The sequence below is a fragment of the Callospermophilus lateralis genome, chromosome 12 (genome assembly GCF_048772815.1).
Source record: "Callospermophilus lateralis isolate mCalLat2 chromosome 12, mCalLat2.hap1, whole genome shotgun sequence".
Lineage (NCBI taxonomy): Eukaryota > Metazoa > Chordata > Mammalia > Rodentia > Sciuridae > Callospermophilus > Callospermophilus lateralis.
This window is the reverse complement of record NC_135316.1, coordinates 63,291,117-63,435,295: the sequence shown is the minus strand read 5'-3', so window position 1 is coordinate 63,435,295 and position 144,179 is coordinate 63,291,117.

The following is a 144,179-nucleotide window of genomic DNA, read 5'->3' as shown; positions in this document are numbered from 1 at the left end:
TACAAATTTAAGCAGATCAATTTCAAGTGACAAAATGAAGATGCAATCAAAAGTCTACCAACCAAGAAAAGCCCAGGACTGGATAGATACACAACTGAGTTCCATAAGACTTCAAAGAAAAACTAATATCAATACTCTTTAATTTATTTCTGGAAATAGAAAAAGAGGGAGCACTTTCAATCTCATTCTATGAGGCCAATATCACTCTGATTCCAAAATCAGGCAAAGACACATCTAAAAAAGAAAATTCCAGATCAATATCTCTAATAAACATTAAATGCAAAATTTCTTAACAAAATTCTGAAAAATCAAATACAAAAGCATAACAAAACATACAGAAATGACTTAATGTAATTCATCACATCAATAGACTTAAAGATAAAAATCATATGATCATCTCAATTGACACAGAAAAAGCATTTGACAAAATACAGCATCTCTTCATGTTCAAACCCTAGGAAAATTAGGGATAACAGGAACATATCTGAACATCATAAAGGCTATCTATACTAAGCCCCAGGCCAACATCATTCTAAATGGAGAAAAATTGAAAACATTCCCTCTAAAAACTGGAACAAGACAGGGATGCTTTCTTTCTCCATTTCTGTTTAACATAGTTCTTGAAACACTGACCAGAGGTATTAGATGAAAGAAATTAAATTTGACATAGGAAAAGAAAAACTCCAATTGGCATTATTTGCTAATGACATGATTCTATATCTAGAAGACCTTAAAAGTTACATCAGAAAAATTCTAGAACTAGTAAATGAATTCAGCAAAGTAGCAGGATATAAAATCAACACCCATAAATCAAAGGCATTTCTGTATAACAGTGACAAATCCTCGGAAAGGGAAATGAGAAAAACTACCCCATTTACAATAGCCTCAGCAACAACAACAATAGCAACAACAACAATTTGGAAATTAACTTAATGAGAGAGGTGAAAGATCGATATAATGAAAACTGCAGAACCCTAAAGAAAGAAATCAAAGGAGACCTTAGAAGATGGAAAGATCTACCTTGCTCTTGGATAAGCAGAATTTATATTATCAAAATGACCATACACCAAAAGCAATATACAGATTTAATGCAATTTCAATCAAAACACCAATGATATTTTTCATGGAAATAGAAAAAGCAGTCATGAAATTCATCTGGAAAAATAAGAGAACCAGAATAGCCAAAGCAATCCTTAGCAAGAAGAGTGAAGCTGGTGGCAACTCTATTCCAGATCTTAAACTATACTATCAAGCAATAGTATTGTTTGGTATTGACACCAAAATAGACCAGTAGACCAATGGTACAGAATAGAGGATAAAGAGACTAACCAACAAGAACACAATTATATTAGACAAAGTTGCCAAAAAACATTCAATGCTGATGGGAAAACTAAAAATCCATATGCAACAAAATTAAATTAAATCCCTATCTCTTACCATGCACAAACTCAACTCAAAATCTATCAAGGACCTAGGCATAAAACCAGAGACCCTGTGTCTAATAGAAGCAAAAGTAGGCCCTAATCTCCATCACATGGTATTAGGCCCCAACTTCCTTCATAAGACTCCTTTGGTGTATGAATTTAAATCAAGAATCAAAAAATGGAATGAAATCAAACTAAAAAGTTTCTTCTCAGCAAAAGAAACAATCTGTGAGGTGAATAGAGAGCCTACATCTTGGGAGCAAATCTTTACCCCTCACATATGAGATAGAGTACTGATCTCTAGAATATATAACAAACTCAAAAAGCTAAGCACCAAAAAGCAAATAACCCAATCAGTAAGTGGTCCAAGGACCTGAACAGACACTTCTCAGAATAGGAATTACAATCAATCAATAAATATATAAAAAAAATGTTCATGATCACTAGCACCTAGAGAAATGCAAATCAAAACTATTCCAAGATTTCATTTGACTCCAATCAGAATGTCAGCTTTATGAATACAAACAGCAATAAGTGTTGGTGAGGATGTGGGGGGAAAAGGTACACTCATACACTGCTGATGGGACTGAAATTGGTGCAGCCAATATGGAAAGCAGTTTGGAGATTTCTTGGAAAATTGGAAATGGAACCACCATTTAACCCAGCTATCCCTCTCCTCAGTCTATACCCAAAAGACTTAAAAATAGCATACTCTAGGGACACAGCCACATCAATGTTTATAGCAGCACAATTCACAATAGCTAAACCGTGGAACCAATCTAGATGCCCTTCAGTAGATGAATGAATTAAAAATGTGGCATATATATGCAATGGAATATTACTCAGCAATGAAAGATAATAAAATCATGCCATTTGCAGGTAAATGGATGTAGTTAGAGAAGATAAAGCTAAGTGAAGTTAGCCAACCCCCCCAAAAATGAAATGTTGAATGTTTTCTCTGATATAAGGAGGCTGATTCATAGTGGGTTAGAGAGAGGGAGCATGGGAGGAAAGATGAACTCTGGAAAGGGAAGAAGGGTGGGGGAGGAAGGGAGGGGTCATGGGGTTAGAAAGGATGATGGAATGTGATGAACATTGTCATCTAAGTATATGTATGAAGACATATATATACAATCAGAAATATGAAAAATTGTGCACTATATGTGTAATAAGAATTGTAGTGAATTCCACTGTAATATAAATTTAAAAAATTAAAAATATTTTGTTGTCAGTATATCTTTATTTTATTCATATGTGGTGCTGAGAATCGAACCCAGTGCTTCACACATGCCAAGCAAGCTCTCTACCACTGAGCTACAACCCCAGTCCTCTGTTCAATTTTTGTTATTGTAAATTTAATATTCTTATTTTAAAATTGATTTTAATTTCCATAGATACTGTGTTATTATATGACCCATTCTACTTCTTCCTTTACAATCTTTTTCTATATGCTAAACTTATTTATTGATGTATATGACATATGATTAACTTCATGTGTGTAAAGGTTTCAATTGAATAAGTTTTAGCATATGTATACTCTTGGGAAAACATCTTTACAGCCAATGAGCATAACCATCACTGTCGGGTGTTTTCTCATGTACATAAGTTGACTTTTTTACAATGTGAAAGATAAGAACCTAATTTAATTTCAACCCCTTGCTGCCTACTACATCCCTACATGTATAGACATTAGTTTGTTTTCTAAAATAATGGGTTAGTTTGCATTTTTAGGAATTTATTTAATGAAATCTTACAGTGTAAACTTTTTCAGGGCTGCTTTCATTCAATATAATTATTTTATTGGTGCTTTCTTTTTATTACTAGTAATATACTATTGTATGGCTCTGTCATGATTTGTTTATCCATTTATCTATTAGTAGATTTAAAAAAATTAGTTCATATTGGAATTAGTTCCAGATTTGGTTAATACAAATAAAGTGTATATGTGTACATATTCATTTATTTGTTTTTTGAATAAATACCTTGGAGCAAATTGGCGATATGTATTTAATTTTTGAAAAAAACTGTTAAACTATTTCCTGAAGAATCATATAAGAATCATGTAAGAATCATATAAGCCGTGCATGTGAACTCTGAGATACTGCAGCCCCATTCAGGAAGTCGTTGCATATACATATGTATTTGTTTTGTTTTGTTTTGTTTTACTTAAGTCTTAAAGTGAGTGTTTTCCCCTAATAGTTTCAAACCTTCTTACATTGAGGTATTTGATTCATCTCAACTTTACTTTTGTGCAATGTGGAAATATTGCACAAAATATATTTTCACTAGAAGGGATTTTTTCAGGATCTATTTTCAATCTTCAGCAAGTGGATATTAATTTTTCTCAGCCCCCTTTGTTAAAAAGGCTTTCTTTTCTCAAATGTGTGTTTTTGATACCTTTGTTAAGAATCAGGTGGCTGTAGAAGACTGGCTTTATTCCAGAGTCCTTTGTTCTATTCCTTTGGTTAACATTTTTATTTGTATGACAACATCATTCTGTTTTTGTTACAATTATTTTGAAGTATATTTTAAAATTAGGTATTACTATGCCTCAGCATTGTTATTTTTGCTTAGAATTCATTCCTTTGAATGTTCAAGGTTATTTATTCTTCCATATGAATTTTATTATTTTCTTTTTTTAGTTTTGCAAAAATTGTTGTATTTTGATTGGGATTGCAGTGAATCTATAGATTTCTTTTGGTAGTATGGATGTTTTTACAATATTAGTTCTCTGAATCATTGAAAATGGAATGTATTTCTATCTTTTAATGTCTTCTTTGATTTCTTCAGTGTTTATATAATTTCCATTGTAGAGATATTTTTTCAATCTTAGATTAGATTCTCTCTTATATGTCTAGATTTTTTGAGGCCATTGTGAATGAGATTGTTTTCCTGAGTCAATTTTCGTGAAGTTTATTATCAGTATGTAAGAAAGCTACAGATTTTTGATGTTTATTCTTATCTTGCTACTTGAATAGATTTGTTTATAAGTGCTAAGAAGAGACTTTTGGTAGACTTTTTAGGATTTTAAAAATTATTTTTATTTATTTTTTTACTTTCTTTTTTTTTTTTTTTTTGGTACTAGGGTTTGAACCCAGGATCACTATGACACACTCCCAGCCATTTTTTATATTTTATTTAGATTCAAGGTCTCACTGAGTTGCTTAGAGGCTTGCTAAATTGCTGTGCTGGCTTTGAACTCATGATCCTCCTACTTCAGACCCCTGAGTTGCTGTAGTTACAGGTGCAATCCACCATGACTGACTTTTTAGGATTTTCTGTGTATAGAATCTATCTGCAAACAAGGATAATTTGACTTCCTCCTTTCCTATTTATATCACTTTCATTTATATTTCTTGTTTTTGATTGCTCTGGCTGAGTTTTCCCCCACACATCCAATAAAGATTTTGAGAATGGCCACCCCTGTCCTTATTTTAAAGGAAATGCTTCCAGTTGTCTCCCCATTCATTGCAATATGAATGTTTGTTTGTTGTATATATCCTGTATTATATAATTGTTCATTTTTAATTGGGATATTTGCCTTACAGTTGGGTATATATTATATACTATTTATATACACTCTCTAGTATACATACTACCTGTACTTATACTAAATAGAAGTGGAGTTTTTGTAAATATATGTTCTGAGAATTATTCATTTTACACTTTATGGATTATGTTTTCATTATCTTAACAGTAAATTTTGAGGAACAAACATTAAACTTTGTTTAAATCAAATTTACCAATGCTTAGTCTGTGGCCTCTGTTTACTATTTAAGAAACTTTCCTTATTTCCAACATCACTATGATATTATCCTTTATTTACTTGTAGAAATTTTAAAGTTTTGCATCTAGCTTATATTTTTGCAATTCATGTCAACTTAATTTTGGATGAGGAAAAGGTGAGTTTCATTATATTGCTTATTGTTATCCAATTTTTTCAGCACAATTTACTTTAAAGCTTATCTTTTCTACATTGAATTGCCTTTGTAACCTTGTGGAACATCAACTGCATATAAATATTTGTGAGTTTACATTTGAACTTCATTTTATTTAATTGTTAAATTGTAGGCCTGTCTTTACCCTTAATCCCTTTGTCTTAATAGTCATGACTTTATGATAAATCTGAAAATATGATAAACTCTCCAAATATTTTGTTTTCAAAGTGGTTTACCCACTATAATTATCTGTAATTCCATAGAATTTTAAAAAGAGCTTCTAAATTTCTGAAAACAAACAAAAACCCCTTTCTTCTCTGCCCTTCATGTCTCTCCTCTTCTGCAAGAAAAGCCCATACTTACTGGTAGCACATAAGCCCATTTTCTGCCTATTTACATGTGGATTATTTTATTTCTTTTTTGAATTCAATTCATCCATATTTCTTTGAATCCAGCACTCTGTTAATTCCATAGAAAGTTATGATTTTCATTGTTTTATTTTTGTATTGCTTCTTACCTCACAAAAGCAGGAATTTTGCATAATTGAGAGGATATCAGGGTCTTTAATATTATAAGTATAGTTAAATTTTGTTTTAATGCTTATTGGCTTAGACAAATTATCTATTATTTCTTGTCCAGTTTAATGAGTAATATACTTTAGAAACTTATCCATTTATTACCAAATCTTAAAATTGATTAATATGTATAGAAAGTGTTCACTGTGTGCAGTTCTAATGTGCACACATTTTGGTTACCAGAACTTAAATAAATGACACAAGTCAATCTCCAAATCTCATGGCTCACATTTCAGTTTCCAAGGAATATTTACTATGATTAATTACATTTAATATGAAATCTGACGCCAGCAGCTCAATCCACTAATAACTTTACAAATTACAGATTATGTAATTTGACCAATTGCCACTTATCTCTAAAATCTTCCAGTGCTTGGTGGCTGTACATGTGCTATTTATTTTACAGACAACAAAGCATATAGTTGTGTTGCCTCCTTGTCCCACAGTGACAAATCCAAAGGACATTTTGCAAATAAATAATAATCCAAGGCAGAATTGACTAATGGTGATAAATATGTAGACAGAAAATGATATTGATGACAGTAAAATTTGAATCAAATATAAATACAGGTATGAAACAAATAACTGATCATGAGAATGTGGAGAATACCACCATTCTAGAGATTCAGATATATAGACAGAGGAATTAAGTGAGGGTGAATGTATCAGCATAAATGAGGGAAGTGTCTGTGATAAAAAGGTTGAAGATGTCTTGGAAGTGACACCATAGGAAATTTCACATTAAAGGAATTTTTGGAGGTAGATACTTGCCAAATTTGAAAAATACAGAGAACAAAATGTTGGAACCTCATTCAAACATTGAAAAAAAACAGTGTAACAATTTATCAACATATCAAAATTTTCCTCTATATCATAAGTTGTACACTGAGAATTAGAAAACGAATGATGTTCACTTTTCTCTTTATAATGTCTTTAAAAATAACGTGTTGATACTCCATGCTTCTAATTTTTTAATTACAACATGAAATTGAAATTACAGTATGAAATATGAATCACATTATTCTTAAATTTTCCTGTATACTGATAAATAACCATTAGACTATTTTTAATATTCTGAAAATGCTTTTAAAGGTCACAGAACAAATGTGATTTTCCCTATTGATTGCTGAGATTGCCTTATATGATTTCAACTTGCATAGTTTTAGCTTACACAGTCATTTTTATGGACCTGAACTGCTGTGCAAAGTGAGGAACACCTATATTTGTTCATCACAAAATATATGATTTAAAATCTCTGTTGTCTGTAGATATATGTAATTTTCATGTATGCCAATTTGCACTTTTATCCCCTTATAATATTCTCAGATGTCTAGGTTATATTTTTTTGAAAAGATGCAGTGACTGAGCTTGTTTGTATTCTCTATTTTTTGTTCCCAATTTTCATTATAAATTTTATTATTTTATCACTTCTTTTTTCTTTTTCCACCTGCGAATTAATTTTCTTTACTCTTCTGACATTAAAAAAATTGTACATCTTATTTGCTTTCAGTTTTTCATATTTCCTATTGAAACACCTACCATACTGCCTTTCAATTAACAGATATAGTACATTTGTTAAATGTTCGTGTCTCCTTTTTCCTTTTAACTGAAATGAGCTGAAATTCTCAAAGTTGGGAATTTTGTAGAGTCACAGTGAGTTTTACAAAAAGCAAGAAGATATGTTTTATTCATGCCTGTGACACTAACTGTATAATATCAAGGCAATGACACTACTCTCTGGATTTCAGGGGTTTTTTTGTGTGAATTTAAATGACCTGATAGTATAATCTCTTTCCTCTTAAATGACACTATTATAAGTTTGGGTCAAGAAATGACATGATTATAAGTTTTGGGTCAAGAACTATGCTACATCTTTTAACAGCATGAAGTATTCATAGTTACATAGCAAAATTCTTCACACTGAAACATAAGTAGTCTCCTAGACTTTTTAATCTTTTATTCTTCATTCAAATATGTATATCAGTTATCTTTAGTTTTCACTTTTGCCTAAATATTTTAGAGAATTGCATTAAACTAATAGCTTAGCAATCAGTATTTAGTAAAAGAGATACAATTTTTGTCTTTTCTTGTGAAAGAAATTCCACACAAGTGCCTGAAAAGTTCTGGAAAAGAGCTTGAAAGGAGGTCAGGGTTCACAATTGCCAATCGACTTCTGGGAAAAAAAGTTAGCGCTCAGCTGCAGCAATTGCAATAGCACCTCTGCCACCAGGTGCTCAAGCACCTGTCCTTGGAGCCTACAGGGATGAATCTGAATGATTTTAAAGTCACTTTTTGTGGGCTTTTCCTAGCAGCAAGTTAGCTTCTGCTACACTTTTGCCTTCTATAACTGAAGTAAAAGAATGCATTAACATTTAGAACGCAAGTTGCACTAGATGTGGTGAAATGTAGGTTTATTTTTTTTAATCTTCCTAACTTCTCTAAATTGCAAAAAGTAGAATGGTAAAACCTAATATGTCTACTACCTAGTTATATTGAACAGGGCTGTCAAACAAATAGATGTCTTGGGTTTAGGTTTTATTCCATTACATTACTAATTTGTTTGAGAAATCTTAGGTGTGTGGGTTTCTATTTAAAAAAAAAAAGCAAAATAGATCTCAAGGAGACTGCAAATGTTTTGCAAAAGACTATCTCAATGAAAAGATTAACATATCAAACTAAAAAAAAAGTGAAAGAATTATACAGATCAGTGTGCTTTTGAGATGATTGGCAGGCAGTGGTTTTAAGCTCAACCCTAATATTATATAGTTATCCACAAAACTCTAGAGGCTGGATGCAGCTCAGAATTTAGTGCTTAGAGCTTGTATCAATAGAAATGTCACTGCAAGGATTTTTGCTGGATCTTACCTTTACTCATCTAATATGATTAGAATTGGAAAGAGAAGATTTGTAATTTTCTCAAGTAGCTTGGTTATTTATAGCAGTATACTTCAAAAACACACACAAAATAGTCTTAAATATAATCTGAATAATCAGTGGGCATTATGTTTTGGGTTTTGGAACTAGGAGCATAGCCAATTGGGGTGGAATTTTAATAACTGCTATGCTACTTTTACTGTTTACTTTAATCATTTTTTTTTCATGAAAATCACTGGATTGACAGTCTCAGAGATCAAAGTCCTCGTTTTATCAACTGAGCAGATATAGCACACAGTGAAATATTTCCCATCCGCCCAAATCACTGCTCTAGAGATTTTGCCTGTAAAGGATGAGAGGATTTTTCAAGCTCTTTGCCTTTTTCTTTCTCTTGAGAGAATTCTTCATTCAGTGGCTCTCACATAGGCAATTTTTTTTTTATTAAATTAACAAAACTACATAGATTTCATTTGCTTTAGTTTTTTTTTACTACCCTCTATATTATACTTGGGAATTCCATATTTTAGAATCTGTTATAAATTTTAGACTTAATAAAATGCTTGTAGGATTTTATTTCCATTTTGCTAATTAATAAAATGAAGAAAATTAAGTTACTTCTCTAAAATCACATGACAAATTAGCAATAGTGCTTGAGTAAATATTCATAGATTCTGATAATATAATGCAACAGTAAGCAGGAAAATTGGCAATGGATTTGTTGAATATTAGCATGCATATAAACTAACTTTAATCTGTTCATCAAAACACCATAATAAGAGCTTGACTGAAGGTAAGTTAAAAAATAAACTAGAATTCAAAAGCTATAAGAAATCATACCATATGTATTGCATATATAAAATCATTAACAAACATAAAATTTCTTATTTTGTCAATATTTTAAGAATCACAACTCTGAAATTAGAGTGAATCTTACTCTTGGTGATATGTCACAATTAATTTTTCATATTTATTTGTTCTTGGTGGTAAATAAATTAATGGTACTACTTACAAAAATGATGTTTTAGATTAAATGAAATACAATAACTAACTATCTATACTCCAGAGATGAGAGATGAGGATCAGAGAAAAGAAATAAAAAATTTCAAGTTATGTATGGAAACCAGTAAACCAAATAGACTGAAACTGAATCTAGGCTGTTAATATTCTGAGGCCCACTCATTTGGAAGCATGGTAATTCAACAGGGAGTACTATTTATGGCAGGAAGGATGGAATAGGCTATTTCAAAAGATATGCAATTACCTTTCTGCAAGTTAAAGATACAGGTGTCTGAGGCCAGACCAAAAAAAATTGATTTTTTAAATCTATAGGTAAGGTAAGAGAATACATAATCATACAATGTAGGTATATTGTTGAAAAATGTTTTCTTTCTTTAATCAGGGTATATTAGAGTCAGGAATTCACCATTTAAAACTTGGAAGTGATAATTTCTGGACAAAAGGTGAGGGTGACTTATTACTTTTATAATCTATGTAACAATTACTATTCTAAAAAAATGTGTTTTTTTCATGGCAGCAATATCTTTTGCTATCTTCTGTACTTGTCAAAGTACTTTTGTGTAATTTCAAAGATTGAATACTGAGCACGTGCTTCTTCAACATAAAAGAGAATGAATGGCAATGAGAACAAGAGATGTGAAGCATCTTAATTTCTAAACAATGAAAACTGGATTTCAAAGATTATGTCTTCCCTAAGGGTAATACTGCAAGAGGTAAAGAATTGACCGCAATAATACAGAGACAGAAGCCAGACAGCATCCGTATTTTATTTGTGATGCTCTGGCTTCTCACTTTTTTTTATCAGAAGGTCATCATCTCCACTAAGGTAGTGGTGGGGCCAGTTATTTTAAAGATATGAAACTATAATGGCCATAAATATAATCCCCTTTGTAACTGTGATCTCTATTGTTAACTAATTCCAAGGTAAGTCCAGCTCTTAATGGAGTACCTGGTACTGTTGTTCTTACTAAGATTAGTTCTCAAATGGGTTTACTAATCCAGGAAAATGATTTTGAAACCCTAGGATTCTACACAAGCTATTCTCAGGTAATAAAGAAACGGGAGGCAGGTATTTTGCAGAATATTGGAACAATCGATTCTCTTCTATAATTTTATAAGATGACAGAACTTCACACTACAAGTTTCGGGTAAATGGTGATGCTTATGGCTTATACCTGAGTATTAAAAGTGAAATGATTTCTGTTGAGATAAATTTATATCTTAAATAATCCCCTGTTTCAATTTATATCTATGGAGTCTCTTAGTATATGATTGGCATTATGCCAAGTTTTGGTAATAAAGAATATATATGCACATTCATACACACTTGTATGAATACATATACACACACACTTACAAGCATCAAATGTGAAATTAAGCTGCATTTGGCTTATGAATCATAAAGATCAGTGTGTGTGTGTGTGTGTGTGTGTGTGTGTGTGTGTATGGAGTTGAGAAGGAGCAGATTCAGATCCTGATTTTGCCACCAGTTCAATATCTGTCATAAAGCGTCACTGCTAATATGGTCTCTAGCCTTTTCACCTTTCAAATGATGTGGTTAAACTCAATGATCACCAAGGTCATGTGCAGATCCAAGATTCTATAATTTTATGAATCAATCATTCTAATTTTCTGTGCTGTTCTTCTTTGACCTTACAAGTATACTCACTTTTGACAAGAAAACCTTCAAAAGCCATGGCAAAATGGTCGATAGGGAAATTTGATTTAAAATGACAACAAAATGACACAGGCAACATTTTCTTGTCATTTTAGAAGCCTAGGAAATTCTACATTGTATTTTCAAGCTACAAAAAGAAAAAAAAATCAGAGATCAGTTAATTTCAACAGCTCTTGTAGAAGATTTTTGTTTGCTTTTTCCAGGTCTGCATTGTGGATTTTCATTTGACTTACATGTTTTGTATTCTTATTTTAAATACTTTTATTGTTCTGGAAAACTAGCTAGCTAAGTAGTTTGTTTGAAGTATTGTTCCTAGGGATTTGATATATAGTGAAGATATTTCTTCTAACACATCTGATGTTTTCAATCACTGCCAGGTGCAATGAAATGATCAATTTAAAAAAAATAGTTATCAAAAACCTTCACTATTGCTCGTTTATTTTTAATTCTGACAATCCTTTTTTTCTCTGATACTGAGGGATATATCTAACAGTAGTCTTTTTTAATCCTTTCACATTTGCTTTGTTGTACAGAATAATATATCTTTGTTTTTGAAAAGAATGTATCTTATAGTTCAACATTAATTTTTTAAAAATGAAGTCAGATTTAGGAAAGAGTATAGTTGTGTGATTTCAGATCATTAGATCACATTTAGAAACTTTAGTCTTGTTGTCTTACTGCTTCTTCAAATCCCCGCCCCCCCCCCCCCCCCCCCGCCCAACCCTGGGAATTGAACCCAGGGCCTTGTGCATGGTACACAAGTGCTCTACTGCTGAGCAACATGCCCAGTCCCTCAAATTTTCTTATAAAGTGTAACACTGAGGGCTGGGGTTGTGGCTCCGCAGTAGAGTGCTTGCCTAGCACATGTGAGGCCCTGTGTTCGATCCTCAGCACCACATAAAAATAAATAAATAAAGATATTCTGTCCAACTAAAAAATAAATATATAAAAATATCACACTGAAAATTAATCTCTAAAAGCTACTGGTCAAAACTGAAGAATTCAACTCTTATATTTGCATATTTTTTCTGTACATGTCTATATAATTAAGACTTGATTTCCAGGAAGGAACTTTCAATGAAATTTTGTTTCATTGATTCAAGACATATTTATTTATACTGTATTTCAAACTGCAAGCACGATGCTAGGGATACAGTCAATGAAGCCATCACAGGTTGTCAAGAACGAACAAAGAAGAATATCTAGATTATGTGGATCTCTGAGATGGAGACACTGAGCAGGAATCATTCCAGGGAGAAAGAAGATATACTTTAAGGCTTGAAAAATAAATTGGCGTCATTTAAATAGAGCCAAATAGAGAATCAGGCGGTGATTCCATTCCTGTCACTCTTTTTTTCTGCAGCAGCACAATCCTCCTCAGGAAACTATCAGGAGTGGTGGCACACTATGTCAGTGTCTCCTCTACCTCACTGGCAATATCTTCTAATCTTCAGGACACCTTTTTTTCATATACTTTGGGACATTTCAAGTACTCTATACCTGGTAATTGCTTTCTCTATCATTCACCTATTATCACTCTCAGGAATTTTAAAATTAGTAAGTGTTCTTGAACTAGTCTTACTAATCTTCACTCTCAAAATTAATACCCTTCTGCTCTATTCAATTTTACTCAAAGCTTTTCTGTCTCCAAAGCATAAATTGGATTTTTAAAAAAATCATTTGTTTTATTGTTATCTGACTTCACAAATAGCTGAAATCTTGTAGCCCCTTTATAGCTGCATGTGATCTCTTCCTTCAGCTTCAGGCACCCACAGGCTGCATACTACCAACCATTCTACTGACCATTGGCATTCCTGCTAGTGAAACCTTCTCATTGCAGGGTTAGGATAGCCAGGCCCAGAGATTTCTCTCTCCAGAGCTAAATATAATGTAAATACAACAGAAGATTTCACAGAGAATTTGAACATAAATATAAAACAAGTTCTTGGAAAGTGCTATGGATGTACACTGAAGAAAGAAAAGGTGACCCTCAGGTCTAAAGAAGAGCTATTGGGAACTTGTAAGTCTTACAGAGGTTGTTAATAAATGAACATGTAAGAAACAAAATAGAAGCTCTCATTTTAAGAAAAGGAGGAAGAACTTGTAATATTTATATGTCATATACCTGAAGTGTCTTTGACTAAAATTTATTTTAATTTAGTCACATACTTGATTAGAGATCTAAGAGGACTAATGTTTTAGGTTTGGATCAAACACTAGAATTTTTAAAAATATATTGATTTTCTAACTATTTATTGCAATAGTCTCATGGATGGATAATACATGGTATGATTTTTATCCATTTTTCTCACTAATTCTCCAGCAATATTTAGTATTTCTAGAAAAAATGATGACAATGAAGTATATTCCAATCTCATTTTCTTTAACCCCAATTATCAGTTTCTTTATAGAACTTCCTAATTTTCTCACTAGTTTTACTCTTAGTCCACTCATGATTGCTTTGTTCTTAATAGAAGAGAATTGCTTTCCTTTCACATACACCTCAAATAGCTCATTATTTTTATTCAGAATTCACCTATCTCCTCTCACTTTTAAAGAAAAGAGAAATTTCTTTCATTATATTTCCCTCTTTTACCAAGCTATTATTCATAAATATTCCTCCAAATTTCTGCTTAGTTTTTCTAACTTGTTCTTTTTAAAATTTATTTATTTATTCTAATTTGTTATACATGGCAGCAGAATGCATTTCAATTCATAGTACACATTTACAGCACAATTTTTCATGTCTCTGGTTGTACACAAAGTTGAGTCACATCATTCGTGTCTTCATACATGTACTTAGGATAATTCCAACATCTTTCCTACCCCCATGACCCCTCCCTTCCTCTCCCTCACCTTTGCCCTATCTAGAGTTCCTCCATTCCTCCCATGTTCCCCTCCACCTCCATGATGGATCAGCATCCACATATCAGAGAAAACCTTCGGCCTCTGGTTTGTTTGGGATTTGCTTACTTCATTTAGTATAATATTCTCCAATTCTATTCATTTACCTGCAAATGCCATGATTTTATGCTCTTTCAGTGCTGAGTAATATTCCATTATGTATATATGCCACAGTTTCTTTATCCATTCATATATTGAAGGACATCTAGGTTGTTTCCACAATTTAGCTACTGTGAATTGGGCTGCTATAAACATTGGTGTGGCTGTGTCACTGTAGTATGCTGTTTTTAAATCTTTATAAAATTCTGTAGTAAATCATTCTTCCGAACTGATGAGATCTACTAACAGAATTAAAAACCTAAGGACAACTACTTATATGAAACAATTAAAGCAGACTTCTGAGACCACTAGCATTAGTATAATACTACAACTCTAGGGAAATTTTATTTTGAGGCTTTAGAGCCAGAGCCTACCCTCTACAGTTCTGATGCCTACTCATGGTGGAAAGTTATTGGAGTTCAAGAAAAAGGTTAGCTGAGGGTTCTCTTGAATTATTCTGTTTAATTTGGAAAATATTGGTTTAGTTCTTGACAAAGTACATATGGTAGAGAAAGTTTGATAGGGAAAGGGTATTTACAACATTACACATTTTTCCATTTTGTGTATTCATAGGCTATATGGAGATGCCTACCATGTTGGAAAAGTTAATTTATAAGGCGAGATAGGATCAAAGATTATGCATGAGACCTTACAGTTGCTAATGGAGAATTAGGAGATATTCTGTCTATAATCAAAGAACATGGTTACACAATAAAAGAGCTGATCCAAGATACAAGTTAGTCTGTAAAAGAAATTACGAATTTCACACTAATTTGCAATATGTTCTCCAGGAAGGAACTTACTCTTAAGAGGGTTACTAATAGTTCTGTTTACCCATTTCCATAGGCAAACATCCTTTGTTCCTTTTGTTTGCTTACTTGTTTTATTCTTTGTCTGAATCCTTTCTTCTCAAGTTATTTAATCTTGAAGATAATTTCATCTTTAATTTTGTTCTCCAAAATGGAAACAATCTTGCTTTTTATTCTTTTCCTGTCTGTTGTCTTCTCTTTAATTTAATTTCATTAATTTATGTTTGCAAAAAAGGAAAAAAATGTATACTTTTCCTCAGAAATTGTTCTTCTCAGAGCTTTTATATGTTTCTATTTTGATTTTGATTCCTGTTGGTTTCTTTGCAGCATCCTGTTGGAGTTGATAATTGTCAAGGATGCCAACTATCAAAATGCCTTTGAATTTTCTTTCTATACTTATCCCTTGATTGTTAAACTAACGTTGCATGATCTGTTTCCACCATCTTTTAAACACCCTCCTAGGCTAGTCACTCCCTCTGTTTACCTTCTCAGCTACTAAGTCTCATTCACTTTAAATTCCTTTTTATTAGGAGTCATGCTGACTCTGCCAGGATCTCATGCTGTCTCTCTGCAACTGGCTTCTCTCAAAGCTTTAGATTATTGATCATCCTGAAGATGATAAATTAAGCTGAAACTCCTCTCCTTCATTTCTGAATTTATTCATTTTTTGTTTGAATTCTGCATTTCCTATATGCTTTACTTTATAGAAAGCAATATATATATTTGTTGATGGATTATTTATTAATAAATAGTAAACTTAAAAAGAACTTGTTGATTTTCAGTGTTCTAGTGGCCCTTAATTCATCTAATATATTACTTAATCTGAGGAAGCTGAAACCCAGAAGTATTAATATTATGAAGGAAGTTTAAGTCATAAGTAACAAGCTAGGAATAATATCTATTTTTTTTTCTTTTTTCTTTTTCTTTTTTTTAGAGAGAGAGAGAGAGAGAATTTTAATATTTATTTTCCAGTTTTCGGCAGACACAACATCTTTGTTTGTATGTGGTACTGAGGATCAAACCTGGGCCGCACGCATGCCAGGCAAGCGCGCTACCGCTTGAGCCACATCCCCAGCCCTCTATTTTCTTTCTCAATTAGGTTTTCTAATTGCCTATTTGAAAAATTTTCCACTTACTCCTATAATCTTCCCCTTTGTCCCTGTGTGTTCAGAGATTATGACATTCCTTCTTTCAGGTATATGGTGGTCACCTGTAACATAAGGGTCTTATGACACACTTTATGGGAATATCATTAGAGGTCTTTCCAGGTTTTACTGGTTGTCTAGGAAAGAAGTTGGATAATTTTTTGTATGTTTTGATGCCTACTTCAGGGAAGGAAATTGAAAGATCAGATTTTTGTCAATTTCCTGCAGTGTTTAATATCATTATACCAAAGTGACTTATTTTTGAGTGGCAAGTTATGAACCCTGTCATTTGAAAAAATCTTGATGTTAAATTTGTTGACTTGAAAAATAAGTTGTAGAAATTTCCTAGTAGTGAAAGAGTCAAGCATGTGGAAATATTCCAGTTGGCTTTGGACCCTGAGGTACTCAGCAGGGAACAATTGGATTCATTTGTCCTTTGCCTTGAAAATGTAACCTAGGTCCAGTTATCTAAGTAGGTAGTTACTTTACAGGAAAACAAACAATCAAACAAATAAACAAAAAATTGCACTCAATAATCTTTTTATGATTAACCAACTTTAGGACTGCTTTAAGAAAAATTTTCTTTGATTCTAAGCAAATTTTGTATTGGTTCTCCAAGATTACTAAATGCCTCCTTGTATATATGGTCTTTCATAAATGACTTGCCTTTCCAAGTCTCTAGTACTGCATCTCTGAATTGTTCTAACCAAATTGTTAGGGACTTAAACCATTTCACTTTGCATCAGCTACATCTAAGCCATAACAGTCTAGTTGTAAACATTTCTTTGTGAAGCTTCTATAATCTGTGCCCACTGGAAGAATTCTGTGATGGTAGGAACATGGCTATTGTCATTTTTCATGCTTTGAAATAATATTCCATACAGTAATGAACTTCCTATTAGCTTCTTTAATTGCAACACATTTTCTGAGTTCTGAATTCTAGCATTTAAAATTCTCCCCATCCCTGTAAACTTAAATGGAGTTGAGTCAAAGCAGATTGGGAATAAAATATTTTATTAAAATTATTCATTTTTCAATTTACTCTTTTCTTATGAATAAACTTGCATAAATTGAATATATATGTAACTTTTCATATTTTCTTATAAGCGAGGATTGATCAATTAAATCTCCTAAAATAACCTATTACCACACTTACAGTAATATAATGTTAATTTTACCAATGTAAAGTTTTCCCTTCATCTGGGATAAATAATTACAAGATCAGGATTAATGGACCTAAAACCACAAATTTTAATTTCAATTAAAAATTGTCTTTGGCATCATTATAAACTTAAAGATAGTTGAAAAGGAGTCAGCTTTATTTTACATTCTGCTTTGTTCTGCTTTAGAAGGAACAGACAAGAACCAAATCTTCAATACATGAGCCTTTGTGGGACATTCAAGATTCAAACTACAGTAAAAGACTTCAAGAAAAATATACAGTAGGTTATTCTAGAATGTTATAGGACTGTGTAACACCTGAGGTATATTGTAGAAAACTACACTTGAAAGTTTGTGAAGTAGATTGCTGAATAGGTTTATCTAAGATCTGTCACTGACTTTATGTACTTCATCTCATTTATACTTTGCCTCAGGCTTAGATTATTTTTCCATATATGGGTTGGCAAGTAAATTATTATGAGTAATTAATACAGAAATCAGTGTTTTCTATGATTAGAATAGTAATAAAAATAAGCAGACACAATTGAATGGGTATTTTTGGTTTTCACTCAATTTAGTTTCAGTAGGTAGTTCTATGAATTAAAGAGATTAGTTATAATTTTGCTTTGTCAGATAAGGAAGCTGAGGTGAGAAAAAACTAGCTACTTCTTGTAATTGAGGTTACTGATGGGTGGAGTTAAGACTCAAAACACATCCTCTCATCACGATCCAGATCCATAAGGTCTTCTGTTCATCAGGTACTGTCTCCGTTACACTACTAAAAATCGATTCAGATTCACTCAAAATTTAGCCAACAATTGGGAGATCATGTTCTACATATATCATAAGAATAGAGCAAATGGAAAATATAATATTATAGTTAAGAACATTTTTAGATAATTTTAAGACAAATAAAATAGCTTATCATTAAATAGACATGAAGATAAATAATAATTCAATCATTATTACTCTTTAGGAAGCAGTAAAATCAGCACAAAATACACAGGCTTTATAGCTTTATTTTCAAATAGTTTAATCTTAGAAAACCTGTCTCTTATGGTACTAATCCTACAGAATCCTAGTAAAATTCTGAGTTTTGTTAGTATCACCTGTAATTTCTTAATTTAAAAGTGAAAATTAGGCAAGTTAAAGAAAAGTAATAATATCTAAAAAGTCTTACATGTGTATTTTCTTATTGGACTAATATAAGAAATGTGAATTATTTTCACCTATAGTATACAGAAAGTTTATTTTCATGCTTACTTTAATCTGAAAATTAGAAATTATGTATTATAAATCTTTCTACACACTCTCTAATATAATTTTAAATATTACTCATGAACAAATTGTCTTCTTTTCCCAACATTTTAAAATTAACTGTTTATTATTTTAGATTATTAAAATTTTTCAAGTTGTGTCTTTACATTAAAATTATAACAGTACTATTTTAATAAACATTTGTCAAAATTAGTTTTTTGCCAGCAAATTAAATACAGTGAATTGATAATTATCTCTAATTTCATGAACATCAACATGATGGTGTTAATTCAGCATTTTAATGCTGAAATATCAGTGTCTGTGTTTCTCAAATCCAGTTTCACTTGAAATGAGTGCCCTGCTTAATATATTGAGAAGTATCTGGTGTCTTGCAACACTATCATGGCATTTCTACTATTGATCTAAAACAATAGTCATATACTTAGTGAGTTTTGCAATACAGCTTTTCTTAAGTTTATTTTGTAGCTTAAGGATGAATTCTAAGTAGGTATAAAACTATGTAAAATGAGGCAGCTTGTGATCTGGTAAAAAGCTTACTAATTAGAGAATGTGGAGTTTATAGTTCTCAACCTAGTTCTATAGTGAACTACTCATGAGGTCTCTAGGTATTTCCTTCCCCCTTATCCCCACCTTATAAATTAGAGAGGCTGTACTAAATGGCTTATAAATTCTCTCCCAACACAGATTTCTTTAATGAATACACTAACATGCATGGTAAATCTAGTAGGTTTTTGCAATAAGAAAAAAACATACTATTTTTTCCCCTAAAGGTGCATTGTGGATGCAGGGCATATATGATGGATAGTCAAATGTGGCATGCTGTTTCCATGCTGTATGCAATCATTCTAAATAAAAAAAAGTTAATTTTAGCTAAAAGACATACTGTGTTTGTTTCACATGACAGAGAACTAGTGCTACCTTCTCAGTATTCACACAAGCAAACTGATATTAAGACCTGCTGCTGTGCTGAGGTTTGACTATCTAATTCCATCTAAAAGGAAGGGATCCAAGTTGAGGGGGAGAATGATTAAATTAAAAAGGGAAAAGATAGTAGCGAGAGTGGTTGAGAATAAAATTGGCAAAATGATTTTTAGACAGTTTACCCCATGCCAATGCATCCTTTGAGTGTTAGGAAATGCTATAAAAAGTGTTGCTATAACAACACTAATTAATTATGGTGAGATTTCATGCACTGTAGCTTAGAGCCAATTCATGTTGCTCTTATCATATGTCACACAAAATGTAGCAAAACGGCTTACGTTGAAGTGTTCTGAGATATAAAGTGATGTGCAAGATATCTCTGAGTGACAATTTTAACCTCTGCCTAGGTTATGTTCATAATATTATTTTTGTTGCAAACTTATGACAGGATATTCAAAACTAATGAGACTTAGAGTATATAGGTACCATGGACACTCTTTGAAGTCAAATAAAATTGTGATAAAGGCAAACATTTGTGAAACACAGGTTACCACTTGTATTGAGTTAGAGGACTGAAAAAAAAACATAGCTATCAATGTACTTGTGGCAATTAGTGACAGGGATTCTAAAATGACTAAACTAACCATCAACAGAGAGATTAAAATCCTGTGTAAGAAATGAAGTTTATGTGATATATATTTACTCGGAATGTGTTCAAAATAATAAATAAAATTAGAGTATCAAAATGTCTTACTATTACCTGGATGTTGCAAAATGTCATTGTCAATGTACTAGTTACTAAATTCATATCTTTTCTCAGACCCAAATGCCACGTTTTACACCATAATTGCTGTGTTGAAACACAAGTGTACTCAAATACAATCAATTTGTTTTTCTTGGTAGTTAATTATTACAGTATATTCCAGACTATTGCAAGAAAGATCAAAAACAATTCTTAGCTTAAAAAATGATTAAAAATCTTTGTCTACTTCATTCCAGAGACATCCTTTTTTTCCCCCAAGATTAGGGATAGCTTCTAAAATTGGATCACAGATTACTAAGCAATTTACTAGGTGAGGAGAAATTTGAACTCTCAGCCCTGATTAAAACAACAACAATAAACTGTCTTATAATGTAGATTAAAGAGAAGCAGATATTTAGGAGACAAGATGGACCCTTTCTATTTAGCAATGTTGAACCTGATTCTTTTGTTCCTATATCAGGCTGCCAGCTGTGTAAGGGGCTGCCAGCCACTATGATTCCCCTGCAGACATAACAGCAGCTGTAACGCCACCTGTGTAAGGAGATGAGCTTGGGAGAGGAGAGAATTACATTGACCTCAGGCTAGTTTTGTCTTTCTCTAATTTCTGCACCACTGTCAGATTTGAAAAAGAAAATCACCACCTTCTGATATTGTCTCATCAGACCCCCCAATGCTCTCTGTAGGGCACTGGGTAGCAATCATAAGCATATAAATACAAAACCCATCAGTGAAAAGGACATGAGCTCTCTAGTTCTTATAGATAAATCTAAATTTGATGAAGGATGAAAATAGATTCAAGGAAGTGTTGTAGTAACAAGGAGTAAAAATTACTAAGTGTCTAATGTTGGAGTTCATCATCAGTTAACCTTAGGGAATGTGTAGTCATTAGTCACGAGTTTTCAAAGAGGTTTGCTTTAAGGCAAAAAAAAAAAAAAAAGTTGTAAGTAATTTGTTTTCTTAATATGAGATAGAAGGTTGCTGCACTACTATGAGGGATTAGAAAAGAAATTTCAAAAAAATATGGGTATGTGAAATATATATGTATATAAATAATGTTTTGTGTGTATTTACATCAATGTCATATGTAATTAATGCATATGCATATGTCATTGAAATAGATTAATATTAATCTGATCAGAATAAAAGTTAATGAGAGAGATGCTGATGTAATAGAAAAAAGTAATATCATAATATATACTTTCAAGATCAGCTATAGATAGACAAATAGAACTAAGGAAAATAAAAGCAATTGCCTTACACTATGATGATGATTATGCATCCATTGTTACTGCCAAGTTCCCACTGGTTTCTGTTGGGGCTTTAAGCAAAACAAGAAGACATATGCTTCAGTAGGGTATTTAGAGCTTCATTATTTATATTAGTTACAATGTTTATTAGTAATAACATTAGAAACATCCAAAAGAAGATACTAATTAATAGGTTTTTAAAAATAAGTACTAGATACATTTTAAGAGAGTGAATTCAAAATAATTTACAAAAAGATTCTGTCTTAGAATGACATTTTTAAATTTATCATATTAGTATGTATTAGTGACTTTTATCACTTACCCAGAAAACTGGGTCTATCAGCAAAATTTATCCATCCATCTTTGCTGTGAACTGGGAACATATTTGTTTAAATTATTGGTCTTTTAATTTGCCTCATTTCGCCTCCCGTCTGAGAAGCCTGTTTATTTTCAGGCAGCTGCATATGTTGGCATGATTGATGAGTTATGCCACAGTCAAGCAAGCAGCCCTGGGTGACCAGTTTACCCTTCCCCGCTAGGGTTCCAGCTGCCAGTTGCCCCCATTCTGTGACAGCTTCTCCTTCTCCTCACCTTGTCATCAAGCCAAGATTGTACACTGTAGGAGTACAGGTAAGCATCTGCCTCCATAAGCATTGCCAACAGCTCTCCATTATCAACTGCCAGGGGTGCTTCAAAGCAATGTGGAGTTCTTTCTCTTGACACAGAAACCAAGTGCTTTTATGCCTTAAACAAACTCTTCCTGGGGAACCTCATATGAAATATATGTTTTTTTTTTCATTGCATCATGGTTCATTATAGTTTAATTAAACAGGTCATATTGTGCACCCCCACCCCTCACATACCATTACTCCCTGCAGATATTCTAGATTAGACTATTCAAAGACTTGTCATGTAAAGATAGAGATTTTTTTCTGAATATTATATTTTTATATAGCAGAAATTTTTAAAAGCTCTGTCAAACATTTTAACTCCAGCATAGTGTAAATTAAATCTACCTATAAAGATGAACTATCTTACAACATCTTTCCTTCTGTTTATATAGCAAAAACATGGGTAGATGAAAACAGAGAAAGAGAATTTGTTGTGTATAGCAACATTAAATTAAATTCAACTCTTTTGATTTTTAACTGTATGATGCTAAAACTTTTATTGTTAAATGATCTGTGGTTGTAATTTAATATTTATTGAGAGTCTATGGTAATCTAGGAACTGTTATGAGCTATAAATAAAATGTAACTCTTGCTTTAAAAAGGAAGAATTTCTATAATAATATGTTATGAGTTATATTTATGCATGTGACTGTGTATAGAGATATGATACATAATTTTGACAATAATATATTTGTCAGAATAACAACAAATTTTCTTCAAAGCAGTTAAAATAGGCAATGTTATACGGTGTTTATTAAGATCAAAGGCTTTCTCAGAGAAAGAATTCAATTCAAATTGAAGTTGTTATATACCAGCTGTAAGATCTTGGACAAATTATTTAACTTCAAAAAACATACCTTTCCTTATCTCCATATGGTGACAATGAAACTTACCTTGTGTTTTTTTGTGAGAGCTAAATATGAAAATATATGTAAATATATGTAAAGCTCTTAGTGTGATGCTTGACACATAGTTTTTATTATTATTAAAGCAGTAAATGAAGAGCACATGGGTTTTCACTGATAGTTTCTGAGAAAGTCATGATCTATATTCTGAGAACCTGTACTAGATGAAATTCATTTAAACACCTGCATATAAAAACAGATATGGTATATAAATACAGTGTTTGAGCAGTACAGTATTTTCAGTAAAATCTTGCATAATATAGAGATATTTAACAATTAGCAAGTCAGAAAAAATAGTCTGATTTATCCCTCTGATAAGATAGAGAATTTAAGATATTATTAAGATTTATATTTATGTGTTATTAAAGTTGATATGATATTTTTAACTTCTTGGATTCAAATCATCCTGTTTAGAAAATGATCCACTTAATACCCCTACTTACAGGTTATACCTATACTTGGTAAACTTCATATTCCCGGATTTGAAAAAATAATCAAATGTTCTCTGTTTGTGGTACTGTTCAACAGCTCATTAATTCAGCCAATGAAAATACTTCTACTTGTAGAAGATAATTGTGAATAAGCTAATATATATAAATCTTAGATTCTTGATAAAAATGATAAAAATATCAATAACATAATTCATGGAAAATGCTGCATAATTGTTGGATCATTATTTATAATTTTTAGTATCATTATTATCCTCCTTTTATATTTAACTGAAATTTGGGAATTGACCTTCTGATTCACATAGAAAATTACATTTGAACTCAATTTGGATTAATAATGCTATTGGTTGCTAGATCAGCAATAGAGGCTTGAAGAGAGGAAAATTTACACATTCAATGGCTCATGTATTTCCTGCCCTAAGCCCCAGAAAAAAGGCAGAGACAATGTATTTGTACAGATGGTTCAAAATCCTCATTAGTGTCTATAGTTTTCCCTCACTTATCCACACATACAAGTGGCTTTCAGGGTTTACCCACTGGGATGAGCATGTGATCACAGCTGACTGAAAAAAAAAAAAAAGCTTTATGTGTAAGAAAACCATCCTCTTTCCTTCTCGCCTTTCTGTTTTGTTTTGTTTTTGCAATGAATACAAATTACTGTCCAAATGGTGACGATTGTTCTTTGGATTTAGAAGTGGTCCATTAACAATATGATTAAAAAATAGCATTGGAGTTATAAACAATATTGATTTTAATCACAATTCAGTTTCCCATTTGTGCTTTGATGTTGGCAGAATGCTTAAAGGAGGAAAGAGACAAAATAGAACAAGGGTATATTATAAAGAGTTAAGTAACTTTGCACCATCACCTCAAGGTGGAACGGTTTTTGGGTACACGCAGCAGGGAATTGGCCACAGTATCTAGCAGGGTAACAAATGGATGTCACACACGAGTGAGAAGGCAGAAGGACAGGATTCAGACAAGATTCACTGGAAATTTTTATCCTAGTAGCCAAGCACTGAAGCAGGGCATATGCCAGGGCTTTGGGGTTAATATAGAAGGATATGGATAATATTTTGTAAGTAAAAAATGACTGAGAAGGAGTGGAGCATTTGATGCAATAAGGCATGAAAATGACAGATGGAGTGAAAAGATGAATTGAAAATGTTCTTGTATTTTCATTTGGCAGAAGAGAAAATTATTCATTATTCATCTCATTTTCTCCTATCTTTGGTAAACCCATTAACTGGAAAACATATATGTTTCCAACAGATGGAATATATTTATTTTCCCATAGACATTTAGATAGTGATTAGCATCATATAATACAGAATATTGTATTATGATTAGTATCCTTTTCTTGTATGCTGGGCAAATTTTTAACAATTCATATGACTTCCTAACACGTTTGTGTATTGCAATTCATATTATATGATAAAAGTGTTGCAAAATAAATTAGTATATTTAAAACAGTAAAAGCAAAGTTTCATGACAGCAATGTTATGAAAGAGCCAATATCTGATATGCTAATTTCTTTCTTACCCTAAATTCTTTGAAAGAATTTAAAATCTAAATTCCTGAAAATTAAAATAGGTGTTCTACAGCCAAAAAAATAATAATATAGTAGAAGTATAGACTTGAGATAATAAGTTTATGGAGACTTGCTTTAATTTTTTGATCTTTTAACAAAGTGGTAATATTATTTGGAGCTATCATGCTATATAATTTAGTCATTAAAAATGACAATATAAAGAATTTGAATAACATTTATACATTTAGTTTTTTTATTTGCATGTTTTTATAAAATAAAGTTAAAATTGATTGTAGTTTGATATGATTTATCTTTGATGATGCTGTTTTTAATGAGGAATTAAGAAATAGAATTGCAAATAATAATATTAATGCTACTACTACTAATAATAATAGATAAAACTGTAGAAACAAAAGTGATTACACAATTTAAATAACTTTTAAAAATCTGCAAGAGTAGTTACAGTAGAGTATGGTGTTGGCTACTTTGACTTGTCAAGGCTACCTCTATTTGCTCTATATTTAAATTAATCTGCAAAAAACTTGGTCTTCATGATCATCCATAAAACACCATATGTTATTTGACACTCTGTTGACTGGATCTGATATTTAAAGGTAATAATTATTGTGAGATATATTAATAAGAAAAATGCTAACCATAACCTGGAACATAATGTCCCCCTCAAAAAAAAATTTGTGGTTTTGCATCTTCAATGAAGTTTCCATGGTTCAGTGGTGTGGGATATATCAGGATTTCTTATAAAACTCGTAGACATGTTTTTTTTTTTTTTTTCCTTATTTCCTCATAGAAAATGTAGAGACTCAACTCTTTGCAGAACTTTCAAGATTTTAAAAGAGACAACATATAACACGTTGGAATGTGCTTCCTCAAAGTATTTACCAAACCACATGGTAAGGCTACCTATTTATAAGGAGATCCATGAAAAGAAGTGGCTTTGCAGTAAATGCAAATTCGAATACAAGCTGTTCTTCTACTAAGGCCTAGTAATTCAGTGATGCTTAAAGGGTGACAAATTGAGATTTTATATATATCATCCTTACAAACACAAATAAAAAATTACAAGGACAACTTTTAATAGTTTGAAGCAAATCATTTTTTCTCTTCTGAAAATAAAAATCCTTATTCTGAGAATTCACTTCTGCCTTACAATTAGGCAGAACAAACAAGGTGATATCAAGTGACCATGAATTCTGAGATTTCCAAGTCTGTCCCACCTATTCATAAAGTTTGCATATATACAGTATTAATCTATTTTCAAATATAAATTATATATAAGCCAATGGTTTAGGTGGGGTAGGATGTTCATGTGACTCTCAAAAGCTAGAAATTCAGTCTCATTCATTGAAATGTTCGGGTTATTTATTTCAATCATTGTAGTTCTGAGAATAGTGTGTGTTATTGACTTTTTCATTAAAATATTTGAAATTATTATAATATTTCACTTACAGATGTAAGATTATATTTTTCCTTTGCATGTGAATAAGCAAAAGATGAGTTCTTTTTATTCACTTAAAGTATCTACAATAACAACTACTAAAGCAAAATTGTGTAAGAATTATGACTCTCTTCTTTTTTCAAATGCTGGGATGGTAACATTTTTTAAAAAGGTTCTCCCAGTTTTTACTCTAAATAAATTGATATATAATATATTTATGGATCAAATATTTTAACATTAAAAATTAATTATGCTAAAGGGAACATGAATGATCTCTATGTAAGCAAGAATTTTATTCTAGAATGGAAATCATAAGTGAAATATTGATAAACTTAACAATATTTTAAAGGGGTTAAAGTGTCACCATGAAAAGTCAATAAAAGAATAAACTAGGGAGTGGCTTTTAACTTATAATACAACTTCATGATTTACATTATGTCCTGCTGTGTTAAAAAATCTTACAAACCAATAATGAAAAATAAAAAAGATACAGAAAAAAATAAAATATGAAAAATTCCAGTACTAAAAGTTCACAAATTCTTGTAAATATAGGAAAAGCTTATAATTCTCAGTCATAATTAGATAAAATGAATGAAAAATCAGATGGCATTTTAAACTTAGATTAGGAAACAAAGGGCTAATTTTTAAATAGCTCATAGTTTAAGCTAGTTGATAGGCAATAGAATGTATCAGACAACTAGACAATATAAATTAGAGGAGAAATTGGTAACCATTAATAATTGCACATATACTTATAGATAACAAATATTGACTTGGGAATTTAGCCAGCAGTTTCACCTCTAAATAGAAAGAAATATGAGAAAGGATGCCCTTGAGGCAGTATTGGTAAAAGTAGAAGAGCAATGGAAGACTCTTGTATACCTGAATTTAACACAACACACAACACACTTGTAATTCACCTCATTACATTATTTCCCATACTGGCTTCATTTTATATGCTTCCCCCCATGAACATACATATAAATGACATGAAATATCTTGGACTCACTATGCTTTACTGCTATCCAATGAATCTTTCCACAAGGAAGCAAAAACTGCCTGTCTATGCTTTTCAGTATCATACATACCCACTGGTCACATAAGGCAACTGGACACTTGAAATTATCTAATGCTACTGAGGAAATATTAATTAAGATGAAAGTAAATGGTATAGGCCCATACGGTTAGTGGGTATAACTTTTAGACAGTGTAGTTTGAGGCAAATGCTCTTTTTTTAGGAAGGTACTAATTAGTGGCCAGTTTCTGTTAAAATTTTTCTTTTTATAATATTTATTTGTCCTTTTAATTATCATGGCAGTGGAATCTATTTTGATATGTTTCAGCAAATATGGAATATATCTTATTCTAATTAGGATCCATTTTTATAGATGCACACAATGCTGAGCTTCACTGTGGTGTATTCATATATGTAATAAGAAAGTTATGTCAGATTCATTCTGTTTTAAATCAGCCTTCTTTCTGACTTTTATTTTGTTCATCTTCATTATTGTGCATCTTCCTAAAAGATCTCCATCATGTTTGCCTCACTCTAAAGTTATCCTTTAAGAAGTTTGAAAAATATAAAATTTAGTCATTTAACAAGCATTCATGTCCTTATGCCATCAATATGTCCCTAAATTCTCCCAAGTCTCATACTTCAGCCAAATCGTCAAAAACCTACCCACTTTCAGATACAATGCTTCTTAAAAGATTCCATTGAAAAATAGAACACATCATTCTTTTCCATGTTTCCACAGCTTTGCACTTTCAAATTTCTCCTCTCTGGAATGCTTTCCTTAATGTTTTCATTTTATTGCTCTAACTCTTCTGTTAAGTCTGAGTTTGGCTGTAAAGTGGGGTTCCTTAAGTGTCCGCAAGCAAACTTTTCAGAATCAGACCTATATGTGATCTTTCTTTAGAGTTCACATAATATCCAGACTTAACTACCTTACTGACAACTCATAATTTAATAAATAAATACAGTAAAAAAATAAAGATCAGTAGATCAACAACTAAAATATCAAACAGATTTTCAGCATAAACAAAAGGAGAACCCTTGAAAAGTGTCAAGAATTACTGGAAATTGAGGAAAACATCAAATTTGATAGTTTGATTTTTTGTTTTGAGAACTAATTTATTTTTCACTGATTTTTAAAATATTTTCTTAGTAGAGAGAAGGAGTGGCAAGAAGGTCTTGACTGAGAGTGATTACGACTGTGTGGAACAAAACAGAGTACCAAGTCACTCCTTGCCTGTCATGGAGTCTTGCCTTTCTTCTCTTGCTGGTAAAGTGCAATCAGTGAGAATAAGGACTTGATCTTCTTCGACAGTCTAGCGTATGAGGGCAGAGATGAAATCTCTGTAAATATAGGCACACCTCAAAGGCATACCCAGGCAGCCTACCTGTCTTTCTGGAACTTCATCTTTTTAATCATTCTTTTTGGGGGTGTATCGGGGAGTGAATCCTGAGGAGCTTAACCATATTATCAGCCCTTTTTTATTTTATTTTTTATTTTGAGACAGGGTCTCACTAAGATGCTCATGGCCTTGCTACATTGCTGATTCTGGCCTCCAACTTGCAATCCTCTTGCTTCAGATTCCTGAGTCTCTGGGATTTACAGGTGTGCAGCACCGTGCCTGGCTCTTTTCACCATTCTGGATTAAATGTTTTCTACTTAACAAGTCTGCATTAAGCAAATTAGCACTTTTGAGGCCTTATATTATGCAAGATAGATACACATTCTTATCATTTTTACTTTAGTAGGAAGTTAAGCATTTTTTCTATATTTGGCTGATAATTTTTCTATCACCCCCAATCTTGTTATTTGTCCTGTCATAACAATTTTTTTGCAAGTCTCATCAAAACTCCAGCATGGTTAAGTATGCTGAACTTCCAAACCTTATGCACATAGGAGTAATATTAAAAATGATGATGATATTGGTTACTTTTATATTACTTATTTACTAAGTGTTTATCAACATTCTAAGTACTTCATACCTTATTAGGTTTGGAGATTTTCAGTACTTACATATAACAACACAAAGAATCTCAGAAGACTCATACTGAGTGAGGGCTATTAAAGTCATTTGATATCTAGCAAAATTTAGAATTGTTATCACTCAAAAAAATGTATCAGTCAAACTGAGCTTTGTGTGCACACAACTTAAAGTAATACGCAGTGAGTTCCTCTTTTATAATATCATCCAACTCAGTGTCATCAGAACTGTGGCTTGCTTGCAACAGAATATGGCAATGGTGTTGGGGTGACACTCCTATTTTTATATTGATATATGTCCATAAATTCATCCTGCTGGATTTTCTTAGTGCTCTTCTCCTGCTGTAAAGAACTAAACCCAGATATATGGAAAGGGCTTCATGACAGGGAAATGCAGGCATCCTCTTGGACATGAGGGTGCTCTCTAGCCAAGAGCCAGTGAGGAACTTGAGTCCCCAAGCCTGTGAACACTAGGAAATAAATTCTACTAATTTTGAATGACTTGCACAAAGATTCTAGAGCCCATCCTCCATGTGAGAAAGCAACTTCTGTTAAAACACTTTTTTGTAGCCTTGTGAATTCCTGAAAAATAGACACAGCTAAACTTTGCTTACAATTCTGTGTTGAAAATTTGAGATAAAAAATACATGTTGTGTGTTGTTTTAAGTTTCTAATCTTGTGGTGATTTTCTGTGAAGAATTAGAAAACTAATACAAGGTACATCTGAGGGGAGAGAAAATGAGTTGTGGTTTTAACCAAATTGTCTCTTCAGTAAAGAGTCATTGGTTTTTCCCTCTTACAAGTTCTTACATGTATATAACCATAATTTGTAAATTCATTGATAATTTTGGAATATTTACTTAGATTAATAATGAACTTTGTTCAAGAAGACTGATTTTTTTTAGTTCACTTCTATATGAAATAATTATATACTCGAAAATATCCCCCAACCAAGATTTACTTTACAGTATATTCAAAATATATAATTAAAATGTAAGTTAATTCTTAATGTTTACATGGACTGAAATCAAAAGTGGTGGTAATTTTTTTTTAATGTGAGACTATAACATCATAAGGAAGGATCAAATGATTCAGAAATTGGTTTCTATAAGATCTTACTTTAATGAAACCATGTTAACTTCATATTTCTTTTCCTTAAGAAGTTATATTTTTATTAGTAATGTTAAAATCCTGATTTTCTTACATGCAAAATATAAACTAGAAACATTCCTTTAAAAATTATATAATAAGAAACAGCTTGTCACTATTTAGAATTAAGTATTCATGCATTAATGAATTACTTCTATTTATAAGTATATTTTGTAATGTTCAGTGCTTACACATTTTATAAATGGGAGTGTATTCACATTGAGAATCTCAACCTTGATAAACTTTCCATACATGCCTATTTTGCATTTATTTTTCTTGCTATCTCACTGTCTTGAGTCATAAAAGTTGCATAATGGGAATAATTACTCTTAAGCTTATGTGTCCTTCATTTCACAGCACATTTAAAACATCCAGTCTATAAAAGGTTCAGAGTGACTTCCCTTTTCCCTGAAATAACTACCAATTCAACAAGGTGTTTATTGGTGGCAGCATGGTCCATTAACACAATCCCTCAGGACTTGCACTGCTGTGATGAGCAGATTCTGCTATGGAAGAAACATCCCTGGCAATAAAAATATACTCTCTTTTCAAAGCCATTACTTTCAGCAATTAAATCTTTAAAAAGTTGAAAACATATTCTTAAAATTGCTAAGAGAGTAGATTTTGTGATTTTGTCACACACACACAAAATGGTAAGTATGTGAGGTAACACATACGAAAATTAGTTTGACTTAGCCAACCCACATGTATATAGATTTTAAAAGAACATGATGTACACCTTTAATATATAGAGCTTTGTAGATTATACCTCAATAAAACTGGAAAGGATGATGCGTAAATAAAGATGAGACAGTTGGAATTTTTATTTCCCTACCAATAACTTCCTAAACTGATTTGCACTTTGAAGTTAGTTTGAGCTGCCCAAGTAATCTTGCTTTTTTATGAGTGACTCTAGTATAAACATTTTCAGATTTAAAATGCTTGTTTTGTAGTAAGGGTCATTTATGACTTCAATTTCCAATTCTATATAAAAGTAAGATGTGTTAGAAAAACTAATTTGTAAAAACTAAATTCTGTATTAATTGATGAAACTCTAACTAAAGTCAAGATCTAGTAAAGTCCTAATGGGAATGAAAAGAAGGAATCATAGGATAACATGAACTTCTGGTATTCTGGAGGTGAGTACTGCAACAGACGGAGATAGAGCCTTGATTCCATCCAAGATGGAATCTAACAAATATTTCCTCTCAGTACCCCATCAGCACTCACACATACACACACAAACACATATAAATTCTATCAATACTGTGATCAATATGGGATACACAGTCAATGTACATGTGAAAAAGAAACTCATTTTTTTTTTTCAGGAGGAACAATAACAAAAGCTGTGTATCTTAACATTTTCATACTGAGAAGAGGGGGGACCCTGAGTTTTGCCTGAGAACATGTAACATCTAGTAGACCAAAATTACATACACTATATTATAGCACTAATTTGTTAGCAAAGTAAACAATAAATAGACCACAAACACACAAAAAAACTCTCCAATGTGAGAATTTATTTGTAGTCAGATAGTAATATTATCAAGCTTGGCAATATACTGTGAGGTATCTAGTTTAACTATATGAGGAGAGAATTTCATGGGTTGTGACCAAAACTTCATTAGGGTCTGTTCATAATTGCACCTACCATTAATTACCATCCATTTCTATTGATGTACTTGACATAAATCAGGTAGTTTTTATATTGTCTTTTTAACTCTCAGTCATGAAGGATTGGTATTATTTCTTCATTTATCAGGAGAGAAAATTGCAACTGAATATCAAACATGTGTAAGTAGCTAAGCCAGTGTGTGATAGCTGCTGGAGAGTTCTGCAACTGCTTCTCTTAACAATCCTGTCAAGACAGAAACTAAATGAATGTAGTGTAAGTGATGAAGTGGAATCTGCTAGCTAATTTAATTAGCATTTCTGTCAAAATTTTAGTAAGACAATTGTAATAGGTGTTTGGTTGTGTTTACTCAGCACACATAAATTTTGCTAAATAGAATGCAAACTGACTTTATTCTTTTTCATTAGAAAAGGATATGTAACTACAAAAGGGGGTTATGTGGGAAAATTAGAAAAAATATGAGCAGAAAACATTTGATGGATAAAAACCTAGAAAATAAGTGAGGAGTCAAATATTATAAGTAATCATGTTAAAGACATAATAAGTAAATTCATTTTAGCATTTTAAATAGACCATGATAGAAAAGAAAATATACTTTATTTTAAAAAATATCCAGAATCCAAACTATTCAGAGTACATGATTTATCTTTTCAGAAATTCTACTATAAAAATAATGACATTTTGAAACTATTATCAGTTTTGGAAATGAATTTATTTCTGCTGAAATAACAATTCTGCCCTTTGTTGTTTTAACTGTCTGATATTGGGCTAGTTATTTAGACATTTTTATTATCAGGTAAAATGGTCATAAAACCAACCACATTAACTCCATCTCTACTTCTGTAGGTTGTGTGTGTGTGTGGGGGGGAATTAATTGAGATAAAAATGATCTATATAAATGACCTGACTCCAGATATATCTCCTCTTAATTGTTTAATCAATTTGATAATACTTATGACTCCAGAGAAATCATATGGCAGGGTCTAAATGAGTTTATAATCATAGGAGTTTTTTTAGTATTTGAAAGTGACTTAAAAATTATCCCTAAGATATGTTGTTTTCAATTTTTAGGCCCATGCAATTTTTAGACCTTTGACAATGCAAATTGCTTATCACTTTGTATTTCAATAGAGTTTGTTGGAATTATTAACATACTTCGGGGAAAAAATCTATACTTCTTAAATAGCAGATGTAAATTACTTTTCTTTAAAGAATGAAGAATAGGTTAAGAATCAAATTAATTAATTATATATATATATATATATTTTCCCAGTTTCCTGAAAATCTAACACAAGTATAATGAAAGGTACAAAGCATAATACAATGTGATATTTGAAGTAGAACTGTCACTTTTGATATCCATTTTGTAACTATATTGCAAATGTATTTCAGATTGACTTTATTTATAATTACAAATTATTACTCTAATTTATCTATAATTACTATAATTACTTTATTCATAATTAGGGCATCAAAGACCCAATTATGGTCCCAATTACAGGCTAAGATTGGATGACTCCCAGTTGTTGAATTGAAACTAAAACAAAGAAAAGGGCTAAAATGATAAATGTCAAAATGGCACCTAGGACCTGAAGGACGTTCATAAGGGTAAAATATTGAAGAGTCTGAGCAAATTTGACACTAATTTTAAAAAGATTCAAAGGCATCATATTTATCTTCATGTATTATTGCATAGGTACATTAAAGGAATTCTTTCCGCTTTTTTCTTTGTTTTATTGCATTTCTTAAAAATTACTTAAACTAGTATTTGCTCATTTTGATTTCTGATATTGACATTTTGAGACTAGTGACTGGATTTTTGAACCTTTTTTTAAATGTCATTCTCACTCTGGCCTTCTAGTTGATATCATTAAGGGGGTAGTACCCATGTAAATTTAGTTCACTCCCCAAAGCTAAAATTCCAAGTAACAGAATCCACCTATATGAATTTTAATCTTTTGCTAAATTTACTTCAATCATTAGAGATGCTTCTCATTATGTAGTGGGTCATAGAGACAGTGCATTTTTAGAATTATTAAACAAAAACCAAACTTTCTTTCTTTGCCAGATTTTAGCAGTCCTCAGCAACAAAATTAAAATGAAGAAGTCAGTATTTATTGTACTACACTTTCATTGCTACAAGCTCTTCCCAGTAGTGTTATTATTGGACACTTTGAAATGCAAATTATTGAAGACATATTATGCAGCTTAGATGATAGAGTCAGAACCTTACCTCCACTGCTTTTTAAAAACTGTGTTAAGCCAAGTGTGTTAGAGTGCACCTGTAATCCCAAACACTTGGGAAACTGAAGCCCTGCCTCAGCAACATAGTGAGACCCTGTCTCAAAATATAAACAAACAAACAAACAAACAAATAAAAAGGTAAGGATGTAGTCCAATGGAAGAACACCCCTGGGTTCAATCTTCAGTACCCCTTCCAAATAAAACACAAAAATCTAAACAACAACAACAACAAAAACTAATTTTTTTGAATGAAGAAGATAATACAATTGATCATAAATTGATTATTGATCAAATAACTTGTAAAAATGGAAAACCATAACTGAATTTTTAAAAACAATTTAAATGTAATATATTGAATCAAACTGGACTTCATTTCATCACCATAACTAGAAATAACTCGTAGCTATTTAGGAGAAATTTACTTGGATCACATCAAAGTATCTATCAAAAATGAGGATTGATGTGCGTTGCACTGATCTTTTTTCCTTGTCTCATGGTCATGCTTTGTTGATGACATGCTCCAGTCTTTGTAAGGTAAGAAGATTCATTTAATGGATCTGGTCACTATTCATATAATGGATCTAATCACTATTTATATTTAAAAAATAAATTAAACTTGCTAAATTTTGTATTTGTTATTTTTAGATATACATGAGAGTAGAATGTATTTTGACATATTATACATATATGGAGTGTAACTTATTCTTATTATGATACCCTTATTGTACATAATATGGGGTTTCACTGATTATGCATTTATATGTGAACATACAAATGTTATGTCTGATTTATTCTGTTTTCTCTATTCCCTTCTTCTCTCCTGTCCTTTCATTATCCATCTTCTGATCTACTGAAATTCTATTCTTCCCCTTCTGCACCCAACCTTTGTTGTGTGTTAGCATCCGTATATCAAAAAAAAAAAAAAAATGGACCTTTAATTTTTCACAACTGTCTTATTTTACTTAACATGATAATCTCCAGATCATCCATTTACCATAAAAAGTAATGAAGGCATTCTCCTTATGGCTAAGTAATATTTCATTGTATATATACATTACATATTATTATCTATTCATCTGTTGAAGGGCCCCTTGGTTGGTTCCATAGCTTATCTATTGTGAATTGAGCTGCTGTAAACATCAATGTGGCTGCGTCACTGTAGTATGATGGTTTTAACTCTTTTGGATGTATAGTGAAAAGTAATATAACAGGATCAAATGGTATGTCCTTTCCTAGTTTTTTGAGGAATCTCCATACTGCTTTGCAATTTTGCCAGACATATTTTTGTAATGGATATCTGACTTTTAGACTTATGAAATAAAATATTAAGAGGCATTACTTGAAGAACCAAGAAAAATGTCATCATACTTTCAAATTACAAGATATTTTATTGTATATTCACTATATATGACAACTCACTTTGAAATGCCTTCAAAATTGATGTGACCCAAAACTTCTTGAAGGTTTCTAAGAATCTAGAGCTAATGTATTTCTTTAAGATATAAGTTGATTGAAGCACAGGGACATGTCTTATTTTATAAAAACATAATGACATGCAATCTTACTTAGAACTCAAGTTAATTGCCCAAGGAGGACTAACATTTTTAAAGATGGAATAGGAAGCTGTATCATGTAAGTTTGAAAGTGAATTTTGAATACATTGTCACCTCTAACTTAAATTTTAAATATAAAAGATCCACGACCATTATTAAGTTTTTGCCTGAGGTTATAAAATGGATTGATTTACCCATGAATCATTTATGTCCTATAATTCATTATGACTAATTTATGGTTACACATATAGTTATGCAGGAAATAGAATTTTGAGTAGTAGGAGAGTATCATGTTTGAGATCCTGACCTATGGACTCAGGCTGCTTAGTCTGCGTTACTTGAAGTTTCAGAACCCTTATGAGGTTACTTAATCACTCTGTCCTACATATTCATCTTTGAATAGGAACTAAATTAGCATCAACTTCCTACTTGTTTTCTTGAATTACTGGTCTGTACATGCAAAGTACTTAAAACTACTAGTCATGTGGTACATTACATATAACACTTACTATTCTCCTTTATTATTATAATTAATATTGAATAAGTTTACCCATCAAGGGATTTGAATTTCTACTGTCCAAAACATGATGCATGGAAGAAGAGGTAGTTGCTGCCAAGAATCTGGTGGTGAAGCTCAGGAACATGACAAATGGTACCCAACGATGCACAGTCATCCTACTCAAAGATAAAAGGGAGAAAGTATTCTGTGTCAGCAATCACTGAAGAAAAAGATGAAAAAATTACATAAGCAATATTTTGCTGATCACGACTATAATAAAATTAAAAGTGAAATACAGCTTAATACAGGGTAAGAAAGGTATAAGCAGAAATCCTAAAAACGTTCAGCATAGAATGATTTCAAAAAACTCAGATTATAAGTTTTAAATTAGTAACATTTTCTTTCTTTACACTGATATTCTGTTGCTAGAGCTAAAATATTAAGAACTCTACCATAAGATGTTTTATTTCCAGAAAACATCCTATCAAAATTCCTAAGTATGTGTATTGCAACAAAAATGTAATTTATAGTAAAAAAACATGATTAAATAAAGAATTAAAATTAATAGATCATTTTTGTCAAGTATATATTTTTGTCAGGGACTGTGATAAGCATGTTACATATCTTTATCTTCAGAATTCTATATAGTAAATACATACTCAGAACTTGTCTTGAATCAAATTTACTGAAACAATTTACATCCAATAGACTCTTTATTTTAAGTGCATAGTTCAATGAATTATGAAAAGCATACATTTGTGTTATCATCACCATGATTAAGATATGGTAATTTTACATACTAGCAATAAAATATAGAATTAAAATTTAAAAATAGTAAACATAAAAGTATAAAATAATGAAATATTTAGTGATAACTATAATTAAATATGAATAAGACCTGTACAATGAAAGTTCAAAATTACCGAAAGAAACAAAAGCAAGTCTAGTAATAAATTGAAAGACAGACATCATGCCCATAGATCAGAAGAATCCACATTTTTATACTCCTTGGCTCGAATTTGAAGAAGCAAATGTTGTTTCACAAACTTTGAAAGGAAATTATTACTGTATGGGTGAATCAGTTATAGTGCCTGTTTAGGGTCTAGTTAACCAATATTTGTATATGATTTTAGTTTTAGTATAATCCCCATAGTACTGTGTCATCTAACATTTTAGCCCTATTCAGATACAGTTATTATTTTTTACCAATGCCCTAGACACTCCATGGTAAATGTCACTTTGAAGAGCTTGCTTAGCCCTTCAGGCCACTAGTGCATGTCATTTGTATTTCTGCCACAGTTCTATGAGTGATAACCATGCCTTTTAAATGAGTCCCAAAGAGAACATGCCTCACTTGGTACCTGCTGCACCACAGGTTGTTACTGATTACTGATTAAATTGGCTAAGCCAGCTTAATTTTAACTTTTCTTTATTGAAGTGGTATAGAGTTCTCATTTTTATTAAAGTTTTAATATAATATTAAAATTGATTTTGGGGTAAGGACCTAAAACAGAATCTACAAGATTCTTTTTATGCACAGCCCAAAGTGTCTAAATGTTAAATTCATCATTTTTTTTCATATTGTAGGAAATGCGTGAAAAATCCTTAGTGATAGAGAAAAAGGCCTCTGGGACCTTATGTGTCAGTTACAAAAGACAGATTGTTCTACCTATAAATTTTTCTCCCTTGGAACTGACATCCAAGGTCCCAGAGTCTTTTTTCCCTTCACTGAGGATTTTTTATGCAATTCCTACAGCATACTGTATTCCATTCTTTACAAGAAATGTTCTACCACTCATGTTAGACAGCCAGACACCTTGCCTACTGTCAAAGAATGGAATGGAGAAATTATATGTTAGAGCACAAAGTAGTAGTACATATGGATATTCAAAAAGTAAAATAAAGGCTTAATTACAAAGAGAGTCACTTACTATGATAATAAAAGTATGGAAACATGCCACCTAACCAATTTAGAAAAAGAATAAATAAATACAATTATCTTCAATGATGTTTTTGATAAAATATATTTGAACTAGTTACTTTTAAAACTTTAAAAAATAATGTTTGCTAAGTGCCCTGGCAACTTTGTGTTAATGGTAAATGATACTTTTGAATTTTAATTATAAGTAATATAATCACAGGCCTCCATACCAACATAACAAATAAACAGCATTCATTTTTATTTTTCCCATGATAATCCTTATTGAAGATTTGTCAACCAATTTTGTTAGGAAACTGCAGTGCTAAAATACTTAACTCCATATTTTTTTTTTGTTTAATAAAATATTGTTAATTAGCTGTCTATTGAGGTGGTTCTGCTCTGATTTGGAGTCTCTATAGGAAGCATTTGGCTGAATTTGGCTGAATTGCTAAGGAGCATAAACATAGCCTCAAATGACATATTATTTTTATGATATTAAAATATTTTAATTATTTCTATGCCCATTTATCTGTGATTTCATCTAATATTGAGAAAATTTAAGACTTGTTTTCTGATTCATTAATTCTAAACTCTGTTAATTCTATTATTTTAATTTTATGCTCTTACAGCAAATTTTTCTTTATCTCCTGTATTAAACAAAACTGGAAACCTGAACTTTGCTAGAGGAGATTCAAAGGATTTGTCACTCAATCCAGAGCCTATTTCAAAGTGGTAAATTTTAAAGTGGAAATTATTGACTGTTATAACTTCCAATTACACCTATTGTTTAATACAAGGTAAATTTATTGCCTAAATCTGTTCTTCAATTGCAACATTGAATAGCAACAAAAGTTTAACACAAACCATTAAGGAATAAAATTTCCAGTGTTAAAATGAATAGAAAATTACATTTTTTGATGCACACTACCACTGGTTGGATTTATTTGAGAAAAATGATTGGTTGTCATAATTTGGATATTCATTCTTTGTTTCTAAGAAAGACTAAAAAGATACTATCTATCAGGTGAAAATTAAAGTGTGTCCAAATGTGAATTGGGAAATCTGACAGAGAAATTCTGGGGAAGGGGCTGGGGTTGTGGCCTAGCAGTAGAGCTCTCGTCTAGCATTGTGAGGTGCTGGGTTTGATACTCATCACCACATGAAAATAAATAAATAAAATAAAGGTATTGTGTCCAACTACAACTAAGAGAGAGAAAAAATATATATATATATATTTATAAATTTTATATATATATATATATATATGTATATATATATACATATATATATATATTCTGGGGAAATAATATTTTCCTTTTGTATTTGGTTAGCTAATTTTGTTTATACATAAAAGACACTTGAATTAAATAATTTAATCAATTTATTTCTACATTTCTACATTTTTTGTTCATAAGTTTTTTGTTGTACAAAAGGAAAATTTATGGCCTCACCACAGCATTCTCCCTTCAGAAAATTGGGTAAAGTATTAGCTATGGGGTATCAGATTTACAGATATATATGATGAGCTTCAAAACACTGCTTTTTACATCTCATAACAGTCTTGCTTGGGGAACCATGGTTTCTCTTTTTGTTTGGCTTCTGACTTCTCTATGCCACACAATACAGGACATTGAAACTGTATATCCCTTGGACTAAATCATACCTGTTGACATTTTCTTGTAACTTCTCTAGAACGCACACTTTCTCCTTGACATATTCCTACATTCAAATGAAAATTTTTCTAAGGACATTTCTTTTCAGAGCTTTATAGTTACACATAGGAATTGGGTTCATCCTGACAAACTCTTACAAGCATAGAAATCTATTTCCATTCTCTATCCTCTCCTGTTCCTTTCCCTTTCCCTCTTTTTCTCCCTCCCATCTCCCATTCTCCTCTACTGTATTAGGCGCCTTTGTGCTTGTCTATTAATTTAAATATCATTGGTTCTTTATGTTATCCTCTTCTTCCATCCCCCTTTCCTTTATCTTACTCTAGCTTCTGCGTATGAGAGAAACATTTGACCTTTGAGTTTCTGAGTTTGGCTAATTTCACTTACCATGATATTCTCCATTTTCATCTACTTACTGTCAAATGCCATAATTTCTTTCTTGTTTATGCCTGAGTAGAACTCCATTTTATGTGTGTGTGTGTGTGTGTGTGTTTGTTTGTATACCACAATTTCTTAATCCGTTCATCTATTGATTCACTTATGATGGGCATCTGTCATAACTTAGCTATTTCGAATTGTACTGCTATAAATACTGATGTGGCTGTATTGTTGTTGTATGATGATTTTAGATCTCCGGGGAATATTCCAAGGAGTAGGATACCTGGGACATATGGTTGTTCCATCCCCAGTTTTTTGAGGAATCTCCAGATAGCTTTTCGGAGTTGTTATACTAGTCTGCAGTCCTCCAAACAATGCACAAGTGTACCTTTCCCCCCACAACCTCAACAGCATTTATTGTTGTTTATATTCTTGATCATTGCCATTCTGAGACGAAATCTCATAGACCAAAGACAACGCTAATATTGGTGAGTAGCTAAAACTATGAGTCCTTTACTGAGATACCTCTTTCAGAATTTTATACCATTAACTAATTGAATCTTAATGATTACCCTTTTAAGTTGTTACTACTACTGCTGTTTTATGGTGTGAAAGTAAGGTGCAATAAGTAACTCTCCAGCATCAGAGACTATATGATAAATCTAACATTTCAACATAAGTTCCTAATAGATATGCTCTATTCTTATTTAAAGTTCTTTTTCTACCCTCCTTACAACCAGGGTGTTGATTCTACTAATTAGATACGTTTAACATGGATTTTCATTCCAGGGTTTTCATTTGAGAAAGGAAAGCAAAATTATAATCAATATTTACTGATCAAGGATGGCTGAATTCCAGACTATGATGGCAGTGCCAGCATAAGCAAAAATGTTTGATTCATAAATATCCCCTTTAGCACTCAAAAGCATTTATGGAATATTGAAGAATAAAATTTCATCTAGTACACAAAAATCTAACTTGATTTATATAAATGTAATCATTCTCGATCTGGAAAAGTGAATGCACATTTGACACAGTACATTAGAGTCACAGTTATTTACTAAATGTCAGACATCAGTTCATAGACTCAGAGGTCCTCGAATAAATGGGAGAACAAATACCCTTGAGGGAGGCATCAAAAATCAGTCATAAGTACATCTGTGAATTATCTACTTGGTTTCTTCCATGGGGTCTCTAGGAAAGAAAAACATGTAGACCTTGTAAGGGTGTTTGTAATCTACTTCTTGTGGATCTTGAAAGGCATTACAGTGTACATGAAAGAGTAGTGTTTGATGGACAGCAGATAATAAATGCACTGACTCTTGAGAAAAGTTCTACTCATAGTAAGATGTACTGAGATGTATAAAATGCAGTTATGTCTGCCATTGCTGGGTTAGACTAGATATATTCAGCAACTACCACAGCCATAGTATTGATGTTCATTTTTCAACCCATGTTCTTAATAGTTTATCCTTTATCCTTTGACCTATATTTTAAGTTTTATACTAAAATCAATGACCATATCTCTGTGGGTTTATATAAGTCTTAACGTCAGATAGTATTAATTCTCTAATTTTATTACTCTCCATTATTGTCTAGGCTATTTAAAGCTTTTTGTTGCTTCATACAAACTTTAAAATTTGTATGTTAGTAAGTGTAAAATAGAGAAATGCAAATCAAAATTACACCAAGATTTTTTTTTCTTGCTTCAGTCAGAATGGTGATATCAAGAATTCAAGCAACAATAAGTGTTGACGAGGATGTGGGAGAAAAGGTACACTCACACTTTGCTGGTGGGACTGCAAATTGTTGCAACAACTCTGGAAAATAGGATGGAGATTCCTTAGAATACTTAGAATGGAACCATCATTTAACCCAGCTATCCCACTCCTCAATATATACCCAGAGGACTTAAAATCATTGTACTACAGTGGTATAGCCACATCAATGTTTATAGCAGCTCAATTCATAGTAGCTAAACTATGGGACAAATCCAACCTATATGCCCTTCAACAGATGAATAGATTTTTTAAAAATGTGGTAATACACAATGGAATATTACTCAGCCTTAATGAAGAATTAAATTATGGCATTTGCAGATAAAAGGATGGAGTTGGAGAATATCATGCTAAGTGAAATAAGCCAATCCTTCCAATCCAAAGGACAAATGCTTTCTCTTATATGTGGATGCTTATCTATAATGAAGGGTGGGGCAGCTAAGGAAAGATGGAGGAAATTTTAAAAGGGCAGAGGGGAGTGAAGGGGAGGGGAAAGAGAATTTTACTTCATTTTATTCTTTCAGTCTGTTTTTTTTTTTTTTTACTTTGAGAGTGTGAAGAATGGTAGAATGAGACAGACATTATTACTCTATGTTCGTATATACACAAATGATGTGACTACATAGTTTATAGCCAGAGCAATGAGAAGTTGTGCTCCATTTGTGTAAAATGAGTTGAAATGCATTCTGCTATCATGTATAACTAATTACAAAAAATTATTTTAAAAAAATGTAGCTTGCTGTGATTTTGATTGGGATAGCATTGAGTCAACAGACCAAGCTGGAAAAAAGAAAACCTTAATAATATGTATCCTTAGAATTCATAATTGCAGACTCTTATTTTACTTAGATCTTTGACTTGTCCATTTTTCTAGTTTTTCAGCCTATAAATTTTCTTACCATTTGGGTAGATTTATACCTAAATATTTTGATCTTAATTTAAATCTTTTATTTTTTTAAAAAAAACAATTTATGTTATAGTTCTTCTTTGATGTCTTTTTGGGGAAAATGATTGACTTTGGATATTTACTGTTGAATCTCTGTCTTTATTAGTTTCAGTTCATTTTACATTATTATGTTATCTCTGAACAAAGACAATTTTATTTCATTTCATTCTTTCAATCTATTTCTTTTTACTTTAGCTTTAAAAAAAATCTCATTGTACTAACTACTATTTTTCAATTTAATGCCAGAAAAAATATATTAGAATGACATTTTCACCTTGTTTCTGTCCTAGGGGAAAATATCCTGCTTATCCCCTTTATATATCATGTTAGTATAGGGTTTTGTAGATGTACTTTATCTAGTTAAGGAATTTCTCCTTTATTTCTGGTAGCATGGGAATTCATTTTGTTGGTGGTGTTGTTTGGTTATTGACTGGATTTGGTCAATTGCTTTGTTATGAGATAATGTTGATAAATGTATTACATGGATTGAATTTTGAATGCTGAAACAGACTTGCATAACTTGGAAAATTCTCACTGGTTTATAATGTGTAATAAATTTTTATAAATTGTTTGATTGGATTTGCTAACGTTTTATACCTTTATTCATGAGACATTGGGACTGTATTTTTCCTTTTTTTATAATGCTTCTACCTGTTTTTAGTGTAGAAGAAATGCTGGTCTCATAGACTTAGAATTCCTTCTGCTTTTATTTTTGGAAAGTTATTGCAGAGTGTAGATATCATTTCTTCATTAAATGTTTGGCAAAATTTACCAATGGAGTCATCAATCCAGTGTTTTATTTTTCAGTGTTATTAATTATTGATTAAAATTTTTAATGATGGAAGAAAAGCAACTCTTTTTCCTTATGTCAGTTTTAAGGAATCAGTCCACTGCTTCCTAAGTTATCAATTTATAGATGTAGAATTGTTAATATTATTCATTTCTTATTCCTTTAGTGTTTATGGTGTTGGTAGGGATGAATCTTCTTTTAATTCTTTTATTGGTAGTTGAGTTTCTCTGTCTCTCTCTACCTCTCCTTATTTATCTACTCATCTATTTAATTTTGTTAGCCTACCTTTATTTCTAGTGACCTTTACAGAGAATCAGTTATCTGTTTTGTTAATTTGTTCCATTGTTCTCCTTTCTTCAAATTCCATTGATTTTTACTTTAATATGTATTATTTATTTTATTTGAGTCCCTGTAGATTGATATTTTTCTTCTTACTCTAGTTTCCTAGTATGAGAACTTGAGTTTTTACTTCAGATCTTATTATGCAATATACCTTTATATGTAATATTATATAATATAGGAAATATATATTAATGATATATATATATATATATATATATATATATATATATATATATATTCCTTCATAACCCTGATTTTGAAATCTGGGCATTTTGATAATTTGTAGTTAATATCATTTAATTGAAATAATTTATAGTTTCTCTTGAGACTTCTTTGATCCATTAGTTAGCTGTTGGTGTTCTGCTTAATTTATATTTTATGTTTTCCAACTATTTTTCTGCTACTGATTTCTAAATTTAATTTCATTATGATCTGAGAATAAATTTTGCATTATTTCTATTCTCTTAAATGATTCAGACATAGTTTGTGCCTCAGAATTATGTCTATGTTGGTGGATGTTCTGGGAATCTTGAGAAAAATGTGTATTCTACTATTGTTGAATGGAGTAGTCTATAAATATCAGTTAGATCTTGGTGTTTGTAAGTGCTGTTCGGTTCCACCTTATCTTTATTGATTTTTTTTGCATTCTTGCTCTATCAATTATTGTCAGGAAGGTCTTGAAGTCTACAACTATAATAATCACCTTGTCTACTTCTGCCTTTCAATTTTATCTTTAGGGACACACACCTTTTGGATTGATAAGTAGTCCATGTGAATTGACTCTTGAATCATTTTGTAGTTGGTTTCTTCATCTCTGAGAATTTTATTATTCTGAAGTTTAATTTTTCTGAAATTAATATAGGTGCTCCAACATTCTTGTTGCTGAGGTTAATATGGAATATATTTTCATTCTTTAACTTTCATTATTTGACTCCCTATATTTAAATTTGGTTTCTTTTAAACAAGTTGGAGTTGAGTTTTTATGTGTTTTCAACTCATACAATCTCTGCTTTGTAATTTATGTTAAAACTATTCACATTAAATATGATTATTGATAATTGCTGGATTAATGTTCATTATTTTTGTTATAATATAGGAAATATATTAGTTGTGTTTTTTGTTAATTTTCCACTCTTTTTTGATTTTTTATAATTTTAATGGAGCATTTACATGATTACACTTTTTCTCTTTAAAATAAAAAATAGCTCTTTAGAAATATAATATTTTCCCTAGAGTTGCCAATATATGTTTTAAAGGAATCTAAGTCCATCTTGAAATAGCACAATACCATTGAACAGATAGTGCAGATACCTTAGGGCAACATTTTCCTAGTTCCTCCTTCCCTTTATTCATGCCATAATGTATGGTGATATTATTGTTATTACCAGTAATATTTTGAAGTTCAATGAAGAATAAAACGCAAAAATTTTACTTACTACTTCTCTGATATTCTTTCTCTATTTAGTGATAATTTTTTTGATTAGCATTTTTCTCTAAAAGTATATATTTTCTAAATGTAGCTATGCTGACAATGAACCTTCTCAGATATCTTTTTTGGTGGGCTGTAGGGGATCTGATCAATCTTTATTTCTCTTTTGCTTTTAAATAATATTTATATGGAAAAAACATTTTTTTTTCTTTCACTACTTCATATATTTTACTATGTACTTCTTGGTTTTATGGTTTCTAATGAGAATAAACTATAATTTGCAGTTTTTCCTCTATTAGGAAGGTAAATTATTTTTCTCTGACTTCTTCCAAGATACACATTTTTAATCAAACTCATAAAATCAAAGGTCAAATGTTTTCTTTCATGTGTGGAAGGTAGAGGGAAATAAGAAAAAAAAAATAATGGGATCTCATGAAAACGTAACGGAGAACAGGAATGTAGAGTAAGGGGAGAGTGGGGGAAGAAACTGTAGAACAAAACAGCAGATTGTGCTGTGTGTATGTATGAATATATCCCAGTGAAGTTCATGTTTATGTATTATAATGAATCAATTAAAATAAATGTATATGTATATTTAGTCAGTAGTGCATTTTGAGTATGATATGTTTAGCTCAGCATAGTATTTGAGAAATGTAACTGTGATGTTGCATGAATCACAAAGGCACTTGTTTTCATACTTGTTTTGCCTCTATAAGGAAGGTAAATTATTATACACACACACACACACACACACACACACACACACACACACACACATACATATGGGAAACCAGTAGTGTAGAGGAGGGAGAACAGGGAAAGGGTGGAGAAGAGGAATAGGAAAAGTACTGAGACTGAAGTACAGCAAATTATGTTGTACACATTTATAATAATGTCAAAATGAACCACAGTACTATGTATAATATAATAATAAATAAATGTAAAAAAAGAAAAATGGTGAAATAATGACTGGTTTCCACTTTAACCAATGCTAACAACCAATTATCAACTGAAAGTAATTTCAATGTCTATTGTGACAGGTAGCCTCTAAGAAGACTCTTAATGATTCCCACCTCTTTGTCTTCATTTCTCTGTGTAATCTCTTGCTCTGTACATCAGCCAATCCGACAATTTGCTTTTAATTAATGAAACACACCAAAGGAAATGGGATGTCTCTTCCATTAGTTGACTTACATCACTGCAGAGTCTCTCCCTAACTGATCTTGATGATGTAGACTTCCATTTTGCAGAATGCCACATGTGAGGTACTAACTGTGCTTCTTGACAGCTGCCAGCATTGAAATGAGGCTTTCAGTCTAACTACATAAATGAATGAATTGTGCCAGCAGCCAGTTGGTAGGCATATACCTCAGCAGTTAAATCTCAGCTGAGCATTTGGACCTGGTTCATAGGTTTGAATTCTGATTTGTCAGAGACCCTGAAGCAAGAGACTTAGCCTAGCTATGCCACCTTCAGAAACTGTGAAATCATACATGTGTATTGTTTTGAGTTACTTTTTGCAGCAAAGTGTTATACAGCAATGGATAAGTAATAAACCTCTCAATCAGAGATTGACAAATACCAGAATAGTGATGTAATGTAATACAAGTATAAAAACAAGCGCCTTTGTGATTCATGCAACATCACGGTTAGATTGCTCAAATACTATGCTGAGCTAAACACATCACACTCAAATTGGGACTACTGTCTAACAGGGCCACTTCTGGATACAAAAGTCTAACATAGCAATGAAGTGTAATATGAGTTCAGAATAATGAAGATACAGAGACAAGAACTGTTAGGAAAGTGATATAACTTTCAGGAAATTTTCTGTCTTCTTAGAATTGCCCATTACATAGGTGAATGAATTGTTCAAAACTCATTAAGCAGCACACTTTACATATTGGCATTTCATTGTTGGTCAAACACAAAGTGAGCATATTAAAAAAACTAAATTCTATGAAATGTTGATAGTTATTTGCTATATAGCAATGGAAATAACCAGGAAACTTTCTTCCTTCTTCAGGCATATGAAAGTAAAGATGATTATTTAAAATAACTCAAATATCATATGTAGTATAAAAGGAAAATTGGAAGGTACTAGGACTGTGTAAATCTGTCTACTTTTCTGAGCTAGAATACTCACATTTTCCTCCCATGTATTAATCTATCCTGTTCCTGTCTGATTATTAGTTACAACTATTGGCCTAACTATAAATTGTTGCATCCAATATTTTATTTATACTTGGAAGGAAAGTTAGAGATTACTTTCACTAATTTTTCTTTTTTACTCTTTAGGAAACCTTTTTGTTTCTGCATCATGCTGGGGATTCTAGGCCTGTGTTCACTCTTGGCTGACAATCAAGTAAGAGAAACTTAGTCTGTTTTTATTAGGTTCACATTCTGAAAGCAAAGGGATGGTCATTTCCTTGGCAATGGGAATTTCTCAGTCCCTAAAAAGAAGTTATGTATTCATGTGGTAAGGTGTACTATTGCTGTGGTTGCACAGTGAATTGCAGTTCTCTTTTTCACTAGTCTGTGGACACATTATTGCCATCACCAGGGGAAGAGAAAACAAAGCAAGACCAGAGAAGCAGCTCAGGGAGCTCAGTGACTGTTTGTACACTGAAGGTGTCTCTGTTTGTGGTATTAAAACTATCTGAAAAAAGGAGCATGTTGGCAATTGGCCAACTGTTATATTAAATTTAGTTTTATAAATATCTATTTAATTTTTTCCTGATGTAATACAGTTGTTCTATTAGTGACTTGAGTTCTGTTTTTTAAGCTTTCTTTCCTTTACCTTATTAATATTCAAAGTAGAATCACTTTCCACCTATTATTGTAGTTTTGCTTTTTAACATGTACTTTTCCCCTTATTATCATGATTATCTTATATTAAGACATTCCACTTCTTTCACCACTTACTGCACTTGTTTAGTTTAATTGCAAGAATTTCAGGTAGGTGCCTAGGTAAACACTCTTTATAATTTCTCTTTATTTAATCTCAATTGACTTAGAAAAAAAAAAAAAAATATATATATATATATATATATATATATATATATATATATATATATATATATATATATATTAATGGTGCTGGCGATTGATTCCACAGCCACTTGCAAGCTAGGCAAGCACTTTCCTTCTGATCTACAGATACAGACCAACATCTGGTACTTTAAAAAGGATTTTGTTTAATTCATTTGTGGTCATATATTTACATTTTTCTCACTAAGACAACTAAACTACTCCCTTTCTTTATTAAATGGAATTTCAAATGTAGGAAAGCCTCTAATCTCTCTAAAAATACTTGTATACACTTTTGCACAGTACTTTCAGGATCTGGATAATGCCATTGGTTTGCATAAAGATGTGTATCACCAACTTGATAAGCTCTCTTATTTTTAAATTACTGGTCTTTTCATTGTAATCTAATTCTTATGTTTGTATGAGAAATATGATGCTAAGATTTTTTTTTCTTTTTGTTACATCTATATGTTGAATGTGTATTGCCAACATTTTAAATAATTGTTTTCATTACCCAGGATGTCAGAATACTCCCTAATACCACCTATGTTCTTAATTCTTTGATCAATTAAAGTTTGTTTGAAGCTGATCTCTCATGCACCTGTTTGATTATATCACCACAGGGTGAAGCACACTATGACCATTAGCATGATGATGACTGACACTTTCTCATCAACAAAGCATTTTATTAACTTTGGAAGTGTGTATTATTAATATTATTTATTCATAGATGTATGAACATAAAACAGAAAGTGATATAAACTCTGTTGCAGAGAACTAAGTGACTAAACAGTAGCTTTAGAAAAATGATCATATATATGCAGTGCAGTATACCAAAAATGTAAGCATTTTTAAAATGCTTAAGATAGAAGCATTTTTAAAACATATAAAAGATAACATTATTCCCTTTTGGGTGTATAACAACATTATAAAAACTCTCTTACCATAACAGGCCATATTTTAATTAACTATATGAAAATACATGCAGACCAATTCAATAATCCTGAGAAAATCAAAGAATCTATAATTCTACAATAGTTTTGTTTGGCCTGGTTATTGTTTGACGAGAGCTGTACCTGCACCTACTGTGTTTCTTCATTATCTTGTACTGAAACATTGAATATATTCTTTTGGACTATATTTCTAAGATTATTTGTATACCTATGAGCCTTGAGAAGATAGAGAACGTATTTCCTTTCAAGAAAGAGAAGGAATTTGTTTTCTAAAGAAGAAAATAAAAGCACTGTCTATTGGTGAAAGTTTGGATAAGTGTGCCACCAGCCTCTTATACTGGATTTTCTCAAGCTTGGAGCTCTTCTGCTATGATATTCACCACTCTCTGTGCATGATCACTAAGGCTTCTTTAAATCCTCTCAAGGGGACTGGAGGAACAAGAGGAAGAAAGGTGAACCTGAAGTGTATGCTGCCTGTTGTACTGTAAGTAACCAAGTTGTTTGCCCCTCATCAGGGAGTCTTGTGGCTACTGTCAACATATATGAAACAGTATCAGGCTAAATTGTGATTTTACAAGTCAAGCAAAAGTCTCAGACTCTTCACACTTCCCGACTCCTATGCACAGACTTATTCGCAGTCTCCTCTATCACAGCAAAAATGCGTCTTCTCACAACTTTGTTTAGTAGAAATCAGATCATATTGTGAAGGGAAATAAGCTAATTTTTTCTTTAAGGAAGGAAGGAGGAGAGAAAAGAAGGAGAAGAAGAAGAAAAGAAGAAATAAAAGAAGAAAGGAAGGGAAAGAATTAAAGGTTTTGTTTTATATTTCATCATTAAGCCAATCTTAACATGTATATTCTATTCTAGGAACACTTGAAGTTAATGTAGCTCAAAACAGTGAGCAAGGTATCATCTTTATGTAGTTCAACTTCCAGTTATGTATGAACAAAAAATATATTAACAATGATATTTACCATGAAATAAATAAAAGTTATGGGAGGATTTGCAAAAGAGACTTAATATGAGAGCATGTTTTATCTAAGGAACTAAATTCTAGTGAGGACAAGATATGTATTGTTTTTGAGATCTCTGAAAATAGCTAATCATACTTCCTATGTCATAATAATTATTATCTTCTTTAATTATAATGTCAACATACTCTTGACATATTTACATATTTTGGAATACAAGATTAAGGTATATATCAGTATTATTAAAAACACTTAAACTATCAGAATTTTTTTTTTGAGAGAGAGAGAGAGAGAGAGAGAGAGAGAGAGAGAGAGAGAGAGAAAGAGAAAGAGAATTTCAATGTTTTTCAGTTTTTTTAGTTTTCGGCGGACGCAACATCTTTATTTGTATGTGGTGCTGAGGATCGAACCCTGGCTGCACGCATGCCAGGCAAGCCCGCTACCACTTGAGCCACATCCCAAACCATATCAGAATTCTTGTTAACTGATTTTCTTTCTGTTAAAATAAAGGTTGATGTGGACATCCTTTGTTTTTGACTCCGATTTCAACATTATTTATAGGTATTTGTATCCTCCCAGAGTTTTATACCCAAAGTCAAACTATTTGATAAATAAGTCCTGGAAATGTCTCTGGATCATAGTTTGTATTTGCTAGCATGTATAAAAATAAGGACAGAGAAATAAAGGAAAAAATATAAAGAGACCAAAATCTAACTCTTCTTAAAAGTTCTAATTAAAAGTATCATGGGCTGAAATGCATTACGATATGTGTGTATGTGTGAGTGTGTATATGTGCGTGTGAAAGGTCTGGAGGAAAAGATTCTGAATAGGCTTTAATTGCAAAAGGACACTGAGGTAACACAACGTCCCAGTCCATGGAGTAGAGATCAGAATACAAAGCTAATCCCTAGTAGTAAAGCACTATGACCATCTTTGAGTCCTTTGATTTAAGGAACATATAGAATCCCAAGGTTTTCTTTGGAGGTCTTTGACCTTCATTCAAACTCTGGATAATGTAGTGACTGGGACTGCACATGTGCTTTCATGAACTGTTTTTGGACACATTGAGACATATTTGGATTAGGGTGATTCCTCAGGAGACTCAATGCGTTAAGAAGTGAAGAAATCCTATACATTTTCTAATTTCTTTTTTAAGAATTCAATTATTAGATATTTATTGGAACTTTTTAATCTTTTTTTCATAATGACTTTCCTCTTATTCCATTTGCATAAGGGACTGAGAATTTGGATAATGAGGAACACAGGAAACTTTACACAAATTACACATTACCTGGTAGGTAAAGTTGCCTGAGGGACAGGAAGGTAATTACAGAGTCATGAATGTTGTCTCTGTCATTCATTCTCCTCATCAATTAGTGATTAATATGGTTTCTCACTTAAGAACAAAATACATTTGAATAATCAAGAAACCATCTGGTCAATATAAAAGAAATCTTCATTAACTTAGGGAGGAGAAGAGATGTATATTAGAAAAAGCAGCAGAATTTTTCTTTGCATTTTGATAAAATATTAAATGGCTAAGCATTTTTAATAAAATACTGGATTAAAAGAATATTTTTGGTCTCCTCAAGCTTTTTATTTGTTCTTTTTTATTAGTGCATATTAATTAAATGGAATAGTGGGTTTCATTTAGTGTATTTGTGCATACATAAATACAGAATTTGGTCAATTTCACACCCCCCATCATCCTCATAAACTTTACCTCACTCTCCGAATCTGTTCCTACTGATAACTCTTCTAATTTCATGGAGTGAAACCCTGTTTTACTTTGTTCCAGCTTCCACATGAGAGAAAACCTACCATACTTTTCTGAGTCTGACTTGTTTTGCTCAAAATTATGGTCTCATGTTTTACCCATTTTTCTTAAAATGGCAAATGCTGACAACTTGTTCTTTATGAATGAATAAAACTTCATTGGGTGGGCATATTTGTGTATGTGTGTGAATGTGTGTTTGAGAGAGTGTGTGTGTATGTGTGGTTTATGTGTAATATATATTTGATTTATGTGTATGATTATGTGTGATATATATGTGTGTGTGTGTGTGGATATATATATATTCCATACCACACTGTCTTTATCCATTTATCTCTTGATGGATACCTAGACTGAATGGCTGGTTTTACAACTTTGTTATTTTGAATGTTTGCAATAAATACGGATATGCATGTATCTGTAAAATATGCTGACTTTAATTCTTTTGGATAAAAACCAAGGAGTTATATAGTTAGATCATTTTAGCATCTTGAGGTAATACCATGCTGATTTCCATGGTTGCTGTAATAGTTCACATTCCTGCCAATGGTACTGAAAAGTTCCTTTTTTTTTCTCACCAGCATTTATATCTATTTGAAGCTTGCTATTCTAACTGGAATGAGTAGAATCTAATTGTCAATTTGATTTTGATTTTCATAATTAGCGAAGCTGTTGAACACTTTTTTCATATAATTGTTGGCCATTGTTATTTATTTTAAGAAGTGTTTATTCAGTTTATTTGCTCTTATATTTTTGTATTGTTTGTAATTTTTATTAATGTTGAGTTTTTAAAGTTCTTTATATATTCTAGATATTAATCTTCTATTGGAGGAGCAACTGGCAAAGATTTTCTCTTATTCTGCTACCTAATTTTTTACTGTCTTAGTTCCTGTTTCTGTGTAGAAGCTTTAAAATTTGATGCATTCCCACTTATTGATTCTTTTATTTCTTGAACTATCAGCATGTTTTTGAAGATGGTCTGTACCCATGAGTTAAAATGCTTCCCCTCTTCTATCAATTAGAAAGGAGAAACCAGTGAAATTTGATAGAGGGGAACATAAAGGCTCCCAGTATTATTTGAACAAGGTACAAACGGAGTAAAGATGCAAGAGTCATTTAAGAGATTAAGTGGCATAATTAATTGATTTTTCATTCAGCCACCCTTTGTATCTATTTTCTTCCAAAATCTAGATTAACCTAATCACTTCTATAGCACCCTAAAATTCAAGTATATCATTATTCACATACTATTATCAGAAATGTTTTTATTTTCTTCACTCCTAAATAAATCTCATTGCAGAAATTATTGTTGTCATTTCTTTCTTTATTACTATTTATTTTCATATATCCCTGTTGCCTAGTATAGTGCCTTGGGACAGAGAAGGGGCTCAGTTTGTTGAAAGAATTTCTATTCAACTCGGTAGAACACAGAAAATATTTTATCATTTGCTATTTACATAAGTAATCTGAAGCATATTTAATTTGTTTTCAAGAGCAAGGAAAGACTTAGGAGCAGGATGTGTGAATCAAGCATTTGCGTTCCCCTGCCTCAGAGTTTCTAAAGCTGAAGCTTCTTGAATCTCTTGCAACTTTTCATAGCGTGCTATTTGCCCTTCCCTCTATGGAAATCCAAAGTTCTGCCAAATCACTCCACAGGAAGGCGATGCAGTTTGAACACAGCCTCCAGGTTAAGGATCTTCTCATAGATGAGGTATATTTTTATGTTTTGAGGTTTTCCTCTTTTCCTGGGATATTTGGAATGTATTCCTATACATGTCTACCAAACATCACATAAATGAAAACTTTTATATGAGTTTCCCCAAAGTTTTTATTAGCACATATAATCTTTTCAAAACTGAATATTGAACATTTCATCTGAGAAAAAGGAATCTTTCACAGTCTCTTAAACATTCTAAAAATATAAACTTAAGCTGGGGTGTAATAAATATGTGTACTATATCACTTTGCATATTGCTATCTGGGATATGTGCACATTTGCCTGAGGGTGTGTATGAGATGGATAGTATAAAAACATAAACAAAGTGGGTGGGTGATAGCAAAGCATAAATGAAATATTTAATGGAATGTTTTGCACTTGGTATTCTACTTCAATCACTCTGTTTAGGTGACAATCACAGGGCTTGAATTCAAAATAGAATGATATTTAATGGCAGTGAATTCCAGAAGTAATTTTGAGGGCTGCTTTAGAACTGCTGCTGGGTCCCCTCCCTGACTAGACTGCTGATGAGAGCCTCAAGGTACCTTTTTCTCTCCTGGAGGCCATTTCTTTTTAATTCACTTTCAGTTCACAGACATTCATATGATTTTATCCACTTTTGAATATGAATAAAGCTCCTCAATCTTTAGCTAGACTCATATTACTTCTCAATAACTAGAAAAAGACTTTTATGTTCCCTCTTATCTTACAAGATCTAACTCTTAAAATCATTTTCTCACTAAATTCTTCGCTCTTCAGTTGAGGTAAACATATCTTTTTTTTTTTGAGCATCTAAAAATCGTGAAGAAATTTAAAATGTTTTACTTGTAATCTGTTGTAGATGTAACTGGTGAGTCCTAATTATGAGAGAAATAATGATTTTCTATATTAGGAAGCAATAAAGTACATAAATAAGTATAGTATCATGTTAACTGAAAATATATATTTGTTATAATTTGAAGATTATTTTCATTAATATTTATGTGAAAATTTATAATAACTCATAAAACTTTTAGAAACTGGAATCCACTGCAAAGTACTAAGTAAATGTGCCAGGGATTAAAGGACCAGAAAAATCAAAAATTTTAATTCCAATTTTTTTGTGTCCTAGAGTTTGAACTCAGGGACTTGTGCATGTTGAGCAAATGCCTTACCACTGACCTATACCCCCAGCCATTTGATAATCTCAGAGTTTGCAAGGGATGAGTTATAATCTGTTGTCAGGAATGGAATGATTGGTCCTTATTTGCTGATACTCTAATTTAGACACAGTCACTACAGAATAGTGACTGTGTCTAAATTCAAGAGGCTGTATTCTCACAAATTTGAAGTCCAATTTATTAATAGAAGGAAATATATTACACCAGTTTAAATTAAATTATGTAATGGTTCCAGTTCTTTTCTCTCCAGGTTGATAATTAAGAACTAAGAATTCTGAGATTGTTTGGGTGTCAAGCAAAGAACTGTTTGAAGAGACTGGTTACATTATCACTGTAGAATCTCAGTAAGAAGTTTTATTTCATCTTAAAATGTAAATCAAAAGAGTGCATGAGAGCCAGGTGCTGTAGTGCATGCCTGCAATCCCAGGAGTTTGGGAGGCTGAGACAGGAGGATCCTGAGTTCAGAGCCAGCCTCAGCAAAAGCAAGGCACTAAACTCAGTGAGACCCTATCTCTAAATGAACCACAAAATACGGTTGGGGGTACAACTCAGTGGTCAGGTACCCCTGAGTTCAATCCCTGGTACCACTCCCCTACCTTCACCCCCCACCCAAAGGTGCATGAGAACAAAATTAGGAAAAAAAAAAAAACATTCAATGCTAAAAGTATTAAAACAATCTTCCATTTTTTCCTCTTTATTTCTTTATGTTATCTAGCCAGGAAGGATTCCTGTAACCCTCAAAAGTAAACATAAAAGCCTTAAAGGTATCAACACAACAGAGATTTACTAAGCACTTTGTATCTTATTATTTATTTAAAAAGTAACAACTACAAAAGTTATACATATATATTTCACATAGCATCTCTATTGCATTATTCAATTCTTAAAAATAATAAAAGTCCCAGGAGGGAAAAAGGATTAATAAAACAACTTTCAAATTTTAAAGACTTTCCAACTTCACCTGAGAAATACATGTGAAAACATATACAGAGCAAATATCATAGAACTTGGTAAATTTCTTGAAAGTGCTAAGAGAATATAATTGATGAGAGAATTTAATTACTTCTGCAAACTATTTATTTGGATCCTCACACTTCCATTATGTATATTCCTAAAGGGATTTTCCCATATAATATATTCTTACTTTCTTTTAAACTTTGATTACATATTGACTCCTTCATCTCCGTACTAAGACAGTAATTCTTTCCTACAATATATGTACACTCATATATGTATACACTAACATACCTCAGACTCAAATGCTCCTTTGGCTACCAGGGAACCTCATTGATTTCATGCCTTTCTACTCTTTTTATTGCAAACTACACTTTCTCTCAATTTCTATGTTACTCATCTCCCTCATCAAGACACTGTATTTTGACTTTGTTCAGCATTTCAGGAAGCTAAAGTCTTTAATCCAATCCCTCCAAATGGGCTCTAAGAAGATAAACAATTTGTACAAGCTTAGGTAGAGGACTAGTGGGATCTCTAGAATCCAATGTGGCCTTGGAAATTAATTTCTGTATTAAACAAAAAAGTATAGAGTATAATACTAATCTGTTGGAGGGAAATAGGTAGTAAATCTTTGTGATAACACATCTCATTTTGCTCTTGCTCATTGACATAAAGATAGAGATGTGGAAAATCTCGTATAATGTAACATTGCAATGAGAATCATGTCAATCATCTTATATAAAGCTGTCAATGACTTTATAACACTTTTTTTAAAAAAAAAATTTATTACTGGAGACTTGAATCAAGTGGTGCTCTACCACCAAACTATTAATCCTAGGCCCATTTATTTCTTGAGGTAGGTTCTTGTCTAGCTTTTTTTTTTTTACGAAGCCAAGTATACACAAAATATAAATTCAATAAATACTTGTATAAAAATTGATAATTTAATGAAATTTTTTGGTGCCCATTGAAATAAATCCTTCACATGGATGGCCACATAATTAGGGCTCATAATTTAAATTGATAAAACTTATTTAACTGAGCTGGATCCAATTTCAAATTTATTTGGCTCATTTTTATTATCCTGGAAGTAATTGTTATCCTTTGCTCTAGTATTCAACATTAAATTAAGAATGCCGACCAGAATGCTCTAAAATGTATATGAAATTATGAAAATTTGATGTGATACTTCCTCAAAATAATAAATTCTGAAATGGGCTTTTTAGATTTTTAGATTTCTTAAATTCCTTAATAGATCACTTTTTTAAGCAAAGATTTACTTAAAATTAAGTATATTCATTTTTTTGTTTGCTTGGGGTGACTTTTCTTTATATTAGTTCTTTCTTTCTTAGTGTGGGAGTTGAATGAAGGCTGAGATTAGGATTGTCATAATGTACACAGACACCATCAGAACAATCATCCCACAGGTACAACTGTCAGGTTAGAAGGGTGAATAAGTGACAGTTCTTCATGTTAATCTGACTGCTTTTCTTTGAAGATATGGTAAATGATTTAAAGATTTTATTTTTGTTTAAGGAGAAAATTTCCCTGTGATTTAGTTTGTTACTAAAATGACCATCAAATACAGGAATAAAAATGAAAGGTAATGCTAAACAAATGCAGATGAATCTGGTTTAGGAGGTTAGAAAATGGGTAACAAGGATAAAGAGAGCATCATCAAAGATGGGTTTAAAAGTTAGAGCAATTAGTTTCAAGTGGCTGTGCAAATAAGGATTGTTTGCTTCTTTAATTATTGAAATATCTGATATAATATTATAACATTAGATTTATCATAAATGGAAAGTAATGATTTCACTAATATATACTATTTCTTAACATTTATATGTCTCCAATATATTTAAAATTTTATGCAGTTAAATTTAACTGTCTGGTTACACTTAATCATCTTAATCAACATTGCAAATGATATTAATATTTTAAAATATTCAGTAATTAAGAGTTCATATTTTACTCATTATAATTCAGATTTTTAAAGTTTTAGTACAATACTATAATGGACTGGATATTTCCTTGAGCAGCATGTTTTGAGCCTCATTTTTCAGGAAAATGAAACGGAATAGTATAATAAGTAATAAGAGAAAGGAGTAGATATAGAATGAAGGTCCTCTAGTTTTGTAGATTATGGATATTCAAATATTGCAAGTTAGATAGAGTCCTTGTTAGTCATTAAATTGGAGTTGTGATGCATAGTTCTTCAGTGAATTAACTATAAATACTTAAACAGGTTAGTTAACCTCCTTGAAGAAAGCATTCCTCACAGCTGACATAAGATTAGAATAAACATTAATTCTTATTCCTACTACCTGTGAATTTATTCTGGGCAGTTGTGATCTACTATCCTCATGCGTTGGGCGGTGAGATTATCCAACATTTTGGCACATTTCCCTAATGAAGTTGCGAACCATTCGAACCAAATAAGACTGAAGAACAAAATGTCATCTTTAATACTCATAAAATTTATATTAGATACCATGGTTTGTATCTGTGGGAAAATGGGCTCAAACAATACTTCAAATTAAGATAGATTTTCTTCCTAGTAACCCCATTGAATTGGGTCAGACATTCCCCACTTGCAGGGGCAGAATGGTTCTCTATAATGTTTTTGCAAACATTAACACATTACAAAATATACCTCTTGTTTTCAAAGACCAGTTTCTATGGAATAAAATGAAAAGAGTGGGGGAAATTCCTAGAAGATTGAGAGTTCACTTTCATCCTGAAGTTTTATAACTCAAGCTTATGCAATGCTACTGAAATTCCAAGCAAAGAGAATAAACATTACTGAGTTTTCAAAAAAATCTAATTTATGTGTGTGTGTGTGTGTGTGTGTGTATCTATTTACTATTTTGTAGTTTGAGTCCTTTTTTATTTTGAAATTTCTTTTTGTGTAAATTTATTTTAATATCTAATTTCTGTAAATTTACTGAAAGGAAAAATTTTCAGGTTTATGGTAATTACATATCTGGGTTTATTAGATTTTAAAATTTTACTAGATTTATTGAATTTTTATAGATTTAAAAATAAATTTTATAGACATTTCTCTATAGGTTTGTTAAATCCTTCATTTTGCTCATGCAGACACAAACTTTGAAGGAAAAATATATGTTTTATATCCTTGAACAATTCTAATTCCTCTCTTAACCACAGAAGATATTGTATATCTCACTGATAGCTTATTGTTAGTTGTAAATTTCATACTGTCCTTATCTTTTTATCACTTGGGAGTGCAATTCACACACATTATTGGAAGAGAAATAATGTTCCACACATTATGTTGTTCTGGGATAACTTTCATGATTCTTGCTAAGATGAGACAGTACACATTTGTTTTATAAAAAAAATTCTGTTTATACACACACACACACACACACACACACACACATATTTGGAACTGCTACAGAAAAAGTAATGAAAGAAATATTGAGGCCTATAAATATAAGTTTTAGAAAAATAAATGTACTTCCATTAAAACACTTTTAGTCTGAGAGAGGAAAAAACTGAAAATCACAAAATAAGTAATTTGCAAAACAAAGATGCATTATTTTCCTAAAAAGTATTTATGGTATGTGCACTGTACATTAATTCACTGTGCCAGGCAAAGTACCTACTCTAGCTGATGTGTTAAGGTGGAAAAGAAAATGAAATATTGAGAAGATATTACAGAATAAGTGACACTTAAAATGAGACTTATATAAAACTAAAGAATGTGGCCTAGACCAGTCTGACTAAAATTATATTAGTTTATACATCTACTGCACTGTATAACCAATGACACAATTTAACCAAATTGAGCATTTTTAGTGTCAAGCATTAAAAATAAATAAGGTTCATTTATTCAATACTGTGGTTAACAAGCGGATGAAAGGAATATAACATCAATCACACTCGGCCTCCAATTTTCCCATGTGGTTGAATCATTCTACTGCATTATGGTATACCTGTTGATTTGCTATTAATGAGCATTATTGGAGCATAATTTAGAAACAATGATTTTTATTTTCATTTGTTTGGTTGTTATCGAAACAAACAAATAAACAAACAAACTGGGAATCTGGGTTCATTTGAGTTTATCCTGAAAAGTTTTCTCCTATGCTTCTGTCTGGAAAAAAAAAAGTGCTTATCTTTTACATGTATGTCTTTAATGCCTTTTCATATTTGAGTTAATTTTTGTGTAAAAGTGTAAAGTAAGGGCTATTGTCCATCTTCTCGCACCTGATGCAGATATCTGATTGTTCCAGCATGATTTCTTGAGACTTTGAATTTCTTTAGTACTTTTACTGAAAATCATCTGAACACTATATACTGTAATTAAATATTTTCATATACTCTCTTCTTCTGTTCTGCTGAAATCTAAATCTGTTCTGTTGCCAATACCATCCTGTTTTAATTGATGTAGCTTTGTAGTAACTCTTGAAACCAATTGGAATAAACACTTTCAAACTTGCCCTTCTTAATTTCTGGGTCTAGTCTGGATCATTTCCATTTCCATAGAGATTTACAATTACCTTATCAATTTCTACAATGAATAAAATTTCTTCCAGAATTTTTATTGTTATTCCATTGAACATATAGATAATTTGGTAATAATTAATTGTTGTCCTAAAAACAGTGAGTTTCCCATTCTTTAAATATGGTATATTCCTCCACTTATTTAAGTTTTCAGTAAGTTTTCTCAGCAAAGTTTGCCTTTTAGTTTGGAGAACTTAACATCTTTTTTGTTTGTTTGTTTGTTTACTTAGATTGTTGCAGTTTTTTCTTGGAATTTTACATCATTACAAACCTAAGCTGTATACTATAGACTCATATTGCTTTATCTGACACATGAACCATGCAAACTCTAATTTCCCTCTGAAATGAGTGAAATTTTGCTATTTCCCAGTAAATGACTGGAGTTGTAGAACATCATGCTAAGCAAAATCAGCCAATCCCACAAAACCAAAGGCCAAATGTTTTCTCTAATATGCAGTTGCTAGTTCACAATAATGCAGGGGGCACTAGGGAAGAATAGCATTATCTTAGATTAGGAAAAGGGAAATGATAGGAGAGGAGGGGAGGGGATGTGGACATATGAAAGTAGAATGAAACAGACATTATTACTGTATATGTGACTACACGACCAATATGATTCTGCAACATGTACACTCAGAAAAATGAGAAATTATATCCCATCTATGTATGACATATCAAAGTGCAAAAATGCATTCTATTGTCATATATAACTGATTAAATTTTTTAAAAAATAAACAAAATATTTTGATATGAATACAATATAGTTTGTACCTAAACCTTTTTCAAACAAAATGGGTAAATTAAATAGGAATGTCTAAATGTATTTAAAAATCCACAAATTGGCCACAGAATAAATTATGATGGAACATTACTGAAAGGAATATGATATCAAATAGTTTGTTCTTGTAACTTTAAAGTTATTAACTAGATTTTCCTGTAGAATCAATTATTTTTCTAAACTGAAATATTCTCTGAAATAAAGATAATACAATAATAACAACTTTTTTTCATTTTAAAAGTTTTAAGCTGTTTAGTAATACTTCACTTGCTGTGTTTGGTTGCCATTTAGAGTGTTTAAGGAGTTTTAAACTGAAAATATTAGCATTTCTAAGGTTCTAAAACTTCACATAAAGTAGTTGTGATTTTAAAATCAATTATTATGCTTTCTATCTCTCACATATACTTGTTTGTTATTTTCTTACCCAGTTAAATTTTGAAGGACCCACTCTCAAGACCATTTCCTTCAAAAGCACAAACCTTTTTCTCTTGGCTTCTTTTATGTTTTTCCTCTTCTTTCAGAAAGGCAATTGAAAGACATTATAGCTAGAAGAGAGGAAATTTCACATTCTAACATGGTTCATTAAATAGCTAACATTTTAGTTTTATGTATGAAACAGAAGGTTTTTGAAATAACTTAATTGTGTAGACTAGATAAAATTTATACAGCATAATAACCATAAAGCCAGATATTATACACAAAGATAACACACAAACACATATTTGTATGCACACACACACACAAACACACACACACACACACCCCACAACCACCAACATTTGTTTTATAAATGTAAATTTAGCTCTGTATTCTAGATATTTAGTCATGTTAAAGATTAAGATTGCTAAATACTGGATTTAATTCTGCTTATCCCAGAACATAGAATATGAAAAAAACAAATAAGCCAAAATCAGCAGTCCACTATTGCTTCATCTTTAAACCAGACTATGAACTTGGCTCTACATTAGACTTTTCATTTCATTTATTAGTTACAACTACAGTTAATGTGATTCATTGCCCCTCTTGTCAGGAGCAGCTAATGAGATTTAAAACCATCTTTAAAACTAACTTAAAAGTCATTACTGACATTTGATAGTGTTGTCTGATTTGCTTTGTTATTATGCAAATAAAAGGAATACAAAAAGTGATGGTAGGTAGAGATGTCAATCAGACATCTGATATATTGCTTCCAGTAAATATAAACGTAGCCTTTATATGATTTCTAGTTCGTGAAATTTCCTGAGACTACAGATTTGCTTTTCAAGATTTGTTTTTTTTTTTTTTTTTTTGAGTGAGACAAATACCAAAAACAAATAAATGAACAGGCATCCTACATTGATCAATATACAAGGTACATATGTACCAAACTATAACAGTGTACTCCACAACCATAGGTCAAAAAAGGGATAAAAAAAACAAGAAAAATGATTTATTCAAAATACATTTCTTGCGTATTAGATAAATTCAAAATTGACATATATTTTTAAAAATCAGGTTGGTAGAGAATTTGTAGAGGAATAATTCCCTTAAACAATTTTAATGGGAATATAAAGATTTTGGCTTGGTAATTTTCAACACCTATGACAAAAATAAATTCTTTTTTCAATCTTTCAATAAAATACTCAGCTGCAAAGAATACCTGTTAAATAAATAATCTATTTAAGTCAAAACACTTAAGTTCACCTACTATATTGTGGTATTATAGTATTATTTTAAATAATAATATTATAATTAACTAGTAGTTCAAAATTAAGGCATGGTTATATAATAACTCTACATACTTGACAGGAACTATTATAAAGTCAGGAAAACATGATTTAACATCTAAAATATGAGAACTAATATTTAAATATTGAAAAGTGAAAAGAAATAAATTCAAAACTATGCATTTAGTATAACCTGTATTTTTATGGAAATGTTGGAAACCTAGACAGACAAGTAACAAACAGATAAACCTACCATTAACTCTATTTGTTTATTATTGAATTATAAGTGATTTATATTTTTGTGTAATTTATATGTTAAAACTTTCTATACAGTTTTAAATAATCAGAAAATAATATATGTTAGGTTCAAATCAAACTGAATAAATGTAACACTACATACATGCCTGATCTATGTCTAGAGGTAATTGCTCTATGATTATTTGATCTGTCCAGCTGTCAAAATTTGTCATAGTCAAAGCAGCTGGTATTAAGATGAATTTTTTTTGGCAAAAACATGATTATGATTCTATCACTTCTTAAAAGCCTACACAGAATAAATAACCTATTTTACAAGTTATTGGCTTTTGTTTTTGAAAGCACTTCAGGAATGAGTCTGCTGTGTGATTTATTTGTAGGCCAATCAAGTTTTATAAAGACATAATACAGTAAGGGTGCTGAAACTTTAAATTGTTTTAATATATTTGAGAACCACTATAGATAAAAGTAAGTAGCATTCACCTTGTAGGCATTTCTTTGCATAATAATACCTAAAACAGTTCTTAACAAGATACAGTAACTATAACAAAGTGTTTTCTGTTCAGTGGTTAAGCATCCCTAGGTTCATTCTCCTATAGCAAAAAAAAAAAAAAAAAAAAAAGAGTATTAGATAATTCTAGCTACAGAATATTCTTTTCTTAAAATTTTATTTATTTATTTATTTCAATTAGGTATATAAGACAGTAGAAAGCATTTTAATTCATTGTGCACAATTACAACACAACCTTCCATTCCTATGGTTGTACACCTGATGTAATGTCACACCACATGTTCAGTCATCCATGTACCTAGAGTAATGATGTCTTAAGCCGCCTTTTACATGATTTCTACACAGTGGCTTACTTTGGTAAGTCTTTGTCTTTTTTTAAATTCTTATTATAGAGCAATGTCTTTAAGGAAATAAGCACTTTAGTTTGTTGAGTGAGTCTCATATTTCTGGCTGAAAAGACATTGCAGTCTTCCATTTTTCTAAATAAAACCTTCCATCCAAGACAGCATTATTTTTGCAGCTGTGTTTTTCTGTCTACAAAAGCTTCTGACTGATCAATGGGAGTGGAGATGAGCTTTTAAGTATCTTGGATAAAATGAGTCTTTTTTGTTTGACATATTAATTTCAAATTCTGTCTTGTCCTATCAAATCTCATGTATCATGGAACTACAGCTTCAAACAATAGTCATTGAGCAGTATTGTTTTATTCCCACATGATCAGTGCTCATGGTCTTGTATAAAATTTAGGAAATTTGACTATACCTTTTCTAGTTGTAGCACTCTGTAAATGTGTTTTGTCACAAAAAAATAAACTATATCTGAGTTCTTATTCAAGTCAAAGAGAACATTGCTATTTTCTTTTTGACATTAGAAGCTATTAACTTCAGGGTAACAGAAAAGCCACTGATGTGTGAGGGAAATGTGATGCTGGACAGATTCCCAAACTAATTTTGCAACTGATTTTACATTTATATTCCACTATTAAATTTTAATTGTAAATTTTCCATAGTATCAGAAACATATTTTATCTTAACTCTATTTATATATATTTTTCTAACAAAATAATTACATAATTATATTAAAATATCCATTGAAAGGATTTATTAAAATATTTATTTGTGAGAAAATTAGGACATAATAAAATCCAAGTCACATCCTAATTTCATAATCGTGATATCTTTTAATGTATGGACACTTATATGGTTGTAATACTTGGGTTCTGAAAATGGAAACAAAATATTTAGTTTTCTCAAGTGATGATTAAAAAATTAAATATTATATTTTCACATAATATTTGAATAGCTTTATAAACAATTAATATAAAATATACAGTTTAGTTACCAAATATTTAAAAATTTTAACATACTGTTTCTTCTCAAAGAAATTTTCATATCCCCTAAATAATTTAATTATTTCCTTCTAAAGTATTATTTTTACTCCCTAAATATTGTGTTAGCTTATAAAAGTAATATTTTGATGTTGCTGATTTCTCCTTCAGTTTCTGTATGTTTGGAATTTTTTCTCACCATCAGTACCTTATCTCAGAAAATTCCAGAACCAAGATCTAGAAAAATGGTTTCTGTCATATCCAATATATTAATTTTTCTACATGATTACGATTATTTGTATGAGATCTTCTAATCAAAATGATTGGCTATGCTATCCATCCTCTTCAAAAAATTGTAATATAAACTACTTAACTTAGAACAAACATGTCTTAGGACACATAATGGAGAGTTCATTTCAATAATTAGTTATTTTAGACTCATACCCTTGGGGATGGCATCATCCCAATTACTATTAATTCCCAATGACATATAATGTCTTGTTGACAGTCAAGAATCCATAAGAAATAAATACTGTGACATTGTTATTTAAAAGCAATTTTGAGGCTTCTGCTCATGGAAAGATAGAAGCAATTTTCTTTATTCCTTCTGTTTTACAGGAGAAAATTCTCTGAAATGTATAAAGCAGAAGGAAAACCAGCTAGGGACTATGTGACATGAGGAAGGACACAGTGACCAGCTCCCTGGGTTTTCCTTTTATATCCATATCTAAGACTGATGCTACACAGTCTCAGTACAGAAACACAAATGAACACAATAAAAATAGTCCCAATATGGTGAGACAGAAAAAGCTTATTGACAAGAACTGTACACCTAACAAGATACTCATTCCCCAGTTAATAAAAGCCAAGAGAGACATCTTCTGTCCCAGCCAGGCTTACGTGAGGCTCACCAATCTCTCCAATATGAAACCAGAGAAAACTTGAGCAGGGAATCAGGACTCATCCTTCATGGCATTAAGGACAGCACCTGCTCATGGTGTCAGTATAGAGTAGATGGGAATACTAGTATTTTACCTAAGTAGTAACATAACATCTGTTTGACCCCTATCACACTAAGGTGGTTTCACAGAGCAATTAGAGGAGAATCCATGCTAACCATTATCTACCAGTTAGAAACAGTCCTCCATATAACATATTATAAACTATAAGAAAACTTAAAAAAATATAACTGAATTAAAGATAAAGCATATCATTACATGTTAAAATGAAGAATATAGTGTACTATTTTCAAAAGTTAGGCTAATGTTATGATAGGAATATCATTGTTTCATTTTTAAAAACTGCATTAATTGTCTCACAACTGCTTCTGCTTTCAATAATTCTGAGGGGAGTGCATATAAATCACACCTTATATATAAATGATATTGGAAAAGAGACTGTCTTAATAGAACTTTCTTAATAACTATGTTTTTTGTACTCCATCAAAACTTGACAAAGATAGTAAATGGTTAGTTGCACTATGGGACAAAAATCACATATCTGAAATTTTTATATTCTGTTGCATTAAAATCTACTAGTCTGCCTTGATTTTTGTATGCAAAATTGAATTTATGAGAAATTTTTGTGTTTCCCAATCCTCCCCAATGCCTGAGGATATTATCTTAAATTTCTGGAAGAAAATATCACTCTCCATAGCACCTGAGAATGCTGGATACATATTCTGGTAATACCCTGCAATGAAAGGAGACACCCTTCATCACATGGCCCATCTCAAAGTCATGCAAATAGAAGGGGTGTATCATTTCTGAGTTGTGAAAAATTGGGAACCCTGACGTCATGGCCAGCTCAGACAGTGCTATTTTCTGTCTGAGCTGTTTTCATTTCCTGTGTGTTTTCATTTCTTGTGTGATTTTGTCATTCCTCATGATACTCTTCCCATTGTTTCCTGCAAGATAATGGGAGCAAATTCTGCTCCTCTTATGTTCCAAATCAAGTACCTTTATGTGTTTTGCTCTTTTTTAAGAATGAGATTGGCTGGAGAGACAATAATCATATTTACTGGAGGAAAAAGTGGAGCTCTTTGATCCACAGAGCTGAAAGATACTAAAATTAATCAATAATACAAATTTCAATGTGGTGAGAAAGCCAGAGTTTATAAAACAAAGACTTGAGTTTTTGCCAAAACTAAGGCATTAGGAGCAGACACTGAAATCTGATTAAAAGGGTCAAATATTTTTATGCATATAGAGACATGGTCTGTGAGAAAACTAGTTCATACAACAAATTAGAACCAGGGAAGATTCCTTGTGTGAAAAAACACAAAGACTTGCATTCCTAAACCAGTGCTGTAGATGTGATAACAGCAGGAGTACTAAGAAAACCACAGTGAGTTATTTAGATATTGCTTGTATTCTACCAAACCAATATTGCATTGTTTTTCTTAACAGTATGTCAAATGGTAACATGTTAAAAGCATGTCATCTCTTTTTTTGAAAAATAGTATCAATTAATTTCTGAAGTAGAATTTTTATGTGGATCTTTCATTCTGAAAATTGTTTTTTAAATTATAATGCATTTATAAATTTAGGTGAAAGGATAGGATCACCTCCCCTTTCTTTCTTTCTTTTCTTATTTAATCTTTGTTTTCTGGTCACCTACCTTAAGTCTACATTTTTCTGACTCATTTCAGTGTCCCAGTGATGACAGAGTTATCAGAACCATTAGCAGGATTATACTTCCACCTACCCTCAGGGCATCATTCTGATAATGCACCTTTGAGGATCCTTGTTGTTTGTGTTTTCTTTCTGATTTCACCTAGCCATTCTTCTGCTGTGTTTTCTGAATCTCTCCCCATGTAGACTTTTTGTGTTCTTAACCTTGTTTCAACATCTGCATTCGATTAATTGAAAGGCAAAATTTCTGCCTTTTTAATTTTTATTTATATGGCACTTGTTATAGTTTGAATGAACAATGACCCCAAAGATTCCTATACTGAAAGCTTAGTACCCAATTCAGCACTGCCCAGAGTTGGGTCTTTTAGGAAATTATAAAATCATGAGGATGCTACTATCCTTAGTGGATTAATCAACTTTATGGAAATACCTTGAATGAACTATTGTGAGGTGATGGAAACTATGGTATGAACTAGTTGGTGGAAGCCTGTTGCTGGGGACATGCCCTGGAAGAGTATTTATTGAGTTTAACCCCTTCCCGTCTGCCTATTTTCTGGATGCCAAGAGCTGAGCAGCTTTTGTCTACTGTGCACTTCCATCCAGATGTTCTTCCTTGCCTCAGTTCCATGGAGCCAGCCAATCATGGACTTAAACATTTTGACACTGTGAACCAAAATAAATCTTTCCCCTTTAGATCATTTTCTCAGATGTTTGTCACTGTGACAAAGAGCTGACTAACACAGCCATCATCAATGGCACTAGGTATTTTATTCTCTGACTTCAACATGGACAGTTCTCTAGTTAGAATATTGTAAAGTTGATAAGATCCTATAGCTAATGGAAGTGGTTAGTATAGACAGCAAACATATGGATGGAAGCAGAAGTGCTCTCAAGGACATATGGAAAATTATAAGAGAAAAGGGTTATGAATCTCACTCATGCACACAAATCATGCACGCTAATAGTGCATAAGTGCCATAAATTGTGCTTGATTTTGTCAACTGATCCAATAAGGTAGTTAATATAGTAGCAGAGAAATTCCCAGCATTGTATTGGGAAAGATATTCCCATCTTGCAAAAGGTTTGATTCAAAAGTCTGACCCAGTAGAGACTTAGAATTCACCTGTTTTTTGGAAGCTCTGATTCAGATTACATTTATTACCAAGTGCATTGGCTTTAATGTCAGCCCTATATAACACCAAGCTGGAAGGGGTTTGAGTACAGAAGGAATCTATGAATACATGCTATTTAGCAATATTGAAGTGCTAGAAGGCCGGATATATCTTCCAGCTCTTCAGTATTGCTAAATAGCATGTATTCATAGACAAGTCTCTATTAGAAAGAGGACAGTGAGTATTACAAAAACAATACACAACCAATTTCCAACTCTCTCAATATGTACCTGAATAGTTTTCATTAGAGTCAGTTCACACACACACACACACACACACACACACACATATACACATATACATATGTACTTATATATGTATATGCATACTTACACACACACAAGATCACACACATATATAAAATCTAACATATAGATAGATAGATAGATACCCTAAGTTTTTTAAAACAAATTTTGATCACAGTTTCCCTATCAAATGAACTGTCAAAAAGATTTGATTTTTTTACTGATATTCTATAGCTGTTGTTAGTTACCAAAATCATATGCTTCACAATCAAAAAAACAAGGCTTGCAGTCCAAAGACATCACTGCTTTATACATTCTCTCTCAGGATTTTTATCTGTTCTTCAAAATCTCATTACTCACACAAACTATCAAAACGTAATTCGTATAAGAGAAGGCTCAACGATTTCTAACTTAAAATCAGGATCCCTTCATGCAAAACAAATTTGCAATAATTTAAACTGGTTACATGACAATAGTAACAAAAATGTGTCTTGGAAAGATTTACTAATTAGTATGAGTTATACTCAAAGAGCCATGTGAATTGTTTTTTTTTTTTTTTTTTTTTTTTTTGATTGGAGGTATCAAGCAAAAGACAAATAGAAGCATTTGGAACTTTAACAATCAAGTTGCCAAAGCAATGAAAGACATGTCGACTTTTTGTTTTTCACTTCTATTTAAATTTTGTAGAATCATGCATCTGTTTTTTTTTCTTTCTTCTTCTGAATAACATAAATACTTTCCTAGTCCAATCTCACATTACTTCCATCCAGAGTTTCATAGACAGTTTAATCTGAAAGTGGCCTTTGAAGAAACCACATATCTAGTGAAATGCTCCAGCCCTTTTTGGAAATAGTCTCAGAATCTTTGTAAATGTCAAAGGAGAGCCACAAATCTCAAACAGTTGCCAAAACTAGAATATCTCTGAATGTCACTGTGATGCTTGGTATGAGCCTACCATGCAGGGCTTTTGTGTGAGTGTCACATTCTGTCAGGTTCATCTTAAAGAAGCATAACATTTTAGGAAAGGCCTCAGAAGGTTTAGGTTGAAATCATACTCATGTTTTGCATGGGTCAACAGTTATTGCAGTTAGACATCATCAGGTCGAATGGAGGCATGCTGCTGCATTTCAAATTGCAAGAAAGTTCCAAATGATTTATGCTTTCCCCGTAAAGCTATGATTAACTATATTTTGACACTGTATACTTAAGCAACTAGCTATTTCCATTTTTGATTTTAAGTCACTGGTGACTTTTTCACATTTGTTTAGTGACATGGGTTATTTCCATACTCATCAAGAGGTCTTCTCAACTAGGACATGCTGGGTTACTATAGCAGCAAGTTAGTAATTCCAGTTAAAACTAAGGATCCTGCTGTTGCTTCCTATCATGATAATGACAAATTTAATCCATGGCACTATTTTATCACTTAGATTCCCAGAATTTCACTGAAAAACATTAAGTATCTGCCCTGATATCTTGTTATTTGGACCAAATACCAGAAAATATACACTACTTGAAAATGCATTTCTAAATTATTTTCAACCAAAGTATTATTTTAGCTATAAACATTTGTTCTTTTGCAGGTGTTAATTAATTTCTTTGTTCGTTTGTTGCATTAAGTATTTATTTAAATATATATGGGATTTGGAATGGCTTTTCTTGGGGGGATTATTAGGGATTGAACTCAGGGGCAGTCAACCACTGAGCCACATCCTCAACCCTATTTTGTATTTTATTTAGAGACAGGGTTTCACTGAGTTGCTTCTTATACCTGAAATGCATACCTAGGAGTACCAATTGATAATCAACAACAAAAGCAAAACTTTTTTCTTATTTTGCCTTTTTAAATTTAGATCTCTCTCTCTCTCTCTCTCTCTCTCTCTCTCTCTCTCTCTCTCTCTCTCTCTCTCTCTCTCTCTCCCTAGCCTAGCATTAACTTAAGTAGTTTATTTCATACAAGAAATGAATCCATATGATGTATTTGAGAAAAGTGTTTTGTATTTGTATAACATTTTATACACTGACTTCGTATAACCTGATTCACTATAAAACATTCACAGAATCTACATAAAATTATCATTTTGGATTTTGTAACACATATACATAAGGCATGTTGATAAAATATAAATGAAGACATCTATTAAATATTAGGAAACTATAAGTGTAGACAATTTATACCACCCTGATGCAAACATGGTAATATCTAAAATTATTTAGAACATCACTGAAAAGTATAAAATTGTAATTATCTCTGAGCTATTAATATCATCAATTTTAGGGATGGGAGGTCAAAAAAGATATTTTTTTTCAAAGAGAATTTTGGTGAGAAGTTCATGCAGTAATTTTGTCAAAAAGTACATACTGAATTTCATTTTGGCACTATCATTGCCTTTTTACAAGGTTCTGCCTTAATGATGTATAATCAGCTCAGTGACATTCATCTTTGAGATGCTTTATAAATATTAACAAATTTCCTTTCACAAGAACACTCTTGACATAATGATAAAATGAAAAACCTTAACAAGTGCCTAATATTTTTCTCTTACCACAAAGGAGAGATCTTGGGCAAAGTTTCTCACCAGCAATCTAGTAGTTGTTCTTTCTTTTACCATGTGAGGATGCAATATGGAGTCAGCATTTTCAACTCAGAAAACAGTCCTTGCTTGAGCACAGCCTTGCTGGAATCCTGCTCTCAGACTTTCTGCTTTCAGAACTATGAGAAATAAATGTCTGCTGTTTATAAGAGAATCAATTGACAATATTATGTTTCTAGCAGCCTTAATAAACTAAAATAATCCAATTTTTAATAAAATTTGACAATAAGTAAAAAAAGACAATCTGTATAATCTTGTAAGACATGAAGCTACTGGGTGCATATCTTGGGATGGTCTTGGAAAAAGTGACTGCATATATGAAGGTCTTGTTAACTTCTGTTGCAAATTCTGTATCCTAATGACAATAAATCAAAGAAGGATCCTATTGAATGAATATAATATATGGGATGTGGTGGTCTTTTGAGTTGTCATCTGGGTAGGATGTAGTCCTTAACAAACTGCTAAGGATGGTAAAAATTATGCCCCATGAGAACGTGTGCTACACACCAATGGAATTATATGATTTATCCATAGAATATGTGTAGAAAAGGTTATTAATGTTTGAAGTAGCACAATTCACAATAGTTCAGCTATGGAACCAAACTAGATGTCCATGAATAGATGAATGGATAAGAAATCAAGGTACATATACAAAATACAGAATCACTCGACTATAAAGAATGGCTATGTGGTTTGCCTGTAAATGGATGGATCTGGAAACTATCATGCTAAGTGAAATAGGCCAATCCCCCAAACCAAAGGTTAATTGTTCTGTCTGTTATGTGGTTGTGGACCCACAAGAAGGAGGGTGAAGTGTAAGAATAGAAGGTCAGTGGATTAGACAAAGGGAAATGAAGGGAAGGGAGAGGAGATTGGAATAGAAAAGACAGTGGAATGAATCTGACATAACTTTCCCATGTACATGAATGAATAAGACATAGTAAGTCTCAACATTTTGTACATCTATAAGAATTGAATCCTAACTAGAATAAGATATATTTCATGTTTGTATAAATATATCAGAAAAGATTATACTGTCATGTATAACTAAAAAGAACAAATAAAAATATATTTTTTAAATAAAAAGGTTTATGAAGAATGTTGGCTCATGCAGAAGAAATATAAAATTAGATTAGGATTAACTAATCAATATAGGGCCTCTAAGAAGAGATTCTGCATTTGGTAGTTTAGTTTGAGAGGTTAGAAAGTTCTCCAAATAGTGTATTGTTGATTGGAAGAAATGTGGATATAAATTTGGCCTATGCTAATGGAAATTGAATGCTGTCACCCACATCCTATGCAAGGGCAGGAGAGGGGATGGGTTTCCCTTATGTAGGATGGCTGGCTGAGAAATAAAACCTAAGAAAAGTAGAACACAGAAAGTTAGTTTCAAAAAGCATGGAAGAGATGGGCAAAGCTGACTAGACAGGTCCAGCTTCTAACAAAGAACAGAGACCTCATTTGCTTTATTTATATTGGAATACATCAAAGAAATTATATGGAAAGTTCTTCACCAAAACAGGATAGAGGTGGGGGCAGGTAGGCTGCCTGGTTCCTAGCAGGTTCTCCCATCTCCGGTGCTGTGCAAGCTCTTCTGGCAGAGAAGAGGGGGAGTTCACTTGTATCCGGTAGTCTATCATGGTGAGACTGCCACAGGAAGTTCCCAAAGCCAGATCTATTCCCTCCCTGGATACAAGGATGAAAAGGCCCTCATGCATTTCATGAATGGCTTCCTGCAGAATGCCAGAAATATTTTCAATGTATTGTAGAGAAGGTATCCAAGGACTTAGGGAGATTTGAATGTAAAGGTGAATATTTTTATAAGTCCTATTCACTTGACCTGCAAAGTTCTAGATGATATACTTTTTACTTTGACTACAAAAATAAATTTATAAAATTAATCCTTGAAATATTCTTTGGTTGCTTGTTTTATATTCCAGAAATTACAGTGGTATCTGCTACATTAAAAATGTGGATTCACACTACAATAAGGCCAATGAGATCATAGGTTGGCAGGGGTCAACAATTATCATGAAAGAACAAAGAAAAAATGACTAGGCTTATCATAATGGAAAGTAGAGAAAAAGCAGTTGTCAGAATAATCTGATTTATAGACAACTACTGAATTGCAAAGATGATCATAGTCCATAAAACAGAAATAGGTAGGCAATTTTTAAATTTATTTCTTGACAGGTATAGGATGGAAATATAGATCTAGTGAACACAAATTTATCTTGACAATTAAAAACAAAAAGCCACAACCCTTCAATCAGTTCGAAGATGTGAGCTGGTTTATTGATTCACAAAACTTGAATACAAGAAAGGCTGGGTTTCTTTAATGAAGGCCTCCATTGCACTGCTGAAAATTAATTCTGTTAGTTTTTCAACCAACCTTTCCTCTAGGAACTTAGACCTGTGTAGCAAGGTGACTGTGCATTGGTTAGAAGGAAATATTCAGATTTTGGGAGGATTGCTTGACACTGGCTCTGATATGACCCTAATTTCTGGACCCTAAAAATTGTACTTTGATCACACAATCACAGTTGGGTCTTAAATACGTCAATAATCAAGTTTTAGATCACATCAATTTCAAAGTGGCTCTAGTGGTTCACCAGACATCCAATGATTATTTCCACATTTCTGTAATTCATAATCAGAATAAAAATACTCAGAAACAGCAAAATCTCCACATTCTCTGTACAACCTGTGGAGTTAGTGCTATTTTGGTAGGAAAGACAAAGTGTAAGCCACCAGAACTGCCCTTACCTTACACAATTTTAATGGAAGCAGTGCATATTCCTAGAGCCATTACTGAAACTAGTACCATCATCAAGGACATGAAAGCTGCACATCTACATCCTAGAACATTCAACTTGCCCATTTGCTTTATGTGGCAAACAGATGGATCTTAGAGAATGACAAAAAGAGTAGGGCAAACTTAATTATATGGTAACTTCCACTGCAGTTGCCATTCAGGATGGTTCTACAATTGAGAAAATTAAAACATCCTTGGTACCTGAGACATTGCAATAGAATTTATTTTAAAAAATATTCTTATTAATAAGCTACCAGGAACAGTCTGCTTTCATTTAACAAGCCATCAATATCCTACCTCAATAGTATATTAACTACCAATGAATCCTCTATCATAATTTAGTTCTTAGGGACTTTGTTTTTTATTTCCACAAAATATCATGCTAGTAATTATAATGACACCATCATGCTGATTGGGCAGAGTGAATACTAAGTGCCAGTTATTCTAAATACATTGGTAAGATATATGTGTGTCAGAAGGTTGAAAATAAAGACTTAAAAATTCAAAATCCTTCCATCTCAGCAAGATTTCTAAAAGTTCAGTGGTCCAAGGCATGTTTAGATTTCCCTTATATACTGAATAAAAATTGTTGCATCACGATCCTCTGAGAGGAACAAAACAAGACACATCAACCTGTGGGCCTCTCTGAATTTTGGAAGAAACATATCATTAAAACAGTTGTAATATTCTATAAGCAACTTCACAAGTGAAGCAAAAAGATTCTAGTTTTGAATGGTTTCCCAAAAAAGGAAAATTTTGCAACAGTTCAGGGCTACCATAAAAACTGCATACCTATTGGCAATTATTATGACTTAGATCCTAAATTAACATTTTGGGGAGATCACAAAATGTTATAAATATTACTAATGACCAATTATGAAATAATTCCTTTTGTAAATCTTTTATGCCTCATGCTTTTCTGTATAATTGAAGAGATAATGAAAAATATAAGTTGATAATATATGTGTTGCTTGCAATTTTTGCATATGGCACCTGATAAGGGACTTATTTTTTTGTGACTATACTCAAATTAATGGAAATTGGCTTCTGCCTTTCTACTTAGAAGTTTAAAAATAGACAACTTATTGAAATGCCACATTTTTTTTCTTATAATTATTTCTCACTGGGAAATGTTCATGCTGTGATGACATTGAAAATGTCCTTTACTGACTGCCATACTTTCTTGCAACAATGCTGTTACTGACATTGGACAACACAATTAGGGACTATAATCTTCAAAACTTCACAAATTTTGCTTAACTTAAAATATGGAATCACTTACTTTGCATCAGAATAGATAGTATTTAATGTTTAAATTTTTTAAATAAAAGATTGATGCTTCACTCAATGTCTAGAGTTGGAAAGCATTAATACTGCAAATTATTCCAATATCGTAAATTGGAATGTGAAGTGGAGAATTAATAGGAAAAAAAAACTAGAAACAAATTATACTATTCCATATCTCATATAGAGAATGTTTTAATAAATAGAGATAAAGTTTAATTCAACAAAAATTAATTTAACTACTACATCTGCCTTTCAAATAAGTTCAGTATTGAATCTTTTCACCATTTCTTATGGAATTTGAAAGAATACACACATTTCAACATTTAAATTTAGATAGTATATTATTTATATTGGAATTAGAAAATAATTGTTAGTAACTAAAAATGATGCTACTTTTCCATTATATTATTATTATTATTTATGTGTGTCTCAGTTTTTGCTTTGAAACTATTTGTTCAATATCAAATATAAAGACAAAAGAATATGAAAATCCCCTAACCTATTTTAATTTGGGAACTGATTGAAGACATTTATTCCTAATATTAGTGTAGAATAGCTTAATCTTTAAATATGTGTTTCATTTTCATTGTTTCAGCTGTACTATTATGATAAGCTTATTTGAAAGATCTGAATTACTCATTGTTTCAGAAGGAAATGAAGACATTGGTGCCAATAAAAATGGTATGGAGTAAAATAAACGCACACTATAAAGAAGAGGCCTTTTCACTGTGCTTCATATTTTCCTCTCTGCTTTTTTGTTGTTGTTGTTGTTGTTGGAACTCAATTAGACAGTATAAAGAAAATAGAGAATGTATTTAGCATTCTTTAGACAAAATTAGGTATTATCTTTGTCTATATGCACACGCATAAGGGTGCAAAGTGAAACAACATCCTGACTGGTTCAATTTTAATTTATGGACATTGACCTAAAATGAGCTCTCAATTCTTCCCAACAATCATATTTTATTTCCTTCTTCCTTTAAGTCTTCCTACTTCTCCAAAAGATGATTCCCTACTCTAATCTCTTCACCCTTTAACATTTCTCCCCGTCATCATTCTCAGCTTATTAATTTCATCTTAATTCAAGAACAGAGTTTCCAGTGACTCTAGCACATCTACCTGGATTTTGCACCCTGCTGTTGCTGCAGTTACTATGAAATTGTCTACTCTCCAATACAAAGGAACTTCCTGAGTTGTGCTTCAGTTCTCATACATTATTTTCATTGACTTCCAAGTATGCATACAATTCTACACAGGGTTAAAGCTTTGCTAGGATTACCTTATTTTCTGTTAAATACATTAAGAAAGAATAAAGTTGCCTATTGCAATGTTCTTAGGAATATTTGAACCATTTTATGTTTACATAAAATCCAGACCTTGTATTGAGTTGTTGTCCCCAAATTTTAAGTCATTCCAATATTTATTATTATTTTATTAATGTTTATAGACACCTGTTCCAGAGTTTTCTTTTATCCTTCTTCAATCTACTGTGGTCACATGTTGCTCTGGTATAGTATCACCCCAGGAAAAAATACTTTCTTTAGTGTACTTTCAAATATTTTCTTTGGTTTTTTTTTCATATTTTAATGATTAATATCATTGATTGTTAATAATTACTTCATAAATATTTGAAATTTAATAATTACCTGTCATAAATCAAAGCTTACAGGTGTTAAGCTTCAACCAGATATACGGAACCCCTAAAGTTTTAACATTCATTATTACATATGAATGCACAACCAGTAATTGGTAGACATTTAAGATAGTTTGATAATATGAAAAAGAAAGATATAGGTGAACAAAAAGGTGAAAAATCTTACAAGTAAAGAAAATTTCTTTTCTTGCAAATGAGAATCCTTTATCTCAAATATTTTGCACAGAAATAGTAGTCAGAGGAATAAAGACATCTTAAAAATCAGGAAACAATACTTTAAAACATATTTTTCATCATAAACTATGGAAGATATAAGGAAGTGCACATCATACTCTAGGATCTCTACAGAAAGTACCGTCAATACAAGATTATGTTATTTCCATCAGAAATTAAAATGAAATCAAAACATTATCAAATACAGAAAAACTGAAAACTTAATTGCTAGTATACCAGCTCTAAAATGATTAATTGGTGAAGAAACCTCTTCAGGCATTAGGAAAATGATAGAAGAAGACTTAGAATATATTTCAGTAGATGAAGTCAAACATACAAGTTGAGTAGATAGTTTTTGTTGTTATCATCTATTGCTACTTAAGAAATTACTGCAAATTTACAGGCTTAAATCAAAAAAGTAATGCATTATATTTCCCAGTTTTGAGAATCCTGGGTAGTACCACGATTAAAAGGCATTCACACACTGATCAAACATGTCATTCTCACAGTATTCAATAATCTTACCTATGGTTTAGGGACCACAAAAAGTGTGGCCCAAGAGATCTATGCAATAATTAGGAAAGTTTTTTTATGATGTAGATAAAAACGTAAAAAACATATTTTTCTGCCACAGTGTATTTATTATTCAATGAATTTGTTTTTAACAAGATTCAAAGGAAGGGAAATTATAGTATATCCACTAGTATAGGCATGATAAAGCAGATGCAACTACTTTACTGTAACATTATATAGGAGAAGGGGGAATATTCATTTGTTACCAAACATGAGTAAAATGTATGGTCATACAAGTGCATTGGAAGCTGGTGACTGAAGAATGAGTCAGCATGTTTCAGATTGATTCTATCATATTCATACAAAGAACCAACATCATCACCTGATTTTAGTAATGAGCTTACGAGCTACTAAGTTTAGAAAATTTTAATGTATTCAAGAATTTAAAAAACATTTTACTTAAAAAATGTTTAAATATTTATTTACCTAGACTTTTCTGTGGAAATATGTCATTAAATATTGTGGCCAAAATAACATTTTTTAGGATTTAAGTAATTTTTAAATTTTCTTTTGAAATAAAGGCTGTTTTATATTTATATTACATCTTAATAAATTATAATTTATTTGATACATATCAGATTTTCATCTTTTATTTCATCTTCCATCTTTCCTTTTGGCTAAAACATTTATTTTTTTCCAAATAAAAATGTACAAAATACAAGAGTTGAGCTCAAACTAACACAAATTGTCTGCCATACATCCTCATTGCTTTTAATGAAGTCCATTTTAACTTCCAGTAGGATGTCTGTTAGATCTGGGGATGCAGCACAGTGACAGATGATTTGCATATCATGCTCAAGGCCATGGGTTCAATCCCCAGTACCACAAAAACCAAACACATGTAAAATGATGCCTGTGTGTGTGAGACAAAAATACACAAATAAAAGTAGAGAATTAGCCAAGAGAGCTTGAATGCTCGAGAAAGAGCAGAAATGAGTAATATACATACCTTGCCAGTATCATTAAAAAAGTGGCAAACCATGTAGAAAACAAGAAGTAAAAGAAAAACACAATGCATAGTAAATCTATGGTTACTGTCACTATTAGTCAATTATTTTCCATAACTAAAATCTTCATCTTTCTAAAATAATTAAAATTTCAGCTAGACGTTGATGTTAGGGAAGGAATAGAGATAGTCTACAGGATTGCAACAAGTTCCATGGTTTATATTCACATGAAAAGAAGCATGAATAGTCAACTGTTGTTGTCCCAACTTGGAATTAGCAAAGTGGTTTGATGATAGTTAAGTTAACTCAAAGTTTTATGTTCAATAAAACAAAGTCATGGAACATTATTTTCTTTAACATTAATGACCTGAAATTATATAATGTATTCATTCAAATTGATACATTTTGGACAAAAAATCAGATAGTGAAATTTGGTTTTTGACAATCAAGATGATTGATTTTAGTCATAAACATTCAAAAAGAATGCCAATCTAAGAAGCTACTGAGAAAATTAAAAAATGTATTTGACTTCCTCACCAAATTACAGATTAGCTGTCAATTGCTTTTGCATCCCATCTGTGAACAATGTGAAGAGATACAGCTGCTACTGAATTAAATACATTTATTCCTAATTTGCATCTTTATTTCACTAGAGTAATAAGGAGATTTCAAAAAGCAGTGCTGAGGCAGATGCCATTGAGAATGACCAATTTTTACAACCCTAGTAGTTGTTCATAAAACTAATTAAAAACTCTGAAGGATATATTCTTTTTTGACTAAATCAATAAATTAATGATATGAGATGCGTAAGACCCAGAACTATTTTCTTTCTAATGTGTACGGGTTTCTTTGCATGTTTGCATGTGGGCTTTGTCTTCTAAAGTTGAACTATAACCCTATCAAGGAAATTCAGACTCTACTCTCTTAAAAGTCAATATATAAAGCAACAGACACAACAAAGCCACCAACGGATCCTACTGCTAATAATAGTACTTCGACAAACTCTCCATACTTGTGCCAGAGTTATTAAAAAAGAAATGTTCATCTTTTCAAAGAACAACTTTCTTTCTCAAAAGTTATTTGGGAACTCCTCATTAAAGTATATTCTGTAGGCCAGTTCTTTAATGTGAAATGAGGTGCCAATACATTGTCTCATTTCCTACCACCTCACTGCCTTACTTACCCACAATGCCCTCTCCCTTTTCACACATGTCATTCTTTATGCTCCAGTGTGCTTCTCCTGCTGATTCCTTTCAAATCTCTCATCATTCAAAGGTTAACTCAAATGCCACAACTATGAGCACTACTCTAATTTCCTTTATCCTGTCAAAATTCACATTTTCTTTTGATTGTCACAAATTTTGTTTGTTTGTTATAACAATTATGATATATTTCATGTTTTTGTTAATTCTGTAAATCTATTCCAAATAGTAAAAATATAACCAAATTTTTGCAAAATATTTGTGACTCTGTATCCCACATAAATTGCTCATACAGCAGCACTCAATGCATATTTAATACATCAACTACATGCATTCATAAGGAAAAAGTGTTACCTGTACAAAAAATGATTTATCTAACAGCAGAAGAGGAGACTAATAGATTGAATATGGAGAAACATTCCTAAATTTACTTCAACTAAATTTAGAAAATAGGGCATTTATAGGAAGGACTTGTATCCATGAGAAATTTTTAATAATGCATGGTTTTATATTAAGATAAATTCTTATTCTTTCTTTCTTTTCTTGATTCTAGACAATCATAAATTTTAGTGCCAATTAGATTTCCCCAATAAAAAGACAATATAAAAATTTTAAAAATCCTTCATATTATTTTTATAGCTCTCTACTTGGTACTTTCAAGTTCTCCCTTACTGAATTATCAAATTTAAAATACAAATTGTTTTTAAAATTAATATGATTTTGACCTATAGAAGGTGCCAAGCATTTAATTAAAATCAGATTACCCCCATGAGGTAGAAAGCTTTGCATTCTAAATATTCATGAATATTATTCTCTTGTATCTGAAGGAACCAATTTTGGAAAACTTTCTTTGAAAACTGATATAAATTTGTTGTAGTTTTGGCAATATATTTGAAAATGTTTAATAATGAACAATTTTTATGGATGTAAAACTAACATAATTTCTATGAAAAAATAAAATTCCCAGAATGACCACTACGTTTCTAAGCCATAAAGCAAAGTGCTAAGTGAAATAAGCAATCACTTAAAAACAAAGGCTGAATGTTTTCTCTAATATGCAGATGCTAATTCACAACCAGGGGCCACTAGGGAAGAAAAGAGTTACCATAGATTATGCAGAGGAGAGTGAAATGGAGGGGGGATATGATGATAGGAAGGATAGTAGAATGAAATAGACATTATTACTTTATGGATATATATGACTGCATGACCAAAGTGATTCTACAACATGTACACTCAAAGAAATGAGAAATTATACCCCATCTATGTATGATATATTAAAGTGCATAAATACATTCCACTGTCATATGTAACTAATTAAAACAAATTCAAAAAAATTTAAAAAGCAATGTTGGAGGCTTAATGATAACGGCATATTAAAGTATATTGCAGAGTTATAGTAATTAAAACAAAATTTACTGGCATTAAAAAAGACACATCTAAGTAATGGAATGTAACAGAAGACACAGAGACAAACTCACATAGATACAGTTGTCTGATCTTTGACAAAGTCACCATTGAATAAAAGAGAGCCTTTTAACAAATGGTGCTGGGGAAAATTGATACACATTGTATGAGAATGAAATTCATTTCCCAACTCTCACCCTGCACAAGTCAACTCAAAATGGATCAAAGACCTAGGAATTAGACCAAAAATGTTCAACTTCTAGATGAAAAGATAAGGTCAACACTCGAAAATAAACATGCAGGTGAATTTCCTCTACATCTAGCACTCAGATGATTATTTTAGGATAAACATGGGCATTAGTCCAAAAAAAGGTATTTCTAAATAATATTGTGAGACATTAATAAGTGACTTTACCTTAGCTTGGAATATGATTCTAAAGCAAGTTTTTAGAATGTTTAAACCAATGGTGTTGAGATAAATGTGTAGACTATTTGAAAGATAAAGGAGTATCCTAAAAGCTTTGTCATATAAAATATCTTTCATAAGAGTTTTAATGACTCACTTGTTAGATCTGTTTACATATTGTTTTCCAATTTATTAGTGCATCTTATACTGTGATTGGCACAGTGACATCTAGCAAGGTTTGTCTAAAAATGCTTTTGAGAAGATTTGGGGGGATAATAAGGAGTGTTATGTGTGTTTCTTTTGGATTACTTTCAATGACAGTCCACTTCAGGAATTTCTAAATATTTCAGATTTCAGTTTTCTTGGAAAGGCAGAGTTTTGTAAAACACCAAGTATTAAGACATTATGTTTATGTTGTATTTGTAGTTCTGAGACATATATCTGAAGTTAATTAGACTAGAGGCAACAAGAGCCAAAGCTGTTAATGATTTAAAAAAAAATAAAAATAAGCTTTTTATGAGATTTCTTCTTAAATGTTATAAAACATTTATTGGGTCAGGCAGGGTGGTGTAGGCTCCTAATACCAGCCACTCCAGAGACTGAGGCAGGAAGATTCCAAGTTTGAGGCAAACCTCAGCAATTTAGAGAGGCTCTAAGTAATCTAGCAAAAGCCTGTCTTAAAATAAAAAGTAGAAAGAGCTGGGCATTTGACTGAGTGGTAAAGCACCCTTGGGTTCAATCTCCATTATCCCTCAAGTAAATAAAAACATTAGTAATACTACTACTAATAATTGAAAGTGGTTTTGTGAGTTCATTAATAGCTACTAATATTTGCAATAAAGTTATGTAATGAACACGACACATTAATAAACTGGTCTTATTTTGTATCATATAAAGTTTTGAAATTTTGAAAAAGAACATATATGTATTATATATAGAGAGATATATATACATATTTGAAATATTGAAAATGAATTATATATATAATTTCATGTGTGTATATATATGTGTATATATATATAACTTATGTGTGTATGCATATATATATGTGTGTGTGTGCATGTGTATATATATATATATATATATATATATATATATATATATATATATAATTTCAAACATTATGTAGAAGAGAATTTTCACGATAATGAGCGTAAATGACATAACCACAGACCAGATGCTTGGCAAACACTACATTCAAAAGAACCATCTATCATTTATTGCTCCCCACCTGGCTATTTTTTGAAAGGATGTGTCCTGAAATTTGATTTAAACTATTTGCAGTTGTGTACTTCATTCATCATTCTTACATGTTCACTAATTTTATGGGGACAAAGATGATGTAGTATAATTATTTTCTTAATAGTCCTTTACAAAGTTATTTTTTTCAATAGAACACTTTTTAAATGTATGAGTTTGCATGCAGAGAAATTTTACATAACTGTAAGTTTATATAGAGATAATTTCAGATCTTGTTATTGAAAAAAGAGACCCACAAGGATAATGCATTGTTTGGCAAATAATGTACTCAATTCTGATTTGCTGCCTCTCTAAGCTGAGTTGACATTTCAAAACTTGAAATCTGAAAAAAAAAATTAAATAAGACACTATTTTTTCTATTTTCCCTATTAAACTTATAGAATTAAATTTTCTATACTTTAATTCAAGCACTCAATTCTATCCACCTTTATTATACTGAGGAACATCAAACTGTTTAACAAAACACATTATCATAAATAAATGACATGCACAATATTATACTGAGTATTATGTAGGACACCCTAACAAAATGAAAGTGTTTTTACTTTCAAAGAGCTCAGGACCCAGTAAAAAGTAACAGTCCCAGAAACAGAGAGAGCAGAGGAAAAAGAAAATAACTGTTCTGAGGGAATCAGAAAATTCCTTAAAAAGAAAACACACACACACACACACACACACACACACACACTCACACACACACATACACACATGGCATCAAAAATAGATTCTCATTTCCACAGGTAAAAGGAAAGGTGATAACAATTTTGACTCAACTGTTTAAAATCTCTGATATTTATATGCACTTATACTCCAATAGAGTGTGAAATAACATATCCAGTTCTTAGAAAGATATCAAGAATATACATCTGAATTATAGAAAATTTAATTTTCCAATTAGAAATGAATATAACAAGAACTAGAGAATAAAATAATATCATGGCAAAAACCTAACTTATCCTCCAGCTTCTTTTGCTTGAGACCTAGGGTGAAGAGAATGAATTAGAGTACAATAGAATGCAATTGTTCCACTAAAAATTCCTGTGGGGAGTGCAAAGCAGCAACAAATCATGCCAGCAATTCCGGTAGGAGTTAGTTAGGGAGGTTGAATATCAAATTCAGATATTCGGGCATAAGAAGTTAACAACCTTGTCATGAAATAAACAAGCAGAATCCATTATTTATTGATCCATTTGTTAACTCATTTTTTTCTGAAGTGAGAACTATGCCTCAGGACCTGTGTACTAAACATGAAAAATACTAAAGTCAAGAAGACAGACACTCCTCTTATATACCTGGGACACTTAGAGGTCAGTGGCAAAGATGGCATTTTACAATAAATTGCAGTAAGTGTGATAAGAGGTAAGATAATGGAGACTATAAAGTTGTAGAACAAGGCAAGCTCACCTCACTTGGGAAGCCTTCCACAGCAATGAAGAATACACTGGCACATTATAAATGAGGGTGTTCTGTCAGAAAAAAAAAAAGGAAAAAAGGTGATGTGTATTGGACAGAGATCACCCAAGGAGAGCAAAACACATATCCAAAAACCCCATAAATGGATGACAGAGGATAAAAAGATAATGTGGAGAAAGAATCTATGGTGATTTCCAGAGATCTAATCCTGTATTTCTTAGTAAATAAAGCAAAGTGAGTCACCAAAGGACTTATTGGGCCAAATATGACTGCTATGCATTTTTGAATCTTGAAAAACTTTAATAAAAAAAATATAAGAATGTTGGAAGAACCTGATTCTTAGGCGAGAATTCTCAAATTGGGGTAGAAGTTCCAGTCCCTGGTTAAGGTTACAGTGAAAAAGACAAAGCTAAGAAACTCCTTCTGCTTTCAAGTCTCTCCTTGTTGAAGATAAATGGGGAAGAGTTGGAACCTTTTTAGGAAGTTTTGGGTCTCTAACCAAAACACCCAACAAAAACAATTTAGGGCAGGGATTGCTTATTTGGGCTCATGAGTTCAGTGTTTCAGTCTGTGAGGAGCGGACTCCATTGCTCGGGCACAAGTTAAGGCAGAACATCATCATGGAAGGTGAGGTGGAGGAACACTTCTTCCTTTGTGGTATTCAGGAAGCAAAGAGAAAAAAGGGGCAAGAAGCCACAAGGAAGATGAACCCTTCCAGTAAGTGCCTCCAGTGACCCACCTTATTGAGCCACACCCCACCTGCCTATACTTACCATTTGATCCATCCTAGTTTGAGTGGACTGATTCAGTTACAGCTCTCATGATCTAATTATCACACCTCTGATCATTCCTGTATTAACACAGGGGGACACCTCATATACAAACCATAACAGGTTCCCTCCTGATTCTGAGGCTGGAAAGAAACACTCAAAAGGGGGAGAAAAGAGGTCACCTCATTTCTACTGATTTTTTTTTTTTTTAGAATTGCTGAAGGGCTCCAAGACACATTTTCTGTTTTGAGTAATTACACAAATAACTTAGATAAACTCAATCTTAATTTATGCTTTCTGTGGAAGTTTTGACTTTCTCTTCACCTTTAGATTAGGGAATTGAATAATCATCAAGAATCACATATCCATACAATCAATCAGCAAATATATGAAAAAATGCTCAGCATCTCTAGCAATTAGAGAAATGCAAATTAAAACTACTCTAAGATATCATCTTACTCCAGTCAGAATGGCAGCTTTTATGAAGATAAACAATAAGTGTTGGCAAGGATGTGGGGGGAAAAGGTACACTCATATATTGCTGATGGGACTGCAAATTGGCACAGTCAATATGAAAAGCAGTATGGAGATTCCTTGGAAATCTGGGAATAGAACCACCATTTGACGCAGCTATCCCTCTCCTTGGACTATACCCAGAGAAGTTAAAAACAGCATACTTCAGGGACACAGCTACATCAATGTTTATAGCAGCACAATTCACAATAGCTAAACTGTGCAGCCAACCTAGATGCCCTTCAGTGGATGAATGGATAAAAAAAAATAATGTGGCATATATACACAATGGAATTTTACTCAGCAATAAAAGAGAATAAAATCATGGCCTTTGCAGGTAAATGGATGGTATTGAAGAAGATAATGCTAAGTGAAGTTAGCCAATCCCCCAAAAATCAAATGCAGATTGTTTTTTCTGATATAAGGAGGCTGACTCATAGTGGGGTAGGGAGGGGGAGCATGGGATGAATAGATGAATTCTAGATAGGGAAGAGGGGTGGGAGAAAAAGGGAGGGGGAAGGGGATTAGCAAGGATGGTGGAATGTGATGGATACCATTATCCAAAGTACATGTATGAAGACACAAATTGGGTGTCAACATACTTTATATACAAACAGAGATATAAAAATTGTGGTATATATGTGTAATAAGAATTGTAATGCATTCCACTGTCATTTTTAAATCAATTTAAAAAAAAAAGAAAAAGAAAGCTAGATATAGAATTTTTGTATATCCCAAAGTTCTGTGCTTTATCCTGTACAAAATGGGAAATAAATGACTACACATAAAAGTGAAAAAATAAAAAAAGAATCACATATCCAGTGTGGGGTCTGCACTACAACCAACATTGCCATCGGGGCTCCTGGGCAACCAAGTCATAACAGGCATAAACTATATTGTAAAGATACTGTCTTAGAAATAGGGTATTGAAAAGGAACTAGAATTTTTGCAAAATCGAAGATTCTTAGAAACCAAGGGCCTGGACACTTCTCTTTCTTTAGCTTGATGCATGAAGGATGCTGTTATTATTACTCTAGATCACATCAGAGAGTATTTTGGTTCTTTTAAAGCAGTCTTTGCTGGGACGAAATTGCGGGGCTGGATTCCATCATTCAAAATCAGAAACATCTGAACATTTACACTCTCCGGGACTCTGCTAGCTGTGATTCAAAACATCTTGCTAGTCTGTTTGACTGATCACATACTGCTTTTATAATTCCAGCGTTGAGATGAGAACATTGGGAAAAGGAAGGCTGACCTGCAGATAATAGGGGAAACTATCCATGCATAATAGAAAGTAGATAAAGATGAAGCAAACAAATTCAATAAAATAAGAAACATTTCCAAATAGTCTAGGCAGTTCTTGATGTTGAAACTTGGACTCTTATAAACTCTTATAATGTTAAAGAAACAAGACCAAGTTTTATATGATTTCGACCTCCATATTGATGATTCACAGAAATCCTGATCCTTGATTTCTTAGCCACTCCTCCTGAAATAATGGCTGAATCATAACTCTTCTGGTGACATCCATAAACCTACCATGACCAATAACTGCAAACTCTGCATATTCTTAATTTCAAGTATCCCACTCTGCTAACAACACCTGTGATCTTTCTAATATAACCACTCTACATTTAATGCTGATTTCAGTGATTCTAAAATCCTAACAGGACTTAACAGTGCTGAGAACTTAACAGTGATCTGAGGACCCATCAGAACACCGGCCTAGATGGCCAACATTCACACTGTATTTCTGTTGTCCACTGTCTCCCACATACCAATATGTAAATACGAATTTTTCAGACTTTCTCCTCTCTTCTGTGCCTCCAACTTTTCCTACCCATTTCAACCTCAAGTCTATCATGTTGTGTCCTATTTGAAAAATAGAAAAAAAATAGCCAGACAATATTCAGAATCACCTTTTACCAAATCTACTTACATATTTATATTTTTGACAATTTATTTTTACTTTTTTCTATAAATATAGAAGGATGCTGATATGCACATAAAAGGTCACCTTTCATTTGTGCCCTAGATTTAGGTCTTTTTTACCTATTTAGTTTTCAGTCTGTTTCTCTTGTTTGATATTTCTTTCTTTTCATTAGGTCAGTGTCATCAAGCTATGAACATCCTCTTACCTTCTCTAAGAAAACATCATTTGACTTCGTCTCCTTTTCAAATTAGTACTTCTACTCCTTTACTGCTATAAAATTTTTAAAAACATTGATAATGTTCATGGCTGCCAAATTCTTCCCTGTATTTTCTTTTGGAATCAAGCCAATAAAACATTTATCTCCATTATTTTATAAAAAATACTTTTTCAAGTGTTTAATAATCACCCTTTTGCTAAATTTAATTATTATTTTCCATTCTTCCCCAAAGAAACCTTCTTTTCATTTTCAGGACATCATGCTCTCTTTGTTTCATCTATAGCTATTGTTCTCATTCTTAGTTTTCTGATATATTTCTGTACCCATCTTATAGCAGGGCTTTGTCCTTGAGTATTCTGTATGGTCTAGAACTATTGTACCTGGTAGAGGAATAAATTCTTATTCCCACCATGCAAAATCACTGTTTGTTCTATCACTGCTACATACTTATATTTTCATACATACATTTGTTTAAGATATATTTTATATCTTATTGTTCCTTTGGGGAACATAGTAGCCAAAAGGTAGCCTTGTTCTTGGACTGCCACAGAGATAATGGTAGGGGTCTACTGGAAGTTAATTGTGATTAATGTATCTTTTTGGTCTTAGCATCAGTAAGAGTAGCATAATCTTTGAAAAATTCAACAGAATTGTTTAAGTTTCAGGATCATAAACACTAGTATGTGATTACAAAAAGAACTGAAATAACAAGAGAGGCAAATATAAAATTAAATTGCATCTAAAGCAAACATTTACAGTGATCAGGGGAGACATTCAGAGGATTCAGAGAGCCAACAGGAGCAGATTTGAAGTGAAGACCAGTAGTCTTGTCAATGTCATATAGTTTCTTTTGTTTTATCTAAAATTCATGTAGGTATTCAGATATGTATCATTTAGAATCATATAGATTAGATTTTAAAACCTTAAACATTAGGATAGGAAATCAAAATAATTTTGATAATCAACGCACTCTTGTGATCAGCAGACTTGATTTTATACTGCAGATGGAATGTGTGAATTTCTACAATGTTGATTTCTTGGTTCAAAGTCTTCCAAATGCTAATAAAAATAGAGTATGCATGGAGAACTTTTGCAGATTAACTAGGACTGGCTGTGGATGCTTACCATCTGGTGCTACAAAGCATGGATGGATTAGCTGTAACAGCAGAGAGAATGAAACGCATCACATAATCAGATGGTAAAAAGGCAATAATGATCTGTGCATATAATCAATGTACAGTGCGGGGTAGACAGAATTCTGGCAGCCAGAGAGCAAAGAAAGAGCTAGAGTAATTCTACCTTTGGAAAACTTCCAAATTAATATTGTTGAGCCATTACAATGTCCAACTGGGAACAGCATGCATTCTATTCCATTTGAAAGTTAGAATGTAGGGATGTGGTTGTTCCTTTTATTTTTAACTAACTGTGGAATTTGTTGGCAAGTCAATAAATTACACTGAAATTTGTAAAAATGAAATCATAATATAATGAATCCACATGCAAATTCTTGTGTGCCTGTCAACCTAAAAAAGTGCAAATTAAAGAAGTGATAGGAGGTGTAAAAAGAGAAATGCAACCTGAAGAATAATGAATGGGTTAATTATAATTAATAAAATTAGATATCTGCACTTTCCAAAATACTTTAAAAATATTAATATTGGAGATTAACATAATATTTTAAGAGAATATGCATAAAAAGATATAAACTAAACAATAAGGATTTAAGAGACTTCTAGAGAAAATATATATGAAATTTATCTAATCATATACAAAAAATAAATAAATTATCCATAGAACTATACTTTATAAGTCAGATACATCCAAAATAAATATCTGTAAATATATAAAAACACTTAAAGAAAAAAATATACAAGGTCATAAAGGATGTATCCCAGATCCAAAAATGAAAGAGAGAAAAAATGTAATAATGAAAATAACTTTGAATAAGTTAATGATGACTTTAGAAAACAAATAATGAATAATTGATTATGAAATGTGGTCAATGAAAGGTACTTACGATTGTAGACACAGGAAAAAAATTAGTTATTCTTTCTGATAGCACCTTCAAATAACCAAGCCACTTCAAGCAATGTGATTTTTAATGAAAACAGAAAAAAGTCTTCATGTTTCACTATTAATGAATTTATGACTTTGCTACAATATCAATTTGTGAAGTATCATCTTCAAGAAATCATCTTAAGGGAAATGAACAATTAAAAATAAATTCAATTGTTTTAGATAGTTGAACTTGCATTTAAAAGTTAACAAAAGTGAGATATTCATGATATAAAATGCATCTTTTTTCTTTTAACTTTTAAAGAATTAAGATGTTTAAAGTGTCAGAACAAGTTTAGACAACTGGTCCTGAAGGCATGGAACAAAGAATCTTTGAAGCATTTCCTATCCACAATGTATAAAAGAGGGCAGATTGTAGATGCTAAAGTCATTGTGGAGTAAAAATATAAAACAATTTTTATGAATAGAAGTGGCTTATGTGAACTTTGGAGGTTTGTATAGAGGTAAATATGTATGCAGAATCAAAAAGAGAAAACTATAAGAAGAGAGAAGCAAAATAGATTTAGCATGAGGCCACTGGGAAGATTTCCAGTGTTGATGGAAAATGCTCATTAAGATCTTCTCAAGATCATACCAGGTTTGCAAAGGAACTGAGTGTACTTACCAGGAACAAGGTCACATAGATATCACTGCTTTCATTATTTGACATGAATAATCTGTTTCACCTTCAGATATGCTCTGTTTAGTGCAGTGCTTTTCAAGATATTTTTCCATTTGAAACTTCTCTGTTAAGCACATACAAAATATTTTACTGGAAACCCAGAAGCTAACTTACCCTAGTTCAATGGTGGGAGGGAATCTCTTCTATTTGAAGTCAAGTAATTATAAATGCCAATCATATGTATAAAATTCTTTCACAGCAACATCTAGACTAGTGTTTGGATCGACAATCATATATCATAATCTTGATGAGTTTGTCTTCTCATTACAGAGAGTTCTTCTGTGTTTTGTCTTAGAAATAAGTTCTATTGAAGTACTAGTATGATTGGTTGAGGAGGCATAAAATTGTGACAGTGCAGTAAAAAAACTGATATCTATAATATCTAAACAATTGTGCAAATGTAACACCTGTCATGGGAGGTAAGGTATTTCAGAGTGCTGTATTATTAAAAGCACACACAAATGCCTTAAGGGGGGAGTACAAATCAACCAACCCCTATCCTTCTGAGAAATGGTTTGAGCAAGATATTTTCAGACAATGAGTAGAACCAAATATTGTTTAGTTAAGACATGTCAAATACAAGCTACATGTAGATAGCTGAACACATCAGCACTGGATAAAATCAAAAGCTTATATGTAGAATGGTCATGAATAGAGGAAAGAGGAGATGAACTGGCTAACCTAGGGCCAAGATCATCAGGTCTTGGTCAGATAATTATATTCCCAATATTCTCTGAGAACAGCATGTAGTTAACACAAGTGTCTGGTTAGAATCTCTCAAATATAGAAATAGAGGATCTGTCACATAGAAATAGAAAATTTGTCATAAAAATGGCACATTTCAATGTCTGTGTGGATACTATATCCTATAATGCCTGACTTATCAAATATACTTTTCTATTATGGCTATTAGGAGGTACTTCAATTACTTATGAAAATGGTTTGCCAAGATGATATATCTGCAGATGTTTAAAAATGTGCTTTTCAAAGGAAAACTTTTCTTCTCTAAAAATATGTTTTTCACTCTCCTATAACATTTACCTTATTGTATTATGATTTATCTTTTTGTAATATATTTTTCCCACACAGAAAACCTTAGCTGCCTGGCATCATATAATGAAATCACCTGTGAATTACTGTGATACTATTACACTCTGTGTAACATATTACACTATGTGGAACGTATTAAATGTTCAATTAATAAGTGAAAGTATGAATTTATGTAACTCAGTGATTAGGTTATAATTTATAAGGAAACATTCAAAATAATAGGGCACATTCGTCAATATGTAGCATTAAAATAAGCATATTTTTCAAAAAAGGTAATGACTCCTGTGTATAAATAAAAATGAGCACATTAATTTTTTAACTCAGTAATCAATGACTAAATCAGACAGATGTTATAATTGGTTCAAAAAAGAATGAGCAATCATATTTATAGATCAGGAATACAGAAATGAATGTACAAATGAATAATGCGCCTCCCCACTGGGAAGCTTGTATTCCTCCACTAGAAAGAATGCATTTACATGTCTATATATAAGAATTATTTTGCTTCTCTGTAGCCATGGATGACTTACAGTATTGTAAAACAGCTCCCATATAATCAATTATATTTTTTCCATTGTACCATTCAAAGACTAGTTAAAATTTTCTCTTCTCAGTAGCAAAGTGTTGGAGAATTTTAGCTGGTGGAAAATTAACATCACTAGCTGTGCTGATGGGCACCTTTTCTGTGTATAATTCATTGGAATAATTATTTGAGGAAAATTCGTATGAAGGGATTTTGCAGGTAATGCCAGCAAGGTCAGTGTCAGCTTAGATTAACTGCAGCATGGTATCTGTCAACCAAATTAGTGCTGCCTAGGAGGGAAGTTTAACCTGAGCACTCAACGCTTCAGGAAGGTTTTCCTTCATGAATCAGCAATTCTCTCCACCCACTTTCTTCTCTGCAAGGTCAAAAGGGTTTTACTAGCCCTGTAGGCCTTCTTTACTTGCCAATTGGTTTATTCCCTTTTGCAACTGACAAGTAACATGTTGCCCACTGTGCTTGACAGACTTCTGAGGAATAACAATTCAACAGAATTTAAAGGGAAGCATCACATTAAGCCTGTGTGCATATATGCATGTATATTACATAAAACTTAAGCACAGGTAGAACACAGCTCTCTTTTTAATACACTGCTTTTATCATACTGAAATGTGTAGTATTTTACTAAAAGGGATCTCAACTGAATTGTGATCAAATCACAGAATCCATGCTTGAAGGATATGATGCAGTTGAAGAAAAAATTTGAACAGATGTCTGTGCACACAGTTCTGAAAATCTTTTTCTTTGAGTTGAGCAAAAGAAGAACAGTTGAGAACAGTTTCTTAAGTCTCACTTGCTTTAAAAGTGATCCATAAAGGTTAAAATTTTAAAATAGTATCTGATAATGATAGCTGGGTAGGGAGTATTGTACAATAATAACAGGAATGCAACGTGTAATTGTTGACTTCTTTCTATACCAATAAGTAGCAACCTTGTGGGTACATTCCACTTCTGGGGAGAAATTCTGCAAAAAGAGTAGGTAACCAAAGAGCTCCAGCTGAAATGTCTTTAGGATTTATTTCCATGTTTTAGCAGAGCTCTTACTCTTTGAGGACAGTATCAACCATAGACTGATCAGGATGAGCTACTATGACCTGACTTCTTTAAGGGAATCTTTGCATTGAAGCTACCTTTCTGGTCTCTGGGATATTCTCATTGCTGTTCTGAATTCAAAGGCCCTTCCAGTAGCAATCTGCCTTGGTATTACCTCTTATTTTACATGTGTCAAATGTGAGTAGAGGTCCTTATGTTATGCATGCTTAATTCCTGATATTTCTCTTCTTTATCTTTCACTTATGTTGTCCATATAAACATTTTGCACTTTATATTCAATCTTGACATCTGCTCCCTAAAAGGCTCAAATAGATATAGTGCACTCACTACAAATAGGGAGTAGCATTTTTCATCATTGTTCAACATGCATGAACACACCAATGTATTTACATCATTTTTATATTTTCATATAATGATTCATTTCCATGGCTATCTCCATGACTCCGACAGCTAAATTTTAGGGCCACAAATGTTTAAATAATATTCTACATTTCCAAAATAACAATTTGTAACTATATATTTTTTACTGTTCAATGTGGTATGTGATGTTGTCTTAGAGATTTTAACAGGTTTTACCAATGCAAACTTTCTTTTGTATTTTGCATGAAAAAGAAAAAAATATTAAATTTTAAGTACAAATAGCTTTTCATCCTTCTTCTGATAGCAAATATTTGATTTTCGAATCAAGGGTGAATGGAGCAAAGACAGACAAAGGCCAAAGACTTGTTATATTTAAGTAAGAGAACTGTGTACCTAGAAATTGAGGGGTAAATGAAGATCAGGATTGTTCTTTTGTTTCTTCATTGTCTGACTTATTTATTGGACTGCTGCTTGGAACAGAGAATAAAATAAAAAGAAAAGGACACCAATTCATCCCTCTTTTCCTTCCACATTCTTACCCTTCTGGTCAACAGGAAAGCATGGATAAAGGAAGAAAGAGCTGAAACACAACTCTCTTAAGTGGTTTTAAAGCAAAGATCCTATAGTGAAGCAATTCCTTGATACTTTTTTCTTTCCACAGTGTCTGATAGTTTAAAAGCTGTGTAAACAGGTTGCTTTATTTTCCTTTTTTTTTTTTTTTTTTTTGACATTCGGTTGAACAGCTTAAATTTTCTTTGTCCATGATGTGTTCAAATAAGAGCCTATGCCACAGCAAAGACTGATATCCCCTAATCGTGGGAGATGATTGCCAGATGCACTAAAAGAACATTTTAGAGAAGGATTGGGTTATTTTAGAGTAAACTTAAAAAATGTGAGAAAGGAAATGACCTTCCATGAGGTTTCATTCTGCTTTTCTACATTAATCTTTCTCAAGATTTTAGAATATTGCTTATTCTTCCTCATTTAATTTGCCTGCTATTATTTTTACTGCTCACAAAGAAGCAGTATTTTCTGTCTAAGTGTTCTTTCATTTTTTTTCCTGTTCAGTTCATTTCTACTTATTCTTATGAAATGATCCTCATGTCCCACCCTAATGCCCCTTCCGCCTAGGGCAGTTTACTCTTATTTTCCATATAATTCTCTTTTCCATTAGGCTTAAAACATTCAAGGGCATGACTTTTTAATCTTGTTTCTTCAATACCTGACATGGAGTAGTCAGCAAATCCTCACATTGGCATTTAATTATTTCAGAGTCTGTCACTATTCTAAATTTTCAACCTAACCATTCAATTATCTGTCATACAGACTCTGATTCATTCAGACTACTTCACTTACCATGCAAAAGACGCCTGAATATAATTATTTAAAAACATAACCTAGTCAAAATAATCCATATTCTTCCTATATTTTTTTTTCTTTTTCAAGTCTCACCTTTCTCTACGAACTTCTGCTTTCTACTCCAGATCACATTATCTTTTTATTTTGACTCCACAGTCTTCATTTTTCATTTTGTTCATTGGTACTAGATCTTTTTATTTTTTCATTATTATTATCTTGCCATTCTTTGTATTGTTTTTATGTTGCTGGTCTTGATACTATTATATTCTGGGTGTGTAAACCAGAGAGATATATAATAGACTTTATTCAAGCCTTCTTCATTCTGGGAAGATGGCTTGTGGGAAATCTATAAGAGAAGAGCATTTGCTTGTTGGGGGCGAAACTCAGTAGATGAACTGACAGCAGAGGGAAAGGAATGAGGAGGTTTGAGCTTTGGCTAAGGGGAGGGGAGGCCATGCAGAGAAGAGCTTGGCAGAGCAAGAATCATCAAGGCTTCCTGTGTAGCTTAACCCCATGTGAACAGTTTACAATGAAGTGAGAAAGGAGAGGAGGAATACAAGCCAAGGTGGCACAAGGGAGAGAAAACCAAGCCAGCAGCACACATTCTATTGCCAATGGAAATGCTTCTCTTTTGTACAAAGTCAACATCTAAATGCAGCAATGCACTGGTGTTAGAGTGAACTGTTCCACCCTGTCACCTGGAGTCTGTGGGTGGCGTGAGATGCAATGAATGAGTTCTTTAACTAGCACAGTGTCAAGATCGTAGGTGAAATTTACAGTAACTCGGGAAAACCCAGAAATGGTGCGATGCCAAGTGGCATATGAGGCCAGGATGGAGGTGACATTGTTGATCCAATCACAAAAATAATTTTTGCTTAATTATGTTGTAGAGGTACAGATTAGTGTCTCTCAAGGAAATGCTTTATTAGATTTTAAAATATTTCACAAATTTGTTATTTAATTTGTGACTTTATTTTTTTCTGTAAAGATACTGGTTCCCCTCAAGATAGGTTGTTATTATTTTTTCTGTATGTATGTAATGGAAAGAGTAAAGACAAGAGGTCAAAGGCCTTTTCCTCTAATTAATGATGGGCTTTTGGATAATTTTTCTGTTGAAAATTATCTCCATCCTACTGGATTAAATTTAGTAAAATGAGATAGTTTAAAAAGAAATACTTTGAAACATACAAAATTATAAGAATCTCATAACTTTCTCACAATGCTAGCATATTCTTTTTGATTAATTAGTAAGAAAGAAAATATTATTAAATATTGGGAAAAATATATAAAAATATAGCTGAAAATTACAAAACATAGCAGGAAACAGACTATTTACTAACTATAAATGGTAATCTTGAGTCTAGATTCCACATTCTGGATATAACATGTGAGATTCTAAAATATTATAATATAACTTCCCTGAGAAACTGGGCATCTAAGAACTAGATCACTAAGACCAAACCTAGATTAACAAAACAAAACAAAACTAATGCCAAAATGGTACTCATGAACTAATTGAAAGGCTAAAATATTTGACAAATTGCAACTCTACTCGAGGACCAAACTGATTTTTGTTAAGTGTAGTTTGAGGCAAGGTGGGGTGATTAGGAGTTATGTGATCTAAATCAAGCTGGTTTATTGTTTTTATTTATCCTTTCCACAGAGAGATTTTAGACTAAATAACTGATACTAAACCTTAATATGTTCAAGTTCTCTCTGCTTAATCGTTGCTAAATTCTCTTAAAGCCCCTTATTAATTGGTTACCAAAAAGCATTAGCTGATATTTGATATAACAGATCAGCTAAAGAGGCTGCAATTTTTGTTTGTTTCTGTGCTCTGTCCATTTTGCCTGTCAAACCCAGTGGCAGTATATCTCAGTTTGAATTAAAGTACTCGCTGTCCCCCACAGCACCATCGGCAATGCTATCCGTCCTGGGATGGACTACATTATCGATGGCCAATCAATCACAGTGTATGTTAGTGTATCAGTTTTATTCACAAAGAACAGCATTTCCTGATCTCATTCCCTCCTCTGAAGTACCTTCAGGCTATGAGGCCTATTGCTCCCTGAGGTTGAGAGAGCTACTGAGCTTAGAGCATAAAATCTGCTATATTTTCCAAGTGTGTATAACTTGTTGACTGACATTATGTCTTATCAACATTTCTGGATTGCTATTTATCACATGGATATTTGACTTTCTGAACTGATTTGTTTTACTGAGAATTATAATTGCATATTTTCTCCTGCTCCTGCCAAGTATGTAAACTCGGTGATGCAGAATTATTAAAAATCCACATCTTATTTTATCACCAACTTTCATCCTAAGTTTCTGACAAATCTTGATAATAGATAAACATATGCAGCCACTCACTGAGCACATAACAGGGCATGAGTTAGATGAGACGTGGCAGGTTACTTTCCACTCTTAAAATTATATGACTTTACTAATAGCATTTGCCACAGTCTAGACAAATTAGAATTCCCAAGGAAAGGAGAAAAGGAGAGAGAGAAAGAAATCGCTTTGACATTGCAAGATAAGGTTACTTGTGGTGACAGAATTAGACACATCTAGCAAAAGAAACTTAATTTTCCTTTCCTGAATCTTTAACTTGAAGACTAACCACAATCCATTTAAATGATCAATTAAGAATTTTTCAGCCAGGAAACCCAATACTTTTTTGATGTAAAATCCATTTATACATGTATGTGAAGCTTTATTTTACTTATATGTTTTCCCTTTTGCTATCATTTATTTAAAACACAAGCAGCTCATTTGGTGTTTTAAATAAAAAGTGGTCAGATACTTAATTTTATATTCAGTTCTGTGTCATGGTAAAATGTTATTTAACTGATTAGGGTTTTCATTAGTGGTATCAAAAAATAGTGGTTTCAGTAGGAATATATCATTTACCACATGTGGGAGAGAGATTTCAATGGATAAGATGGCAACTCTTTCCATGAAATAGAATACTAGATAAAATAGGCACAAATAAATAATAGTTGCTTAAGTATGAATAAATAAAGCATTTTGGTCAGTGAGAGTAGTTATCAAATTAAAACCCAGTTAAGCTATTAAGGTGGACTATTTATGCTGCTATTGAAAATTAAACTTACCTGGATATTAAAAGAAGGATAGCTACGGATTAAATGTTTAATTGTGTTTCCACACAATTAAACCATTCCTCCAGAATTTTCACTGGGTACAAGCTAATGAAATAAACAAGTGTGCAGACCTACTTGAGTTCTACCATCTACACAGATTTGTCTATGTTTGGGTTTTTGTGAACCAGAGATTTACAAAATTCAAGATTGAATCATGTTATCTCAGCTCTGTAAGATGAAATTGATTAAATGTTTACTGTTTATATTAGTCAGCTTTTCATCACTGTGCATCTACATCTAGTTACTTTCAAGAACAACTTAGAGGAAGAAAGGATTGTTTTGGCTCATGGTTCCAGAGGTTCAGTCCTGGTTAGGTGAATCCATGGCTCTGTGCCCATGGTGAGGTTGAATATGATGGCAGAAGGGAGTAGTGGAAGAGCACTGCTCCATTCTTGGTCATCTGGAGGAAGAGAAAGTAAGAAAGAAGAATAGGCCATGGAGAAGAAGCACCCTTCCAGGGCATGTCCCACTGACCCACCTCCTTCAGTCATGCCCCACCTGCCTAGTTACCACCGAGTCATACCTTCAAACTAGGATGCAATGATTAAATTTCAGGTCTCATATTCAATAATTTACCTCTAAACATTTCTACATCAACATAGGAGATTTTGGGAGACAATTCATGTTCAAACCATAACACTATTTATTAAACTCAGTCAGTCTTAAGTATACTATATTAATTGATTGCTACTAAATTAAGATTAGTATTATAATGTTTTTTTTCTTATTTCAGTCACCCTTTTCACCACTGCAATTGAAAGACCTGACCAGAACAATTTTATGGGAGAAACAGTTAATTTCGGAGGTTCACAGTTTCAGAGGTCTCAGTCTATGGATATCAGACTCCATTCCTCAGGACTTGATGTGAGGCAGAACATCATGGCAGAGGGTATAGCAGAGGGAAGCAGCTCACATGATGATCAGAAAGCAGAGAGAGAAAGACACTTCACTTGCCAAATATAAATATATACCCCAAAGCCATGCTCCCAATGTTCCACCTCCTCTAGCTACACCCTACCTGCCTTCAATTACCACTCAATTAATCCCATCATTTATAAGGCTCTTGTAACCCAGTCATTTCTTCTCTGAACCTTCTTGCATTGTCTCACATATGAGCTTTTGGGGGACACCTAGCATTCAAACAGTAACATTTTAATTATAATTAAAAATAGAGGAAGTAAAAACAGAAATTATGAGACTCAGAGAAGAGTAGGTAATCTTTCAGTTGCTTTACTTGTAATGGTCAGAAGCATATGCAGAAACATTAGTTTCAACTATATTAAATATACCTTTCCTTGTACACATTAGGTGCTCCACATACCCTCATACTATTTTAACTCTTTCTCAGTCCTTTTGTCCCTATCTACTTTGACCATTGCTTTTATCTCTGACCAATTCTGATTTATTCCTGCTCCTCATATTTGGACTTTGTTTTTGCTGTTTCTATGCTTATTGCTCTGTTGAGGGAGGATTTCTGATCTCCAGAACCAATGTTTACAATTCTTGATTCTAAAATTCCAGCTATTGCATCTACATCTAGTTACTTTCAGGATTGCTAACTAAACCAAAGTTTTGGGGAACTCATGTTGTAAGTATGTAATATTCTATGCAAATAGGCATACAGATTATAGTAAAAATAATAATACTTTTACCTTTATCTCCCAATTTTCTCCATATATACATTTCATTCATAGTGACAACATGTGAATGCCAAGATTCAATGTGTCAGGCTCCTATATAGTTAATGGTAGCCTAGCCTTGTTTTGGACAATGGCATTCTCAGAAATATAATGGAAAAACTGATGTATTCCCCAATTCAAAGTTAAGGTTCATAAAGGACATTGATTTGCTTCTGCCTGGAATGTGCATGTTATGTCTGCTATACATAATTGTACTATGACCTGGAGCTAAAAGCTACATACAGAGGGTATCCAGGCAAAATGAAAGAAGAAATATACATTTTTTTTTTTTTGTTATCATGGATGCATTGAGTTCTGGACTGCCTACTTGAGCCCTCATATTTTGTGGGGAAAAATAAATTTCTACTTGAATAAATAATTCTAGAGATTCTATAATATGAATTTTAACCCATGAAGTTTATTTACATTGGAAAATTAGAAAATATCATTAACTGCTTGTATCTAAAACAGTAATTAATGCTGTCCTAATTACTAGTACCTTGGAAAACACCATTTATAGAAATGAAACAGAGGCCCCACCTTGTTGGGTAGGGTGCTGAGAAAGTGAATGGAAGAGTAATGGGTTATGGATTAAGTATTGATGATAGAATCTCATTTCAGGACTCTAGTACATTTTTAGCAAGATCTCTGAAAGCAAGAGTGCTTTTTTATTTTTTTTTCTCCCGAAGGACATCAAACACAGCACTTCAAAGCCCTGTGGAAAAGGTGGAGTTGCAACAGCTTTATATTTATTTGCTCTTAGATTCTTCTGGAACTTAATGGATAATCTAATCTCAGATCCTAAGAGTTTTGCTAATATGTAAGCTTCCTAGCACTCATGCTGAATAGCTTTCTTTATGTGGAAAACTTTTATTAATGACATAAACATACATTAAATGCACAGTAATTGTGCTGGATGCAAGGACTATGAAGAAGGTCTTGAAAGATCCTTTTTATACAAAAGCTTACACAGTTACAGAGAAAGTGGAGAAAAAATGTTTTATTATACCCTGCTTCAGTTTCCTATTATGAAGTAAAGAAACTCCTATCCTCTTTGTAAGCAATATTGATGACTCTCAGCATTTTAGGAAATGTATGTACTAATGTTTACACTTTTATAAGTAAAATAATCCAAATTTTGCTGATGATATAAAATAAGTTGGTTATCAAAATACTTACTATTCACCATTCACATGAAAATCTATATTAAAAGGAATGAGTAAAACTATTTTGGATATTTTGCAAAGGAAACATACACCTGGGAAGTTTAGTTATAACAAAGATACAAAAAAAATTGGGGGTTTAAAGTCCTTTTGAAAAGTGCTTAAAATATAATAAAGTGTATATAATGATATTATTAATTACTGTTTTGTTACCCAGAAATGGTTCCACATAAACATGTGACAGATAATATATCTGGAAAGCATCTGGAAACCCCAGATTAAATTTTATGCAAAGCATATTGATTTAAAAACAGAGATTTCACTGAAAAGGTTTGGAAAATTTTAACCCAATATTCAGTAACAGAAATATTAAATGTGAGCTTTTAAATTTATTTTTAATTTTTTAATTAATTTTTTTGTTTATATGACAGCAGCATGTATTACTATTCTTATTACACAAATAGAACACATTATTTTTATATCGCTGGTTGTATACAAAGTATATTCACATCAATTCATGTCTTTATAATGTACTTTGGATAATAATTTCCATAACATTCCACCATCATGTCTAACCCCATACCCCTCCCTTTCCCTCCCACCCCTCTGCCCTATCTAGAGTTTGTCTATTCCTCCCATGCTCCCCCTCCCTACCCTACTATGAATTAGCCTCCTTATATCAGAGAAAATATTCAGCATTTGTTTTTTGGTATTGGCTAACTTCACTTAGCATTATTTTATCTAACTTCATCCACTTACCTGCAAATGTCATTATTTTATTCTCTTTTATTGCTGTGTAATATTACATTGTGCATATATGCCACATGTTTTTTATCAATTCATCTATTGAAGGGCATCTAGATTATTGCCACAGTTTAGCTATTGTGAATTGTGCTACTATAAGCATTGATGTGGCTGTGAGGTGAATAGAAAGCCTACATCTTGGGAGCAAATCTTTACCCCTCACACATCAGATAGAGCACTAATCTCTAAGGTATATAAAGAACTCAAAAAGCTAAGTACCAAAAAAAATAAAATAAAATAAAATAAAATAACTTAATAAATGGGCCCAGGATCTGAATAGACACTTCTCAGAAGATGATATACAATCAAAAAGCAAATATATGAAAAAAATGTTCATCATTGCTAGCAATTAGAGAAATGCAAATCAAAACTACTCTAAGATTTCATCTCACTCCAATCACAATAACAGCTATTATGAATACAAACAACAATAAGTGTTGGCAAGGATGTGGGGGAAGAAGGCACACTCATACATTGCTGGTGGGGCTGCAAATTGGTGCAGCCAATACTGAAAGCAGTACTGAGATTACTTGGAAAATTGGGAATGGAACAACCATTTGGAACAATGGAACTACCAGCTATCCCTGACCTTGGTCTATACCCAAAGGACTTAAAAGCAGCATACTAAAGAGACCACAGTGACATCAATGTTTATGGCAGCACAAATATGCTTCTCTAAATAGTAGCATGAGCACGCACACAAACATACACACACATGCACATATCTTTAAAAAAGCAACTTTCACCATTGTGTACATTAGTCATTATTTGTAATCATAAAGAAGCTTGTAGGGGTTTTTAATGAAAACGCAAAGGAAACATCTTTCTATAGCTTTCATAAAATCTTCCAATCTCCTATGTTCTATATCATTCCTCATTTCTCTTCCTTTAAGATATAATTCTGCGTTGGCCACATCTAAGAAGAAAGCAAATGTCAGAGAAAGGTCAGTAATGATTATAAATTCCTATTAGAACTAAGTATTCAGTTATCTTTTTGATCTGTCATTTTTAGTTTTATTATGAATCTTAAAATACTTGCATTTGATTTTTAAATAGATAAAAATAGCTACCTTTATACAATGAGTGTGGTCTCAAATCTTCCAGTTCAGATTTTAGACTGTGTGTATTGATATCTCCACTCTGTATTGTGGTAGAAAGACTCATCTTTGTAAATACATGATATTTGTAAATACATGGCTTTTCATGCCAACTTCATTAAAAACGGATTCATTTAAATGAATCCCACTGTCTTGAAAACTAGTTTACATTAGTTTTTCAGATGTATTGCATTCAATGGGACAGCCTGTAGAGATCACCATGAACTTCTTACATTCTAGGTGTAAAGATAATAATATACAAATAATACACTTTTAAAAATCTTCCATATTTCTCTGATATTTATTTTAGCTTTTTATTTCCTAAACTAAGTTCTCTACCCTCCCCCCCCAACTCTTTGATATTATTCTTTAAAAAAAAATCATCAACATCAACAGGTATGTTTTTCTGTTACTGCATTGGTCAGCTTGGACCAGCTACAAATTTCATTCAGCTCACTGCTTTCCCCACACAGCTTTTGTCATGAATGTGTGTTATTTGGCTCTACATTTGAAAGAAACAGAGAGACAATAAGGTTTCCTCAGGTGATAGGGTTTTATTGGAAAGATATCCAGGAAAGCAAGCAAGCTCAGGAAATTGACTCAGTCAGTTGCAAAATCAGACTGGAGTAAATCACTTTTGCTTAGAATTCAGTAAAAATTCTAAATGTCCCAATGTGGATGCTAGTTGTCTGCTTTTCTTTTGATTTGGCTTCTCTTCTTTTTCTACCCCTGTGTTTATTTCCTCTATTGCTTTACACTTAGCCTGGATTTCTGCTTGTTGCAGTTTTATGGTGTATATCTCCATTTACACCCTTTTTATTTGACTTTGTTGTTGTTTGTGACCCCCACATTAAACTCCCCAGGGTAAAAAATGGATTCAATATTTTTGTAGCTTTAGAACATCTTCACGGATTCATGGCTCAGCACTCAACCACCTCATAAGCTTCTATTCCAGCCAGCACTGTGCATTTGGATCTGGTGTCTATCTTTTCTTCATTTTGGGGGAAAATTGTGATTAGTTGAACAAAACTATGATGATGTATGTGCAAGAAGCCTTGTCCAGCAGATATACTTATGAAGATGATGTAGCTCATGGCTGCTCTGGGGCTTCCAGACATCTATTATGTAGAGAGTGTATTTTTAAATATTTAAAGCGTTGCTCATTTTTATGGGCATTACCTTATGATAGATAATCCAAGACACTATTGGTGAGATTCCAGGAACTTCTGTGGAGATGTTGGCATACTCTATAGGTCTGCTTATAACGACATTGTTGATTCACATGCCATTTGAAATTTCTTGAGAGCTTTGCATGGGGGTTATGTAATAAGGTTAATTTTTATAATGTCTTCAATGAATGTGTATAATTTAACTTCCAGATCAATATTGACTTAAACCAAAATAAACAGTAGGTATGAGTTTCAAAGATTTAAAATAAAAATGTCAAACATTGAAATATGGAAACTTGTTCACTGTGCAAAACAGTCTTAAAGTTTCATTTCTGTTAACGCTATTATGAATCGTTACCTAGAAATTTACTTAGTTTCTAAAATGTCACAATTATACAGTATGATGTGTGTTTGTGTGTGTGTGTGTGTGTGTGGGTATGTGTGTGTAGAATATATGGTGTAATAGCCAACTCAACAGGAATCTAAATTGATAGAATTTTATTAAATCAAACATCTCATTTTTTGATAAAAATTAATTCTATACATTGAAATATTAGCTGTAAACTTTACTATTTAAAGTATTCTACATTTTTAATGTCAATACAAAGCCAATGTCAGAAGTTGTACTCCATTCAAAACAACTATGATGATATTTATAAAAATGCCTTTCATACTATGAAATAAACAAGAGTTTCAGAATTAAGTATAAGAGCTTAACTTTACCAATACTTATTGAGAATAAATTTTTCAATTGAAATTTCTAATGATATATTTTTCAAGGAAAAAAAAATCTATGATTTGGGGAAAGTACATTTCTTTTAAAGATGACTAGCTAACATCTTGAAAGAAACTTAAATATTCAATAATACTACAGATGACTATCAAAACGATGAACACAGAAAACTGGATACATTTAATAATATTTCCTTGACTAATTAGAAAAATATTCTTTAAAATTCTTTGGGATGACTTTGTCTTTCTGACATAGAAAATTACACTGGTGACTTATTTTAACAAATTTAAGTACTAAGTATGATTTGTTTAAATTATCAGAAATAGATAACTATTTTATCAATATATTATTTCATATGAAATATCAAACAAAATGTATACTTTCAATAAATAAAACCTAGTATTTTATTTTATGGATTTATGGATTTTAATCAGAATATTCCTTCTCTTTTCAATCACTGTGCACTATTCTTTAGAACTCTAACATGTGTTTTATATATATAAAATAAAATATATATGAAATATATATAGAATATATATCATATATATAAATATATATATCATAGTGAATACAATAAATATGTGAATAAATGATCAAATAAAACAGCAATACACAAAATAAAGCCAAATTGACGATTATATTTCATTACTGTCTGTGAGCCACTTAAGATCAATAATTAAGTATAATTTATGTCCCTGTCCCCAGGAGCTAGCACAGACCTAGCAAATTATAGACACTTAATACATTTCTGAAAGATAAAAGAACGGGAAGCTGCACTTCATCTCTATGCTGTTCCTATTTATTCTTTCAAGTAAAATTAGAATTTGAAATAAAGTGGGTTAGAGAAGAAAACTTAATCATATCAAGTGATTATTGAATTTGCCATTGCACTAACATTAGATTTCAAAAAATGTAATTAGGTTTACAATGGGATTAAGCAGGAAATGTTGATTTTAATTTACTAAAAGGTTACTATCTCTCACACTGAAAATGAGAATAACTGTTTTTGAACATAATTGTATATAGCTGCTGTTTTATCAAATAAAAATATTGCAGAGTGATGTTATTGTTTTTTCCATCACAGCATAGTAATCCACCATGTCTGCAGTCAGTAGGTGATGCCTAGGCTCTGGCCAAATTTGAGAGCTGGATTAAAGCTATCAAAATATTTAATGCATCTAAAAGATAGAATGAAAACTATAGATTTTTATAAAAAGTATTATTTACTTTTTGAAATTTTAAAAAGTATTTGCAGAAAGTTTTGAATAGTCTCAATTCATAAGCATGAACTGACCCTCATGAGACTATTATAAATAAACTTTTACCAATTGAAGTAAATATTTTCATCTTCTCACATTTTCTTTTGAAAATATGAAATAGATTTATACATATACACACTCATGTATTCATCCTTTATTAATATTTTGTCACATTTTCTTTCTTCTTAATTGAGAACACAAACACACACACACACTTTATGATATAATTTGTGTCATTTGCTCGATAATTTGAGCCTGAACTGTATATATCATAATCCTTCCCTTCTACATCTCATATAATTTAGGAAGAATTTTGACATCTATATAATACTATTATTTAATATATATCAAAATATCACCAATTATTGTAATAATGTATTTTGTAGGGACTTCTTTCACCCTTACAAAGCATGTACACAGTTATTAATTTGCATTTAATTTAAAATTCTGCTTAGAAGAGGAATTTGAATTTTCTATAATCTGAAGTAAATTTCAAACTTTGGAATACAGCTATGGGAATATCCTGTTTATTAGGATCTGCCTTACCCTATACCACTGTATTTTCCAAAGGCTTAAGGTCTCCCTTTACCTAAGTATGCAAGTGTGTTATCTTCTGTCCTTATAACATGACAATAACAGATCAGGTAAGAATAAAAATTATGAGTCTCTGAATCTGAACACATATTGAGAACTTGTTTATTTTCATTGGGCAGTTCTCCAAGACTGAAAAAGAGAGAGTTCATTTCAGTCCCCACATGTCAGTAATTAAGCTAGGATAGTGTTTATTTGGACCATCTTCTCATGGTGTCCATGTTTGTTAATTGACACTAAGATACAGATACTACCTAGTGTACGTTGTCATAGGAGAGATACTTAGAGGCACTGTGGGACTTTATTAAAATCCAAAAGGAAGGACAGCAGAATAAAATAGACTTTATTATTGCTGTATGTATATACGTGACTGCATGACCAATGTGATTCTGCAACCTGTACACTCAGAAAAATGAGAAATTATACCCCATCTGATTCAAATGTACGATATGTCAAGAAAAAAAAAATCCAAAAAGTTCAAAATTATCTCAGAAGTCACTCAATAGTTTATTTTTTCATGTTTTCATGGTATTTTCATCCCTCATTTGTTTCTAACCAGTTTTACTTTTTTACCTTCCACTTTTCTGATAATCAACTTGAAGTTTCTGTTAGTTTATAAAAATATAACTAACCTTACATACAAAATTCATTTTGACCTGAAGCAATTGAAGGTAGATTAACCACTGTATAATGTATGTTATAACTATGTATGATATTTAATTTAGACTATGCTAAAATAATTGATAACTTTTGACATATTTTCCTTATTTGGAAGTATATTTCATTCAAAATGAAAGCATGTTTGAGTGGGAAAGCACATTTGCTAAACTATACATGTGTATCTTTATTTAATTGTGTTTGGTTTTTGTAAAATCAAAAAATAATACTTTCTTATTATTTATACAACAATAAGAAAAATGTTTTCTCCTTTAATGCTCCAAAAACTGGTAGAAAAATAGAAATGATATTCTAGCAGGTGCCAACTATATCTAATATGATTTTCTGTCAACACAGAAACTGTGCATTGTATGTTTTAAAGATTGCAGTCAAATTGTTTTCTTCAGTAAATAGAGGCTAGATTCCTGGTGTGTCAAAATGATGCTCTCTGAGAAACAATAAAATTTTGCATCAAAAACATCATAAAATTGCCAGCTATTAGACACAAACAGCTTAGTACAAATTCCAATAAGCAATAATGCATTGTGAATATGGAAATACTATATAGCTGTTATAGGAATAGAAATTGGAATCAAGACAGAGCTTTTACCTGAATATAGTCAATTATTCTAGATAATTACAGGTAGCACTATTACAATATATTAAAATAATAAAACTTGTAAAAAAGTATTTTATTAACATACATAAATCTCAGACTTTCAGAGATCCTGTATAACCAATTAATATTTGCTAACAACAACTAGGATAAAATTTAAGTTTCTCACAATGACCGACATGACATGCAAATTATAGAAGGCATGCCAATCTCCTCCAAATTTCAGCAACTCTCTTCTCAGGATAAATAAATGCAGAAAATGCTTTTAAAATATATTCCCAGTAAGGTCAATGATTTTAACATATTCTATCTTTGGCTTCTTAGGCATATTATGTTTACTATGCATGCCCTTTAAAGATCTGTTTAAATGAATGATTTCACACATTCTTCTGAGCAATGCTATTGATTTTTCCAAAAACAAAGCAAACCATACAAACAAAAAGGAATTAAGCACTCACCAGCAATTAAATTTAGAATGTGTGTTTTTTCTATATCTGTATTCCTTCTGAATAAAAATTTACCTAAAGAAATTCAGGAATTGTGCTCAAGTATAGTCCTCTTATGGTGGATAACAAAATCTAATTACATTCCTGTTTAGAATGCTTCAGTATTGCACATTACATTTAGCCTAGATTTTCAAGTTGCTTTCCCAGCTAAATGATATCACTTATCTCCAGCTACTCTTTAAACATTTATAGAAATGGGACTATTATGGAAGCTGTGAGATACTGAATACAAAACAAGATACGTGTGATGGCATTGCTAACAAAGCAATACAAATGTGGATGTGTAGGTTTCCCTGAGCTCTTTTGGGTAGCTGTTATTTCTCTTGGACTTTAACTTTATTCATTGGAAATTATTTTTCCCTTTAGAGGATAATTGTTCTCAAACATCTTTATATCCCTGTCAGTACCAACTGTAGCTCCTTTCTCAGAACTCTTACTTTTCAAATAATTAACACAATAAACAAAAGGCTCTTAAAATATTCTTTGTTGGAATGCTTATTTTATTATGGCTAAACAGACCAGAATGGTAAAGCAAAATTCTGAAGTCATGCAACTTATATGGTGGTAGAGCCAGGATTGAGGTACCTATTTTTGAGTCTGAGTTCCCAGGTCCTACAACCTTTGGGGAGGTGACTTAGGCTGTATTTGACAGTTCTTCTCCACTTTCAATATATACTCTACTCTTTTCGTGTATTTCATTATTTTTCTTTCTCTGAAGTGGAACTATTAATCACCCTTGTTTAGACAGACAATGTTCCATTACATCTGTATTTTCATTTTTGTGAAATTTTAATTTTTATGTTCTTGCTATTACATTTACTTGTTTTCAGTTAAGCTTTAGAGAATGCTATGGTTAAAATTTAGTGTACTGGGACTGTTGAAAGAAACTTCTCTAATTTACATAACACCCAATAAAGCCCATGAAAAAAAAAAAAAAGAATTTCGCCACATTAGATTGGGTAGAGAGAAGTGATGGGAGGGGAGGGGAGGGGAGGGGGGAAAAGGAAGGACAGCAGAGTAAAATAGGCATTATTATTGCTGTGTGTATATATGTGACTGCATGACCCATGTGATTCTGAAACCTGTACACTCAGAAAAATGAGAAATTATATCCCATCTGATTCAAAAGTAAAAAAAAAAAAAAAAAAAGATAATTACATAAATAAGGGGCTGTGGTTGTGGCTCAGTGGCAGAGCACTTGCCCAGCACGTGTAAGGCACTGGGTTCAATCCTCAGCACCACACATAAATAAATAAATAAAATAGAAGTATAAAAATAAATAAATGAAATAGAAAAAAAATAATGTAGTTGAAATAGGCATTTACCTGTTACCCCGACAGAGATATTGTTAACAAATTATAGTTGAATATTAAGGTTTATATGAGACAATTCTGATCAGTGAACTAAATATGGTTTGACATATCTTTAAGTTTGACCTCACCATTAACTTAGGAATAAAGAATATCAATATAGTAATGTATTTGAATACTTAATGTGTTCAAAGCAGAATGTAATGTTTGTTAGTAAATTATAATAGAAAAAATGGTTTTCTTCCTGATATCCCAACCAACTGTATTACTTTTAACACTCATCTCAGTTTGTGTGGTCTGAGAGTCTCTGTCTCCTAAATTAATACATGAATTAATTTTTATTCACATCTTTTTGTACAATGTAGGACCAAATAGAGGACTAAATATATTTTGATTCTCAATTAACATTTGTATGATTGTACTCAATTGATTGGAGGGAATATATTTTTTATCTTCAAAAATTGTTCCTCAAAAGTTATTCTGTTTAGGGCACAAACATAAGAGTCTTGGTTCCTTTTGGCTCCGCATGTCAAACCTGATAAGTCCAACTGTGTTATTCTCCTGAAACACAGTGAAATCTTGAAGGAAGTCCTCTGAAGACACAATGGCATCATTTCAGACACAGCTTAGAAAAATGACTGTTTTTACTGTTATTTTCTTCATTGGTTTTGTTTTTTCCTACATGTGAAGGGTGAGCAGTTTTAGGGGCAGAAGGTAATGCTACTTCATGTTGCCATGAGGTGACTGAGGCTAAAATCAACTAATGGAAAGAAAAACTCAGAAATGGATGTAAGTGAAGTTCTTATGATATCATTGAGTCTGAAGTCTGATTCTGTCTGAAGAAATTCCCACCCGGGTATGTCTGACATAATCTGATCAATGATAAGTTTAGTTGCATTTTATTTTTATATTTGAATGCTTACTTTGTGTCATTTGTAACTGAACATGTCTTAAGGATTGTAGCATTTAAGTTGTACAAACATTGACTCCAATTCACTTCCATTTAGTTTCTGTCTGCTAAACTATATGAGAGGTTCAAAGAACAAATATTGTGCAGATACACCTCAGTGCCTGAGAAAAATGCTTTATGTACTAGAACTTTTCGATTTGCTTGAATTGAATTAGACAGATGTAAGACTGCACTCACTCTGGAGGAATTTGGGAATGTAGAAAGAGGGCTATTTAACATCAAAACACAAAAATGATTATGTACATTCTCTGTTTTGTGATTTTCACTCACACACACACACACACACACACACACACAGTATGAGAAGTTTCAAATCTTGTCTCTGATCTGGCAAGTGTCACAAATAATGTGATATACCTCACTCCAAATATAACCTTCAACTTTTTTTTTATAAAACTGGCCAATAATTGATGATCTTACCCCTTACACTATTACTAACTTAAGGAGATTTTACCATAAGCAATTCTGAAATGATTATAGTTCATTAATCTGATAGGAAATGTTTATTAAATGCTACTTTGTGATATGTAAAATAGCATAACATCTGCTCCTTTAACATGTCAACATTAAAAAACAAACAGACTGTAACCAATATAAAGGGCAAAAAAAAAAAAATCCTGTAAGACATAACTAGATGTTACTCTTTCATAAAATCAATATATATAGGAAAGTGTTAAGAGAACAAAAAGGTTATATTTTAATCAGCAAGTACATACTGTCTCTTTGAATAATAGCTGTATTTAATATGCTATGTACAATTAGTTGAAATAAAATATTAATAAGACACAAATAAATGTTTGATGTATGTACAGAAAACTTAGATTAAAAGGTTGATTCCAAAGTACTTACCACAGCAACAAACCAGAGACTTTTTTACATAATACTTTGATGACTTCCAATCCTCTTATTTAATTAGTAATTATGGGTGAACATGATATATTTCAATGTACTGGAAAAAGGCTCAGTTTAGCAACATAAGAGTGATTAAAGGAGATTATTATCCTAGAATTTCATGTCTACATTCATTCGTAACTTACTTCCAATTTTCCAGCAGAAATATCAAAATTTAATTAACAAATTATGAGTCAAGTGTTGTTTCACTCAAATCAACCTCTTCCTTCTCATATAATTTTTTATTAACCAACAATACATAACTTAATTTGTGACTACATAAAATAAGACAAGTTAAATAAACTAAACTAAAAGCAGAAGTAGGAAAACAGCTTGCCCATTGCCTTTGGCAACCAGGTAACAGATGATGTCATATCTAATGATACAACATTTTCTGATCTTTCTTCCTCTCACTGTTTCTATGTTTAAAAAAAAAAGTCATGAAATATCATCAACAATATTGCTCAATGTAAAAGATCCAATCACACAGCTATGATAAAATATAGATTTTAATTAAGAACAGATGATTCCTAACAGATAAAACAGGAATTGAAACAATTGCTACTTTATGTTACAAGTGTTATTCTTGCCAAAATTTTTCTCCAGGAAGCTTCATATTTTAGCAAGGAACTTTCATTTGCAAAACTGACTCCCACAGATTTTCATAGTTATGGACTTAATGACAGAAAGCAAAACCCATTTGCTTAATTGTGCTGTCTGCTGCTGTATAAGAGTCAATAACAGTGCTGATTATGCTCCTTGTCCTTTGTCTGGGAAGCTTAAATCTACTGAGGTCACCATCAGACAATGGAGAGTTGAAGTTAAGAGTATAGATCAGTTCTTTCACTGTGTGATCGTAATTAAGTTACTTAGAATCTCTGTGCTTCAGGTCTCTTATGTATATAAATAAAAACTTAACAGGCCTTAAAAGTAGTACTTGAATGCATAAGAACTGTAGCTAACATTTGGTTTTTACATTCCCCACCCATCCATTTACTAGGTAATTTATCTCTTCAAAATCTTATTTTCTAGATGGGATAAATAGAAGAATAAAGGGACAAATGTTTGTAAAGCACATAGGCAACTACTTGGCTCAAAATAAACACTCAACAGATGCAGAGGAGCAACATCACTATAGAAGAAACTACAATAAAGTTATTATTTTACTGTTCCCTTTCTATTTCATAGTTTCTCTATATTTAAAAATAGTACTATTTTACTCTTAATTTTGTCCAATTAAACATTTGGAAACAAAAATATTTTTTTACAATTTATTCTAATGTGTTATATATGACAGCAGAATGAATTTCAATTCATATTACACATATAGAACACAATTTTCATATCTCTGGTTGTTCACAATGTCACACCATTTGTGTCTTCAAACATATACTTAGGGTAATGATGTCCATCTCATTTCACTTTCTTTCCTATTCCCATGCCTCCTCCATTCCCCTCCCTCTTCATTTGCCCCTATCTAGAGTTCATCTATTCCTCCCATGCTCGCCACTCACATTCTCATTATGAATCAGCATCCTTATTTCAGAGAAAATATTTAGCATTTGTTTTTTGGGGATTGGCTTACCTCACTTAGCATTGTATTCTCCAACTCCATCAATTTACCTGCAAATGCCATGATTTTATATTGTCTTTTATTGCTGAATAATATTCCATTGTGTATATATACCACATTTTCTATATCCATTTATCTGTTTGTAGGGCAACTAGGTTAGTTCCACAGTTTAGCTATTGTGAATTGTGCTGCTGTAAACATTGATATGGCTGTGTCCCCGTAGTATGCTGTTTTTTAAGTCCTTTGCGTATAGAGTGAGGAGTGGGATAGCTGGATCAAATGGTGGTTCTATTTCCAATTTTCAAGGAATCTCCATACTGCTTTGTATATTGGCTACACCAATTTGCAGTGGGAACAAAATTATTAAATCAAATTTTGTCTTTGCCAGTGTTTTGAATCTTGGGTTCTTCAGCTGGTGAATGGAAAAAAATGATCATAACTCTATTTTGTGAAGTTTAAATATTTTTATTCATTTCAAGATTTTAACAAGGCTTTATTAGAGCATCAACATAAGTTAGCTGTTTGTATTATTTTTATTGTTATTTCTGTCATATACTGAAATTTCTGGTAGGGTTTGCAAATATGCATGTTCTTACACACACACACACACACACACACAAAAGCACGACTTTTCACATCAATTTACTTATCAATTCATATAAAGTCTTCCTCCCTGCCTAATTCCTGATTTTAATTACTTATTACAAGAATTCTTTCCATGTTTCCTTCAGATGCTTCAGGTGAAATATCTGTAAGTAAAAGAAACATGACTTCTTAATATTGTGCCCATCTTTCAACAGATAATTGTGATGTAGGTGTGAACATGTGAATGAGTGAGATGAAGTGTTAGAGTCTGTAAACAAGTCTGGATGGCGCCTGGCAAAATGCCAGAGGGAGTGGTTTGTGAAGTAACAAAAGGGAGTCATTAAGTGTGGAGATTCCTGATTGGTTGACTGCTGTATCTAGTTTATGTTAATTAGATAAGCTGTATGGAATGTATAAATATCCTTCCTGTCCTACAATAAACGACTTCCATTCCTGCTGTATCAATGTACACAAGTTGTTCGTCACCTGGTTATTTTGCCCAGCCAGCCGGGCTGCGGCAATGAAGGAGAAAAAAAGAGCCAGGAACTGTCGTGCTGCAGTGTGGCTATTATTTCTAAATTTTTTCTCACCTTCATCAGGTATCATCAATCATTTTATCCTTTTTACTAAAACTGCTAAATATTGACCTCAGGCCTGGATCTTTTTTCTCTGTTTAGTCTCCCCCTTTCAGTAAACTCATTAAAGATCATGGATGTAAGTTTAGTCCTGTGCCACTTAAAGACAGAAACATCCTGAGAAGTGCAGTTTTAAACAGTTTTATCATTGTGTGAACAAGATACGGAGTACACATAACCAAACCTCAATGCCATGAGTCAATCACTTGATGTGACCACTTGATTCAATCAAGAAATATGTTAGAACTAGAGGTATGAGCTGCTGTTGGGTACTATGGCATTTTGTTTTGCAGTAAATAATTTATTTATAAGTAGAGGGAGTACACTTTCAAATGACAATAAAAGAACTTTATAGAAAATATATTTAAAAGCTACATAGCCATTTATTATCAATATCAAGTATTACATACTGTATGTGGCTATTTGTGAATACTTTTATATCACTGGCAGTGCAGTAGATTTGTTTAAACCAGTATCACCACCAACACATAAGTAAAGCATTGCTTTCTGATATTTTTAAGGCAACAACTTCACTGGGTGATAGGAATTTTTCAACTGCATTATAATCTTCTTGGACTGCTGCCATATATTTGGTCTGTAATTGACCAAAACATCATGTGACACAAGACCATACTTTCTATGTGCAGATGAGTCAAAATTACAGCTTTTTCTTAGACATTTTAATTAAGTTCTGCAATGGAGTGTTGTAATATTGTAATATTATGTATCTTCATGCTTAACAATACTATATCATCATTTGAAAAGTAGGTATAATTTGAATGTTTCTTTCTGAGTAGTCTGATAACCATCTGAAAGTTTCGAAAATATAGTGCTTAACAAAGTTGTTAATTTGCTCTTTATCAGAAATACTTTCTTCTAGTTTTTTTATCCATTCAAATGTTAAAATTCAAAAAATTCCAAGTCCTTCTTAATTCTGCTTTTTACTTAACTACCATAATTTTACCAAGGAAAGTTTACAACTTTGAATAATAGCTTATAATTAACCACTTTCTGTCACTTTTATTTGCTATTTATTACTTTTACAATTGTAGTACAACTTAGTACCACCTCTTTTCTTAACCAATCCAGAGGTGTTCTAATTTATTTCCATGTTTATCAGTTTTCTTTCAAGTAGCACCCAGCATAATCTTTAAAAACAAGCCAGTCTATGTGATTCTTCTGCTTTATTTCCTCCAATTATTGCCTATCTCATTTAAAATTAAATTAAATTATTTAAAAGGATCTTGTATAAAATAAAATAAATTTTTAAGAATCTTTCATAAACTGTCCCCTGGTTATATCTTCTTTCCACTCACTCTGCTCCCCCATTCCTGACTTGTGTGTATTTCTGCTTTGGAGCCATATTTACCGTTCTTTTTGCCTTAAATGATCCTCTCCAGATATCCTCATGATATTATACATGTCCAAACATTTTGTGGAATTATAATGTAACTAGATGCACTTTTTTTTGCTTATAGTAAAGTATATAAACAACATTTAAAACATGCCTTTAATTAATTACAAAAATATGAATATGTTAGTCTGCAACTTTTTTTTCTTTTCTTTCTTTCTTTTTTTTGGTACTAGGGATTGAACTCAGAGCACTAGACCACTGAGCCACATCTCCAGTTTTACTTTTTGTATTTTATTTAGAGACAGGGTCTCATTGAGTTACTTAGCACCTGGACTTTGCTAATGCTGCCTCTCAACTCTTGATCCTCCTGTTTCAGCCTCCCAAGCCACTGGGATTACAGGAGTGTGCCACAGTGGCTGGTTACAATTTTATTTTTTTTTTTAATTTGTTAGTGGGGATTGAACTCAGAGACACTTTACCACTGAACTACATACCTAGCCCATTTTATTTTTTATTTTGGATAGGGTCTCACTAAGTTGCTTGGGGCCTGGAGCATACTATCCTGCTGCCTCAGCCTTCTAAATCACTGGGATTACAGGTATGTGTCACTATGCGGCAAGTCTGGAGGTTTATTTTTTTTTTTAATTAGAAATTTGAATACAATATTGAAGATAAGCATCAATGAAATTATTCAATGTGGGTTGTAAAATTAATTTAAATATTTTTTACCATTGAGAAAGATAGTTAACAGGAAAACTTTGGGGCATTAGATTTATGCTTACTAAATATTACTAAATAAAAAAAATTCTTTTCTTATTAAAGAAAAAATAAATTGATGTACAACAGCCATGTTTATGTTGGACATGTCACACATGTAATATTAATGAATGACCATGAAAAGTTAATTCATAATTATGCTTATGTTATATGATGGTAAATATCAATATTTTTTGTTTGTAAAGAATATAATCACTTTTACCTCTTGTCATTGGCTTTTCCAGGTTTGTAAAATGTTCTACTAGGATAATAAAAACACATGAATGAATGTTACAGGGAGTTATGATTTGGATCTGGAATGTTCTCCAAAATCTCATGTGTTGAAAGCTTGGGTCCCAATAGAGCAAGGTTCAGAGGTGAGACTTTTAGGAAATGATCACATCTTGAGGGCTGTAATCTCATCATGCTTAACAATAGCATGAGTGAATGGCTTACTTGGGAGATGATAGAACCATAGGCAGATGGGGCACAATTGAAGGAAGTAGGTCACTGGTGGAGGCCCTTGGGGATTATATCTTGTCCCTGGCCCTCTTCACTCTCTCCCCTCCTACCCCCACCTCTTTTTCTTACTCTCTGCTTTCTGCCTGCACTGAGATGATCAACTTTCTTCCACACTCTTCTGCCAGGATATTCTGCCTTATTTACCTCATTCCCAGAGCAATGGAGACAGCCAGTCATGGATTGTGTAAAAATAAATATTTCCTCCTCTAAGTTGTTTCTCTCAGGTATTTGTCCCAGTGAAGAAGGAAAGCTAACTAATACACTAGACCAGATTTTATCACTAAAAGGAAACAAGTAATTGTGATAAATGATTTTTTTCTAATATTCATAATACAACTATGATAGTAATATATATTAAATAAGGGCTATATTTGGTTAGAAAAACATGTTTTCTCAGAAAAAAGAAAAAAACATTTAGCCAAAAAAAATTCAGACCTTATTTTTTATTTATTTTATTTTTCATAAATGGCAAAAGATGAAGCCTATGGATTAATATCCTAGGAGTATCAGGTAGCATGGAACATTGCTCCATGTTGGTTATACTGGCAAATCTGTACAAAATATTTTTGAAAGGAATTTTTTATTATGATTTTAGTTTCTTATTGAAAGTTGTTGACAACAGAAAAACAATAGAACAATGACATACATTAACCCACCACTGATGATGTTAAATCATAATTGTTAATTAGTTAATTTAAATATATAAATACACAGTTTCTTCCATAAGTCTACTGTTGTTTTTTATCTGTTTAGAAAAACATTCCTCTCTTCTCTTTCTTTCCTTTTCTTTCTTCTCCTCCTACCTCTACTTTATTCATTTATATCAATAAGTCTTGAAGTCCAGTTGCTATTTTAGTATTTGAAAGAACTAAATTTTTATTTTTTCTTATTTTTCAGTTACATTAATGTGTTCTTTGATAAGTTCTTCAATTTGTTTTAGTTAGAATTACTCAGATGGTATCCAGTGAGTTACATGTTTATATAAAACAATATGATTTGTGGTATGCAAATTTACCTTTAAGTTTGCTTTATATTAATTTTATGGGATTTTATTGCCTTTATTTATAAATGTTTTTAGCATTGTTACTGTGTTATTCATAAATTACTTAGAATTGGGTTGTATATTTCAAACAAAGTGTTTTAAATGCTTTGAATTAGTGAAATTTCATCATTTTTATTTTCAGTCTTGGAAATATTTTTAAAGTATCCTATGGGATTTATTTGTAACCCACAAAATACTTCATATTAAGTATGCAAACATATATATACTCCTTCTGCATATGGTTACTCATTATTTAAAACATCTAAAGAAAATACATAAAATACATTTAAGATACAATTTAAAAACATATTAGTATTTCATATATTTTTATATTTTCTTTTTAACTAAACTAGCTATTTTTGGAAAATCAACTTATTTTTCTTACTTGAATTTTTTACATTATATAAAATACATAAAGACAAAAATCTTGTTTCTGCCTTTGTATGCATCCATTACATCTCCTTGTGCTCTAGTTGTTATTACTTTTAGGCCATATTTTTTCTGGAATGTATTATACAGATTTCTAAAAATATATTATTCTTGTTACCGTCCCCTTACAACACAGGTAAAACACAATATTTTATACTTTGTTTTCCATTCAATACTGCAGCCTAGAATATTTTCCTCTCCATCCAAATATTCCTCCTCTTCTACAAGGCAGCAGCAAATTCTACAGTATAGATAACTTTTAATTGCCTGATGGTAATATAGATTATTTCCAATTTTATAACAAAAATATAAAAATAATTGCTATTCTGAATGTAACATTTTAATCATGATCCTGGGCATATGCAGAATGTCTCGTAAATAGGATTGCTGGGTCAAAAGAACAAGACCTCTGTCACATGGGTGAACTACCACATATCTTGCCCAGAGCCACTTGATTGGCCCACAAACAAGTGTCTGCACACTTTACCACCAGTGTTCAGACAAAAAGTTTAGTATTTTTACTAATTTGGTGGAGGGAGAAGTAATACTTCATGGTAAACTCAAGAGAAGTTGATTATGTCTTATCAAGAGCCGTATTTATTTTATTTTTTGAACCCTATTTTCCTTTGCTTTGCCTTTAAAAATGTTTACTGCTTTATTCTCAGTTTAGGAATATCTTTACATAGAAATAAAGATGAACCATATGTTAGTGACATGCATTGCAAATATTCTTGTTAGTTTCTTTTTTTAAATTTGCTCCTGCTTTACGTTGCAGGCAGAATAATTTTCTTGTGTTATTTTTACACAAAGTTGTCATGCTTTCCTTTTTACTCTTTATTAATTTTTATTCATAATTATGATGTTTTTCTCATTTCCCAAATTTAAGGGAATTCACCCATAGTTTATTCTGGTACTTGTACTGTTGTTTTGAGCATTTAGTTTGATGATGGTTTTCAGTTTATCATGGTGGGTTCTAAGAATCATCTAAATATGTTCTTTTTTCCCAAACAATTGAAACACGGTCTTTCTTTAAATATTAGATATTTCAAATTTATCACCCACTGTTTTGCATACCCCCCAATCTATTAAAAAATTCTTATAGTTTTTTCTCTTTTTGTGGGGAAGCAATTATTCCCTGTCCTTTGTGTTCTGAGCTGTTGGTCTCTGTTTGCCTTACCTTTTAATATTTATTTTATAATGGTAACAACAGAGAAATAAATATTCTTGGTTTTCTCTTTAAATCTTCACTTTGACATTATTGTTCGTTTGTGGGTATGTGGTGGAGTGTCTGTTTTCAGCTGGTTTTAAAGAGGGTTTTACAGAAGAGATCTACAGAGAATCAGACTCCTAATCTCTTTCAAATAATCAGGACAGCACATTCCCAGGTGTTATTTGGCACTGGAAACACTTTAGTTCAATGTTGATAAGGAATCAAGAAATGGTTAAAATCTGTGGCTTAAGGAATAATCACTTATGTTTGATCAAAGGCCGTTAGCCACCACCTGAATTTACAATCCAGAGATACATTTCACCTGCCACATTATACATTAGCAAAAAAGAGGCTTCCTGAGCTGCCTCTGCAACCTACCTCAATATTAGACTCAAGCTTGTGCAAATGACCTTGACTGAATGCACCTACATTCATCTGGCCACAAAGGAATCTGGATAATATTTTAAATTTTCATAACTCTAAAGTACAGGAAGGCAGTAGCAGAAGGCTAGCATTGCCAACATGTGGAATCTATCTTGTATTATCTTTACTTAAATTTCTTTGAGGATCCTAAACATGGTGATTTTTTTTGCGGGGGGGTAGTCCTGGGGATTTAACTCAGGGGCACTTGACAGCCCCAACACTAAATTTGGTATTTTATTTAGACACAGGGTTTCACTGAGTTGCTTAGCACCTGCTTTTTGCTGAGGCTGGCTTTGAACTTGTGATCCTCTTGTCTCAGTCTGGGATTACAGGCATGAGTCATCACATACAGCTCTAAACATGGTCATTTTAAAGGCAGTGTTAATTTCACAAGTATAACTTCATTCAGATGTATTCCAGTTCTGTATGTTTGTTTGTTGGTGATTTTTCTTAATTCAGCTTTCTTTATTTTCCCATTTGTTCTCTACTTATTGTAGGCTGGACAATTTTGAGTCAGTAATTTCTGTTTTGTTTCATATTTCCTTTCTCATTCTCTCTCTCTCTCTCTCTCTCTCTCTCTCTCTCTCTCTCTCTCTCTCTCTCCCCCCCCCTATGCAGCAGTTTTCTGAAGCAACTATTTTTTTGCCAAACATTTTACACTGGCTCCAGATTCTATGTATTTTGGTCTTTGACTCAAGATGACATTGAGGATGTTACAGGTGTAGTTACTGATGGAAAGGTTGCTTTGGCTCCATAACTTTCAATTTTCTTCTGCCTCTTTGCCACAGTTTTTCAAAATGCCATGGGAGGCTGATGCAGGAGGATCACAATTTCTAAGCTAGCCTCAGCAACAGTGAGGTGCTAAGCAACTCAGTGAGATCCTGTCTCTAAATAAAATAGAAAAAGGGCTGAGAATGTGGTTCAGTGGTCAAGTGCCCCAGAATTCAATTCCCAGTAACTACCCTACCTCAAAAAAAAAAAAAAAAAGCCATAAATCTAGCAATAGATATACCTCAGCTTCCTTTGTGTTTTCTAATTATTGGCTTCAAGAAGTGACTTTGTGATATATGTTACAATGGAATACTATTCACCCATAAAAATGCAATCTTGTAATTTTCAGTAACATGGATGGAACTGGAGATAATCATTTCAGGTGAAATAAACTAAGGACAGAAAGACAATCACCACATGATCTCTCTCTTATGTAGTATATAAAACAGCTGATATAATAGGAGTTGAGAGTAAAATGGTAGTTAGCTGAGGCTAAGGGAGAGTTTGGTGGGAGCAGCAAGAAACTCTGGTGATATATTATACAAGATGAAAAACAACTCTGGCGATCTATTATACGAGATGGTAATTGTAGATAAACTGTAGGTCTCAAAAAAATGGAAGAAATTATTTTGAAAGTTTTCACCATAAAGAACTGAAAAATATTTGAGGAGATAAATGTGCTTAGCCTCATTTAAACATTATGCAATACATTCATGATAAAAAATAATGTGATACACACATATATCCATTTTTGTTTTCTGTTTTGGCAAAAAAAGAAGTATATTAAAAATTGAAAAAAGTAAATAAGTTTGTGAGCACAGCATGAGTTCAAAAATATTTAGTCTTTATTATCATGCTACTTTTGGACTCCTGTTCACCAGTCTCTCTCTGGATTGGGAGCTCAGCTGGCCCACAGAGAACAATGTACTTTGCTTTGAGTTGCTAGGAACTTTCTATGACTCAAAGATGTTCCTTCTTTTTAGGACATTCATATATGTTATTGTTATCTATTGTTATACTTTATCAATTATTGCTGTTTGTTACAAGTGAATCAACCATATGTGTTGGGATGAGAATTTAGTAGATGCCATTGTAAGTGTAAAGAGCTGGGTTTGAGATAAAAATATTTCAATGCAAGGCGATCCTTTAATACTAGTTTTTCTTCCCCTCTATGTTAACACTCTATCTCATGTAGATCTGAAACAATCTGAAATATTTGTTGGTGTCCTGATTTTATGAAGAAATGTTTTTTGTTTTTTTGTTTGGTCTGGAAGCATTACTCTACAATAACTTATTTTCAGACTGCTATCCTGCTGTGTGAGGAATCAGAACAAGAAAGAAGTTGATTCCATCTCTGCTTTTCTAAGACATTCTGTAGATCTGTTGATGTTGGTAGATATTGCTGTTTAGAATAGTTGTCTTGTTTATATAGCTACAGAATTACACGGTGGACAGTTAATTGATGATGACAGAGGAAGGCTGCAGAGAAGGAATGAGGTGCCTTAATTGAATAGAACACTTCAAATGCAAATAGTCGCGATTATATTCTCCTGGAAAAAAAAAAAAAAAAAGGCCAGCAATTATTGACCAATTTCAAATCTCACTTTCAGCCACACTGAAGAAGCAAAGAAGCTCTTCTTCCCTTTTCCTTCCTTGGTGAATTGAACTTAAACATTCTTTCCTCTACTTTTCTTTTCTATCCCCCCCCCCCCGCCTTTTTTTCCATTTGAGTTCTTCTCAGCAGAAGGGGCAGAAACTGCTAAACAAATAAGAGCAGAGCACTCTAGGAACAATCAGGGACTTCGCTTAGTTAAGCTGAAATGATAGAAAACAAATAAGAACCTTGTACTCAGATAGATTTGGTATTTCACACTACAAATCTAAACAACTAATCTTCCATGAAACATTTTTTATTAGCAATTTTCCCTGAATAACACACTATGTTACTGCAAATACCTAAATTATAATACTTACATATACATTTGTTTTATTACTTTTGGGAGAAAGAAACAATGCAATGTTTCTTTATACAAATTTATAACATTGAGAAAAATTAAAAATAAATATAAAAAATTTGTGTCAGACCACTATGACACTTTTTGTAATCCTATTGCCTTGAATGAATTTTTGCTCTACGTAAGAGTATTTTGAAGGGTACAAATTCTAGGACCTGTTAGTTCTGGATTGAAATTCTGTCTGCATCATTGACTAAAATTTAACAAATTTACCTGAAGACTCAATATTATCATTAATTGAATGGTAATAATATCATATTCATAAGGTTATTGTGCAAATTAATATTTCATATCTAACACAGTGCAATAGTTTTTTTTTCTGGACTGCCTTCCAAATGCACATGTATTAAAAGTCTTGGTTCTCAGCTTGGAGCTATTAGAAGGCAGGGGGAGCTTTTTAAAGAGAGAGGGCCTATGGGAGGCCAAGATCATGCCCTTGAGGGGATTGTGGGAAGCTAGGCTCTTTCTTTTTCCCTTTTATTCTGGCCATTAATTGAATGGTCTACCCTACCACACACTCTCCCCATTATATGTAGCCATTCCCAGTAGAGGCCTAAAAGCAATAGATCTAATTCATCACAACTGAAATTTCAAAATAATGGCCAAAATAATTTTTTTTCTTTTCATAAGCTGATTATCTCACGTTTTCTGTTACAGTAATGGAAGGCTGGTACACATGGTTTACAGATAGGTTAACCACATATCCTAGTGTTCTCCAAAAATGTTAGATCTTAACCCACTCTTAAAATCCCATTTGGACAATAAGCATTATAATGGCAATCCATGTCAATTTTCTGAATCTTAACAATCTTTTTGAAATCATGGCTATGTTTGCATAGCATTTATTCTTTGAGATTTCTTGGCTATAAAATACTGCATTTTCAACTCTGAAAGTTTCTCTGGGTGTTGTCACAATTGTGAAACCAGAAAAGATATCAAATTTTACACAAAAGATAGTCAATTTAAATATTTCAGAACAAAGTTATTTTTGCTTTTATTATTCATGTATATATAAATATATATAAATTTGGGGAACAAGAAATTTGGAAAGCTACTTTTGCTCTATAATACAAAATAGAAATCAATAGTTTCATTAGGGAGGGGAAGCTTCAGGATTGATAGGGCTTTAATGAATCCTTCTTGATTGATATTGTGGATTAAAATCTGAGTATTACCCATAAGTACAGAGTTTGAAGGCTAATGTATCAATAGCATTTTATTAATTGTGAGTTGGTCAAGAAACACTGAATGTGGTAGCATATCAGTTTTATAATTCTGTTGGTTCATGCCTTTGAATTTCATGAAAATAAAGATTATATCCCTATTCATGTGCTATTACTACAAATGTCAGAAAGGCTTTGCATTTGTAGAGTCTTACCTGGTTACTGTGTATTCTAGAGACATCATTTGTGTCTTATAAAAATATATGTTTGGAATCTTATGTCCTTTGTCTTATCTATTGATCTCATAAATGGGCAAAACTTAACACTTGAACTAAATTTTAAATTTTTGGTCACATTTTGTTTCCAGAAAACTTTGATGATATTTGCTCTGGTTGTCTTCTTGTACACAATGTTACTATGAAGAAGTCAGAACTAAGCCGGGTTTATCCTGCTTGTAGTTGACTTGAAGATCTGCCAGGCTGCTTTTGGGATTCTTTATCTTTCAAGTCAATTAACTGCCCCAGGCAGTATGTCAGTATTGATTGAACTGTATCTGTATTTTTTTTTAACTTTCAGTCCAAAGATTTGTTTTTCTCCATTTTAGAAATATCATGTTGAATTATGTATTTGACTGCTTTGTTTCATTTGTCCTCTTTTGGGGGGATGTTTAATATTCATATTTTGGCTCATTTTTGTTCTTCAGTATCTATTAATTTCTTTCTAATTTTTTTCATAAACCATCTGCTCTTTTTATTTTTAGTATGCTCTGTTTTCTCACAACTGTCATACATATAACAGCTTTTGTTAAGTCTATGTCTATTTTCCTATCATATTCATCCAGTGTGACTTTAATTTCTCTGAACTTAATTTCTCTCTTATTTTAGTTCTGCCTCTTCAGTTAGTCTCTTCTTTTCTTGAGTTACCATTTCATTCTAGAGCTTCAATTGTTAAAATTTTATGACATGAAAAATGCTTTGTTTTAATTTAATAATTATATTTTAAAATATTTGTTTATGATTCTTACTGTTCTGTCATTTTCTGTCTGGTGTGTATTTGTACATGACTTTTGGGTGTCTATGTGTGTGTTCATTCAACACATGCATAATGGTGTGCAATGGTGTGCGTTGTATTCTTTCATGATTATTTAGGATTTTCATTTCCCTCTTACACTCTTTAAATGTTATTACATGCCTATTTTTTATTATTTGTTTTAAGGGAAATCTTGTAGTGTTTATGTTTAGAAGAAGGCATGAGGAAATACTTGCATGGTGAGTGAAGACAATAAAAATTTTAAATAGCTGGAAGATCAAGGTTATGCTGTTTCATGAAACATTAATTTTCAGCAATTTAACGTAGGAGTATAATTGTGTTGTGCATATGTGTGTGGTGTGTGTGGTGTGGTGTGCATATGTGTGTGGTGTGTGTGGTGTGGTGTGCATATGTGTGTGGTGTGTGTGGTGTGGTGTGCATATGTGTGTGGTGTGTGTGTGTGCTCCTGCATGCTAGGTCACCTCCAATAGACTTCTCTCAAGCTACTAGACCACATTTAGCTGTTTTTCCAACCTAGAATCTCCTTACTTCAGTGCATCAAAAGCCTGCATTTTCTTTTACTGCATCTACTTGATTTACCTTAATCCAGTCAAGGTTCTGGCGTCCTTTATTATGTCAAAAATAAGTGTCAAGGTGCCTTCTGTAACATGCAAATGAGTTATTAATTTATTGCAAAATAGGGATTATTGGTTTTTCCCTGCTGTGCAATAAAGTACTGACTCAGCAGGCGTGAGATGTTCAAACCTTGCACATTCCAAAGAAAGATCATTCCTTGACCTACCTCTGGGAGATAACTTTTAAGGCCTTAAAATACCCCGCTTAACAAGTATGTTTGCACACCTATGGCCTTGGAACATGACAGTTTATGATAGCAATATGATTTACAGTGGAGCCAATGCATCATGCTGTATCTGTTAGACCTCTTGAGACACTGGGAGTTGAGAATTGAGGAAGTAGGGTCAGTAACATAAGCACTAAATGCTTATATGACAAAAACCCCAATTTAAAAAAAAAAAAAAGCAGGACACATGTTTTGCTTCCTTGATTGTTTTTAGCATGTTTGTCATTGCACATAACTATTGGGAATTAAGCCTCTCAATAGGATCTCAATGGAGAGGATGATGTCTTCTCATCAATGGTTCCTATTTGTCCTAAAGCTTTGCTGATTTTAGTTAGAAGTGTTCCTGTAATAAACACAACTCTAAGTAAAAACAGCTTTGCTGAGTTATAACAGCAATCCTAGGGAATTACTGGTAGAGACCTATGGCTTTTCTCCCTGCCACGTTAACTTCAGGTGTGAGAGGGCATTTCCCTACTCTACCTCATTTGGTTGTACTTGGTGGACTTTCTTCAGATGATGCTTTCAGAATATTTTGGTTTCCTGTTAAAGGTGTTGTTTTTATTTTGCATTTGGATGATTTGAGAGAAGAAGAGGGATATTTATGTTTGAAAAACAGAAATTGGCTGCTTCAAATGTATAAATCTATAATACCTGGAAGACATTATGTATTTATTGAAAATATTTCCTGTCTAAAAACTTGAATAATTTATTATTAGTCCATTAATCCTGTGATACTTCTTTAAAAATATAACTCAGTTGCTGAAATTTCTATAGATGTCCACTGAAAAACAGTTTTCTGTTTATGGCAGAAACACTATAACCAATTCACTGTCTCCTCTGAATATAATCTGGTTTAAAGTTTTAGCTTTCTATATCTTTTCTTTGTAAGATTGGAAAGAACTTTATTCATCTATGCTTCAATTTCTTTATATGTAAAATTAATATTAATAACAGGACATAGTTATAGAGGTTTCATATTTGTTTCATGGGACAAAATAAATGATACATGTAAACAACTTTGATGAAGTAAGGACACAAGATAAATTGCTACTGAATATTAATTCAAATGAAAAAATAACAAAGGTTTCATTAATAAGACTCTTAAATCTGTAAAAACTATTTATGAAAGTATCTTATGAAATAATATTTTCTTTTAAAAGGTGATAACCTTCTATAATACAGAACATAAATATTTTGTGAAAATTATAGTATTAATTTAAAATTTATCAGAGTAATTCATTAAAACATTATGATGCAGTTTATAAAAAATAATGTTGAAAATCATTTTGGAATTACTACTCACACAAAAATATTTTATTAGGAAGATAAAAGGGAAAGAAAAACTTCAAAGCATAGAACAAAGAAAAAAAGACAATTAGTATAAAAATTATCACTTTTCTTAAATGCCTCAGTATCCCTCAAGATGTTATTATAATCATGTCATGATAATGATAATGTCTCTTCTTGAACCCTAAGAGATTAAGTTTGGAAAGTAATATGTTACAAGCTACACGATATGTGTGGTATGATTCCTCAGGACATAACAATAATTTCTAGTCAAATTCAAACAATATTATTAAAATATATTTTATCTTCATAATGAATTCCAATGTGTTAAAGAACTAAATATTTTAAAAACTTTATTTCAGGCTTAACAGATTATGTATATATAACCACAGCATGGCACAGTTAGCCTATTTATCTAAATAAAATAATAGTATTATATTTATAGTTTTCAAAGCAAGAAAAAGAAAACATTTAATTAAATAAAGACACTTACATATCTATCTAAATAAATAAATATCAACTAAATAAATATATATAATCCATGATTTCCTTAAATATATATATCCATACATATGTATATAGATATAGATACAGAATAGATATCTCATGCATTTCTTAAATCCCCAAATCACTTAATCAATGATCACAATGGTCAAGCAAGAAAGTATTTTTACTTTTTTGAATCTTGAAAGGTAAAAGTAGTGGAGATTTTCTGGATAGTAGGAATTATGACTGATATATACAAAAAACACAATACCTCATTTATAAAAAATATTTCAAGGTTCCTTTGTCTATCATTTACTGACACTTATGAAATCATAAAAATTACCACCCCTTTAATGCACATTTTGTGCAGGGTCACAATAACTAAGATATATAAATCTTAGAGTTTTGATAATTCGGTGGTCATCTACCAGATGGAAGATTCAGTTGTGTGCCTTGCCCTCAGGGAGATCACAGTAAGAAAGACATATGATTAAGCAGATGTAGCTAAATATTAAAAGTTTTAGAATACAAAAGATACATATTATTGAGGAGTACTATAGAAAAAATAGTTTTCTTTTCAGAAATGAGGAATATTTCATAAAGAAAATGATAGGTGAAGTAAGGTAAAATGTAATCATGAATGGTAAGTAAAAAGAAATACATGTATTAAGAAATACAGATATAAGGCACACAAGCAAACAAGAATGTTGTAAAATTATGAAAAATTATTATTATCATGATACTTATTTTGAAATATTCTGATAAATTTGCAATTTTTTTGTCTTACATTATTTGTAACATTCCCCTCATGCCCTCAGAACATGATAACTCACATCATTTATTGGAATGGTGTCCATAAAACTGTCTCAAACAGTCCCAATAGAGCTTTATCTATTTATTTATTTATTTTACTTTATTGTATGTGTGTGTGTGTGTGTGTGTGTGTGTGTGTGTGTGCACGCGTGCACGCGCGATACTGGGAAGTGAACCCAGGGTTGATTTACCACAGACATACACTTTACTTCAACTCTTTTATTTTTATTTTTTATTCTGAGACAGATTCACATTAAATTGCTCAAGCTGGCCTCAAAGTTGTGATCCCCTTGCCTCAGTCTCCTGATTAACTGGGACTTGAGGCAAGTGCCACCTCCCCTGGCAAAATTAGGGATATTGAATGATTTGTTTTTTGTTTTCATTTATATTTTTCAATTAACTCAATTGATGGCTTTAATTTTTTTAGAGAAAGTAAAAGCAGGAATATTTACAAAGCATGAAAATCAAAAAACAAAACATACCGTAGAATTATTATATATTGTAAATTTTGAAATACATGAAGGATTAGAATAACTTAAAAATTTCCAGTAGACTTATTATTATATTTGTATAGCAGGTATAGTTTTTCATATTTCAAAAAATGAAACTATCTTAGTGTTCTTATGTGTTATTCAATTGTACACTAGTTTCTGAACGAAAACACGATTTGTGCAGCCAAAAGCATTCAAAATCAATGCAACCAAGCAAATTTTCTTTGAATATCATATTAAATATGTAATTTTCAGCAAAGGATAAATCCTTTTGGGTTTAATCTTAACTCTGAATTTAGAAGCTCAAAATACAATCATTTGAGCTGAACATTGTGAATCAAAAGATCTTTCACATTAACATGGAGAGTACAAATACAAATGCAAAGAGATTTGTATTATATTTTAAAAATACTTTCTCTGACCTCTATTTAGTTGTGTAGAATTGATACGCTGAATTAAACCTGACAGCCTTTGGCACTGATGAGAATTCTATTTCAAGAATATAATAGGCTAATGCCTCATATGACAGTAGGGCAAAGGATTAGAGTCCTACTGGAGATTATGTATTTGTCATTTTTGTACATTTAGTTGAAGAAATGTTTGGAAGGAGTAACATGAATGTTCGTGTATTGTGAATAGCTTGTAGTGAGACTGTGCTTTAAAGTTGATAAGGTTTGTGCCAAGAATACCTGCTTAGTTTGTATTGAAAATGGCATTAAACCATTCACAATTATTTCAGTCATTGAAAATAGCCAATTACATAATTTTCTTAATATGTTCAGTCAAAATAATTTTTGGTATGGACCATCTCAACTGAATCCTCCTTGTCCCCAACCCATGACCCCCTCTAGGACCAAAGATGTTTCATGTACCGACTTTCCCAGGACAATCTCAAGTTCACTGGGCCAGCTTCTTGTTACTGTCTCTGCTTTCTGGGACAATTCCAGTAGCCTTTTAAGATGTTTCCCGGCTTTCACACTTAATGTAGCAGCCAGAGTGTACATTTAAAAACATAAATCACATCAGTTACTCCTCTGCTTAAGGCTTGCCAAAGCATTTCTAATAAAGCAGGAACAAAATTCAATTTTTGTCTTCAATATGTTCTCAATTCTCTGAATTCTCCAAGCTCATCTTCAGTGACTTAGATCCTCACTGTTTTCCAGCCACCTGCGTCCTCATGCAGTTTCTCAATCTTGCTCAACACGTTCCCTCTTGTGTGGCCTTGTAAGTACTTTCCCAGCATCTGAAATACTCTTCCCTTAGAATTTTTAGAAAGAATCTCATATTTGGGGGTTTTAATTAATTTTTATCTAACAGTGGAATTTCAGACAAGAAAATGTAGAATGTCCATCCCAGTGAGACACGTTTCATTTTGTTCTATAGTAAATTATCCAGCCTTATTTGTTCCTTAATTTGAATTCTTAATTCTAATTAGGTCTTAATTCATTTGATGGCTTATTATTTGTTTCCTTGAATTTTGCTTGTTTTCTCACTTTCTTCATGTACAAGACAATCAGTAAAGCTTTGTTAAATTAATACAACAATGTAGAAACTGTATAAAGGTGATAATTTATACGACTGGTAAATATTTGCTTTTTTTTTTTTTTGCAAATCATTGTACACTTTTGTGAGACATAAACCAGACACTCTGAATTAACTCATACATCTTATCTCTTTATTGTTTATTTTATGAAAGAGAAGCAGATACTGAACTCTCTTTCACATTCTTTCTGTTCTTAATCACTCACACACATCTTTTAGTCTACAATTCAGAAAACAATTCCTATAATACTGGTTTAATGTGAAAGTATTAAAATTACCATTCACAAAAAATCATGAAGTATTTCATAATTTTATTATATTTTATTTTTATTAAAAATTATAAAATTATTGATAATAATCATTGCTAATTAGAAGTTGGGAAGAAACTGAAATACTAACCTCTACAAATTAGTCATGTCAATAAGGTATGTTTTTTTCCCCTGGGAAAAAAAATTGCACTTGAAGAAAATTAATTTGATGTTGAATTCTTTGATTAATTTGATCTTGAATTATACATGTTAGTCAAATACTGACTAAACCCCCCATAACTAAAAGACTTAGTGCAGATTTTTTTTTATGTTGGTTTGTTTTATTCCATTTGCCTTAAGCCAAACATAGAAATATTATAATGATATTCCAGTATAAAATGGTATAATTTGACTGATAGTACCTAAGATAAAATAAACATTAAGTGAATTTTTTTGCGTTTATCTATAGCTATCAGCCAATAGGTTCTCCTCTTGAAACTTTTTATTAATATGCCATTAATCTAGTTACTATTATTTTCCATATTTAGAATAATAGTTTACTTAGAAAGTTCCTGTCACAGGCAACAGAGTAAAATAAAAACCACAAAATGTAACATCTGCTCATAATAATAATAATTCTGAGTTAAATAATTGAAGGAAATTAGTTATATAAAAGTGATTACAGGTCAACAATTTTTTCTTCTAATTTGATGCACATTCTAGCTCCACCAATGAGGAACATTTTCCTTTAGACAATGTACATCATGTCTCTGTGAAGTAAATATGTTTTAAATATAGAAACCCTTCATCTTATTTTAACTGTGGACACCAAAAATAACATTTTGTTTAAAATTCCAGGTACTTAATTTTATAAACATTTATTTACATTTTCTTTCTTTAGCAATCTAGTCAGAAGCATTGCTGTGAAATAGTGTGCAGATGAATTTCAGAGACTACTGAATGAATATCTGAAAATTGTGTCCAGAAACATAACACAAAAGTTAGAATTTCATTATCTGTTCTTCTCAGAAATACCATCAACATCTCAAACACTGATTACAGTTTAGAACACACTTATCTAGGAAGACAGGGTGCCTTCTCCCTACTCAGAAAATAACTAAATGATTTACAAAGACACATATAAAAAAGGCAGCAGGTTCTTAAACAATGCAGTAAAGAGCTAAGTGGAACTTGATTTTCAATCCATGCAGTAAAAACAAAACACCTTATAATGAAGAAATATGTTTTTTGAAGTTATTGCTAGTCAGAAAAGAAGCTGAATGTTTAATCACTCAAGCACATATGTTTCAAAACATCATATTCGAGAATGTAAAATATTTAGTATTAGAGTCAATAGGAACTGATTTGTTCCTGATAAGCAGACCTCAGGATTTCCTAGCATGCTTCCATGGATTACCTTTCCTCATAAATAGTTGAGGACTGTGAAAGTGTCACATCTCCAAGTACAGTTTATATAAGTATATCCATCTGTAAATTGCATGCGGATTATTATTCCCATCTTACATTATTTATACATTGCACCAGGCATGTATGTTTTATATTTTAAGATCTATGATTTTTAATTTAGAATTAAGTTAATTTTTTAAATACTTAACATTTTTGTATGTTCTATTTGTATATTAAAACTTACCCACTTGGAATATTATAAAATAAGGCAAAATCGTACTTGAGATGATAGGATAGAAAAATAATTTTTTCCTTTAAAATAAAATACTAGTTGAATGAATCCATTGGAAATAAGGGACCACAACAAGGAATCACTTAACAACAATGACAATAACACAAACAGTAACAAGATACCTAACCAGGTGAAGTTGTGCCCTATGGCAGGAAGCTTCTACAATGGCTCCCAAATACTCCTGCCACCTGATGTTCAGGCCCTTGGGTAGTCTCCCCTTCTGTGACTCCCATGTAGCAAGTAGTATATATAATAAAAGGGATTAAATGATAGTTTCAAGGTTACATTACAAAAAGATAAGATTAGATAACAAAAAATCTTTTCTTCCTCTTTTTGATTGTCTCCCTTACAAATTCTGAGGGAACCCCACTGACAGATTGTGACCTACTCAGTTGGCAGCATCACACAGTTGGGAAGTGGTGTCTCAGCCAGGCACATTTCAGTGAACCTCCTCTAGTTAAGCCTTTACATTACTACTGCCTTAGCTAAGATCTCAACTGCAGGCCTGACTACAGCCTATGCCAAGACACTCAACTACAGACCAGCTATATTGTGACCTATTCCTGATGCCAAGAAACAGTGGCAATAAAATGTTTGCTCTTTAGATCTGTAGTGATTCAAAAGTGATTGGTTGCACTGCTACAGGTATCTAAAACATGGCTTGATTGAGAAAGGTAATTTGCTATATATCAAAAATCCTCTGAGTGCAATTTCATGAATATTGGTGATTATTTATTTAAGAGTTTGCAAATTTTTGGATTCAGGATCTATATTACCAAAATCATACTGAGATTGTTTTCACAAATAGGTATAATGATTACATTTTTAAGCACAATGAAATATTCATTTGCAGTCTATAATTTGGAAACTTACCAGAAGTGTATTAGGTTTACCTTTTATAGGATGTTATTTTTGTTACAATCATCTCTTCTATATTGTGTGCATGAGGGGCAGGTTCTGGGGATTGAATCCATGGCCTTGCACATGCTAAGCAAGTATTCTACCATTGAGCCATATCCCCATTCTTCTCTTCATATTTGTGATGATTTTCATTACTTTAATGCAAAGGCATATGTAGATCATCCCTAAGATGAATATAGCAAATCAATTTATTCTTTTTCCACATCAGTATATTTTTTCCTGTAGTTATGATTTGGGTCTCAAATGTTCCTGAAAATCCATATGTTGAAGGTCTATAGTGGTATGGGGAGGTGGTGGAAATTACAGAAGGTGGATTCTGGTAGAGGAAAGTCAGATTATTGAGGGGCATGTTCTTGAAATAAGTATGGGCATCCCGAATCACTAACATCTGGGGTTTTTTTCTTTCTGGCTGGCTGCCATGAATACTTCACTCTATCATGATGCAGTCTCCATTATGGTGTTTTGTCTGTCGCAAGCCCAAAGTGTTGAAGCCAAGCAACTATGCACTGAAATCTCAGAAATTGTGAACTATAATAAATTTTCCTTTCTTTAAGTTGTTTTTCTCAGGTATTTTATTACAGTGATGAAAGGCTGACTGATATAATTATATAAATGCATTATTAGGTTAGGAATATCTCTTACTGCTAGGATATCAGACACTTTTGGGTTTTTTTGGTATATAATATTGATCTACAGTGAGTCTCTTTCCCTTACTGATACTTTTCTCTCTAAACTGCAGGGGCTATGTATCTAAATACTTGTTTTAAGGTCTTCTCTTTGTTCTCAACTCTATCTTCTTTAGATAATCTTTTTAACCCTAGAGTTATACCAATTTATGATAATAAGGATCAAGTTTTCATCATCATAATATGCTCATCTCCTCCACATTCTATGTTAAGACATGTTTGTATTTTATTGTTGACCCATATCACCCACTTCCTAAAATCCAAGCTAATATTCCATCTCGCTAAGATCACTGCAATAACACTCCCCCTAATTTTTCTACATTTTCTCTGCCCCTGAGTAATGAATTTATGGCCCACAAATCAGAGTGATTATTTTAGAAAACAAGTATGATCATGTTAGCCCCTATCAAAACCTTCACTGATTTGAAATTTATTTTAAAATAAGTTTGTATTTCTTACGCAAGCCCAAAAGCTCCAGCCTATCTCTCCAACTTTATTTTCTGTTATTCTGTATATTACTGATTGAGCTCTATTGATACATGGTATTAATTGAAAATATCAAGCTATTTTCCTACCTATGTCAATTGTTCTTGATGAATCATTTTCTTGTAACATTCTTCACACTGGTCTTCAAAATCCTTTAATTTGGTCCTCTTAGTCTCATCACAAATGTTATCTCCTCAGAATTTCTTCCCTAGTACTTATTTGTCACTTTTCTGTCTGTTCAGAATTTTTGGAACACACTTCTGGATGGAGAATTTCCTACTTGTGATTCCCACTTTTTTGATGAAGAAACCCAAAACCATTTTTTCCCCCCAGCTCCCTTGTAGATATTACAGGTATGTGGCCCAATTCCACTAGTTTAATGTACCCATTTAAGACTTCATATCAAAATGCTTTTCCCCTTGTGTCTCTGTTCTCCCTTTCCTCCATAATAACAAAAGATGCCTGAGCACATGGCACTGTGTATCTGGTCACTAGACACTCCACACTCCCTTATATAAATCAAAGCCATGTGTTTAGATTATGATCAATGGTCTATAAGAAGTACCCTTTAAGGAAACAAAGATGTCACCCTTTCCTATATTCCATGAGTCTTTAAACTGGAAGACATGCTTCTGAAGCCCTATATTGAAACCAGAGTGCAAGAAAGAAGGAGTTTCGGTCTCTTAAAACCACGTAGCTGTATGTTGGTCCAAGCCAACTTGCACTCAGGCTGCTATGCCTACAAGAAACTTCACTGTTAAAGCTTTTGTTGCATTTGCATCTTTGTTGGAGCAGCTGGTGTCTCCATGCTTATTAATATTCTTCAGTTTAGAAATAAGCAAAATGAGAATGCAAAAGCTGCTGCTCAGAATCTTGTTATTTCTTTGGGCTTTGTTTCTTTTGTTTGCATTACAGATTGTCACTGAGGTGCCCGATTTCTTTAAGCAGCAGGTTTCTCAACTATTGTTTATGGCACAGAAATTCTTTGATGCTTAAGTTTAAGCAGTCAAGTTTACTTCTTAGCTTACATCTACTTGGCATTCTCAATTTCCTCTTCAGACCTCTTTTGCCATCTTTCTTTGTTATGTTTTGTTTTGTTTCTGGACACTTAGTCTCAACCTAATACTTCAACACTTTCCAAGAATTCTTAGTTAGTCAATAACATTTTTCTATTTATTCAGTCAGAGTCAGCTGCTATTGCTTACACCTGAGCCTTGATTGCACATACCCTGCCTGAAAGTCTAGCTAAAATAAGATTCCTGTATCCAGTCTATTTCTTGGAAAGCAATGAGTACATTTCTTCAACTATTAAATGTTAACCAAGTATAAATTTCACAGACTATAAGCTTAGCTGTTCCTGAGAGGTAACTTTGTCCAGTAATTACTACTTAATTTCTAGCACAAGCATCATTGTGCTCAATATAGAAATTTTTAATGTAGTCAAGGGCAAACCAAGGCATTTGGGGGGGCTTTCTGAGTCAGTGAGCATATTTCCTATTTTCTTTCTTCCCAGGGTGTTATCTCAATTTCTGAAGATTTGTAGCAAGAAGCCATAAATAGCCTTGAGTTCCTGGATAAGGGGGATGCCCTTGAAAGGTAGCACATGGAACATTTCTCATGCTCTATTACCCCAATTTAAGTACTAGGAAATTTTTCTTATCCCCCAAACTTCATAAATTGTTCTTAACTCATATGCTCTTCTGAATTTCTTCTTCATGTTTCCAATTGATTTTGTTTTCTTTAGCTTATTTTAGACAAACTGATTGACATTATCTTATATTTTTTTTTGTATTTTAAACTTTATTTTATAATTTTAGTCCCTGAGACTTTCAGAATTCATCATTTGAAAATTATCCCTTTGGAAACTAAGAAAGTTTTTATTCTTAAACTCTGATTTCTATTACACATATTAAAAGCGTCATTTTTTAAAAAAATTATTTATTTAGTCTAATTGGTTATACATGATGGAAGAATGCAATTCATACATATTACACATAATTTTTCAAGTCACTGCTTGTACACAAAGTATTTTCACACCATTTTTGCCTTCATATATGTACTTAGGGTAATGATTTCTAACTCATTCCACCATCATTTCTAGCTCTTTGCCCCCTCCTTTACCCTCCCTCCCCTTTGCCCTATCTAAAGTTCCTCCAATCTTCCCATGCTCCACTACCCCATTCCCATTATGAATCAATATCCTCATATCAAAGAAAACATTCAGCCTTTGGATTTTGGGGATTTGCTTGGTTCACCTAATATTATATTCTCCATCTCCATCCATTTACCTGAAAATGCCATGATTTTATTCTCTTTTAATACTGAGTAATGTTCTGTTTTGCATATATACCAAAGTTTCCCTATCCATTCATCCACTGAAGGGCATCTGGGTTGGTTCCACAATTTAGCTATTGTGAATTATGCTGCTATAGACATTGATATGACTGTGTCCCTATAGTTTGCTATTTTTAAGTCCTTTGGGTATAAGCTGAGGAATGGGAGAGTGGGTCAACTTGTGGTTTCATTCCAAGTTCTCCAAGGATTCTCCATCCTGCTTTCTAGATTGGTTGAACCAATTTGCAGTCCCACCAACAATGTATGAGTGTGCCTTTTTCCCCACATTCTAGCCAACACTTATTGTTGTTTGTGTTCTTGATAGCTGCCATTCTGACTGGAGTGAGATGAAATTATAGAGTTGTTTGCATTTCTCTAATTGCTAGAGATGTTGAACATTTTTTCATATATTTGTTGATTGATTATATATCATCTTCTGAGAAGTGTCTGTTCAGTTCCTTGGCCGTATATTGATTGGGTTATTTGTCTTTTTTATGTTAAGATTTTTGAGTTCTTTATATATCTTGGAGATTAGTGTTTTATCTGATGATCATGTGGTAAAAATTTGTTTCCAAATATAGGCTCTCTATTCACCTCACTGGTTATTTCTTTTTGCTGAGACATGATGGAGATTTGGGGATACTTTTTCTTCTTAGACACAGGGTCTCTGGTTTAATTCCTAGGTCATTAATCCACTTTGAGTTGAGTTTTGTGCGTGGTCAGATATAGAGGTGTAATTTCATTTTGGTTACAAGTGAATTTCCAGTTTCCCCAGCATCATTTGTTGAAGAAGCTATCTTTTCTCCAATGTACATTTTTGTTGCGTTTGTCTGATATAAGATAACTGTAATTATGGAGGTTAGACTCTGTTTCCTCTATTCTGTACCACTGGTCTACTGATCTACTTTGGTGCCAATACCAAGCTATTTTTGTTGCTATTTTTCTGTAGTATAATTTAAGGTCTGGTATAGTAATGCCACCAGCTTTACTCTTCTTTTAAAAATTGCTTTGGCTTTTTGGGTCTCTTATTTTTTTAGATGAATTTCATGATTGATTTTTCTATTTCTATAAGGAATACCATTGGGATTTTGATTGGTATTGCACTGAATCTGTGTAATACTTTTGGTAGTACAGTCATTTTGACAATATTAATTCTACCTATTCAAGAACAAGGTAGGTCTTTTCATTTTCTAAGGTCTCCTTTAACTTCTTTCTTTAGCATGCTGTAGTTTTCGCCTCTTTCATTAAATTTATTTCCCAGTTTTTTTGTTTTGTTTTGTTTTGTTTTGAGGCTACTGTAAATGGGGAGGTTTTCCTTGTTTCTCTTTCACCTAATTTCTCACTGATGTACAGAAATGTCTTTGATTTATAAGTGTTGATTTTATATCCAGCTACTTTGGTGAATTCGTTTATTAGTCCTAGGAGATTTCTGGTGGAATTTTTTGGGTCTTCTAGGTATAGAATCATATTGTCTTCAAATAGTGATACTTTGAGTCCTTCTTTTTCTATCCATATCCCTTTAATTTATTTCGTCTGTTTGATTGCTCTGCCTGGAGTTTCAACTCCAATACCTATTGAATGAACAATAGGTTTCAAAAGTTATCAAGGAGGAGATTCAAATCTTCTTAGAGGTAAACGAGAACATCAATACAACATATCAAAATCTCTTGGACACTATGAAGTCTATTCTAAGAGGAAAGTTCATCACATGAAGTTTATTCCTTCAAAGAAGAAAAATTCAAAAAATAACTGATCTAACATTACATCTCAAAGCCCTAGAAAGAAAAAAAAGAAAAAAAACAAACAGAACAAATCAACCCTAAAGCAGTAGGAGACAGGAAATAATTAAAATCAGAGCTGAAATTAATGAAATTGAAAAAAATACACAAAACAAAAAGTTGGTTCTTTGAAAAAATAAATAAGTTGATAAACCATTAGCCATGCTAATGAAGAGAAGGAGATCAAAAACTCAAATTACTATCATCTGTGATGAAAAAGAAATACTGTGACAGACACTACAGAAATACAGAAGATAATTAGAAATTATCTTGAAAATTTGTACTCCAATAAAATAGAAAATATTGAAAGCATTGAGAAATTTCCAGAGCCATATGATATGCCCAAACTAAATCCGGATGATATACACAATTTAAACAGATCAGTTTCAAGCAAGAAAATAGAGGATATAATCAGAAGCCTACCAACCAAGAAAAGCCCAGGACCAGATGGATACACAACTAAGTTCTACAAGATCTTTAAAGAAGAACTAACACCAGTACTTCTCAAACTATTTCATGAACTAGGAAAAGAGAGAACACATCCAAACACATTCTATGAGGCGAATATCACCCTGATTCTAAGACCAAATACACATCAAAGAAAACTTTAGACCAATATCTCTAATGAATATAGATGCAAGATTTCTCAATAAAATTCTGGCAAATCAAATACAGAACTATATCAAAAAGATAGTGCACCATGATCAAGTAGGGTTTATCCCAGGGATGCAAGGTTGGTTCAACATACAGGAATCAATAAATGTAATTCATCATATCAATAGACTCAAAGATAAAAATCATATGATCATTTCAGTAGATGTTGGGGAAGCATTTGATAAAATACAACATTCTTTCATGTTTAAAACACTAGAAAAACTAGGGATTACAGGAACATACCTCAACTTTGTGAAGGCTATCTATGTTAAGCCCCAGGCCAACATCATTCTAAATGGACGAAATTGAAAAAATTTTCTCTAAAAACTGGAACAAGACAGGGATGCCCTCTTTCACCACTTCTAAAAGCATCATTTTGAAACTTAAATAAGAATCAAATCTCTACTTTCTCTTGACACTTTTTGTGTAACTAACCAAACCTGGACATTCTGAATCACATTCCTAGTAAACTGGGTTAGAACCATATGAGGGACTTGAGGGAGGAGGAAATATGTGAGCTAATTCTTCAGTATAATCAATACAAAATTAGTTTTTTTCTGGTTATTTTAAATGTTTATTTTAGTCCATTCACTGTGACAAAAAATGGTAGCTCCATGACTTGCTTATTGAAGTATCTCTATTATAGTACCCATCACTTAATATGCACACAAAATTTTACAGAAGGAAATTTCTATAATTAAATTATTTGTCTCAAAGAAGATCATTTTTTATTTTGCTTATACACAAGTCTACAAAATAGTTTGAAAAAAGGAGAAATTAATTCACAGAATAATTTATTATGCCAAATTTATCTGGTTTATTGCAGGCTAATAATCAATTCACTAAGTTAATTTGACCTGTCAGTTCTAAAATGCATAATAGCTAGACAGAATTAAATGATGAGTGTATTGAGAAAAGAGACTCATGCATCATTTATCCTTCAGGTCTTGGCAATGATTGTACATGGAACAAATACTCAATAAATACAACAAAATTAGCTTGGTTTATTCCTGTAGGCTTATTTATCATTTTGCCTTAGCAACTTAGTATATGCGGCCTGAAATACTCACAGCTCCTTGCTCTGGATCAAAATTGGTGTTTTGACACTAAATAAATGGAAATTCTGCCAATATTGCTAAATGTAATTTTCATCTCAAAATAAAATAAGTTGCGTTTAATATATACAGCAATCAGCTGAAAAATTGGAAGATAATTAGAATTTTTTATTGGTGCAAAATAATTATACAAAATGGTGGGTTTAATTGTGATTTATTTATATATACACAAAAACTTAATTTTATCAATTTCACTCCCCAATACCTCCTTCTTGCTTCCCTACTCCTAACCCCTGTTTCTCTTCTTCTCCATTCATAGTCTCCCTTCAACATTCATAGTATCACTTGTTTTTTGGTACTGGGGATTGAATTCAGGAGCTCTCAACTACTGAACCACATTTCCAGACCTATTTTTTATTTTACTCAGAGACAGGGTCTCACTGAGTCGCTTAGTGCCTCGCCTTTGCTGAGGCTGGCTTTGAACTCCTGACTCTCCTGTCTTATCCTCCTGAGGTGCTGGGATTACAGGTGTGCACCACCATGCCTGGATCACCTTATCACTTTTTTTTATCACAACTATTTTTAGTATTGTCTACCTAGTTTCCACATAGGAGAGAAAATATATGATAGTTTTCTTCCTGAGTCTAATTTTGTCCAAAATTATGGTCCCTAGTTCCATTCATTTTCTTGCAAATGATATCATTTTGTTCTTCTTTATGACTAAATAAGGTTACATTGTGTTCATATGCCATATTTTCTTCATCTCTTCATCTGTTGATGGACATTTAGGCTGATTCCATAAGTTGGCTATTCTGAATTGTGCTGCAATAAATAGGGTATGCATCCATCTTTAAAGCATGCTGCTTTAATTATTTTAAATACATACCAAGGAGTGGTATAATGGGATCATATGATAGAAATATTTAAATTATGAGTATTTTCCCATGCCTTGATAAGTCAATCATTTCTAATGTAAACTGAATATAACCATGAATACCTTATGCTCTAAAGCTACCACTTTATTTTGATAGATTAATTAAAATATTAAGTATCAACAAAATACTTATTTTATGTTCACTAAATATTAAGTGCCTTCTAATATTCTAGACATTGTTGTAAATTTTGAGAAAAGTCAGAGTAATGAGGCATCCCTAGAGGAAGCTTCAGGATAGTACAAAGCTGTAGGAGTCAGATGCTAGAGAAACTTCATACCTCAGGTACTGAAAATAAGATCTTATTAGATGCCCCCAAATTGCAATTATTCTATCTTCCTTTACCAAAAGAGAGAGAGAGAGAGAGAGAGAGAGAGAGGAGAGAGAGAGAGAGAGAGAATATATATATATATAACATAATTATTTTATTAAGTTTCAATGATTGTTTTATTTGAGCACATTTCACATTAAGCTTTTTTCAAATAATATTAATTTAATTATGACTAGTTTTTTCATTTGCATGACAAAATTTGACTGCTTCTCTTTAATCTGTAGTTTTATATGCTGTATATATGTCTCCTAAACAACACAGATTGAGGAGTAAGTGTTTAATGTCTTTACCTAAGCTGATACTTTTTGAATAGTATTGTTTTAAAAATAATTCCACCATATTATTAAGTATTTTTTATTTCTCCTATCTCACTTTATTTTTTTCTGTCCTTTCTGAACATCTTTTTCATTAAAAAATTTCTAATTTCATTTACCCCTTTATAAATTTGAAGGCTCTAAGCTTTTATAATGTTGTTTTTATTGGTTATTCTAAGAATTAAGTCATGAATTAAAAATGGATTTTTACTGAAGTCTGAATTACGAAGGAAAACTTATAAATAATCAGTATTAAAACTGAAGAATTATCACCAAATGAATCTCCCTATATGCACCTATTTCTGTATTAAGAGTCCTTGTCAGGACTCCAGAAAAATTTCCTCATTGTTTAACAATTTGCCACTTTTTATTTGTTTCCCAGAGAGGTTAACTACCTAATAATGTGAGCTATTAGGTATTAACTATTCAAACTAATGCTAAAGTTTAAACTTATATGAATGCCTTTTTCAAAATTCCATGAATGAAATCACATATTTACTATTACTTGCTTCTTGCTACTTTGCTTAGAATTATATTTTGAAGGGTTGTCATTGTTTTCTGACACTATAGTTTGTTCATTTTCCTTGTTAAAATGTATACTGCTGAATTACTATAGTACCATTTATTCCTCCATTTTACTCTTGATGGGCATTTCATTTGCTTCCAATTGAGACTATTGCAAACAATGATACTCTGAACATCTTTGTAGTTATATTGTAGTACACATATGCACAAATATTCTCTTAGGTATATAGCATGAAGAAACATAGGTGGGTTTTAGAATATGATAATATTCAACTTAGTAGAGATGTAGTAGTGCTATTAATTTACCTTTCCATAAAATTTGTATGAGTGTTTTCATTACTTGTGTCCCCATGATTGCTATTTATGATACTCTTTCTTAACATTATATATTTTTGCAGCTAGATAACTGTATGAACTGTG